The sequence below is a fragment of the Podarcis tiliguerta genome (genome assembly GCF_965153285.1).
Source record: "Podarcis tiliguerta genome assembly, chromosome: 5".
NCBI lineage: Eukaryota > Metazoa > Chordata > Lepidosauria > Squamata > Lacertidae > Podarcis > Podarcis tiliguerta.
This window is the reverse complement of record NC_139538.1, coordinates 37,541,429-37,662,546: the sequence shown is the minus strand read 5'-3', so window position 1 is coordinate 37,662,546 and position 121,118 is coordinate 37,541,429. Positions and strand designations below refer to the sequence as shown.

The window sequence follows — 121,118 nt, the reverse complement described above, 5'->3', positions numbered from 1 at the left end:
TTAAGAGGGCAAAATAAAACGTAAGCCCGTGGGAACAGTTGCCATAATAAGCTCAAGATATTGGACTGGTGTATCATTTCTGAGTTAAGCATTTTAGGGCATTGCCAAGACCAGGATGCTTTTCCCACCTTCACAATGGAAACTTCACTAGTGGCCAGTGAGTCTGATTTATCTCCCCCTCAAATCTGCAGCAATGGCAATTGGCCTTGCAAGCAAAGAGAGCAAGGACTCACGCTTGCTGTTTCTCTAGCCAGGGCTTGCTTGACCAAAACCAACACCCCTTATTTATTTATTTATTTATTATATTTCTATCTAACCTTTTCCATACATGTGGCTTCCAGGAGGTCTGCTTGGCTTCAGTAAAGTGACAGTCTCCTGTGCCTCCTGGGATCCTTTGGGGTCAGCTAGAGTGCTTTCCATTCTAGTTCAGTCGCCACATCATGTTTAATTCATCTTATTAAAAGCATTTCTGCCTCTCCTTTTGGTTCAGAAAGTTTGAAGCGTTGCCAACAATGGAGGATTTCCCCCTGAAACAATCACCAGCTTCCTCAGAACCACAACATGGGAGGAAAGGGTAACACTCAACACTTAGTTATCAGCCCCACACCCAGCTGATGCTATTTGCAGCTTCAGAAAACAAACCCTGTGTGTACTAAGTGCAAATACGTATCTAAAGTTACTTGTAGCTTGGCCTTAAAAGTCCTGGGCCCTACTGGCAGAGTTCCTGGTTTGAGTTTACCACTGCCTTTCAGTTAAAGCCTTAATAACAAAGGTCACTCTGAGGGTGGCAAGCACTGCTCACACATCCTAAGAGGTAATTGGGTTACTCTTGCTTGAGTCCATGCGTGGATAATGGGGGCTGTGCATGCATTAGATATACAGTGGTACCTCGGGTTACAGACACTTCAGGTTACATACGCTTCAGGTTACACACTCCGCTAACCCAGAAATAGTACCTCGGGTTAAGAACTTTGCTTCAGGATGAGAACAGAAATCGTGCTATGGCGGCATGGGGGCAGCAGGAGGCCCCATTAGCTAAAGTGGTACCTCAGGTTAAGAACAGTTTCAGGTTAAGAACAGACCTCCAGAACGAATTAAGTTCTTAACCTGAGGTACCACTGTACAGTAAAAAAGAGATGATGCTTTATAAACCCTCTCATCATCACCAGACCCCAACGTAGGTCACAGCAGTGTAAAAATGCAACAGTTAAAACAAATTACAATTAAAAGAATGGGTGCTAAAAAATACATATATATTTACGAAAGAGAGATTGTGCAAACCAAATACACTAGAAGCAACATATATAAACAATACAGCAATACTGCACACAATATAACTATGATACCTATAATGCAATTACAAGGGGCCATGCTGGCGATAGGGCAATGGTAGCAGGTAGCTTCATATTTGTTTTTCTTTTTAAGACAATGCATGTGCACCCATGTGATAGAGTAGAATAAGAATCTTCTTTTGTGAAACTAATGGCTTAGCCATGCTTCCTCTTGTCCCACTGCTTTCACCTGAGGAAAACTGCTCTTTAGTGCTCAGTTGAAGCAAACAGCTGGAGAAAGCCCAAATTGCCATTTGTTCCGACTGAGTGCTAAAGAGTGGGTTTTCCCTGGGAAAACCACTCAGGCCTGGGCTTTCTAGGCACAGGACAAGCAGAAGTGTAGACAAGCCCTAAAGCAAATATCATTTCCAGAGGGAGCATCTGTTGAAGTAGACTGTAAGGTAAAGGTACCCCTGCCCGTATGGGCCAGTCTTGACAGACTCTAGGGTTGTGCGCTCATCTCACTCTAGAGGCCGGGAGCCAGCGCTGTCCACAGACACTTCCGGGTCACGTGGCCAGCATGACAAGCTGCATCTGGCGAGCCAGCGCAGCACACGGAACGCCATTTACCTTCCCGCTAGTAAGCGGTCCCTATTTATCTACTTGCACCCGGGGGTGCTTTCGAACTGCTAGGTTGGCAGGTGCTGGGACCGAACGACGGGAGCACACCCCGCCGCGGGGATTCGAACCGCCGACCATGCGATCGGCAAGAAGTAGACTGTAGTTCGCTGCAAAAGACCCTCTAGAAATGATATTTGCATCTGTTGAAGTGGACCCTAGTCCATGAAAGTTTATTCCGTAATAAATTTGTTAGTACTTAAGCTGACACAAGACTCTTCATTATTAACTTCTGTTAACTGTTTTAAACTCTAAACCAGGGCATGAAAATTGGACCTTGCCACTAGCGATGACATAGTGGTTCTCCTATCATAGAAAATGTATGCGTCTTTATCATAAGGGCACTGGTTGAACTCCTTGCTGGGGAGATCTCTTATTTTAGCAGCTACCTCTGGGTATACTATGAAAATTGAGGGGGTAGGGAAATAGTTTGCCAGAGCAACTGAAAAAGGAAATATTACGATGAAGTTGAATATCTCTATAGCAATTTCTTTTGTCTTGAAAGGACACTTCAGGGGGTATTAAGCTTCACAAGTGCCTCCCCTCCATTTAGTTTTTTGGCCCTTGTTTGTGGTCCAGGCAGTCATGGCCACTGTGCTGTTCAGTGCTGCTTAGCACCATTTTCCTCCTCCTTTTTTGCATGAAACAGCGTCAAAGTTTGGGCAGGGAACATGGCCCTCACTCTGATTTGGCTTTGGGACACTTTCACGTTGCTAGATCTGCCTGGTTCCTTGGAGTTGTGTGGGGGAAGAAAGGAAAAAACAGCTCTGAGCTATGGTGCTGAATTCACATCCTAAACAAAATGGTGAAAGGGGTGGAGACTCTTCATAGCCTAAGAAGAGAGTGGCGATCATTTCAGTTCTGCCCTAGTGGACATTTATTGCTACAAGAGACAGAAAGACAAGAATGCTACCATGTTGCTGAAAATATATTGTCCGTATAAGTCACAAGAATATACAGAACATGGAGAAAACTGAAGGGCCATTGCAATGTTTTCCTCTTTCCTAATGCAGAACCAGTCCCTTGGGTGTACAACACGACAAGCCCTTGACATCACAACTGAGGCTGTGTTCTGCTTCCAAGACAGTAGGGCCTGGTGTGCTCAGACAACCAACCCTCAAGTGTGTTATTATGGCAGCCCTTCAGTCAAAAGCTTCCTCTTTCTCTCTCTCTCATCTCTCTGTTAATTTCCTTCAAAAACAAAACAAAGGAAGGTTCTGAGCATTTTCCTCCATGGCAAAGGTTGAATTTTCCTAAGGAACAAAACAAACCACAGCAAACAAAATATGCCAAAATAGATAAAAAGCTTTTCCCCTTTCTTTCCATGACGTGCATGCTTTAATGCCGAGAGGCGACACTATTTCAGGCATGTTGTATTATTTATATCTAATCATATTGCACTATATTCAATTTGGAATATATATATATTTAGAGAGAGAGAGAGAAAGGGTTTTCTGACTTCAAAATGCTAAAAAAGAGTAATTATGTCTTAAGTTGACGAGAAGTTGATGGGGAAGACTCAGCTCATTTGCGTAACATAACACACACACATGTACATTCACCCACAATTTGCTTTTGATCTGAATGCTTATATTTCATCTGCTTTTCAGCTCTTCTCCATCACTTTCTTGCTTCTGATTCCCTCTGGGGTTTTTTTTTTTTGCTGAGAATCTAATAACATACTGAAGCCTGGGTGGGGGAGATGAACAATTTATGATATGAGGAACCAGTAAAATCCCAGAAATGTTTTTAAGAAAAATCAATCCCCCACCCCCGAAAAAAAGCCTGGTAACGGGAATAAAATGCAGGTTTGCGGGAAACCTGTAAAAAATCTTCCATAGGTACATGTGAATATATGAATTTCCCTGTTCTGTCTCTGTATGCATTAATTTCTTCTTCTCTTGACAGTATTACAAGTATTATTTACAGTATATTATTTTCAGTATTACTTACGGTATTACCTTGAAAAGGATTATTTCACTTCCCCTCCTCCCCGACTTCTCCCACAAAAAAGTTATATGGGTTTTTCTTGTGCCTTGAAAATTAGCAGATTAATTTTTACTTTAATAGCAACCTATTAAGCAACCAACTTGCTTTAGATGTTGCATATTGTTGGAACCTACATAAAACATGTACAGTCATAGCAGGGCATAAGTATGTTCACCAAACTATATACTTAATTCCCAAATTGGCAGTGCAGTCCTAACTACTCAGGAGTACGGTAAGTCCTACTGAAGCCAATGGAGTTTACTCCTAGGTAAGAGGGATGCGGGTGGCGCTGTGGGTTAAACCAGAGAGCCTAGGACTTGCTGATCAGAAGGTCAGCGGTTCGAATCCCCACGACGGGGTGAGCTCCCGTTGCTCGGTCCCTGCTCCTGCCAACCTAGCAGTTTGAAAGCACGTCAAAGTGCAAGTAGATAAATAGGTACCGCTCTGGCGGGAAGGTAAACGGCGTTTCTGTGCGCTGCTCTGGTTCGCCAGAAGCGGCTTAGTTATGCTGGCCACATGACCCGGAAGCTGTACGCCGGCTCCCTCTGCCAGTAAAGTGAGATGAGCGCCGCATCCCCAGAGTCGGTCACGACTGGACCTAATGGTCAGGGGTCCCTTTACCTAAGTGAAATTATTCAGATGCATACTATGGTGTGATAATATTCGACACTTTATCAGATCACGACTTTGCTGCTTGTTGAAAGCTCTGGTGCTATGAATCATTTGTTTCTGTTAGCTATAGAAAAGCCATCTTGGCTGGACTCAGAAATCACTCCTCCTGTGTGCTGTGGAGATTTCTAATTACTATTAGCTAGTCGAGTTCCTTCCTGGGATTAATTAATAGTTTCCATTCACTTTTAAGCACTATTAAGAAATGAATCATTATTCTGTTGGCTAGCAGATAACCATGACAAGGGGAAAAAATGGGTCCCATTTTTGAAGAGCAAAAAAGAGGACACATTTTGCAACTTCTACTTTTAACTATGGGTCGCTATGACAACTCTACCCATGAAAAAGAAGACACATGGCAACCCTGCCTGGGAGAGACCAGGGTTCAAATCCTCACTCAGCCATGAAACTCCCTGAGTGATATTGGGCCTAACCGCTCCTTCTCAGCCTAACCTACCTCAAAGGGTTGTTGTGAGAATCAAATGGATAGAGGGAGACTTATGTGCGCTACCTTGAGCTCATTGGAGGAACGAAAGCAGGATATAAATGCAACAAACAAATAAACAAGCCCTCCAGTGAGACGTACGTACAATACCTTTACACTCAATAGTGGGGGGGGGGGGATATTTGAGCTCAGTCCTCCAGAAAGACCATGCTCCTGTCTGCCCACTGGTTAGTGATACCAGGTATAATCTGGTCATGTAATGGATCAAAAGTGGGCATAACCTGTTTTGGTAACCTGTCATCAGCAGGGGAAGCCCTGTTGGGGTATCACCACTGGTGCAGCCTACTTGGCCTTTGACACAGCCTTCTTGGTGAAAGTTCCCCGCTTGCAGAATTCCCTCTCTGGTCTGTCTCTCTCATTAACATTTAGGAGGAATTCTAAAGCGTTCCTATTTGCTCAGGCAATTGACGGCTGAAAGACAACTCTTCTTGGCAGCCATGAAATTATTAGCGGTGAGAATATGTGGTTGTTTTTCAATGTCTCTCACATGTTCTTAATGATTTTAAATGTTTTATTTTCAATTGCACTCCTTTAGTGCTTGCTGTTGGCTGCCGTGAGCTCCTCTGGGAAGATAGGTGGGATAGAAATTTAATTAATTAATTAATTAATTGTTAATGTCAAGGGGAAGTGGTGGGGGTGTCTACGGGGACATCATGGATGGGGTGGGTAGAATCAGTACCCGACAGTGAATACATTTAAGTGATTTATGTGCATAAAATATTATTAATAACACGAGAATCAGTGTTATTATGACATTTAAGAGTAAGCGCCTGGTGCTTGTCAGTTATCTTGGCACCTCTGCGCTCATGGGCTGAGGCACTGGAACATTGTTGCTTCTTACTCAGCTGTTGGGTAGGATCCTGCCTACACACTTTCCTTTATATCTCTCTCCACAAGTAATTGGGTCAGATAATTTATTTTTAAACATAAGTTGGAAATTCAGGACAGGGGCCTGGGAAATAATATAATCAAGGAGGCCACAGACCTGCCTGAGCCGCCCCGAGAGAGAATATGATTACAGCCCTGAGAGAGAATTTGATTAGATAATTTATTTAAGGTTACGTTTATCTCATTGGCTAAACCAGGGATGAGGAACCTATGGCTTTCCAGATGTTGCATGAGGACTATGCCTCCCACCAGCCATGACATTGGTTGTGCTAGCTGAGGCTTACGTAGGGATGCCATACGTCCAGGATTTCCTGGACGTTACCTGGATCTCAAAGGCAGAAGTGATATCTGGGAGGAATTTCTGGAACGCGGTGGATTGTCCTGGATCTTTGGCAAGTAAACCGAGAAATTGTGTCCGAATATTTACATCTTGAAATATGGAAACCCTAGTTTATGGAGTTGGGATTCAACAACCTCTGGAGGGCCACAGGATTCCCTTCCCTGGCCTAAATTACTCCTACATTGGCAGGTACATTTATTTTTAAGCAGCACTGGATTTAGAGCAGTGCAGGTGGTTCTCCTGTATAGGGTGCCAAGCTGAGGGGGTGCATGATAACAACAACAACAACAACAGCACCTATATTTATATAGGTAACTACACAAAGGCCCCAGACAGATGGGCAATTGAATTGCTGCAACTATGATGTAGTGCAGTTGACAGCATGTGCAGAAGGAAAGGCAAGAGGGGGAGGGTGCCAAATAAATATTTATGTCCCCAAATTTTGCCCTCGCTCAGGGTGCCATATTACTAAAGTCCTCTCCTGTTTGAAGCATAAACCTTCCGTTCTTTAGAAACCCTGTTGTTGTTTTTCGTCATCATTTTTCATTTCAATAACTCAGGGTGGCATATGTGGGGTCATTTCCTTTTCTTCCCACTACTGTGAGAGAGAAAATGCGTGTCCTGGTTTTCTGCAGCGACACGCTGGAGGGTATGCACTACACCACCCTGGCTCTTTTCAGGGGATGTTGGGCCTACCCAGTGTGAGCCAGTGTGGTGTAGTGGTTAAGAGCGGTAGTCTCGTAATCTGGGGAACCGGGTTCGCTTCCCCGCTCCTCCACATGCAGCTGCTGGGTGACCTTGGGCCAGTCACACTTCCTTGAAGTCTCTCAGCCCCACTCACCTCACAGAGTGTTTGTTGTGGGGGAGGAAGGGAAAGGAGAATGTTAGCCGCTTTGAGACTCCTGAAGAGGAGTGAAAGGCGGGATATCAAATCCAAACTCCTCTTCTTCTTCTTCTACCACCCATATTTTCTTAATGTCCAGCCTTATATTTCCACAACATGCAATATAGTAATTAGTAAGCTGGTAACAGAGATGTTGATGGTGGCCTCAGGGCACCAATGAGAGTTTCAGGTGTTGGAGGAAATTAAGGTGGGTTGGTCTTGGTGCTCACACCCTCCTCCTTGTCGCTGTTGCCACTGCCCATTTCTTTGCTAATCCACCCTACCTCCCAGGGAAATAAGACAAGGATAAGCAGAGGTTACTGCTCCTTCCCACAACTCCTCATATTGCTCGCTTGCTCAGCAACCGCAAGGAGCAGGAAGCTCCAGTGCCCCCCCCCCTCCAGCCTAAGGCACAGACCTTGGAAGGTGCTTGATGATGCTAACCCTGATGCAAGTATTGGAAGGTATAGATCTCTCCAGCCCAAAGTGATTTTCTCCATGCCTCACACCTTAGGCTGCTTGCTAGTTAGGTAATCAGGAAAGCTGTCGCAGCTGAACCCCAGAAAGCAAGACTGATTGAGATTCAGACCCCACACAGAAGACCAAACTACCTCAGGGTCAGCTTTCTCTTTTTCACAACCTGCCCAGTCAATTTTACCAAACATTAGCTACTGACATGGTGGGCTTGGTCTATACATGCAGCAGAACAAGGTGGTAGGATGGACTGGAGTTATTCAGACTGAGGGAAAATTACAAACTTTAAAAAATATTATGCCCTGTTTTAGTGACTTAATGCAAACGGAATACCAGAACTGCAAGCCAATGCTCAAGCAAAAGCCTTTCACTTTGCAGGGTCTTTTCTTTTCTTCTATTTGATTTTTACTTGCAAAAGCAGTCAAAACTGGAATCCCTCAACCCTGCAGCCTGAGGCAACTTTGTCCATTCTATTACCTCAGAATTCCCCATCTTTTTTCTACTAAAATGTATGATTGAATGCGTGGTTAAATGGACATCTGTATAGCTTCTCTCACTTTTCCAGAATGTCTGTCCTGCTGCATATGGTAACCAATCACCTCATGATCTGAATCTTATGAAAGACAGGACTCCAATACAACAGCCCGCTTCCATGACAACAACACTCTGTATTTGGTCTTCAATTCATGCTACACTGAATATATCCCCAGAAATATAAAGTCACTTGACATTCGCAATTTATAGCTGGAATATTTCCATGTGTTGCAAGGATTTTGCTCTGGTATCCCACAATGCACTCTCTCAAAAACATGCCTATTTTGAGTGGTCACTAGGGATGGACCTGTCAGTTTTGGTTCCCTCCGTTTCTTGTTTTCCCAATTTTAAACTCAGTTCTCAGGATTTCTGAAGCAGTTTGCGATTAAAACAAAAACAAAAAACCAGCAGAGTTTTGGTGCAAAATTCTCATTATAAACACATTTTTTAATGCAGTTTTAATTAATGTACACATTTTTGGAAGCAGTTTCCCCTAATGCATGTATGTTTCCTAAACATTGGTTGGTTGGAGAACTGCATTGCAAAGCTGGATAAGTGTGAATTTTGAAGGATGGCTGCGTTTTGGTTCCGATATTGTTTCAGAAAGTGCAGATTTGATAGCTTCACCTTTAAACGTGAACTGAATTGAATTTCTCTTCCATCCCTAAACTGAATTTGATGGATGTCACTGTCCACTTTTTAACAGGATAATATGGTTTCATCAAAGAATACATTGCAGCTGCTGTATCCTTCTTCCACTGTGGCTGATGGCATAAGCCCCAGTGGAGCTTCAGTTTGAATTAAGTAGCCTGATCCTCTATTCCCTTTTCCCTTTCCTCTTCTGTGAAGAAACCCTTCCTGGACCCCACATTTAAATTCTTATTCACACACCTCCTTGCTGGCCCTAGTAGGACCAACTTGGCCAGTTAGCCCTGGTGATTGTTCGATGTCTACTGACTGGGTCCCCCCCCCCCAAAAAAATGACCCCTGAATTCTTGAATTTTATTGATATTGATGCTGCATTTTATGTTGCATTCTATACTGTTTTATGCGTTTTTATGTCGCATTTTAATCAATGTTTTATATTTGCTGTTAGCCGCCCTGAGACCGGTTTTTAAACTGGGAAGGGCAGGGTGGTGTGTGTGTGTGTGTAGATAGATAGATAGATAGATAGATAGATAGATAGATAGATATAGATAGATGATAGATATAGATATAGATGATATAGATATATAGTAGAAGCTTTGTACCTGGTACATCAGTACATTTACTCCTTGTGAGTTATTCCACCATTTATTTCAAAATTGTCTGTCCTCATAAGTCTATGATTGTAGTGTTTCAGTGCATTAACCTTTAGAATAATCTGTGAAACTGCATCAGGAATGTTGATCTTAATGATGGAGGGCTGGCAATTCATTGTGTATTACTTCTATGACCAGAGCCTACCAGAATACTAACAGTTTGACAAAGCTGCCTTTGGCTTCTAAGATATCTTGAAAGGCGTCTCAGAGGATATCAGTAGTGCTCTCAGTCTAATACCTCCAGGTATCTGTGAATATATTTTTTTTTCAGCCAAGCAGAATGTTCTTAAAAATTTGTGTTCACAACAGTGCACAAGCAACTCACGTCCCTGCAGTCACTTGCTTGGGGCAGGGTGGGGGTGAATTATGAACAGTGTGATTGGTGGCTGTGAAATCACATAAAAGGAGGAAAGAAAATTCAAAGCTCAAGGTTAGGTTCCAAGTAGTTAGACAGCATTATGTTGTAACCTGCTTTCCCACCCTATTACACTGGAGAACTCACCTTTTAAAAGGCACTTCCTAGAACAGGGTTTGGTTTAGAATTCAGGGGTGCCTAAACTTTTTCCAAAGAGGGACAGATTTGAGGAAGTGAACATGCGTGAGGGCCAACCAAAGTTTTTAGAATTTAAGATGTTGAGCTTTTTTTTTCACAATTTTACCCCAAAGTTGCTGAGCTTTTTTTAGGATTTTAGGAGGGGGCTGGATTAAATCAACCAGCGGACTTTGGACATGCCTGGTTTAGATACAATGTATGGGTATGTGGGGGTGACATAACATGATGGGTTAAATTTGAAATAGTAAGTATACCTTTGGGGCTGAGAGCTGGCTTTTGGTTAGTTATATGTCTGGTCTGGGGGGAATCTGGGTTCTTTTAAATACTGAGAGGTGGGGATTGCAAAATTACACTTCTAATTGGCTTACTAGGTAGACATTCTTGGTCACTCATTGCATGGTAAGTGGTCTGACGAGTAGGAGAGTTCCATACTCATCTGATTGGTTGAAGGATAGGCTGGCTGGAACATAAATAGGCTTGTTCTGCCACTGCTGAGAGAGATGATGAAGACGACAACAACAACAATGACAGAAGACTGGCTGTGAAGAACAAGCTGTGGCTGGAGCTGAAGTGAGGTGGCAAGAGATAGGGAAATCCTGGTAGTGTAGAGCTAAATCACTGGCTGAAGCCAGAGATTGGAAGAAAGGCCACAAGAGCATGAGAGGGATTCAGTATGGAGCTTTTGCAGCTGACCAGATAACTGCCTGCAAGCCTGGCTCAAAGGAAACCAGGTGTGGTCCACAATACCTGGTAGTGAGATTAACCGGGCCAGAGGGACTAAGGGTACTTGGCATGTAGGTTAAATAGGGTTAGGAACTACACTTTTCCAGCCAGCCTTACATAAACATTTGTAACTGTAATTTAAATATACAGTACAGTAACCTTATTAATGCAAGTGTAAGTCTTAAAAAGCCCCAGAAACAACTGAAATATAGTATTTACCTTATTTTACATTTATAGTTTATAATAAATAAAGAATATCTTGTTACTTGGATTTAATTATAGAAGTCTTTGGCTGGTTTGGTATCGCATCTAAAATATCACAGCTACTGGGTTGTAGTTAAAGGTATTGGTAAACAGCTTAGTACAGATATTTGGTGGCAGAATTTAGAAGGTGAATCAACTGTAGTAAATAAAAGCTGGCTCTCTACATATTAAGGAGAGGCAACTCTTCACTGTACCAGATGGCAGTTTTTTGTTCTCCTTCTTTATCATAAATTTAAATGAATTACAGAGTTGCATTTCAAAAAGGTGTAATAAGACGAGGAACTTTATTGGTCGTTTGACCTGTTTTCAAAAGTGGTCTTGGTATTTGATACAGGTATGTGCATAATCCACATGGTACAATACATTTTACTAATCAACAGGTTTATAATGTATATAAAAAGCAAGCCATGTATTTAAATAAATAAATTACCATATACATGTGAGCACAAATTCTTCTTGTTTTAGGGGGGAGCTAGAGACTCCCCCCACCCCCATACAGCTCATAGCCCTTTTGGAAGATCCCATCCTGGCGACCCAAAATTTATTTTGTACATGAGATGTCAGGGGTGTGAGAGAATGAGTTTGCTTTGAAAAGGCATATATTTATGACACTGTTGCATCCCCTCCAGCAATTGATTCTGTAGTTCTGTCATAAGAAAAGAAAAGCATGTTTTTTTGAAGAACTATATCCTTTATAAATCCAGGCTACTTATTATTCATGGTTTCTGGTGCCCACTAGGTACTGTGTGATTTCTTTGGTCACGATTTTTAGGCAGGGTGGCAAGGATCTGAAAGCACTAATGTTCCCGAAATAATTGCCTGAGTAGGACACCTGCTGCGGATATAATGGCCACTTCAGCTACACCTACTGTACAGCTGGGCTTAGAGCTCAGTGCCTAAAAGCTACTTATATATGTGCAAAAAATAACTAAGAGGCTCTGATTGGCAGGTAGCAACTGGCACGCAAGCCTTTATCCCTTCTTCTTCCCTGCTGCAACTCCTTTGAACACCGGGGCATTGTGCCAGAGCAGTTTTTGATTTGTTAGCTTTGATTGTGCTCTCCCCAGCCATTTTATATTTTTGGATTCTATTGTTGTCGGATGCTCAGTAATGAAAGTGCAATAAGAACTGGGCCATCAGGTGTAAGGAGGAAGAGTGCTGAACTGGACAGTGCTCCAGGACAAATGTCGACAAACCCAAGTTTAGCTCAGCTTTAGCCAGGACAAACTAAGGCTTAGCTGCATCAATGGATCAAGGTTTAGTTTGGGGGAACATATGAAGTAATAATGAAGAGATTGTCTCTAAGCCTATGATGACTGCTTTGCCCCTATTACTGAATATATATGTCTGCCATCTTGCGCTCCACAAAAGGGATATGAACTAAATAGGGAGAGCACATGGAAAAAGTTACTGCTGACCCCTAAGCCCTGAAAAACCAAATGGGTCCTTTCAAGTTGAAAGGCAGGTGTGTGGGTCTAGTTTAGTACTGAGGTCTTATCAAAAGCTCTGCCGAGAGAGAATTTTGCATACCAGTGACACATTTCGTACTGTTGAGAAAGCTTTTCTGATTCGCTAGACTTGTGAATGCAAGCATTTGCAGCCCTCGGATTTCTGTTATCCTCCTTTGGGGTATTCATGGGAAATATAACACACACATTAGTTAATACTGAAAGAATGTGCTGGTTTTGTGTCCTTTCTCAGTTGGATTAGTACAACTGAACAAACAGCCCAGGCCATTGCTCCAGGCAGCAGCATTTTAAGGGCAACACAGCAGGGACTAATCCTCCCTCTAAGGTGATCATGTTCAGAGACCACCTCAGTTCTGCCCTAAGCCCTCTCCTTTGCAACTCTTCCTACCTGCCCCAAACCTGTCTCCTCCCTTGTGGGGAAATGACTTGTCTGAGGCTCAACTGTGCCCCTGGAACAGGAATTCTTTGAATAGAACCAGTTTGTGAGTTTCTGTTAATTCCATTGTACAGGCTAGGAACTAAGGTGTGGCTAACTCATACAAAGTCCAAAAGGGCTCTTACCCCATAAACAGTACAATTGGAGCGCATATTGGTTCATCATATCACTCCACAATGTGGTTCTGGAAAGGTGAGTACAACAAAGAGCATGGTGTTCACCCATGCAGACACCTACACCTACATAGAGCAGTGTAGTCCTGCTGCTCCTTGATCTCCTGGATGCGCTCTTCATATGATGGAAGTAGAGCATTAACAGCTGTTTCCATCCTGTGTCAAATAGCTTCATGGAGGCAATTTTTCTTGTTACTATGGCATGTGTGAAGAGGCCAAACCCTCTTCCTCATGCGCCATGATCCTAATTTTGACTGCTCCCTCACAAGATGGGACTGCAGGGCTTTTTCCAGCCAGAACTCAGTCCTGCCACCTCTCAGGTGGGTGCCGTTGCCATTATAAGAGAACAAGGGAGGCATTCATGGTGAGTTCCAGCACCTCTTTTTCTGCAAAAATAGCACCCGGTGGGAGAGGAAGTTTTTCGTATTGTTATTAACAGGCAACTTATATGTTCTTTTATTTTAATCTCACCCCATATTCAGGGTGGCACAAGCCTTCTGAAATTGAAATAAATAACATTTTCACAAACAAGTTGAGTAAACATGGTGGGCGACTCAAGGAGAAAAATATAAGAATCCTTTCCTCTAGGTCAGCATTCTCTTCCCACTGGGGCCTGCAAGCTCCTTACATAAGGGCATAAAGGTGACAGCTATCCAGTGTTCAAATGATAGGAGATAGCAGTTCAATTTGTAGATCTGTTCTGACTGCCATACTGTTTATTATTTCCCCCCGATCTGGGTAGAGGCGGCAAAATTATTGACAGATGGGCAGATTGCATAGCAAGATGGAACATGAGATACTGCTCTGGATGAATTTTGTAAACTGAAGAACTGATCTGAAAGCAAAGATGTGAAATCCAATAACTAAGGACAAGTGTAAACTGTAATGTCAAATGGACAGAAACCAGCCGAAGATTACAAGTTAGATAGCGGTATTAGAGAAAAAGATCAGAGTAGTGTCATAGATCCCAAAGGAAACACAATCAATATGATTCTTTTGTCAAAAAAAGACAAAAAAGTAGTGGATTGCATTCCAAAAAATATTCACAAAAGCATATGAAAACATTCTTAGTTGCACTGACCTCAGTATTGGTCCCATCTCAGAGTTACATTCAGTATTCCTAAATTGGGGGAGGCTCAAATGAGAACAATAAATATGATGGATTCATAAAGAAACATCTACAAAGATAGGTTAAAGCACTTGGGGGTTTTTTGCCCTGGTACTTTCCCTGCGAAAATCCACCCTTTACCAATGAATCCTGGAAAACATGAATTGCTGTTGGTTCCGACTCAGTACTAGAGTGAGTTTTCCTGGGGAAAGCAGGGAATCTGTGCCTAGAAAGTGTAGGGCAAAAGGGAAGTGTGGATGAGGCCTTGTTGAGTAAGATCTACCTAACCAATTATACAAAAGAGCAGGAGGGCTGGTGGGATTATAAAACAGATCGTTAATTATGTTGAAGAAACTAAAGTATTATGCTATGATCCAGCAAACATTATAGCAACTCTCATGAACCAGTGCAGTTCTACTCAGAAGTAATCCCCACTTTGTTCACTGTGTAGGAACTTCTACTTGTTACTTTATTAATGCTCCTGTTAACGAAAAACAAATAAACGTCTTTAAAATGGTAAATGCAAGTTGAACCCTATGCACTATACAGTACATTTAAAGCAGTATCATGTGACTTTAAACAGTCATGGCTTCACCCAAAGAATCCTGGGAACTGTAGTTTGTTAAAGGTGTTGAGAGGTGTTTAAAGGTAAAGGTAATGGTACCCCTGCCCGTACGGGCCAGTCTTGACAGACTCTAGGGTTGTGCGCCCATCTCACTTAAAAGGCTGGGGGCCAGCGCTGTCCGGAGACACTTCCAGGTCACATGGCCAGTGTGACAAAGCCGCATCTGGCGAGCCAGCGCAGCACACGGAAACGCCGTTTACCTTCCCGCCAATAAGCGGTCCCTATTTATCTACTTGCACCCGGAGGTGCTTTCGAACTGCTAGGTTGGCAGGCGCTGGGACCGAGCAACGGGAGCGCACCCCGCCACGGGGATTCGAACCGCCAACCTTTCGATCGGCAAGCCCTAGGCGCTGAGGCTTTTACCCACAGCGCCACCCGCGTCCTAACGTTGAGAGGTGTTACGAGACCTCCATTCCCCTCACAGAATAAATTTCTCAGATTTCCCTATAGTGCGGATGTGGCCTTGATCTTTATAGTGGCATGTTCACAATATCTGCATAGTTTCTGCAAGTGGGTGTGGAGGATCCAGTGAAGCATGCTCTACAGTGATCTCCTGTGTGGTGTACTGGTGAGAGTGCTGCATGTACAACTAGAGTGACACAGTTTCAGGTTTTTGCCTGGGCATAAAGATCACTGAGCAATACATAGCACTGCAGGGAACCTCAGGAGGGGGTGAGAATGGGGGAGGCACTTAAGCATCAGTAGGGGGGGGGGGAGGAAATGTATCATGTGCCCCCAAGGGGAAAAAATAAGACACAATTTAGCATAAAAATTGCATATGCTAATTTTTGTATTTAGATGCACATTTGTGGGGGCTGCTGTCTTCATATATTCTGCTGTTCAGTCTGCTGATGGGCAGTTACGCTACTCTCCCCTTTTTATGGGTGAGGCTACCTTTAAACCAGACTTGGACTAGAGGACATCTTCAGATATGTGAGTGACCTTTGCAAGCCCTTCAAATAGGTCGACCCCTTCACTGCCAGTTATACACATGGCCTATCATGTCTAGGTTCCCAATATGTAGAACCAATAAGCTAGCCAGAAATATAGGTGTGCTTGAGCAAAAATGTTGCCTGAAACAGAGGTGGGGGAAGTATGGTCACTGGTCATCCCCATGTCTCCTTAATTGGTGCCCCAGCCCATGCAGCAACCATGTTTAATATTTGAGGGCTGTTATTTCTATTCAGTCACCAGAACAGGAGAAAACGTCTTCCCTTGCCTTTATTTTATTGCTTTAAAGTGAGAGCAAACTAGCCTGGCTTGCCTATCCCCATGATTCAGTTGGGAAAATAAGTGCAGAAAATGTATTTTGAAAGGGCATCAGGCTGCTTTGTAAATCTATGGATATACTCCTTTGTGGTTTTATAGTTCTTTATTCTGATTGCCCCACTTCTTCATGTTAAACCGCTCACTTTTGCTTTCTCTTGCTCACTCCCATCAGCAGAATCCATTGCTGTTATTATCCCTGTAGCTCTATAGTTTTCACAGAGGCGCTTTGGAGATTGAGATATATATCATATATATTAAAGGTTTTTCCTTACTGACTGCAATAGCATAGTTACACCACTGTGCTTGCTGCTGGGGCCAGGACAGCAGCAGATAGGAAATATGTGTGAGTACAGGATGTTTTGTTTTGTTTCTTTGCTGACAAACACCAAATCAAATTTTAAAAGAGACAAAATTATATATAGAGAGAGGAAACAATGCAAAAACTGGATTCTATTAAAACAATTATTTAAATGCAGCTTTTTAAAAAAAGGCTTATAAATATGCATAAGATATTCTTTGTGGACTCAGTCCTCAACACCTAGATAATGGTGTTAAAAACACAGTGGCCACAGATTTGCATTAAAATTGCTAATGCTACTTGATATATGCCAAGTTAGAAACAACTGCTATAATTTAAATCAAAATGCATCTCACCATAGTGGAGCACACTGAACAGGTGACTTTGGCCTGGATTTAACATTCACTGACAGCCAACACAAGGGCCCTAGCATAAGAGCGAGAATAATGGTTGTGTGATATTAAACCCAGTTGCCCTAGCAGAAGCTTATTGTGCAACAGGAAGTATTGGGCCTACAGCAATCTGTTGCATCATCATCATCATCATCATACCCTGCCCATCTGGCTGGATTTCCCCAGCTACTCTGGGCAGCTCCCAAAAGAATATTAAAAACACAATAAAACATCAAACATTAAAAACTTCCTTAAACTGGACTGCCTTCAGTTGTCTTCTAAAAGTCTGATAGTTGTTTATTTCCTGATTAGAGGGCGTTATACAGGGCAGGCACCACTACTGAGAAGGCCCTCTGCCTGGTTCCCTGTAACCTCACTTCTTGCAGTGAGGCCCTTGGAGCTGGACCTCAGTGTCCAGGCTGAACAATGGGGTGGAAACACTCCTTCAGGTATACTGGGCCGAGGCCATTTAGGGCTTTAAAGGTGAGCACCAACACTTTGAATTGTGCTCAGAAACATACCGGGAGTCAATGTAGGTCTTTCAGGATCGGTATTATATGGTCTCAGCGGCCACTCCCAGTCACCAGTCTAGCTGCTGCATTCTGGATTAATTGTAGTTTCTGGGTCACCTTCAAAGGTAGCCCCACAACCAACCTCGAGAACCATGTTGGCTTACTGCCCCTTCTCTTGCACATGCCATTTTGCTAGCACCACTAGCATGTCACTAAGGGACTTCAACTTAGTGCTACATTGAAGTCCTCCCCTTATGCCTCCTCATTCTGTTGTCCAGATGCTAATTGTTGATGAGCAACTTCAAGGCTCCACCTCTCTCTTCTTAGGGTTCTTTATCTTTAAATACTGAGACTGAGCTGGACAGCCCTTCACTTTAGAGAACCCTTTCAAATGGAAGAAAGGTGGAATATAAATGGATATTACAGCTTTATTTGAGGGGTAAGAGGTCAGATTTCAGTGGGAGCTTGGGTTGCAAACTATGACTTCACAATGCTGTCACACAGCTTGGTTCTGTTCTTGGCTCATAGTTGTGCCATTAAACTGAAACCTGGTAGGCATTAGTTATAGAAATGGAAAGTGTGGAAGAGACCAGCTTCTTCATTTGGTTGCCACTACCCACTGGCATTCATCTGAACACCTCCACTCATCTCTGATCTGTATTTTGTTCCTTCAAGGCAACTTTCCCCTTGTTTACTGTAACACAAAGTAGTCATCATGCAGCTCGTCTATCTCGGTGTGGGCTTCTGTAGCAAGACTTTTCACATTGTTGTGAAGTGAGACCACTGATGCTTGATTTTGTTTTTAAGGTGCTGTTTCAAAATCATACAGTTTCTCCAGGTATTCAAGGCACTGTGTCAATGTATTGTGAGTTTGTATGTGCCAGATTCCCCTAAATTCCTGGATCTGGTAGATATTAGAATTTCATCAATGCTTGCAGTGCTGCCAGACACTGGATTTAGCAAAGTGTTAAGGCAGGCCAAACCACTTTCCTGAGTTCAGGAGATTGTTGAAAGATGGGCCATTAACAGAGAGCAAAGACAGGGAAGATGGGCTATCAGCAAAGCAGACTCTGTGGCTGTTGGCAAATGGGTGGATCCCTTACCTGAGCTCTGAGATAGTTAGCTGAGACAAAGCAGAGTGGAGAGTTTAGGATTGCAGTTGGGGATGATGTAGGCTGGAAGAAAATGGCTTCAGTCTGTTAAAGGCCGCAAAGTGGGCTGAGAGTAAGAGCCATGGCTGGTATCTGTTTTGATCCCAAGTTGTGCCTATGAAGGAAGCAAGACCCTCTTGGAATGCTGTAAGCCCCTCCATCATTTGACTCAGGCTGTATAGATGTGTGAACAAACCATATATCATAAAGACACCACAGTCTCCACTGTTTCCAAAAGGAAACATGAATCCTGGGTAAGCACCTAGTCCTAGAACCCTGGAATCTTGCACGGCTTGGAGATTGGTGTGGGTGGTGTGTAACTATTATTTGTTTCCTTTCTGAAATTTCTGTTCTCAGCATTGCTAAAAATGACTTGGGCTGATCTTCCATAGAATTTGTACAGCTGACATTGTTACATTCCTGTTTCTTCACAGCAATTTGAAAGATTCCCATCAGGTTATGCAGGAAGCAAACATAACTAAGTAGGAAATTTGTGTTCTTTCTCACTGAATACTGCCCACACAATCTCCGCACATTCTTCTTTCTCTGAAAAGAAGTATGACCTCAGTACTGGCCAACATTGTAATATGTGTTCAATAGCAGGTAGAAGTGACAAGCGCTTTGTTGGTACATGCCGAAGGACATCTCTCTATTTCATTTCTACAAACTCAGAAAAGGACATAAGAGATTCTACTTTCTTGGACAAGGGGAAAAAACCTCACTGTATACAATGGTACCTCGTGTTACAGACGGGATCCGTTCCGGAGGCCCGTCCGTAATGTGAAATGCCCACAACTTGAAGCGCTGCATCTGCGCAGGCATGCAGTGCAATTTGGTGCTTCTGCGCATACGCGAAGCACGATTTAGAGCTTCTGCACATGTGCGAGCGGCGAAACCTGGAAGTAACCTGCTCCAGTACATCCGGGTTGCCGCGGGATATAATGCAAAAAGACGCAACATGAAGCGGACGCAACACAAGGTATGACTGTACTTGGGGGTTCTGCAGCAAAACTCAAAGCACTCATCCAATGTTTGAGGCAAGTATGGATTATATGATGTTTGCATCTAATTTCTATCAAGTAGTCATTAAGCTGCTTTAATTTCTGATACACTGATCTGTGCTTTTCCAAATTTACAGAGGCATTGTCAGCTCCATAAGAAGACATACTTAATACAGAGACCATTCTCCTGTGGAATGATGGCGATACGTATCACAGTTGACTGACTTGTCAAGTCATTGCAAAAATTCAAGTTAGCCATGCTTAATTCTGTCTGACACAGAAAAGTAACAAAGACTTACTAGGAAGACTTTCCTCTGTCTCATGTTGCAAACAACAGATTCAACTGAAAAAACAACTGTGCGCCATCCAAGTCCTTACGCAAAGGTTCTAGTGATTTGGGTGCCAAAATGTTTTTCTGTTGTGCTGATTGCTTTTGTCTGTGCACAAGATTGTGTTGCTGTTGCAATTTCAGAATCCGACAATATTCTTAGAAGCATTTTGCTTGCAGTCTTGGCTTGCATAATTTAAAGGGTGTGAAGTTCTGTGGTAAACCTGCCCCACTTCTGCTATTGTAACCAGATTTTCTTGGGGGAGAAATGGTACAAAATGATGAAATCTGTTGAATTCTTTTCTGTTGTTTTTCTAATTCCTTAGGCTTTCTGTGTGGCTCCTTACAGCTTACCCCTCTCTCCCCACCCCCCAAAATATTTAACTGAAGACCTTTGGTGGCATCCAGTCTTCTCTGCTGGTAGCTGTGTTGACCTTGTGAAACCAGCTCCTAAATGCATTTTGCTTGCACCATTCATCATTAAAACCACACAAATGCATCATCTTGTTCACTGTGCCACTGTAATGTTTCTTCAGCGACCACCGCTACCTCTCTCTCTTTTGTTTCTGTTTACAGAAGGCTTCTCTGTGCCATACTGTACTCTGGATGAATGCCCAGCTCCTTCATGCTGCCTCTCCTTAGACTATCTCAGCACTTCTTCTAGTCTCCTAACTCTACTGTGCACTGGTCAAACTCCATTTTGCAACATTGACTTGGGACTGGTTTCCATGGTTTGGTTCTCTACTGCCCAGGCCTGGCAGCTGAGTCAATCAATGATCCCCTTGTAGCTGTGGCTCAAGGTGAGTAGTGATGGCAGGGCAAGAGTCCCTTGTACCTGTTCCTGACCACCACTTTCTAGTGTGAGACAGCAACCGTGGCTGGTCAAATCTCCAGGATTGGCCTCAGAAGATTCCTGGAGCTGCAGGTTGATGCTTAGACTCTGGGCCAAACCTGGAGGGCTGGCAACTCTACTGGGAGGAGAATCATAGATTTGTAGAGTTGGAAGGGACTATGAGGATCAAATAGTTCAACTCCCTGCAATGCAGGAATCTTTTGTCCAACTTGGGGCTCGAACCCACAACCCTAAGATTAAGAGTCTCATGCTCTACTGACTGAGCTATCAAGAGTAACATTTTCAGGCTTGCTTTTGAAAATACGTAAGATTAAACTGCCGAAAAACAAAGAATTTTAAAAGCAGGCATTGTGGTTACATGAACATATGAAGCTTCTATATACCAAGTTCATAGTCCATCTAGTTCTGTCTTGCAGCAGCAATGATACAGGTAGGTACTGTTAGACTCTACACTTTATGGCCTTAGTGCCCTCTCTGCTCTATAGGTTTACTTCAAACTGTGGCCCTGCTGTGTTTGGGGGCCCTCCTACTCATTCCATCGAGTGGGGCCCTGACCTCCTTCTCCAAAGTCCTGGCCTGATGGCACTACTGGGCATGGCTTTCCAGGATTTTGGACAAGGATATTTCCTCACCCCAACTGGAGATGCCAGAGATTGAAACGAGGACCTTTGGTATACGAAGCAATTGCTCTACCACTCAGGTATGGCCTTCCCCTTATACCTAATAATAACCAGAGATATGCATTACACTTTATAACTCTTGATAACAAGAGGGTGTTCCTGAGAACAGATCATATGCAATCTAAAACACAGAGGGTGAGAGAGGTCTCCTTGCTGGTGCCCTGACTGTTATTTCTTCTATCCTGTGTTATTAACTGAGCTACGAATGTTCTGGTTTTTTTCTGGTTAAAACTCTCAGTCTAATTATAATCTAAAATTAAGTTTTGAAAACCGGGCAAACTGTAGAATGGATGTGTTATAGTCCAACTAGCAGACGTTCCAAATCATTGAAAAACAGGAATTAAGGAGGCCACACAGAGTTCTTTCTCAGGCGATGATGCATTGCAACAAAATTCTGCTGAGCAGCTGGTTAGCTCATAAAATTGCTAATTTGCTTATATTGGGATTTACAGTATCTGCTTCCTGTGGCATTGGCCAAGATGAAATCTCTAGCGAAGAGAATCAGTTTTGACTTTTATCTCTTCTTTATAATGCACTTTTTCAGGAACATTAACAATTAAGCAATTAGTGAGGTTAAATAATTTATACATAGATCTTTCAGCCAAAGAGGATTTTTATTTGAGGCATTGCCTCTGGGAAGAATATTATTTTCCAGAAATCTTGCATTTTTTTAAAGGATGCATTAAGATAAGCAGTTTTTGCATGACCTACTAGTGATTGTTATTTGTGCATGGAGGTGATACATTCAGTATTGCACCCCGTAATCTGTCAGTTTTTATTTATATATTTTTACTTCATAAAATGTATACACCGCTTGATGGTAAAAAATAATAATCTCAAAGTGGTTATCTATATCACATGCCCTGAATTTTTCATTAAGAAGCTGGAAACTGTCCCATAATTTTCCTTCCCTCACCACTGCCTTGCTCTTCCTCCTCTTTTTTTTATTGGCAATTTAGAATATTTTTAAAATCATTGCACCCATGCAAGGTTTCTCTACAGATACCTTGCTAATGCATTTGAGCAGAAGGTAAATCTGGCTACTTCATGACCCTCCATTAAGGAGGCATCTTGCATTAGCTGGATTGGAATGTGTACAGGTGCCAATTCACAGATACAATTGCACATCTATAGCAGCATTCTAGAGAAAAATAAAGAAAAACTCAGCCCCATAAAGAAGGATGCATACATACACAAAGATTACTACCAGGATAGTGATGGATGAAAACTGACTTGAAATGCAGTAAAAGTGTGTGTGTGTGTGTGTGTGTGTGTGTGTACCCACTTCCCCCACAAACTCTGTTTCAAAAAGAAGACAAATGGGTCCGATTTTCTGCATTTTGGTGCTGTAAGATTTATACCGAGATCACCAGCGGAATTTGGGAAGCCGTTAATCAATGTATTTTCAAAGAGCAAAACCTGCTTTGTTGCTTTCCCAGGCAAGTCATTGAAGAGCACCTGAAAATGTTAAGTGCACAGGATGAAAGGAAAGATATTCACACGAAGGTTTTTCTTACTCCAAGTCGCCCTGTTTGGAATCTTGTCAGATTTTGTGAGATCGAAAAGGCAACCAAGTGATTCAGAGAGAGAGAGAGAGAGAGAGAGAATGAGAGAGAGAGAGAGGACTGACTTGCAGTTAGCAAAATCCATCTCATTCCATCAGAAAGCCTGCCTGCTTTTAATGCAGCCAAATTGCCCACATGAAGCCAGATGATTTGTGAAGCTAAATGAGCCAATGATAGCACAGACTGAACCGTATTGAGGTATGTTGTAGCAGGTCATGTCAATCCGATTGTTCATTAATTTGCCTGACTCACTGGATGAGAATTCAATCTAGGCAAGAACATGGCGCTTACTCTCATCCCCCTCTGAGCTTATAAGGATAGAAAGGGAAAAGGTGTGCGGTTCACTTTCTTTGCAAGCCAGCTTTGCTTCTCCGGGTTGCTGCTGAGGCCATATTGCGCCGGCTGGAGAAAGAAATGCCGGCAAGGAGGTGGTCAGGTGGGTTCAGCAGCTTGGCATCTCTTAATGAGATCCATCTGCTTGGGATGTACAGGATTTGGCAGGATTCCTGCAGGCCTGACGGCCAACTCCTTTGCCAGGCTTTTAAAATGTATAATCATAATGGGGCTGTAATTGGCACAAAGCACTGAAGGCTTTGCTGGCTCAAGTAACAAGTATAACACTATGGCTGAGTCACAGGTGCAAAACACCACGGTGCATCTGAGCTGATCCCTGTGATCAGTTTTTTATTGGGGTTGCTGTTTCTGCTTATTAAAGGTTATGTAACATGAGTTTGCCTTGTCCCCCTGAGTAGAAATAAGCCAGGTATTTGGCTTATTGAAATGCTATGAAGTTTAGGGTGGCCATATGTTCTGCTTTGCAGGAATCCATCCTCCGTTTGATGAGCTACCAGAGGAAAGTCCTCTATTTGAAGGGCTGTCTGGACCTAGATAAACAAATGTAAGGTGGGAGAGGAAGACTCCTGAAGTTGCCCACTGTAAGTGAACATTTGGACAACAGATTGAACAGCAGAATGCCACCTGGTCACATTCTTCCCCACTAAGAGTGAAATTTATTTTATTATTATTATTGAAATTCTATCTGTGAATTAGCAAATGCAGAACTTGTGCAAATCTGCCCACTTTTTGGTCATTTAGATTATGTCTTCCATCCTTTTTGGAGATGCACAAGCAGCCAGCTAATGAGGTTCCAGACAGCCTATTATGTGGGCAGTGCCTTTTCCAGCAGAATAATGCTTGAAATCACATAGGATGAAAGGGGCAGCACTATATTTCACCAATTTCTTACACAAAAACATTGCTGCTCTTTGTTTTACAGGCTATTGTATTTTTTAAAATAGGCTTTTATATGTAACGCAATAGACTTTTTCTCCCTTCTTGATTTTATGCCACGCTTTCTGTTTTCCAATGTTGTTAGTTGCTTGGAAACTTCTTATGTGCCAAACAACTCATAAATTGACTAAATAATAACAACACTTGGTGTTCTAATCCTACAGCCTTACATGGCACAGCTACAGGCTGTGATCCCATGTGCTCACCATGTGGAGACTGTAAAAGTACTGCGTGAACGATGCTCACTGGGTGTGCCGAATGAACCCAATTAATAAAATCTCCCATATGGACATATTATTGAATTTTAATTTCAGTATTGATTATTTAACTTCATTAAACAGCACCTGCAAACGGACACACGCTCAAAGTGGCTGGCAGCAGCAATAAGCTGATTGGAGATGTCAGAAAGCCAAGCAACAACAGGAAATGTACTTTAAGCTTCCAACCGTTTGCAGCCGTGTCTTTGCCTACATCACATATGACAACAAGTGGGGGGCAGGGGGACGTGGTTTAGAGAAAATGGCCTCTTGGGCCAAATTAGGACCCCTGTGGAAAAGGAAGTGCTTGTTTTCCCATCGCTAAACAGAAGAAGAAGAAGAGTTTGGATTTGATATTCCGCCTTTCACTCCCTTTAAGGAGTCTCAAAGCGGCTAACATTCTCCTTTCCCTTCCTCCCCCACAACAAACACTCTGTGAGGTGAGTGGGGCTGAGAGACTTCGGAGAAGTGTGACTAGCCCAAGGTCACCCAGCAGCTGCATGTGGAGGAGCGGAGACGCAAACCCGGTTCCCCAGATTACGAGACTACCGCTCTTAACCACTACACCACACTGGCTCTCAAACAGCAGGTGTATAGGGACCCAATCTGATGTACACCATGGTCTATTGGGATGAGGGGAGGCAAGAGAGAGGGAATTTAACCCTCTGTCCCCATAGTGGTCCCCAATCCAGCCCAGGGTCCCATGTGCCAGCAATTTATGCTGGACAGAAAGCTCTCATTTGAAGCAGATTAGTGTGCACACCCCCAATTAGTTGCTTGCGGTCACAGGCGTGGATCAGGCCCACTCTGTGTAGCTGTTCTGAGCCACAGTCCTTGAATTCAAGCCGTGGCTGCAAAGCAACGCTCTTCTTTTGCAGCCCCAACTTGAATTTTAAAAGCATGGCTGCAAAATTCAGGGAGCGCACGCTAACTTGAGCTGCCAAGTCTTCCTTTGCAGCTGGTGCATTTTGAACCTGGGGCTTTTTTTCCATCACCCTGGAGGGCAGCAGGAACAGGTGCCAGATTCAGAACCTAGCAGCTGTGAGAGTCAGGAGCACACTTAGGGTGATTCCCCCTTTGCAGACGCGGCTTGAACTTCCTCCTGCCTGACGTCGTTTATAACACAAGGCACGGGGAAAGATGGCGCTGAGTCACCCAAAATGGCCTGAGGGGCCTAATCAGGGCACGTGGCCGGAGTTTCCCAGCCCTGGCCTAAAGGATCCCGATTCCAAATGACTAAAATGTTTTCTTCCGAGAGTAGGAAGGCTGACCTTTTATCCCTGTAACTGGGTAGGCTAAAAAAAAAGGAATCCTGGGCTTCTAAGAAGAGTGCCTCAGGAGGATTGAGCCATGTGCTTCCCCACCCTGTCAGATGCACCGTAAAAGGCATTGTTCTTCAGCTGGCCAGGTTAGCGCAGCAATGACAGTTCCTCATAAAACACAGAGAGGGACAAAACCCTTTGCCATATGCTGAGGGATGTCTGTGTAAAAAAGAAATGGTTTGGCTGTACACCAAGCTGCACAGTTTCCAAATAGAGTCTGAATCCCAGCGAGAGAAGTTCCAGCTAAATATAGCCATGACAAGACTTCCGAGTTGACTTTTTTTTCATCAAGTACACTTAAAATAACCTGGCAGAAACTGGTTCCTATGCTACAAACCAGAAGTGAGTGTGTTTGTCAGGGGAGGGGGGAATTAAGGGGCATTTCCACCAACTCAGAGGAAAACAAAAGAAATGGAGATGAGCAGATGGTGGTGGAGGGGGAAGAGGATTCCTTTTCTGATAGGGATGCCAGTCAATCGAGAAAGGAGCAACCTAGGAAGCTGCCTTATACTGAGTCAGACCATTGATCCATCTTGCTCAGTGATGTTGACATGGACTGGCAGTGGCGCTCTGGGGTTTTATGCAGGAGACTTTCCCAGCCATACCCTGAGACCTCAGTGATTGAACCTGGGACCTTCTTGCACACATGTGCTTTAGGTTCATTGGGCTGTGCATAGGAGACCTCAGGGAGCTGCTACATTATAGCTAGGGATAGGGAAGAAATTTGATTCAGTTTGCATTTAAAGGTGAAGCTTCCTAATTCCCCACTTCCGAAATGACACGTGAAACACTAGGGTGAAGTGTTCATAAAATGCATATACAGTGGTACCTCGGGTTAAGAACTTAATTCGTTCCAGAGGTCTGTTCTTAACCTGAAATGGTTCTTAACCTGAGGCGCACTTTCACTAATGGGGCCCCCTGCTGCCGCTGCACCACTGGCACATTATTTCCGTTCTTATCCGGGGGCAATGTTCTTAACTTGGAGCAACCACTTCCTGGTTAGCGGAATTTGTAACCCAAAGCATCTGTAACCTGAGGTACCACTGTATTAGCGAAGATAGCATACAAAATTGAATTATAATTACAATTTGTTTTGTAAAAATGTGTGCATTAGGTACAAAACTGCAAACAAAAATGCGTAGATTCAGAGAAATTTGCACAAAAATGCTGTCTTTCAGGTTGGAAAAATGATAAATGGAGAGAAACCGAAATGGGCAGATTCTGCCATCCCTAGTTATAGCATATACCAATCACCTCATGAGAGATGGAGGGGAAAAGGTGGGTTTCCAAGGCTGTAGTTTTAAAACGAGTGAGAGCTGCTTTTTCCTGCCACATATGATTCACTTGCAAAACACATTCCCTGAGGATATTGTGAAGGTCACTCATATTAGTGGCTCTGAGAAGGAAAAAATAGACAAATGCTGTGAAGATATGTCAATTGTGAAGGACGTTTAGGCAACGTCATTAGGAGATGCAGCCTCATTCTCAGTTCATTTAGGGAACCCTGAAGAAATTGGGAATGAAGGACAATCCTTTTCAACTCAACTCACCGCACACTGAACAGGTACAGTAAGTAAGGCAGAAGAAAAGAAAGAGATCCAGAGGCTCTGTCTTGACTTTTTAGCTCTCTTCTTTCCTCACATAACCCAGGATTGTGTAAACAAATGACAGAAGCTAGTTAAAGGGTTTTAAATCTTTGGATAAGTGATGGTAAAACTTAGGGGCGTGTTTTTTTTCCTGATAACTAGACTGCATTGCCTGTTACGATGGCCAGAAGCAAATAATAATGGTCAGGGCTACTGCAAATTTCCCTAATTGGGCAGAAGAGGGAGTTTTAACAGGTGTAGCTTCTATGACAAGTAACACTTGCTGAATGTCCCTTTTCTACACAACTATTAAAAGTTCAGGAGCCTGTGCTCTTTTGCGTTTGGTCATCCTACTCTGTTATTGCAAAAACACTCTTCTTCAAATGCAGCACAGGAGAAATAATGAGGTTCTTCCGGTGTCCTCGCTGTTCAGAAAATTAGAAAGAATTATTAATATACTGAGGAGTTTGCAACAGCAGCCAACGCAGAGAAGAGACCTTTCCTTTGAAGGAGAAGAAAGGCAGCGAGAAGAAGGGAGAGCTTTCAAATGAAAGTCTTTACTAGGACTCCAGGCTTGCAGGGGGATGAAACATAAGCTATTATAAAAGAATGTTCCTGACCAATGGCAATGAAGTGATATATGTACATCCAATAATAAATAAAACTCCCTTGGTGTTTCTATCTGCTATGGATAAAAATACTGCTGGACAAACCCTCTGTAAGTGCAAAGAAAACACTGTGTTTAATTTATAGGGTGCCAGCTATATTTAGCCAGCAGATTTTATGCGGGACTGCAGGCTCTTGGAGCAAATAACTGTATCTAAAGCAAAGGCTCTTTGACACTGCCTTAAGAAAAATCCTTTATATCCCCCTCATTTGAAGAGAAACATACAGCAAAAGGTAGACCAGAGACCAAACTCATGCACTTACTGCAAGGAAGTTCTGAAGTAAAGTTGATAGGCCACTAAGCCATGGTGTGCAGTGTACTAAATATTGTTTGGAAACCAATCCATGGTTTGTGTTCTGCATGCACACCAAGGTTCATGTTGTGCGTTTCTTTCCCAGCTCCTGCAAGGATCCCTGGGTGCTATCCCAAACCACTCAGCCTTGCCCCACTGCTGGCAAAGTGGCACTTTGTTAGGGTTAAAAAGGTAAAGGTAAAGGTACCCCTGCCCGTACGGGCCAGTCGTGTCTGACTCTAGAGTTGTGCGCCCATCTCGCTTAAGAGGCTGGGGGCCAGCGCTGTCCGCAGACACTTCCGGGTCACGTGGCCAGCGTGACGAAGCTGCTCTGGTGAGCCGGCACCAGCGCAGCACACGGAAACGCCATTTACCTTCCCGCTATAAAGCAGTACCTATTTATCTACTTGCACTTAGGGGTGCTTTCGAACTGCTAGGTGGGCAGGAGCTGGGACCGAAAGACGGGAGCTCACCCCGCCGCTGGGATTCGAACCGTCGACCTAACGATCAACAAGTCCTAGGCACTGAGGTTTTACCCACAGCGCCACCTGCGTCCCACGTTGTTAGGGTTGCCATATTTCAAAAAGTAAGGCTGATTGCCGAAGAATTGATGCTTTTGAATTATGGTGCTGGAGGAGACTCTTGAGAGTCCCATGGACTGCAAGAAGTTCAAACGTATCCATTCTTACAGAAATCAGCCCTTAGTGCTCACTGGAAGGACAGATTGTGAAGCTGAGGCTTCAATACTTTCGCCACCTCATGAGAAGAGAAGACTCCCTGAAAAAGACCCTGATGTTGGGAAAGATTGAGGGCACAAGGAGAAGGGGACATCAGAGGACAAGATGGTTGGACAGTGTTCTTGAAGCTACCAGCATGAGTTTGACCAAACTGCGGGAGGCAGTGGAAGACAGGAGTGCCTGGCGTGCTCTGGTCCATGGGGTCACGAAGAGTCGGACATGGTTAAACGACTAAACAACAACAACAAAAATTCCTGACTACTACAAAGCCTCCAGGTTTCCCTGGACATTTTGCTGATTCGGCAAAATTTCCCACTGGTGCTATTTTTACATCTGAAAACCAGGACATGTCAGGAATTTTCCTGATGCATGGCAAGCCTACACTTTGTGTGCTGCTTTGGTGCAACTGGATGCTCCCTCCCTCCCAGCAGTACAACAGAGGAGCTTCCCCTCCTTCTCTTCCTCACTGTCCCTATGTATTTTGCCTTTTGTAAATCATTCCACTTTTTGCAAAATGTGGCCAATAATATGGTTGTTCCGTCTGTTATCCCTGCTTTGTTATCCCTGCTTTCACCAGCAGATACACAGGTAATTGGTTTAACATCTAGGATGGCTTATTCAGTTTCCCAGAGGGAAATAGAAGTCCAGAGAACATGGACTAAGCCATGTCTTTCAGAGTTTGGCATAAGGTGAAGCAATCAAGTATTGGAGTCAACTACTTGACCATCAACATACATCAGTTATATCACTTGAAAACTGTTAGCATGTATTTTTGTTCGGCAAGCTAGACACATGGAGGCTGAACCTCAAAACCCCCACCCAACCCAAATGGCTTCTCAGTTTGGTGAAACGAATAGTCTTCACTAGAGTGGCCAGATGCAATGAGTTTTGTTCCCCTTAAGCTACCAAAGAATAAGAAATGTTGGCAAGTGCAGGGTTTTTTACCATGCTGAAAAATCAGCATGTGTTGAAAACCCATCTTCTAAACAATGATGAAAGGTACGAGAGTCCCAGTCTCATTCAGGTCACCATAGTTTTCACATAATCACTTCTCTCTCAGTCTCAATCTCAATCTCAATCTCTGTCCAGAAGGTGAAACTCTGTATCATGAGAAGAATTCAACACGCATTAGTCCTGTCTTACTCATATAGTGTCATACAATGACAGGCTGGAATGTCTATACCAGGCATAGGCAAACTCGGCCCTCCAGATGTTTTGGGTCTACCACTCCCACCATCCCTGACGACTGGTCCTGTTCGCTAGGGATGATGGGAGTTGTAGTCCCAAAACATCTGGAGGGCTGAGTTTACCTATGCCTGGTCTATACCAATTAAGCAGTGGGGGAGTAGGAATCATCATGTGAAGGTATCTCAATTCAGTTGCATGCTTGTTAGCCACATCTGCCTGGAAAAAGAACCAAGAATGCTGACTTTTCTATTCTGCTAACAGATGTTGCTCTATTGTGGGTAGATGCAAAAGAGGATGAAACTTGCACATTGCATAGTTGTGCAGACGAGGAACGGTCAGCAGGTCTTGCTTATCATGCAAGCTGCACCTGCTGAAATGCTCTACACTGAATGGTGTAAGGGCACTGTCCGAATCTGCATCTGGCCATCCCATGCTCAGATTAAATTTATCTGCCTTCCTTGCCTAAATCTAATCCTTTTCATGTCCAGTGGAGATCATGTGCCCTACAAAAGCAGCAGCAGTTGGTGGCAGCAGCAGCAGCAGCAGCGGGGAGCAGTTGTGTTGAATCCTGGCAATAGTTCCATGGCTTTCACACTAGTATCCCTTCCCCTACATTTATTTACAACAGACTGTAACGGTGACACTCTAATTAACACTTTGCCATCAGCACATAGTCGGAACAGTTCCCTAATTAGCACAGCTGAGAGAATAATGGGCAACATTTCCTGCAAACATTTGTGTTTGAAAACAAATTTAGATTCAGCTACATCTGTGACCCTTTGCATGCTTGCTTTTTGAAGATACAGATACTGCATCAGCCCTGGCTATCAGGAGCACTTGAAAGAAAAATTACTCTAATAACTCATTATCTGGGAAAGGATTTGCCAGACAGTCCCTTTGTACCAGCAGATGCTGTTATTGAAAAATGGCGTGGTCCAACTTCCCAGCTCCAAAACTGCACCCCCACATCTTCATTAAGTACATAGGCTAATGACTTATTCTGGCAAAATGGTGTTTTTCATGGTAATTTTTAGGGCAGACATTAATCTGTTTTAATAGCCATTCCTTCCTCATAAGGAAACCTGGGATCCATAGTTCCCAGAAGATGAGTAGAGAGCTCCAACACGTAATACAGGGATAGCCTAACTTCTGTTTGTCTATGCTCTGGTAACCTCTAGGCTGGATTACTGCAATGCATTTTACACTGGGCTGCTTTTGAAGACAGTTCAGAAACTGCAGCTGGTGCAGAATTCAGCTGCCAGGTTGCTCACTGGGGTAACATGGTCTGAGCACATAACACCAAGCCCAGCCTAACTGCACTGGCTACCAATTAGTTTCAGAGCCCGAATCAAAGTGCTGTTTTTGACCTATAAAGCCTAATGTGGCTCAGGACTCCAGTACCTCAAGGCTTGCCTCTCTCCATATGACTCAACCCAGATCCTGTGATCATCAACTGAGGCCCTTCTTTGTGTGTCCCCTCCATGGGAATTCCAGAGGGTGACAATGCAAGAATGGGCCTTTTTGGTGGTGGCTCCCCACTTGTGGAATGCTCTCCCCAAGAAGGCTTGCCTGGTGCGATCCTTAGGCGCCAGGCAAAAACATTTCTTTTTCACCAGGTCTTTGGTTTGTAATTAGCTGTGGCCTCCATATGTGGGTGTGATGTTTTAATCCTTAAAAACAGAAGTGTCTTTTAGTTTTTTGCTTTGTTTCCCTTTATCCTGATACGTTCGTTTGTAATGTTCCCCACCAGTAAACGGCAGAGTTAAGGACCCAGTAGCTTCCCTGCTGCTTACAACTTTGCAAAAGTGTGTGTTGCATTCAGCTGAAGGTGCAGAGAAGTTTGCGTTCTCATTTTCTCTCTCACACACACATGCATAGCTAAGAGATTATTGTTTGATCCTAAGTATATATTTCTTTAGTGTGGGAGTCCTGTGTTGTATAGCAAGCAATCTGTGTGAAAGCAGAGCTGCAACATTGTTCTTAATACCACTTTTATCAATGGAACTGGTGCAGCGATCAGGCCAGGATGGACCAGTTTCAAGGATTTCTGCTGGCTACAACCAGTGGGGACCCAGCAGGGAGGAGGGGAAGCTCTTTGCTGGCAGAGTGATGCTACCATCACTCCACAAGCACATGCTGGCATAAAATCCACCTCCATCCCATCCAACCTTCCATGCCAGCCTGGCACAAAGGGAGGTTGGATTATGACCTCAGTGTGCAAAAGACTGCGTTGATTGTAAGTCTCTTTAAGACTGACTTGTAAGTAAATGCATACAGAATGATCAGAGAAAGAGAGAACAGTTGGCTATTTCCCCTGAAGCATCTTTAGTGACATACAAAATCACATATCAGTGTCCAAACTAAAATGCCATATTAATTCAGTAATCATAAAGACCGCCACTTCTGAGAGCATCTTTATTTCCATCCACATGTAGGGTGGTCAGGTGAAAAAGAGGACTTTTAATAATTATGCAGAAGAGGGAATTCCACCCTAATCACATGTGAATATTCTCCAGGAGCACCTATCTTTCTGGTTATACAGTCATACCTCGGGTTGAATACGCTTCAGGTTGAGCACTTTTGGGTTGCGCTCCGCGGTGACCTGGAAGTAATGGAGCGTGTTACTTCTGGGTTTCGCCGCTCACGCATGCGCAGACAGTCAAAATGACATCATGCGCATGCGCGGAAGCAGCAAATCACTTCAGGATGCGAACGGGGCTCCAGAACGGATCCTGTTCGCATTCTGAGGTACCACTGCAGGTAGAAAAATAACCGCATCAAATACTTTAAAAAATTTTGTTGCAATTTGTATTATTCATATTAAAACTGCTTCCTTACGTTATTATTTACAGTGGTGCCTCGCAAGACGAAATTAATTCGTTCTGTGAGTTTTTTCGTTCTACGAGTTTTTTCGTCTTGCAAAGCACTGCTGTGTATTGACGGTTTCCCGTAGGAATGCATTGGCGGTTTTAAAAAAAAAGGCGCAAGACGTTTCGTCTTGCGAATCAAGCCCATAGGGAAATCCGTCTTGCGAAGCAACTCAGAAAACGAAAAACTCTTTCGTCTTGCGAGTTTTTCGTCTTCCGAGGCATTCGTCTTGCGAGGTACCACTGTATCATTGTTGTATGATGCAGGATTTCTGGGTTGTGTGATGTGGAATGTGTGAAGTGGGTGTGATACAGACTTTCTGGAGTACGTTGGATGTGAGGAGCTTCTATGCACCTTGCCTGTTTGCATTTGAATTCTGTGCCACACCAGTAGAGTCACTTATTTGTCCTTGGGACTAGTAAACATTTTCAAGAATGTCTTCTGTGATCTTAATTCCTTGACCATATACTGTATTTTTTCCGTCTATAAGATACCCCCATGTATAAGACACCCCCTATTTGGGGGGACTCAGATTTAAGAAAATGGGGGGAGATGGCCCAGAGTATAAGACGCCCCCTAATTTTTGACATTATTTTGTAGGGGAAAAACCTAGTCTTATACATGGAAAAATAGGGTACTTAGGCTTTGTACATACCATACATTTAAAGCACCTCAAACCAGTGCTTTTTTCAGGAAGTACTCAAAGGTACACAGCGCTGGCACCTCTTTTGTTGTTAAAAAGTGTGGCACTCACTGTAACAACTTCATGGCGAGTACTGGCACCTATTTTTTCTAGAAAAAAAGCACTGCCTCCCACCAAAGAATCCTGGGAACTGTGGTTTACTGTTCAATTCCTAGCACCCATAACAAACCACAGTTCTTTGGATTCTTTCTGTGGGAAATGTGCTTTCAGTGTATGGAGCGGCGTACACAGCCCTCATTTGCACAAACTGATCTGTAGTTTGTCCTTTTTCTTATCTGCTGTGTGTCTTTTCTCTGCAATGGATTTCATTATTGTCTTTGGAATTAGACTCAGTCTTCCCCATCTGTAAAATGTCAGCTGCAGTCCAAACCCCAAGCAGCAGAAGCAGCAGGGCTTAACAGAACAGCAGAGCCACTGCCGCATCCACAGCTCTGCTACTCACCCCAGGCAGGCAGGCCAGAAGGTAAACTGTTGTGCCAGCCTGGAGTTTGATGCTGTTATGTGATGGCGGCTGGGCTGGCTCAGGTCCCAGCAGATCCTGAGTTGGCTCAGCACTCCCTGCATGCAAGCTTGGCAGGTGAAACAGGAAAGTCCTCTGGTGGAGGACACTGGAGTCTGGCAAGGCTCCTATCCCTCCCTAGGCTGGTGCAAAGGGGTTTGTACTGTAGCCCCAGGACTTCTTCTAAATCTCTTAAAATGTTGTTTATAAGTGTGACTCATAGTGATGGGGACGTGCCGTAGATGAGTGGTAGAGAAACGGCTTTGTATGTGAAAGGGCCCAGCCAGGTTCTATGTCTGGCCTTTCCAGGTAGCCCCCCTGGGACTTTCTTACCTGAAACTCCACAGAGTCACAGCCAATCAGCATGGATAATACTCAGCTTGACCAACCAATAATAGATAGATGATAGATGATAGATGATAGATAGATAGATAGATAGATAGATAAACAAACCTTTATTGTCACTACACTACCTGTGTGCAGTGAAATTAAATAAGCCCCCCCTCACATACACTCAGTCTTGTTCGCACTCTGTGTGCTTGTCGGAAGTCAATTGCACCACTATTTTTTTCCATTCAGCAGCCCACGGAGAAAAACTGTTCTTTAACTTGTTGGTGCGGCTGACTGTACTTCTGTATCTCCTGCCCAAAGGTAGGAGTTTAAAAAGGTACTGGCCAGGGTGTGAGTTGTCCCTAAGAATTTTCCTTGCTCTCCTGAGGCAGCGGTCTCCCGCGATGCCATCTACCGAACTCAGGGGACAGCCCAATCCTCACTATTTGTGTGAGATCCCTCAGAAAGTCTTTAATCCAATCACAGATGGTGGAGGAAAGGTCCAGGTCCATCAGCTTTTTAATAAGAATGATCATTCGGTATCCTGCCTGAGCTTTCTGCTATGCACGTACTTCTGCTTATGACATGCATGTGCCACAGCTGCCATCAAGGATGTGTTCAGTTGATCTGTGGTGGCCCCCTATCATGTGTGGCTGGTAAGGTGGCCAGGTTAAATATTAGCATTTCTTCCCAGGATGAATAAATTGCCTTCTATGAGCTTTGCCCCCAGCCCTGCTCTAATCCATCCCCTTGGCCAGGTTGATATCACAATATTGTGTGGACCTCTATGAACCTACCTAGCTACCCCTGGCTTAGCATTTAGAATCATAGAATCATAGAATCATAGAGTTGGAAGAGACCACAAGGGCCATCGAGTCCAACCCCCTGCCAAGCAGGAAACACCATCAGAGCACTCCTGACATATGGTTGTCAAGCCTCTGCTTAAAGACCTCCAAAGAAGGAGACTCCACCACACTCCTTGGCAGCAAATTCCACTGTCAAACAGCTCTTACTTCTCACAAGGGAACAGGAGGATCCAGACTGATGCAAAAGCTCCTAACTTGGGAGCCTTTGCTTTGCTGAGGAAGCTTTTCTCAGCAGCTCTCTCTGGGGTTCATTTATCATTTGGATCAAAGAAAACAGTTGTTCAGCAGGACCTAGAAAAGTGGTGTTTAATAAGGCCATTGCCGTCCAAGCCGTCAATGAAAGCATCCTCTCCCTTTCAGATATTGGATTGATTCATGAGCAAAGGCAAGGGCTAACAGGCAAGGGACTCCTCATAAATAAAACGCACCCACGTCCAGCCTGTGAGAATTGGTCTCCTGTACTAGGCACTTTTCCGGGGAAAGCCATTTTTTGCCTGTCCACTCATTCTTCTCCAACAAACTGGACCAAGAAAAGGACCTGGGGAAACAGAGCTATTCTCCCATCCAAAAATCTCAAAGGCCAAGTGGATTGGGGGAGGGCAAGAAAAAGGCTGAGTGTGGTGAGCTAACAGATGGGAAACTTGTAAATGTCTCTGCAGCTTTCCCCTTGATTAACTAGGGGTGGGCAAGCTGGGAAGGAGACAGCTTTGACTGTCTGCTGAAATATGCTTAGGATAGAATCCAACTCATATTTCAGCTAGCTCAGTCTGCACACGCTGCCATCGGGTGCCTCTAGCACGGCTTCTGTGATAGGATTATGTCCTTTCAGATTAAAGATTGCATTGCACTACCAAGACAACAGTGCCTCTTAGAAAGCAAGGCTTCAGGTTCTTTTATATACAGTCTTCCATTAAACAGAATTTGTGAAACTCTGAGTGCATGTGGCAGATAGCTTTTAGCTACCAACACAGAAAGCTCCTCAATCAACTTGTCCTGAGGAGTCAGCATGCAGCTGTGATGCAGTCCCGCCTCCTGGCTTGTCCTTCAGTCCTCCTGATTTGCTTCTTGGTCTTCCTGAACACTGTCGAGTCCAACGAGTCCTGTTGATTTGTTCCCAGTTCGCCTCAGACTGCTGCCCACAGCTCAGATCCAACAGCTGCCAAGCTCTGCAATGTCCCATCTCCAGACCCACCAGTGATGTGAGTTGGGTGGTTTTGGTTTATAGCACCACCAATATTTGAGTACACTAGTCACCACTGCACAGGATTTGAGGTTGGTCATAAGGCTTCACATTTTCTTTGGGTCCTTTATTGAGGTTAAAGTGGTTGATGTATGTAGGGCAGCTTTCACCAACTGATTCCACAGTTGTTTGAGCTTGCAACTCCCATTGCCAAAACATCTGGATGGCATCAGGTTGGTAATGGCAGATGTCTATACAGTAGTACCTCAGGTTACATACACTTCAGGTTACAGACTCTGCTAACCCAGAAATAGTACCTCGGGTTAAGAACTTTGCTTCAGGATGAGAACAGAAATCGTGCTCTGGCAGCGGCGGCAGCAGGAGGCCCCATTAGCTAAAGTGGTGCTTCAGGTTAAGAACAGTTTCAGGTTAAGAACAGACCTCTGGAACGAATTAAGTACTTAACCTGAGGTACCACTGTATAGACATCTTCCTAGAATGTGGTGGGATGAACAGAATGTAGATGTGATGGCCCCATGTGAGAATGTGTGTTTTGAAACATAATTTATGGACATCCTAAACATGGGGAAACAGGACTAGGTGCTCGCTCTCCAGGTTTTGAAGGGGAGTGATTGCTCCCACCACCTCTTGGCATTCTTCAAACTCTAACCAAGCAAGATGACCTGGACTTCAGTGAGAAATTGACATAGAGCTTTGGCTCTGTGCAGGACTGAGGTTTCATGTCCATGATAATTTCCGAGACAGTGGGTGCAAGACCACAGCCTTAACACGGCTGCACATGCGGGATTTGTATTTATTAAATTTTCTAGCTCAGTCCCTACTCTACCATTTCCTCCCACGGGGGGCTCAGCTAGTTTACAACATTTTAAAATATAAAACAACACTCTGAAGTTCGATTTACATAATGCTGGTGCCGGAAAGAAGCCCAGTCATGCTTTCTGTGGACAATGCACTGAATGAGATTGAAAAAGTCCTGCTGGAGCAGGCCAAAGGCCCAGCTAGTCCAACATACTCTTTTCACAGTGGCCAACCAGATATCTGTGGGAAGCCTGCAAGCAGGATGTGAGTGCAATAGCACTCTCCCCTCCTATGGTTCCCAAGTAGAATTTGGAAGCATTCTGCCTCTGACAGTAGATATAGAACATACTCATTGCGGCTGGTAGCCTAATCCCTCCATGAATGTATCTAATTCTCTTTTAAAGCTATCCAAGTTGATGGCCATCACTACCTCACATGGAAGTGAATTCCATAGTTTGCACTGCGTGAAGAAGTACTTTCTTTTGTCGGTCCTGAATTTTCCAACAGCCAGCTTCATTTACTCACTGTAAGGCTGCAATCCAAGGTCAATAATGCCTACCTACTTTCTCTTAGCTGCGGAGAGCGTGCATTGCTGGATTTAGGCGGGATCCACTCCAAGGATTATGGTATCCTAGTAAAGGGGTCAAAGGGGGAGTACCTCTGTCTGAATACCAAGGCAGGGGTGGATAGGCCATAGATCCCCACCTACCCAACAGCATCCTGGAAGGACTGTCCAGAATTGATGTGCTCCTTTACCCAGGATTGACCCTGATGACATAACACCAGTCCTGAGAGATCTGCATTGGCTCCAAGTACGTTTCTGAGCACAATTCAAAGTCTTGGTGCTGACCTTTAAAGCCCTAAACGGCCTTGGTCCTGTATACCTGAAGGAGCGTCTCCACCCCCATCGTTCACCCAGACACTGAGATCCAGCACCGAGGGCCTTCTGGCAGTTCCCTCATTATGAGAAGTGAGGCTACAGGGAACCAGACAGAGGGCCTTCTCGGTAGTGGCGCCCGCCCCGTGGAACACCCTCCCTTCAGATGTGAAGGAAATAAGCAGCTATCCTATCTTTAAAAGGCAAACCTGCTCAGGGAAGGCAGCCCTGTTCAGGGAAGTTTTTAATATTTAATGCTTTTTTTAACACTTGATTGGGAGCCGCCTAGAGTGGCTGGGGAAACTCAGTCAGATGGGTGGGGTATAAATAATAAATTATTATTATTATTATTATTATTATTAGTCAGCAAATCGGGTTGGTTAATTCAGGATACACACCCAATGCCTAAGCCAAGACCTTCTGACATCTGTAAGCAATGAAGTTGTGGCCTATTTGATCCCAAGTGGCTTGACCCGTCTTTATTACTTCTTCCCATGGTTCAACCCCAACGTTTGCGGGCTCACTGTGCCTGGGCCTGTAAATGACCTCTAGCGAGAACAGAGGTTCTCAGCTTATTTCTCTTTCATCTGGAAAGAAACAGTTGTGTAACCAATAGCAAAGGAAATGCAATAAGTAAATAAATAAGTCTTGTTATGTATTGTGGGTGGAGAGTTCAAAGTTCCACAGAGAAACATAGTAAGCTGTGAATGACTTCAAAGAGGCTAAGTAGCTGAAGAACATATTATAATTCCGTTTCCTTGTGAACCAAAGAATTTATCTCAGCATAACTACCTTCTTTGGACAGAAAGGGGAAAAAGGGAGAGAGAAAAAAGAAATGACCAGAATTATTTGAGAAGGACGTTGGCTAGGCAAGCGAGGATTTCCATTAAATACCACCAGTTGACTTCAGAATTCTCTTGTACAGGGGCCAGTTCTCTTGAACTGGTCATCTTGTGATCGCAGGAAAGCTGCTCTGACATTCTGTAAGTAAAAAACAAAAAATGGAGGGGGCCACCAAATGGGAGTTTGAGTCAGAGTGCCAGTGGTGGTTGTGACATGCTTTCAGATGCCCCACTGGGACTTGAGCTACTGGAAGTCCATGACAGCTAAATTTGATAATAGAGCCCCATCAGAGAGCAACAGGTGTGTATTAGAGGTCAGAAGGATGACATCTCTAATTACTACACTGTGGAGATTTGCTCAGTGGCAGGTAACAGCAGAGGGCCAGCCTTTTCTCCCCTACCACCGGTTTTGAAGTGTCCTCTGAAGTGTCATTGGTAATTGGATGCTGAGCAGATACCATTTCTTCACTGTTGCCTAGAGACTCATCTCAGCCCCGTTCTACATGCTCAACTACCATTGGTGTCACTGAACTGAATACCACCAGTTGGTCACATACTGTATGTACTCTACCATAGTTATACTGTACAATGGCTTTGCTGAGGCAATTCAGATCCTTTACACTTGGGCCTTCTAGGTACTTAATTTATGGCAGAATATGGAGATGCACTTCCCCCTTAAAGATATCACAAGAGATTCCTGTAATGTTCTCAGTGGCTGCTCCCAGACTTTGAAATTCCCTTCCTAGAGAAGCTAGACTGGTCCCGTCCCCCCCCGGGTCCTGTCCTATTCCAACAGGCCTTCAGGAACTGGCTGTTCTTTTCAGGAAAGGGCATTTATAGTACTGTGCTGTTTTTATTGTTTTTGTCATCTGCATTTTAATAGATTTTTTTTTCAGTTGGGTTTTTTCATTTATAAGATTTAATTAATATATTATAATAATAAAAAAATCTAATCTAAATGGAAACAAAAGCAAAGAAGAAAGTCCTCTTTCACAGGTATATCTTAACTTAACCAACACAGAGAAATGCGAACCCTTCAACTCTTACCTGGGAGCTTCCCTTTCTTCTCTCACACAGGGCCCTTAATCAGCTATCCATCACCTTCATCTGCATGTTAACCCTTCCTTAACCCTGAGTAAAAAAAGTAAAGGGACCCCTGACCATTAGGTCCAATCATGACTGACTCTGAGGTTGCGGCACTCATCTCGCTTTATTGGCCGAGGGAGCCGGCGTACAGCTTCCGGGTCATGTGGCCAGCATGACTTAGCTGCTTCTGGCGAACCAGAGCAGCGCACGGAAATGCCGTTTACCTTGAGTAGAGGACCACAAATAGTGCAAATGATCGGAACAAAGCAAAAACAAAAGAAGAAAAATATAAAGAAAAAGAACAAAGAGATAAGAATGTTAAAGGAAATACTAATGGAACAAAAAGGTAATGAAAGGTAAGAAGAAAGGAGTAAGCAATAGTTTTAACACTATTTGAGTTTAATTACTTTTTAATTATTATCTTTTTTATGTTTTCAGCGTCTTTATTTTATCTGTGTCTTTTTCATTTGTTGTAAGCCACCTTGAGTCCCTGTCTGGAGAAAAAGTGGGATAATAATAATATCTTGGAAAGTAAAAGGACCCATGCCCAATTCAAGGAGGGACAAAGAGGATCTCATGCACTGGGTGGCAGGTTAGGGGTACAACAACGCAGAGTGGGAGAGAGAGAAGAAAGGTTGGCGTGCCACATCACATACTTGCCAACTCCTCCTCTCTCTGTGCTGCCCACCCTCCATCCACCCACATAAATGATTACATTATATGAGAAAAGACACACCCCTAACAGAATGGCCACAACAGTGCTGCTTTTTCAAACCATAGATGGAATAGCAGAATCGTAGAGTTGGAAGGGACCACGAGGGGCATCGCAAGATTTGGGGGGCAGTGGGGAGGTGCTGGTACTGCATACCGTTGAGTACTGCCAGAAAAAAAGCGCTGGCATCATGGTAGCCGAAGCTCAGGGAAGACTGAGCAGCTACAAGGTTGTGATCCCAAGAACATCTGTTTAGAAGTATGGTAAGTCATTGCAGTTGTAGACACTATGGAGCCTGCTTCCAAATAAACTGGGGTCCCAGTGGCTTGTGCCTAACATTTTATAAAAAGGAAAAGTCTCTTTGTGAAATAATATTATATCAGGACAATGACAATGACTCTGCTTTTGCCTCTTATAGGATTACCAGACTTCAGAATACCAGAAAAGGATGCTTTCTAAGGATCAATCTGTCTTTTATTATTGCATCAATTGAGTTCAGTAATGTCCTCAGAGCAAAGCAGAGGGTCACTGAAGTTAAAGCTAACCTGATTCCATAATCTGTGTGTACTTTTCTTGAAAATTAAATTTTCCTGAGCCAACGGAGGGGTTGTTCACCGAATAACAGCAAAATCCAGTTCAAAGTGTGAGCACCATGAAGTACTGTAGAACAAATTTGGTCTTCTCTGATTTCAGCACTTGAATGAGTTTTCTCTGCTCCATGCAGTTTAGAGAAAATATTGTTTAGTCTTTCAATGGTGGCCACTTAGCAGACTAGTCTTATTTACATTGCAAATCACATATGGAACAGAAATAGCAAAAGACACACAGCTAGCTGACGTTGTCTTCCTTCCAGGACTGATTCTATTTAAAGTAAAAGACAATGAACATCCCCCCCCCCCATTGCCAAATCTCCCTCTTTAGAAACCATACTCAATCTGGGGTTAGGAACTTACTCCCTGAAACTTTCTCAGTGTCTCCATTAATTTTTCACCTTACATAGTATAGTATAGCTTGAAGCATTGTGAATTCCTGCAAAACCACTTAAAGCAGAAGTGATTGTGGAACACACACACACACACACACACACACACTACCTTGTGCAACTGCCAGTTGTTGGCCAGTTGTGTCTTAACTATCCAGTAATCCCTGCTTGCACACTGTTTTGGCCAGGGTGCTGTCTAACCTATTTTCCTTTGTATAAGAACAAGCATGAAGGAGGCCTCCCAGCCTGTTCACAGGTCCTTATATGATCAGTGAAAACAGTTGGTCCTGGCAAGTATTAACTGCTCTCAATCTTAACCTGGTAACTGCCATTTGTCCAGATTTTTATTTGTCTGAATTAATTTTAAGATGTATTTTAATTAATTGATGCCTGCTTTTATGTATACTGTATTATTTATATGATGTTAGCCACTCTGAGCCCGGCTCCAGCTGGGGAGGGCAGGGTACTACTACTACTACAACTACTACTACTACTACTACTACTACTACTACTACTACTACTAATAATATTTTTGGTTGGCCTCATAAAGGTATTTCCCAAATACAGCCAACACAGCTCCATTTGCCTTAATATTGTTATGAGTTTGGGGTGTTAAGCTGGGTGCCAGACCTCTCTAATCCCTGGATTCAGCAAGTGTCAGAATTGAACCAAGCCTTCTAATTCTTGGAATAGCCAGACTAGCCCCCTGGGGAGGTGGTAGCCTGGGTGAGAGCCATTAAGGAGGCGAAAGGGGCTTGACGAAAGTCTGCAAATGGGTAGGCCCCCTTCCTTCAACAGAAAAAAGCCAAAGTTGAGAACAGAGAGTTGCGGAGATGTGACCTAGAAGTAAAGCAGCAAGGCACAGAGAGAGTCAGAGCAATGTTTGAGAGCAATGTTTGATTTCTGTTTGAATCCAAGGCTGTGCCTATGGGAGAAACAAAACCCTTTTGGGGTGTTTATGCTGTGAACCCCTCCATATATCATAAAGACACTACAGTCTCTGCTGTGCCTTGATCCAACCCTGAGACCCTTGGAATCTCGCACTGCTCAGAAATTGGGGTGGCATGAAACATGTAACCTCTAGGATCCTCACATGTCCCTGGGATTTTGGATGTGAGATCTGTCTCTTCTGGATTTGTGAGAAATAGTAACACTATCCCACTACCATGTGAAAATGGTAGGGAACAAAGAGACCTACAAAGGCAAATTGGATCCCACCATCTTAGAGAGGAGCAGGGCTTACTTCAGGTTTTGAAACAACTGCATAGAACTTGAAATCACTGAAGACCACAGTGGCAGCAGCGGGGGAAGGCATATTTGATTGTCTTCTCAAATCCAATTTGAAAAGTTGGGAAAATCTGATCTGCAAGATGACTCAAAACATGCACATTTTATTTGGAACTGAAGCTATTGACATAGGTCAGAGCTTTATTGGAGAAAGCAGAGGACCTTGAAAACAGAGACAGGCAGCATGTGGAGATGATGGGTTTAGATGGGGGAAAGTAAATGGGAGCACTCCATTAAGTGGATAAAAATGAGACCAAAAGTTCTTTAGAGATGGCCCTGTTTGTTTTCAAGAAAATGTATCATAATATTACTGATAAGGTCAACTATGTTATAGGGCTGGGACCCCCTTCAGAGGCTGTACAGCTTGTAGAGCATATAATTCCACACTGTATTCTGGCATTAGCACAAGGGGCCCACGTTATTGGAAGCTGATACCATCTCCTGCATCAAAGCTGCAGCAATAGCCACTACTGTTCTGGCAGATGCACAGCCTGAAAATCCTGATTATATCTATAAACTTTCCAAGGCAGCAGGAGAGTAACCTCTGTGACCACAGCAGCTCCCATTCTGTTCTGCCACTGATACCTAAATGTGCACCATCCAGCACAAACTAAACTGGCTGAAGTTCACTGAAATCAAGAGGTTTATGGAAATACATTTTGTGTTCTGCAAAATAAGATTACGGCAATAACTGATGGTTGTCTAATAGCAGTATTAAAAATGTTAGCATTCATTGTTGTTTTAGCAATACATTCCATTTTTGTCCCTAACTGAACGATCTGAGCAAAGTATAAGATATAGTTAAAGAAAAGACACTCTGCTTTTCTAGCACTTTAGATAAGCTGTAACGCGAAGTCAATTAACTGGAAATTTAAGACAAAGCGGAATACAGTATTCCTTGTTTCTTCTGAAGCAACAGCAAAACTCCTTAAAATCTAATTTATTCTAGCATTCCATGTCACAAGATGGTACAACACACTGAACACAAGTTTGGAGAAAGAAATTGTAATACATTTCTCAAAATTAAATTAAAGCAAACTTGGTAAATGCATGTTGGTTCAATATTTGAATAAACCTGAAGAATCTGTAATTGAGGAAACACAATTATTTGAAGGACAACTCGAACTGGGAAAGTTATGTTAGTAGAAGAGCAAAGTGATAATATTTAACCACTGTGTTGCTGGTATTGCAAGTTATATAATGTAATGGCAATGCAGAGCTGGGGAACATTTTACAGTCACAGAATCATACAGTTGGGAGGGACTTCAAAGATAATCTATTCCAGCCCCTTATTGATACAAAAAATCCACTATTACAGAATTTCTGATAGGTGGTCATTCCCAGAGAATAACTGATGGGTAGAGGGGATGCTTAATTTTTCCTCCGACCGATGATTCTCCCTAGAAAATTGCCCACCCAAGGTGTCTTAACCAATTTCTCTCCAGATAGGGGACTGAGATGGAGGGGGCATTTGTAGAGGAGAATTGCTGGGTGTGGAAAGATTAAGAACATCACTAGCATCTATTGATCTCGTCTACCAAAGTCCCCTGCCTCCACCTGCTTGTGTCACATCAAGAAATGCAAGATTATGAATGTGCGTTTGTAGACATAACATGGCTCTGTCCTGAGTCCCTGACAAATCAAGAACAAGTAGAATATATACTTTATAGAAAAATATCAAATAGTGTATGGTATCACCAAACATTCATCATGCTAGTTAAGTGGTTTTAGAAAAGGCTTTTGACAGTGTGGGAAGGGTCCTTACAGTTAAATACCAGCAAACTAAGATACCATATATATGACATGAATAAAGCATGATTTACATTCCGAGCTTAACCATGTTTATTCAAAACTGCTCGAGAGATTCAATGGCATTTACTTTTAAAGTGAATATGCTTAGGCTTTTCAGCCTAATGTTGCTCAAGAATCATTATACTGTAGTTAAAAGAAATATTCTTATGCAGCAGCATTTACAGATAAATGCTGTTAAGATTAACAAAGAACAATCCCTGCATGCTAAAGTTTTTGTGCTTTCTGTAATAACAACATAATTCCCACATTACTTCATACTACATCTGTTAAACATGACTATTACTCTCAATAATTTATCTACTACGTATCAGTGGTCGCATACTGAGGATCGTAGTGCTGAACTGACGAGCCTTTTCAAACTAAGCAGCTCTTTAAATCTTTCTCCTTTTGTGGTTTTCTATCATTTTAGATTTTAGTAAAACTACATTTTACTATTTCCTTTTCACACGGGGAGGGTAGTCAAAAATTGGTTCATCAATGCTGTTGTCTCCCCACCCCATAGGAAAACCACTGGAGCTATACATTCCAGTGTAGGAGAGGGGGAGCATGCAACTGTGGGAGAAGGATTTGTTGCAATTCACAGACACTTTCCTAATATTGCTCTTTTAGAGTTGTAAAGCAAGAAAAAGTATCCAAAGCAACTAAAACAAGGCAACAAATCTTATAACCTTAACTGAATAGGAGTTGTGTTGATGACAATAATCAATGTCAGGTTCAAATGACAACCCCTTGCACTGAAACAATGTGCGGGAGGGGTCAGAGCCATATGGGCTAGTCTCCCTGCCACATTTGGTGACCATAAACCTTCCATGCATTTGGAGCACATCAGAAGGGGTTCTGAGCATGTAAAGGTGAATGCACATAGAGCTTCTCAGTGCAAGGAGGAACCCTGATTGGTATATGTGTATACCTTCTGACACGCTCCAACACGCTCCCTGAAGGACCAGGTGCGCAGCCTGGGAGTCATTCTGGACTCCCAGCTGTCCATGGAGGCACAGGTCAATTCTGTGTCCAGGGCAGCTGTTTATCAGCTCCATCTGGTACGCAGGCTGAGACCCTACCTGCCCGCGGACTGTCTCACCTGAGTGCTGAATGCTCTGGTTATCTCTCGCTTGGACTACTGCAATGCGCTCTATGTGGGGCTACCTTTGAAAGTGACCCGGAAACTACAATTAATCCAGAATGCGGCAGCTAGACTGGTGACTGGGAGCGGCTGCCGAGACCATATAACACCGGTCTTGAAAGACCTACACTGGCTCCCAGTACATTTCCAAGCACAATTCAAAGTGTTGGTGCTGACCTTTAAACAGCCTCGTCCAGTATACCTGAAGGAGCGTCTCCACCTCCATCGTTCTGCCCGGACACTGAGGTCCAGCGCCGAGGGCCTTCTGGCGGTTCCCTCACTGCGAGAAGCCAAGTTCCAGGGAACCAGGCAGAGGGCCTTCTGGGTAGTGGCGCCTGCCCTGTGGAACGCCCTCCCACCAGATGTCAAAGAGAAAAATAACCACCAAACTTCTAGAAGGCATCTAAAGGCAGCCCTGTTTAGGGAAGCTTTTAATGTTTAATAGGTTATTGTATTTTAGTGTTTTGTTGGAAGCCGCCCACAGTGGCTGGGGGGACCCAGCCAGATGGGCGGGGTATAAATAATAAATTATTATTATTATTATTTTATTATAGTGGGGGGGGCACAGCTGCCAGGTACATCATCAGAAAGAAGAGCTAGTCCCCGTGTGCATGTGACTACAATGCACTTTTCAGTGGATGTTGGGAAGGTTTTGCCCAAACATCCATCACTATCCAATAAGTGCCTCTTGGCAGCTGCTCAGCTACCTTCTATAGGACAATCAAATATACAATGTCCAGTGTTCACTGTATTTTTAAAAATTGTAACATTTTAAGGTTTAAATGCTAGGGAAATGTAATATTCCCACATCAGAAATTACACTGATCAGGAGAGGGATCTGGGTTGCTTGCAATAAATAAATAATAAGGCAGTAGCCATGATTAATAAGCCCCAATGTTTAGCGGCAGAATTCCTTAGATTACTAGATGCTATAATAACAGGGCATCACCTTCATGTCCTGCCTTTGAGTTTCCAGAAGAATCTAGCTAGCTACAGCTGGGAGCAGAATGTTGGACTAGATTGACCTTTTGCCTCATAGAGCAAGGTAGTTCTTCTTCATGTTGCCACATACCTATTGCACAATTAGAAAAGGGTGTTATCATTTAAGATCCCTGGTGCTCAGAAAATAAACAGTGAGTTTTTATTCTTTTGCATAGACCGGTAAACAAACAATATAGTATGTCATAATTTAAACCACTATTTGCAACCGGGGGAAGTGAGAAGATCAGCAGGCAAGTTAGGTGATTTGGGGCACTCTATGCCCCTTCAGCTACTCTTCACAAATGAATGCTGGCCAAAAATAAATAAATAAATAAAATCTAAAAAGTAATATCTCAAATGAATATTAAGGGCCAAATTGTTAAACGGGTCTTTGCATCTCCTGTGCAGGTTTTTCCTATTTGTGTTTTTTAAAATCCCTGAACATTAAAGCTATGAAACCTTTTAACGTCAAGTCTCGTTTGGCCCTGAGTCAGAGTTTTAGAACAGACAGCATCCATCTATTCCGGTAGTGGGGGGTTTCTGGCAGAATTACCAGAGAGTCTTGTCCACAACAGTGATGAAATTTCACAAGCGGAGGAGGAAATATGTTCTCCCTAGGACATTGTTTGATTATGCTCATCCATCATGCAGCGCTGACGGTGAAGACCAATTCAGATATCTATGCACACCTTGTCACAGTTCCACAGCCAGACAGATATACCTTCATATTAAGCTCATATCAGCACACCTTCAGAGGCCCTATTTGTTCACCTTTCCACTTCTCAGTCTTGTCTTGCAGAGTTGTCTCCTTTTATGACATAAACAACATGTTTGGAATAAAAAGCCAGCATATTCGCCCGCTGCACAGCTTGTTCTGCCCTGTGAGTTCATATCTGCTGAAGCAACTCGCATCACCAGCAGCAAACATGCTTTGTACTAGGGAAAGGGCACAGAGGGCTGCAGCAGCGCTCAAGAGAGAGTGTACATGTTGGATGATGAGCCTTCAAGTGATTGATGCTGAGCCAAGGTCTATCGTCGGGGGGGGGGGGTGTGTGAGGGGGGCTGTCAGGCAAGTCTGCCCCTTTTGCTGAACTTTTTGGAGTACCCGTTGATTCCAACTGATACAACAGTGACTGAAAAAATAGCGAGGAAGTGTGGGAGTGTTTCTTTATATGGCCTGATCCTATGATCTGGGACTTAGTTATTGGAAGGATCAGGATCTGGCTCGAGGGTCCCAACTGTAGCCCTAGGCTAGAAATTAGGAAGCTGCCCCAAGAGCTCTCCATCAAAGCTAGCACAGAGCTTAACCACATTTCCTCCTATCCCACTGCCTTCTAGGTGTTGCACAAGCAGAATTGTGGACGAACACACCCACAAATGGTTGTTGTGAGGATAATAGAAGGTGAGGCATATATGCCACCCTGAGCTTCTTGAAGAAAGGGCACACTACCAATGCAATAAATACATACATAGCTAACTTATTCTGAATTAGGCCCTTGGTCCAGTTGAGCTCACTATTGTCTACTCTTATATAGTGGTTCTCCAGGGTTTCAGACAGAAGCCTTTCTCAGCCCTGCCTGGGGATGCCAGAAATTGAACCCGGGACTTCCTGCATGCAAAGCATGAACTTTACCATGCTATGGTCATTCCATTATTGATTCATTCATTTTCAAAATTTATTAATTTATTTCAGAAGGTTTAAACCCCACCCTTCTGTTGCAATCCCAATGCTCAGGACAAGAATGAGTTGGCCAAGCCAGCAGTTGTGAATGTTGTGATAGGAAAGTAGCCCATAAAGCACTTGAGTGTGGCAGAGGCTTTAGCCCAGGGATAGAGAATCTGTGGTCCATGCAGGTGCTGTTGGAAACCAACTCCCAGCAGTCCAGCCAGCAATAATATCCGGGGGGCAGCATGTTTCCCATCCCTGCCATACGTGATCTGCATGGTTTGCACGCAGAAGATGCCAGATCCAAACCTCTTGTTTTCAGAAGGATCAGGGAGTAGGGTGGGGAATAACCCTGGATTGCTATCTGCCAGTCAGAGTAGTACACAATACAGGGCTAGATGGGCCATCACAGCATAAGGCAGCTTATGGTTCTGGCAATAGGAGTGGTGAGGCAGGCAAACAAGCAGCCTTGCAACACAACATACCAGAAGCATTTTACCCTCCTGAAAGCCATGTATGCCGGTGCAACTGCAAACCTACCTTCCACAAAATCAAATGGTTGGGAGAGAGGAAGGATTTGGAGTTGGATACAGGCAAGTCTGGAAAAGAGCTCTGCCTGAGACCCCAGGTACTCACTCCTAATAGTCAGAGCAAACAAGTCTAGGAGGCAAATGGAGGAAACATGTAAATGATTATAATATGTTCAAGAAAGCCAAACACCTCATGGATATCGGCTTCTGAAAATTATGTGTTGCAAAAGGTGCTTTGCATGATGCAAAACTGACAGTAGAAAACAATTGGTCATAAAAAGACTGTGATTATGAAGTCACATACATTCCCTCCCCACAAATTGACAAGCCTGGATTTGAAGCTGCTTAAACAATGGCACACCGAATATCAATTTGCCAACTCTATATCTATGCCACTTCTGTTACGGGGTGGAGGGGAGCCATTGCAGTTCTGTGTATGGTTGTTTGTGGCTGTATGCATTTATAGATGTATTCAATGTTTTACAACGAATCATTTACATTTCATTATTTAAATACATCCTTATCCATTTAAATTACGTTTTACCACTTAAAATGTTACAAAGGCATGTGGTGCCCTCAATGTGCAACAGGTTGTCTTCTACACCGTAAGTCACCTCAGGCACTACTTGGGTAAAAACTCCCAGTCCTTCTCTCATTCCTTTTAGATGTCTATAAAGAGGGTTGTTCTTATACCCATTTTACAGATGGGAATTGAGGCTCAGAGAGCTATTAACCCATATAAAGCCTGCAATATTGCTTTCAAAAGTGGTGAACTGGCGCTGGTTTTCGTTTTTCTTATGCAAGCTGAGAGAACAACACGAGATGCATTCCAAACCATAAGACGTGCCAAGTATTATATATAAAAGATGTTCCGGTTTCATGATTATGTCTGGGCCCCTTCAGACGTTACAAAAATTATTAAAGCAGGTGGCATTTTGACACAGGAACTACCATGTGAGATCGGCATGCACATCACTGCATGTGGTACCCTTGCGTGCATTGCTGCCCTGTGTTCATGCTCCAGGAAACAACAATTGGAGCCTTGGCTTTCCAGCATTTATATACTGAGAGTAAATGCTCCCCACAACAAGCCCCAAAGAAAACCAAAAACAACTACTAATACCACCAAACGCCCCAACATTTCTTATTCACATGTGATCTAGTCATGGGTTGCGCAGCACTTCACTTCCTGTGCCTGTCCATCCGCCAGGGATGCTGTGGCACATGAAGCGGCCTTGAGCGCCCTTGTCCCTGCGCCACCCTCACTCTCAGGAACTCTGGGGAATGGAAAGCATCTTCCCCATTGCCCAGTGCCCTTGCCAAGTGAGTGTGGGCTTCTGAGTGCAGCTGAGCCCAGAGACTCAGCTGCTGCTGCGGCTGCTGCCTGGCATGTGCCTGCTCCTCTGGGACAGGAAGGCAAGGTATCAGGAGCCCTGGGGCAAGTCAAGCAAAGCAGCAGGCAAACTCCTCTTACCTGGGCGCCTCCTGGCCGCCTGTGGGCCCATCTAGTGGCCTTGGGACCTGGCGATGCCCAGGCAGCCCCCGCGCGGCTCCTCTCTGGTGCCAAGGCCCGCCGCTGCCCGCGGGGCCCTTCCCCGCCAGTGCAGACATGCTGAGCTAATTTTATCGGTCCCCTTCCCCCATCGCCGGGAGAGCCTCCGTCCCTCCTCCTCCTCCTCCAGCCCCCACCTCCTTTCCTCCCGTCCGCCGCAGCCAGGCAGCAGCAGCGCTAGAAAATAGCACATCGCCCACTCATCCCCAGGCTCCTTCTTCAAGGAAAATATTTATATTATTATGCCACAGAGAGGGTTTCCATGGCACTGATGACTTTCACACTGTTGCCGTGACAACCACTTGAGGCCATCTTGGACGGGCTGAGAATACCCACTTCCTTGACAAATAAGGCGAGCAGCCACCAAGGGGAGGGGAGGCCAGGGGTGGGGTAGGGGGAGAGGATCGCCCTTCTCCCCCTCTGTCCTCCTCTTCTTCTTCTTCTTCTTCTTCTTCTTCTTCTTCTTCTTCTTCTTCTTCTTCACCTCCTCCTCCTGGCCTGCTGCTCTCCCCCTAGCGGAAGCCCGACGGGCGTCTCCGTCGACGGGCGTTTCTCGCGCAGGAACCGCCAGCGCTTGGCGTCAACTCTCCGGCGCAAACGTCTCGAAATAAATGAGACTCCCTCTTCTGAAGGGCAGCCCCTTCAGCTTTTTCGTGTCTGCAAGGCATGGGGTGGGTGCAGGAATGCGGGGGGCAGCGGGAGGAGACAGAGCCACAAGGCTGCCCCCCCCAAAAAATTGTAAAATTGCGACGTGCGTTAGGGTACCATAGCTCATGAAGCTGGCTTATGGAGTCCAAGTGTGACGAGCTTCGGGTTTTTGTTTAATTTTTTTTTTAAAAGGGCTCATTAGTTGCCTAGATCCAGAGGCATATCGAAGGTCTGGAAGACCTATTTCTGCAAGTAGCGTTACCCAAAGAATGTTCAGCTGCATTCCCATATGGGTTGCATCAGTTGAGAGCGCCTTTAGTAACCTGAAACTGGTAAAGCACGGATGGGGAGGACCACTGACGCGCGGGAGAAGTAAAGTGTGCAGCGGATAGCGGGCGGAGCCAGAGCCTAAAGTGGGCGGAACCTTCCCATTTCTCTCCCTCCCCCGCACCCTTTCTCACTTTCTCTTGTGGTCACCTGGACATGCTTCTTCCCCCCAAAACTGGACTCTTGTCCCTGATCTTGTTATATGCAGTTCGAAGCAAGGTACAAAAAAACAACACCTTGGCAAATCTCATTCTTTGATGGTCTGTAATTTCCTGAGTCTGTCAAATATTCCTTTAGCATTGCAATTGGAGTAGATGAAGGGAAAATTCATTCATAATCGTGAATGCCAATTCACAGGATAGGGAAGCCATTTTTCTGTCTACTGAGGTTTTATGGTTTTTAAGGACTGGATCATCATTAAGTGCTAGATACAAAACTATGTCATATGTCATATGTTATGGTACTACAATAAAACTGCTAGCGCATTTGCACAGCTAAGCCGAGCTTAGTATGGTTTTAAGTTGGATGGGGAACCAAAAATTGAGTTATATCTGGTCCCTTCCAACTCTACAATTCTATGATTCTATGATATTTCATGTACTTAAATATGCTACTGATGTGGGGGCAAGAGGAGGGCCTCAAGACGACTGATGGTTTGTTTGTTTGTTGCATTTATATCCCATCTTTTTTCTCCAAGAAGCTCAAGGTGCTGTTCAAGGTGGTTCTCCCACTGCTCATTTAATAGTCACAATAAATTCTACTCAGAGTAGACCCATTGAAATTAAGTTATTCATCCCCATTAATGTTAACGGGTCTACTCTGATTAGAACTAATGTTGGATACAACTGTATGTTTCACTTTGGCCCCAGGTTACTTCTCTGGGGGCTTGTTGACACTGTGTACTTTTGCTCTGAAAGGGGTGCTAGAGTTTTATCCTCCACCACTATCACTCCCCCTTTTTTTCTTTCTCTACATGTAGTCAAGATATATGCTGATCAGCTTAAATGAAAGCAGGCAGTGCATGGTGAACAACATTTCAAGGACAACAGGTTCCTGCCCTCCATCGCTTGTGTAAGAGCTGCTGCAGTCTTGCTACAGCTGCCTCCAGTTTTCCTGCTTGCCGTGAAGGACTGGAACTTTGATTTTTATGCAGCTCTTAACAGGGATTGAAAAGCGATGGGGGTACAAGGGTGGCTTGAGGGTGGTGGTGGGCTCTAGATTGTTACCAGATTTTTTTCAATGAATCCGGGGACACTTTTCAACTTCAATGGATTTTGCATGGGGTGTGATCTGTAAATCCGGGGACTGTTCCTGTGAAACGGGGATGTCTGGTAACCTTACTCTAGATATGAAAGTGATGAGGGTCATCCATGTGAGCAGTGATGTGTAGTTTAAGCATTGGATTCCAGATTTTCTTTATGGTATCAGCAGAGGAAACTATGGATCTCAGGGATCTTGCATTAAAGAGCATGAAAAATCTGAAATTTTTACTTTGTGTCCTTGCCACACTTATATGTGTTGGCTTTGTTTTCATTTTTAGCTGAGCAATTCAGACATTTAAAGCAACCCCCACACAAAGAATCCTAGGGGCTGTAGTTTATTAAAGGTGGTGAGAATTGGAGCTCTGTTGGGGGTAAACTAGAGTGCCCAGGATTAGGGGAGTGAGAGAGACATGCCTTAAATGCATGTGTGAATTGTGCTGAAATGATGAATTGGTAGAGGATACACGTAAAAATATTGAGAAACCAGAAATGCCTGTGCCCTCAGCTCATGCTTTTGACCAGAGCCAGGATGTGCTGGTGGATTTATTATATTATTGTCCAGTCTGCTTGGGTGCCCTTCCTGATAATGCCACTCAGGGTTCAGTCAGTCTCTCCATCTCCTCTGTTCTCCCCTGCCCTGTTGTCTCCCTCCTTTCACCACCGTGGGAAATCAGACAGTGCATTTGGCCATTCATGAATGAAAGAGAAATCAAAAACAAACACATCATATTTATAAATGGAGACAGACCGGGTTGGGGGGACTTCCTGTCTGAAGTGACAGGCAATCTGTGGGAATGAACAGTGTTTTCTTTACTACTATATTAATAATTATTTACATAGCTCGGTTAAGCCTGCAAAGGTCTTTATTATTGCTCATTCATGTCCACCAGAACCCTCTGAGCTAAAATCATTACTATGTTCATTAGGCAAGAAGCAAGGGCCCTCACAGAGCGTAGCTATAATTTTGAAGACAGATCTTCCAGGCTCATGGCTAGCACCCTATTTCCTAGATAACATATTCAGCGCTTGAAACATGAACTTCAGCCTATCCACTAAGAGACAGATCCACACCAAACATTTAAAGCATATTCAATACACATTTAAAGAACGTGATTTTCTTAAAAGAATCCTGGGAATTGTAGTTTCCCATTACACAGAGCTACAATTCCCAGTACTCTTAACAAATTACAGTTCCCAGGATTCTTTGAGGGAACTCATGTGTTTTAAATGTGCATTGGATGTGTTTTAAACCATCACAACCTATCTTCCTATATGCATAAAAATCTAAGGCTATCATTGTACAAAATGGTTTACTTACAAAACTTTTCAAAGGTTGGGTTCATGTACTTTCCCATAAAGCAGTCAGAAAAATTGCACAGGCAGTAAAACACTGCTTAGTTACAAGAGGTAAAAGTTTCTAAACTATTGGTAGAGGAAAATGCTAGTTTCAAACTTTGTTTTTGTCTGAAACAAAAGAGGCTAGTAAGAGCCATATGCTGGAACAACCATCTCAGAGCTTCTTACACACTGAAATCCTGATGGAGAGAGACAGATAACAAATGTCTTAATGCACTAATTAAATTCAAACGTGCTAGAATTCTATGAGGCTGGAATCCTACAGCCTGGAGACTGACCTCAAGCAAGACAATATGCCACGGGGTGAAATAGCCATGACGATCATTCCTGCATAGATGTACCCAAAGCAAGTTTGGAAATAAGTCCTCACTCAGAGAAAGTGTCACTTGTTGTGTCCTGTTTTTGTGTGTGTTTTAGGAAGTCAGGGAAACAGCAGTCCACCAGTCCAGAAGGCAGTACCTGTGTTTCTCTAAGATTCTGAGATGCACCACAATGATGGGTTGTGGTGGACAACTCAAAGAAAGCAACAACTCAGTATGCAGCAGTTGGGGTGGGGGAGGGGAGAAGGCAAAGCCCAAGTTAGGGATCAGAAATAAAACTTCCAATATAATAACATCCTTATATACTTAGAAATATTGAGTTCTGCTCACCTCCATGTCTAAAAGGTTATAGAAGAGCTTGGAAATGGTGCAGAAAAGAGCGGCCAAAATGATCAGGGAGTTGGAGAACATTCCCAATGAGGAACGTTTAAAGCATCTGGGGCCTTTTGCTGTTGGGGGGGGGGACTCTTAATTATGTTCTTTTGGCTGTCTCTAGAATCAGTACAGCAGCTGGCAAAATCAATGTAATAGTCTGGGGTGCCTGTTCAGGGCTGGGCCTACCCTAGGCAGAGTGAAACAGCTCCTCAGGCAGCTGATTTTGGGTGTCATGAACAAGTAGCAAATTGTACGTTATTTAACGTATAGTCATCAATCTTTTTTTGCGGCCAGGCACATTAAGAAGCATTTGTGCTTCAAGTGCCAAAATAACTTGATTTGCCTTGGGTAATGCGCACCAAAACTTGGAGGAGGGGGATAATTTGCTGTTCTGCTCCTGCAGCAATAACTCTTGGGCCTGCCTTGCCAGCCCCTTCCATACCCAAGGAAGGAAGGAAGGTGGCAGAAATGTAGCTGGATAAAACCTCCTTCAGTGAGGAGCTTGCTGGGGAAAGCAGATCAGATATTATGAGCTCCTTAGAAAAGGACACACTGCAGTGGGTTTGGAGAGCTTCTCCTTCAGAGTGGGAAAATAGGCTGCAAACTAGGCATGGGATACCTTCGGCTCATGGGGCATCTCTGAGGCCATTTTATGCAAGCCATATCCATCTGACGTCATGGCCATAATCATCTCACACTATCTCATGTGGTGTGGCTGTTGGAAATAATTGGAAGGGATCCCAAGGATCATCTAGTCCAACTGATTCTCTTCCTCAGCTTCCAGCCCCTCCCTCTATTCCTCCAGAATTTCTTTATCGCACAGTAGCAAACCCACAGTGGATCCTAACTTCTGCTTCACTGGGGAGAGCCACACAGCCTCTCCAGATTTTCCAACTCTTCCTCCTCTCCCTACATCACATTGTAAATGAGCCTTCTACAGCTTCATGGGGAAAGGGGAAGGATGGAGCTCCCGATTGCCATTCACTTTTTCATCCTTCTCTCTGGTTGAAGCCCAGACATGCTGGGAGGCTGGAAGCCTCAATGGTGCCCCTCTGGAGGATTCATCTGAGGCAGAAACCCTGGCTAGACACCCCCACCCCACCCACCCATCTACGGCTCTGCTTGTGGGCATTCTATAACTTCACATCAGCTGGCTTAATGCCAAGTAGGGGATGAATAAACGAAGGCAGAGCTCTCAGACAGGCAGCTGATGATGGCCAGTTTTTAGCTGATGAAAACCACATCCATCCTTGTCCAGGTCCTAGTCCTATCCTTCTTCCACAGCCTGCTTAATTAGATACTCTCATCTAGAAAATCTATATGATGGAACAATATCGTGGCAGAAATGAACACACCTCCGTTCCTGATCCATTTGAAGAACATCGTCTCTTAATGACTGCAGAATCCATCAGAGGATGCAGATGCCAAAGGAGGACCATCTATCACAGTGAATATTATAAAGCAGCTAGAATCTTGTGGCTTAGAAGAGTTTCTGGGAAATGAGGAGTTTCTTGGAATGTAACAGTGACTCACTGAAAGGATTTACCAGCAAGTAGATCCAGGTTGTTAGACATTAACAGAGCCCCGTAATGTTGGGCAGTTTGCATACTGGAAATGCATGGCGGCTATTGCTTGTAACTGTTCTCCCTACTCCTTCTATTTCCTTCCAGCCAAATCATCCCCTGCGTCTGAGGAGCACTAATATTTTCTGTTGCACCTGTCAATGACAAGGCTTAATCACTGTGAATAACTGTTGTAAGGATAGGGCAGTCTCCTGTTCCAGCACCAACTCTGCAGGGTAGGCTAGTAAGCCTGGAAACTCATCCTAGTCCTCTCTCTCTCTGTGCTACAACTATTCACCAATGTGTCCAAGGCATTGTAGCCACCAAGGCATTGTGTAGACCCAGTCGCCTAAGCCATAAGGGAGGTTAACTAGCCTTTGAGTGTGTTCAGAAACCAGTACAGCCCAGTAATCCAATTAAGCAGTTTATCCAAAGGGTAAAAAGGAAGATGAGAGGAGAAGTAGCCAGTATGCTGCTTGTGATACAAAAATACTGGTCTAAATAATCCTACACTTAATCCAAACTAACACTGCAAGTTTATGCTGAATGGTCACCTCTGACTCTAACAAACTTCAAGAATATATTGCAGGTTGGGGGAATGAAGAAGGGCAAATGACACTGTTTGCAACAGTCCACTTTGGGGGGCTTGATTGACAGCTGGTGATACTCCACCCATCACAAGCCAGTCATATTCACCAGGTAGAGGGTTGATAGCTTTTGCGAGTTGGGAGATGGCTATCAGGGCTGCCATATGTCTGGATTTCCCTGGATATTACTGGGATTTCAAATGTGGAATTTCCGAAAAGCGGTACTTTGTCTTTGATCTTAGGCAAGTAAATCGGAAAAAAGCTCAACAACTTTCGGGGTGTCCTGGTTTTTACTTTTTGAAATATGGCAACCCTAATGGTTATCTCAGTGTTGGTTATCACTGAAGTCCCCACACTCCACCTGTTGCTGTGTATTTGAGAACACTGCAGCAAGGATATGCCTGACTCACTCAGGCAGAATGGAGGGCGAGTGATTAGAGCTTTTCTCCACAGCTGGATTGCTAATCAGTAAAGAACACCCCTCCTCATTCTTTTCCACCCATAGTGTTTATCATCCCCGTAACAGTCATCTTTTTCAAACAAAGGCAATAATTATCCACAAATTTACAATTGTTCCTTGTCAGTTACTCCATTCTTTGTTTCACCTTGGTCATACACTCATGGCCTCACCATGCCAGCTGCATGCTGCAAAATCTCTTATTGTTTGTTTGGATGTTTCTGAAAACCTGATGCGAGGCATTTTGACCATATTTGCATAATGTTTTTCTAGTCTTTCTTCAAAGAGCATGAGCAAAAAAAGAAAGAAAGATATGCTTTGCTGGTTTAAGGTGTGCTCAGGATGCACACTGTGAAAATAAAAGTTCTCCAAGTGCAGGTCCCTGGTTGTTGACAAAGGGCCAGCCTCTATGTGCCCTTAAATTCTGGTTCTAAAAATGCAAATAGCATCAGGATGGAGGGCTGGAAATTACTGGGATTACAGTATGAAGGGGGGACTTAACTCTTTCCTAAGGAATATTCCTCCTCTGAAGTTGGTATTTGCTATGCAGGGAAATCTCCCATTAACACCTAAGGTCATGACACAGCATCTATTGTATAACACAGCTCCACCAATGAAATACAATTCACATATATCAAGATGCACAGCATGGGTGGGTGTCACGATGACAATAGAACCATGAGCACATAAGAGGCAGCTGGGTGTCAGGGAACTTTTGTGGAAAGAGCACTTTGCAAAATGCAGGTATGGGGAAATTGTGGCCTTCCAGATGTTGAACTACAAGGCTCTGAATCTCTAACCCCTGGCTATGCTGGTGGGGACTGATAGAAGCTGGAGTACCATAGCCACAGGTCCCCCATACTTGGCAAAGAGAAGCACAAGCAGCCAAGGAGAACAATGAAGAGCAGATTATTGACATTAATGTATCCTTAGGTGTCTTGCTGTACTCCAGTCACAAGCGCACATAGGAACTTGTTCCACCCCAGCAGTTATAATGGAGGCTAACAAGGACTGCGGATGCCAGGGGGTGTACCAGTGAGAGTGAGACCATGCCTTACAGCAAAATTCCTGAATATCCACAGGGTTTACAATTGTAGTCATTCTCAGGAAAACTCAATCTCTCAGTGGCCACTGGGTCCGGGGACAGTGTACTGATGTGCTGTGTAGCAGCAAACAAGCATAACAGCCCAGAAGGATGTCAAGCATTCTGGTGGGGATCTGCCTCTTTTCCTGCCTCTGTGTGTTGCCACTACTCCCACAAACACCAGGAAAGGCCTTAAGCAGAAGAGTAGGTGGGCGCTGGGGGGAACTCATAAGGAGAGTACTTGAGGATTGGTGTGGGAGGATGAAAGCTGGGAATTTTTCTTCAGTGCAAATTTTAACCCAAAGTGGAAAAGAATTTCAGGGTGTTAAAAGCTCAGCTCTTGTTTGAATTTGATCGGCATCCCTTGTGAAAAAAAAATTAGTGCATCTCTTGCCTTAGGCCCTTATCCCCTCCTGAGTCCTTATGGAACTCAATTTTTCACAAATGAATTTTGTCCATTGCTTTTATCCTGACAACATTCTGTTTATTTTTCTTCCATGCCTGTTATTAAGCCCTCCTGTTTCACAGGGCATTTCCAGATTTTCAGTATTTTCAGGTGGGATTCAATCACCTATCAGCAAATCCAGTTTGTGCAATTAAAGTTGATTTGGAGGACTTGTGTAACAAATCTGCTTCTTCAAAGGATTGAAATTTTGATATAACATTGTCTAAACTCCTCACAAGCAAATCAAAATGAATGTCCTAACTTCTCTAAGAACTAATTAAGATGAATGCTCAGTATTCCAGGTCACCTGGAAATGCCCACAGTTCTTCAAAAAACCAAACATAAACAACAAAAATAAACTTTTAAAAACCATTGTGAATTCTGCATTGACTGAAATCTTATGCCATTCCAAAAATTTCCCAGGGGGGCTGTTAAATAGCTTTTGGAAGACAGTCTTCAAAACAAGTTAGCTAACGTGTTCTTTTCAGGCTTTTATATATACTTCAAGATGATGGCACCATCGTGTGGTCATTTTTATTTTCTTTCTTTTTTACTGTTAATACTGTAATGGACAAATTAATCTCTGTTGTTACAATTACTATTTTAACCTCATATAACAAAGTAGATATTATTCCAACAGACACATCTTCTTGTGATCCAGATGTAAATATGGAAGGGGACACCATGGTGTAACTGCAATGGCTGACTTCCATTTCTCTCCAACACGCTTTGCCATATGAAAACTGGTTTTTGCTGCTCAGTTTATTGTTGCTCTGACACCGCCCCCCCCAAACCCCTATAGGAATCTCTGTCTCTCCACACACACAAGGAGGCACCCATTTAAATTCCCCTACAATGCTTCTAGTGCTTTGGTTGCCTTATTCCAGCATAATGCTTATATCAGGGTCCCAGAGGATTGAAATGGCAGGCACCACCAGCAATATTTGCTTCTAGACTGCCCTCTCTGTCTGCCCTCTCTAAGTCCAGTCAAAGGTGACTATAGGGTGCGGCAGTGGCATAGTGTGGGTTGTCAGCAAGGCAAATAATTTGCGCCCCCTAACCTGTGGATTTGCGCCCCCTAACCCTAACCCCCAGGTGTTGCGCCCGGTGCGGCCGGCCCCCCCTGCACCCCCACGCTACGCCACTGGGGTGTGGCACTCATCTCGCTTCAGGCCGAGGGAGCGGTGTTTGTCTACAGGCAGCTTTCCAGGTCATGTGCAGTGGAACACCGTGACGGAAGCCAGAGCGCACGGAAACGCCGTTTACCTTCCTGCCACAGGGGTACCTATTTATCTGGTGTGCTTTTGAAGTGCTAGGTTGGCAGAATCTTGGATAGAGCAACAGGAGCTCACCCCGTTGCATGGATTTGAACCACTGACCTTCTAATTGGCAAGCCCAAGAGACTCAAGTGGTTTAGACCACAGCGTCATCCACATTCCTGCCAGGATAAAGGACCCACCTAGGTGGTGGGATGCTGAAACTCCCCACCTGGAATTGGCACCATCACCATGCAGTATTTTTTTTCTTTTATTTCCTTTTATTTAACAACTAACCTGTAGAAGAGTACTGGTGACCTCAACAGTTTGCTTAATTTTTGATTGGTCCTAATACTCATATTATGCAACTATTGCTGTTTGGATATCCCCCCCCCCCCCCATGGACCAACAAGGCTGATTACTTTAATCAACGATGATTAAAACCAGAGCAGCACAAAAGCCGCTGTCTGACAGAGGTTGCCCTGGGTAAAAGACATATAAATGGGAGGAGGACCATAGATCAGGGACAGAGCTCAAGCTTTGCACAGGAGGCAGTGAGGACCACCAACTAGGATGACTTTCAGAGGATTGGATAAATTAACGGAGCACAAGTCAAGCCTATCAATGGCTATTAGTCACGATGAAGGCTATGGAGGAGGCTCCTTTTACCCTCGTGCAGAAAGTCTGTAGTTTGGTCCCTGACACCCCTACCCCGTGCCCCCCCCCTTTAAAATGGATTAGGGAAATGTGATGAGAAAGACTCCTCACTGCTTTATGCTCTTGGGAGTGCAAGCCCAAAATCCCAACTTCAATCCCATGTGTGTCTCCAAGGAGGTAGGGCTGAGAAAGAAAGACTCCTCTAAATCCTTGAAGAGTCACTGAGCTAGACGGATCAACGAGGGGGAGACTTGGCGCAAGGCAGCTTCCGTCCCGTGCAATCATAATGCTGTGTAAACCTCCCAAGTCACTCAATTCGATGGCGCGGCGGGCTTCTGCTCCTCTTTTCCGCGCGCGAAAGGACAGAGCGCATAGCAGAAATACCGGTACAGTAATCTGAACAGGGAACGCCTGAATTCCCAACGGCTGCTATCGCCGCTGCTGCAGCCATGATGAGGGGCGCCAAAGAGCCTTGTGGGGAGAGGGAGAGCGCGCGCGATTGGGCGGCACCTAGAAAGCGCCTTGCCAGCAGTAGAGTATCATTCGCGCTTCGGCGCGGTTGTGATGGTTACGGCTTCCTTGCGGGAGCGCGCGTTCCCTCGGCCCCACCTTTCGGGACGAGCTGCCTTGTTGTCCCGCCCAGCGCGCGCTCCCGCCCCGTCAGTGTTGTCCCGGCCTGCGCGCGAGAGCGCGACTGTGCGTGTGTCACGGCGGGTGTGGGTGTGTTTGTTTCCTGTTGAGCTCGGAGAATTGAGGAGAAAGAAGCGCAGTGAAAGCAGAAAAGTGTGTGAGAGAGAGAGTGAGTGAGTGAGAGAGAGTTCCCTGGCGCCAGAAGAAGAGGAAGCCTGGCTTTGGGGGGCGCCTTCTCCGCCATGGGCCACCACTGCCTCCGAGCCTCTCCGCGGCCCCTGCTCCTGCTCTGCGTCCCGCTGCTCTTCGCTGTCGCTCGCGGAGCCCCCACGCCCGGGCCCGGGGAGCAAGCAGGTGAGAGACCTCGGCCGTGGCGCCCCTCGGGGGCAGGGAGTTGTGGGCGGCCGAGGCAGCCGCGGGAGTTTCCCCCGGCAGCCCCGGGCCCGCTCCTTTCCCCGCCCCTCGCCGCTTTAAAACGCCGTTTGCGCGGCTCTCCGGTGTGGACGTGCCTTTCGTGGTCCCCGGAGGGCCCGTGCGTCCTTTCTCCTCTCCCCTTTCCAAAACAGCGCCTCGTTTCCGACGAGGAGCGGCGCCGCCAGGGCTTGTCGTGATTTGTTTTATTTTGTTAGCTTTATTGCCCTCTGTGACGCGTTGCTTTCCTGAAAGTTTGTTTTTATGGCCGCGTACGCACGATATCTGGAAAGCCCGTTCGAAACGCGGCGATGGGAATGCGCGGGGGCAAACCCTATAAACTATGGGCGTAGCCAAGGGGGTCACCTGCCTCCCCAGTCAAGTACTGTGTAAAGGATTGAAAATACTTAACTGAGGTTATGACCCTCCCAACATGAAGACGGCCCCCCATGTTAAAATACTTAACTGACCAGATACCTAGGTTCCCCACCCCCAAAGTCATGGCTATGCCTATGCCCTAAAACCTAAGGGCTGCAATGTGAAAGGGTGCCTCAGCAATATTGCAGATTGAATCCAAGCATCATCATCATTATTATTTTAAAAAATAGAGATGGAAAACTGTTATCTTAAAAAGGGGCTTCTTTTTTCTCACATGAAAAGGATTTCCTCCTACCACACATTCCTGCTTCAGAACTACAGTGGTACCTCAGGTTACATACACTTCAGGTTACAGACTTGGCTAACCCAGAAATAGTACCTCGGGTTAAGAACTTTGCTTCAGGATGAGAACAGAAATCATGCTCCGGCGGCGCAGCAGTAGCAGGAGGCCCCATTAGCTAAAGTGGTGCTTCAGGTTAAGAACAGTTTCAGGTTAAGAACCCACCTCCGGAACGAATTAAGTACTTAACCCGAGGTACCACTGTAATTTTTTACACACATGCAAGTTTGATTGCCTAAGATTTATGAACAGCTCTAAAAAAACTGTACTGGACTTAGCGGCTTGAGAAAGCACTGGTGTAATCAGTGTCTGGTCTCTGTTCTTGTTTGTTTGCATTCCTTAAGTTGGAACCGAAGCATTAGATTTACCTTAAGTGAGTAAGGTTGGTTTCTTTAGTCTCTGAATTTGAGGCTGATTCATTTGTTCAGTGAGCTAATGTTATGGGTTTGCCAGGCAATAAATAGTTGCAGCAAAACTCCTGATATCCAGCCATGTGATACAGATTAGTTGCTCCTTAGCACACTTTGATCTCTTGATTGTATAAAGAGTTCTATTGGTTAATGTGGGAACTTCAGATCTCTGGAGAAACTGCAAGTGTGTAGTTCGTTCTGGGCTATTCCTTGTGTGGTCTTGGGATAACAGGGATGCCATTTCTGAATTTCATGATGTGGCAAATTGCTGTATGCAAAAAAGTTTGTTTAGGGTTAAAAATAGTGGGGTTTACCCTTATAAGCATGAATGGCATTGTTATGGTGCTTGTAAAAAGCACCATGCCATATGTTTAGTCCCCTGTCATCCCCAGTTAGAAAACTCATATGGTCAATGTCTAACTTAGTATAAGTTAGCCTATATTTCTGGGGTCAGTTTTCACTTGAGTAAAATACATGATAGGATATGGCTATAGCATTGCTTTCGTAGTTTACCTCAGTGACCTGCATTGACTAGTTCATTTGAACTGTTTGTGGGCATAGGGACATTTCACTTCCTTTAACCTATATGTTTCCTTGGCCAGCATTTGCGACTGAGTTGACAACATTGTACAGATGCTGGAAACCAAGATGAGTGCCCTGTTGCTAAACCACTTCCTTGTAATTGAGCTAAACCAGGCTGTGTCATGTGCTCAGGGTTGTTCTAGAAGACACTTGCTTAGAACTTTATTCTGTAAAGTTGATTGCTAAACGTGACCTCATTAATCAACTGCACAATTGTACTGACACTAATGTCGAATCTTAATGGCATCATATTACACCTACTTTGTGTACCTACCTAAAAGCAGTTCAGCACAGCATATATATACAACTAAATAATAGCCATACAGTAGTTTAGAAGTTTCCTCTTTGCCTGAATTTTAATGTCTAAGAAATGATTGCTGCAAATTATGGGAATGAATTTTGGACTGTCTTAATTTTCTGTCCTAAAATAGGAAGTAAATGTTTACAACCATAAGCAACTTGGCTTAGATTCCTGGCATCAGGGAATCCCATAAACTTCTACAAGTAGAGTTCAGCCTTTTTTTTAGAATAGCAAAATATATTATGGGAGAAAACTGCAGTAGTGAGTGACTAACTTAATGCAGGGGCGTGGGTGGCGCTGTGGTGTAAACCAATAAGCCTTGGGCTTGCCGATCAGAAAGTCGGCGGTTCGAATTCCCATGATGGGGTGAGCTTCCGTTTTCGGTCCCAGCTCCTGCCAACCTAGCAATTCAAAAGCACATCAAAGTGCAAGTAGATAAATAGGTACCGCTCCGGTGGGAAGGTAAACAGTGTTTCTGTGCGCTGCTCTGGTTCGCCAGAAGCGGCTTAGTCATGCTGGCTACATGACCCGGAAAAACTGTCTGCGGACAAACGCCGGCTCCCTTGGCCAGTAAAGTGAGATGAGCACCGCAACCCCAGAGTCGTTTGCGACTGGGCTTAACTGTCAGGGGTCCTTTACCTTTAACTTAATGCATTGTCAATTATAAACTAACACATCATCCCTCTACTCTCTCACAATAGGCTGTCAACAGTACACAAACAAAACATGTGAAGAATGCCTGAAAAATGTCACGGTAAGTAGTATACAATTGCAGAATACATATTGTAACTTGAAATTGTCTGTGAGCCTGCTGTGTGCTGTGATGTTAAAGGCCAGCCCAACCCACAACTGTTCAGGCACTCTAGAGTGCATCCACAGGGCTATGCTGTCAACCAAAAGTGAACAGTTCCAGAAACCCTGCAAATGCAATCTTGGTAGTCAAGATAACCCCACTGTTAATTGGAAGTTGTAACCATGAGCTCATATATGTTCATATTCACTTGCTTTGATATAGGCCAATTGGCTTGCTTTGATTTTATCCTTATCTGTGGGCTTGGGGTGCTGGGCTCTGAGCCAAGAAAAGGGGAGCTATCTGTAAGATGTGGTTATTTGCCATCTATGCCCTCATCTGGTCAAGTAAAATGATGGAAAGTGCTGGCCAAATTGACATATTCTGTTTGGGGTATAAAGAATGTATAAACATTTGCTTGGGCCATCTCCTTGCTCCAGTGTCCTTCCCGCATCTGTAAAGGCTGGGAGACCTGGCAGGCTGGCTTCTTGAAAGACAACACCTCTCTTTTAATAAAGCGCTAGAACTGATTGCTCTGGTGCTTTTGACATCCTCCTTAGGTATCCCTGCACCAAACCACTCCCACGAGCCCTCCTTTGGTCTGGTGGATCAGGACCGGGGCTCAGCAAATACAATAAAAGGAATAATTCTGCCTGTGCAGTGAGAATGAATGCATCAAATTATTTCTATTTTTAATGGGGAAGTCTCTTCCAGAATACAAGCTTTGTGTATACACAGGTAGCTGTTGGCTTAGCACAGGGGTGAGGAATCTTATTACCATTGCCCATGCTGGCAGGGGCTGATGGGGTTTGTAATCCAACATCTGGAGGGCCATAAGTTCGCCACCCCTGGCTCAGATGCTCCTGCACTACACAACCCACTCTACACATACTCAATAGGATGGTCAGTGATACAGAAACAAGCTTGTTGTGCAAAAATGATCAAATCTTGCTTTCTCAAGTAAGTTTATAACATCCTGTTTCTTTCTATAGAGACCAGTATAATATTACATAAAGCCAAATCATCCTGGGATGAATAGATATGAGGCATAGGCACCACTCTTCATTATACAGTATACTTCAAATAAATTAATTAACTAGTCCCCTTCCTCAACAGATTTAAGTTGCAAGCCTGTGATCTCTTACTTGCAAATTGTATTGTGAAATCCCTCTTCCAATTCTTGAGAAATGTTTCTCTATCAGTTGCTAGTTTGTCCAACTAAAAAGAAATCACTGTTAGTTGACAATAAGTGCAGATTCATGTTTAGGCAAGGAAAGAGGGTTCGTTAAGTACAAAAAATTGAGAGTCAGCATTTTTGAGTTATGTATGAACTGGAGATACCTGAGAAACATCCAATGAGTATTTTGATCTATAATCTACCAGATGTTGCTTCTGAGCAACTTCTCTATGACCTGGACTTAAGCAGGGGTTTTATACAAGTCTCATTGTACTGAAGCATCCAGATCTTGATTTTTCTTGCAGTTGTCTGGCTTTTCATATCGGGAAAATGCAGGAAGACTTATTGCATTCAAGTCCTATTGAAAATTTAGTCAAAATAGTTTTTAAGGATAGCAGAATTTGCTGCCAGTTTTGGACAAATGCACTATTAGTTTATAGAACTTGTTTGGACTCCGCTGCCATTCCCTATAGAATTGATGAGGAACCATTTTCAGTCAAAAAGCTGCATTCCCTTCTGGGCAATTACTAAGGGACTACATGCCAGTGTGGGCAGGGCTAGAGGCAGAAGTGTGCATTTTACCTTTATACAGTAGGTTTGCTTCTACACACATTCATGCATCACTTTCTGTTCTCACTTCAGGCAAGCAGGAAATATTATTGGAGTTCCAAGGACACATTCCAGCCAGGCAAAAATATTCGAGAGCCAGCTAAGAGAACAGTGGAGGGCTGCATTTGGTGTCCAAGCCTGAGGTTCCCCATCTGTGCCTTATAAGCATAAAAAAATTGTACTAATCACCCAGCAAATAGATTAAGCAAAAAATGGCATCTAAATATGAACATTAGGGCTTAATTTGGGAGGGGTGTGTGATGTTGTTGTTTCTATTTGACTGCACAGTCCTTTAATATGCCAGATGCACTGTTTAGAAAGCACTGCAACTATGGAGGCCCTAGAGGTGTACAGTGTATAATTCTGAGTCTTGGAAAAACCACTTCCAATTTGCTGCCTCTTTCTGTAAGAGTCTGAATCTAATGTTAGTCCTTGACCTCTAGGTGCTTTTGACAGGGTACCCTTTGGGTTCACTTGTGCTGATCACAAGCCTTGATCACTACAACTTTCTGCTTCTATCTGTGGCCACTTTATACAGTTCATTTACTGATCTATTATAGTTCCCAGTTTCCACATAGTAATATTTTTATTTGGTACTAATCCCATGCATATGTAACAGCCAACTACATATTTTAATGTGGCTGGGATTGTTTTTGTGTGTGGACATGTTAAATGTGATCATGTGTTTAACACAATGAGTAGTTTGTCTCTGCTGAATTAAGGGAAGCTTGCTTCAAGTACAAAGGATTGCAGTTCTAGACGAAACAAGTTTTTATGACCTTTTAAAATGACCTACATTTGATGCTTTTTTAGATGGGATTACTTGGCAATACAAAACTCAAGAGGACCTAGTGCTTCAGTAGTGCAGTGTTGGGACTAAGGTTGAAGCAGTGCTCTTGAATTCTTGGCAATGCCCTCTAGTCAACAAGATTACATAGAAGCAATATTGATAATGTTGGCATACAGTTGTGTTCCTTTCGCTGTCTTTTGGCGATACCCAGCTAGTTCATTCTCAGAATAGACTGGTTGAAATCAGTGGCTTGAAGTTACTTAAGTCAACATATTTCAGTGGGTCTCCTCTAAGTATGGATATTGCCCTTCAACTTTATCCTACTCAACTGTTTTGTTTGTTTGTTTATCGGCTTGCTGTATTTTCCACCTCTTCTTTTTCCAGTGTTTATGGTGCAGCAGCAGCAAACAATGCCTGGAATATCCTGTTCGAAATATCCTCCCTCCCAGTTCACTTTGCCAGTTGAGTAAGGCCCGCTGGGGTGTCTGTTGGGGTGAGTAACTTCCAGGAATACTGCATGTGTGTCATTGGCATTGCAATTATCTCTATAAACAATTCCTGGATTGCTTCTTGGATGCAATAAATACTCCTCTTCTCAATAACTTTCTTTAATATTATTTAGGGTATTATAAGTAAACGTATCAGAAGTTTGCAGTCTCCTTGCAACATGGGCAGATCAAGTTACTACAGCTTACAAGTTGATAGAAAAGAGTGGAACTCCTTTACTTGCTACCAGCAGCAAAATGTTCCGTGAGATTATTTTACAGGCAGAGATTTTTTTCTGGATTAAACAGCAAATCATTACTGCAGCAAGATCATGGGGATTCTTTCTAGTTACGTTCCTATATCACAGCAAAGATATTAGCATTTTTAGTGGTTAGTTAGGTGTTACTAGGATAAGCAGAGTATGATGATGCTTCTCCCAGTGTTTTGGTAATTAGAAGGTAAGCAACTTCTGAACATGAAGATTCCATTATGCATTTTGTGGTCAATAGTTTTGGATAGTAAATGCAACTAATCCTTAAAAAAGAAAATTTAAAGCTATCGTGGTAGCAGAAGGCTCAGCATTATAGATGTCCTATAGAGGACATTGCCCATGCAGTGGCTCATTTGTATGAAGCTGCTGCACTGAGTTTGTCCTCCATGCTTTAACTGGGCAAGTTTGCAGTGATTTGTATAGAATAACTTTAATTTTGAATTAAATGACGTAGGCCTATTTTAAATTCAGGGTTTGTTTTTTGGCAAATGGCTCACTCACTACTTTTCTTGTGTTATATTTCAGTGAATTTTGAAGCTCTCATAATTACAATGTCCGTGGTGGGAGGAATAATCCTTATTGCTCTTTGTGTTTGTTGCTGTTGTTGCTGCAGGAAAAAAAAGAGCAGAAAGCAAGTATCTGAACATGTTCTTATTTTTTAATACCGTAAATACCAGTAATATACTTACCTTAATTACACCCCTCAAGTTATGGCATACCTAATCATATATGTCCTAAATGCTCTTGTTTTGTGCAGACCTGATAAGGAGGATGAGAAAGATGCCAGAGAGAGAGAGCAGAGAAGAGTAAGACAGGAAGAAAGGTAAGTTGCTGTCAACCTACAGATGTTGTCAGGCCTGCTGCTACCTTCCCTTTTGATGTTAAGACCAGATGTTTGCAGAAAACATCTGGAGTAAGACTGTTGCAGGTGCTCTTTATACATTATTCCTCTGCTGTAATACTTAACGTGTTGGCCTTGGAGGACTCCAGTGTTTATAGGCATCTGGAATTATATTGTAACCTGCTTGAAGGTCGTATTGATGAAAAGCACTTTGAAGATTCTATTGGTCAAAAGACAGGGTATAAAATTAATCTTGAATGTAGGTAGTTGGGAGCTGTCTTCTCACTAACATAATTTCCTTGTATACAATGTATACAAAATTATTCTAAATTGCAAACATCCCATGACATGTTATATTTCTTGCAGGAGAGCAGAGATGAAATCAAGGCATGATGAAATCCGGAAAAAATATGGTAAGTGCCAATGGCTAGCTGTCAAATGCAAAAGATGCTTCATCTTAGTGTGCTATATATCAACATGTGATAGTTACCACTTCAACTCATTACCCGACGGAATGGTGTCCCACAGTTTTTGACTGGCCTTGGTAACCAAGCCAAAAAACCCCTGATTGCCAGCAATCTCTCTCTCCATCTGTTGCACCCCCACACAAATGTTAGGAAATAAACCCTGCTCCCTAACAGTTCAGCTGTTCCAAAAATACTAAAGGCACTCTGCCCTTAGTAAGGGTACAAAACTGATTGGAGTTTATGTTCTCTAAGTGTATCATTTAACTGATTTTGCTTAAACGGTAATTTGGGTGTTGGTAATTCTAATAAGCTGTCGTCAGCTTTTCCTTATTATTAGATTAGTACTCCTGACACAAGAAACAATCAGTTCTGTATTAAGCCAAAATGTTATAAACATAATTTATTGTATTATAACTCTTTAAAATACTTGTCCAAAAACATGTTGCAAGAAAGGAGTTATTGGGTTTTTTTTAACCAGATGCCACATTCTGTGGAATATTTGGATAGGCAAACCATTGAGAAATACAGTTCATTAGACTTTGATCCTGCGGCCCCACTTTCATGAATACTGACAACCACTTTTCATCACCTCCCCCGGCTACTTTTCATATTTGCTCCTCACCAATATCTTTGATCCCTGTGTTCTAACCAGATGTTATTTTTTTCCAGGTTTGTTTAAAGAAGAGAACCCATATGCCAAATTTGAAAACAACTAAGATTTCTTTTGAAAAGCCAAAGTAAGCTCTGCCAGTGCTGTCTATAGAATGTGTAGTACAGCTGCTAAGAGATCCAGTGAATTAGATGCCTTAATTGCAAATGGAAAATTGGTCTTACTAGAAGACAGCTGTTAATAAGCAGTAAGATAAACGAACAAGCCAAACATACCTCTGAAAACCAGATGGCCTAGCAGGCTGGAGATGTTAGATTTTTCTTCTTTCTGTCCTGCAGGTGTCTGTGCTCTTACATAGTATAGCATAACCTTTGTTTGCTGGTCAAATGTTGGAACAAATTTGTTCATGAAGTGGAGAGGGACAGTGCACATTTCTTCTTGTCAATCTTTTCTATGGTCAACAAATTATAGCTGTTTTCAATTGAAGGGTAGGAGTTGGGTGGTCATATCAAAAAACTAGGTGGGTAGGCTATGTGAAAGGAACATAAGCTTTAATTGTGCCACTAGCAAAAAGTGCCTAAATTGATCTTTAAAAACATTTTGTTTGCAGCACAGATGTTTTTATAGTGTGATGAAGGTTTGCACTTTTATATATTATTACTACTTTTTCTTCTGGACTACGTATGTGTGTTCCTTCTGTTCCTTTGCTTCTTTTAAATCACTTTAACTACAGAAATAGTTAGACTGATTTATGTTAGTAACAGTGTGATACGAATGCTTTACTGGTGCTGATTAAATGGCTGCTTGTATTGGAATTTTAAAGGCTCTTCTTATATTTAAGAACTTTGTACTGCTTGTAATTATCTGAAGCAATGTATAATCTTGGAAAGAATGTCCTTAGTAACCAAATCAGAAGAATGAAAAGGTTCCTTTTTTGAAGTAAAGAACCATAATGCAGCCTTGGGGTTGATTTCTGCTGCCTAGAGTAAGGCCTGCCAATAAAACATTTGGCTTGATGCAATAGCCTGTTTTTCTTCAGGCTGTTCTACGTCAAGAGTCCTATGCACTGGAGTTTCTTTATGAAGACAGATTAATAAGGAAAGTAACTTCTTAATGTTTACTGTCAAGTGGAAGAGTGGATTAAAACAAAACCATGAAATAATGATTTGGAGGACTGGCTACACTTGGAATGTATAAAGTTTGTTTCCAAGGAAACTTTAAACACTACATTTGCCTGGAGTGAAATAGCACCTAGATCATAAACACAGAACTTGTGGGAAATGTGGAATGATATTGTCATTTCCCCCAACCCAAAATTGAAAGCATTAGATAGTATAGAGAAATTAAATGTGTAATTTTCATGCCCACACTCTTCTAAAAACACACGTACATATGGAGGTATATTAGATACTGGAGTTGTAAGATTCCATTGTAATCTTAAACTTTTTATATATGTTGTCAAAGTCACAAACACATATAATACTTTCTATTCATTTAAATATCTTTACTCTTCTGTTGACATCTTAAAAGCAAGTTGAAATCTGCCGAAATTTGCCGACAATGCGTAGTAAATTCCAGAAATACAGGATATTGTTTTATAAAAACTTTCATACAATTATTTTGCCATATTAACAAGTAAAATGAATTATTTACTGTAGCAAAATTTGTAATTATTTACTTAATAAAATAAATATTTAATATCTTACATCTCTTGGCATTCTATCATTCTCTTGCCCTCTTAAGCAAATACAAATAATGGGGAATTATTGTACCACATGGTCATACAATCTCCTTTTTCTGAAGAATATGAGTACGAGTGGGGAGGGATGTCAGCATCTGAAGAAAGTGTTTTTTAGTGACAGAATCACAAATTTGAAAACTAAAAATGCTTAAGGCTTATGCTGACTGGTGTGTTTGTGTGTGTGCGCGTGTGTGTGATCTATCTCTCCTCAAAGAGAGGGTATGACTGGCTGAAACTCTGAACAGGCTCCCACACTGCAATGTTTTGTGGCAGGTCCCACATACATGCATAACATCCTCAGGTTGTTGGGGCTGGCAGCCAGTCCAAGAATAAAGCCTGCTAGCAATATATAACATAGTGGAAGATGGCTTTGAGATGGGAAGCGAATGAAATGTGTCCTTTATTCCTTCCTACTCTGCCCTAACGGTCAGGGGTCTCTTTATCTTTACCTTTACTCTGCCCCAAGAGGGCAGAACAATAATACCTTTTAGGGATGGGGATACACTGTAACATTCCACACAGCATGTTCGCCTTGCTCAGTTTATCCACATATATGGGCTATCTACATGACTTAGTAATCTAGTTAGTCTTTACAATACTACAAAGATCTCACTACTTTACGTTGGCTGTTCTAAAATTCTAATACATGTTCTTATTGCCTGGATTACTGTAATGTCTTGGTTCCAGTTTCTCACTCTAAATGTCTTGTATCCTCAGCTCTGTGGCCATCTAATATTTTGCTCACTGTTTAAAAGCCACACCACTGCACCATTCATTCACTCTTTTTGCATTTTGTTCAAACTTCTTAGTATTGGCTCTTCTTTCATCTCAACACTAGTCATATTTATTTCATGTAATACAGAGGTAGGGAACCTGTAAGACGCTGGTAGGGGCTGATTAGAGTTCAGCAATTCTGGAGAGCTACAGGTTTCCCTGTTCCTGATCTAATACTGACTTACCTACTTAACCTCTAGTTTCTTGTGCCATTTATTTCTGTCAGTTCTCTGCAACAGTTCATGCACCTAGTGTATGCATCTGTCTTCTATTATTATTCAGTCCATGCACCTAGTACATGCACCTGCCTTCCATTATTATTATTATTATTATTATTATTAAAATTTGTATACTACCCTATACCCACAGGCAGTTCACAGAGTAAAATATGAATATAAAACCACAAAACATACAATCAAAACAAAAACAATCTAATAACCCCCCCCACATTTTTAAAGGGCAATAAAAGCTACCTAAATGTCTCCTCTTCTATCATTCCTATCTTGACCTTTTAACAGTCTTCCCTTCAGTCTTCCCTCTTCCTAGATTTCTGCATTGTGCCTAATATTTAACAAACTTCCCATCTTGTTTGTTGCTTCTAATATACATACAACACTTATGAAAAGCACTTCATTAAAAAATAGTGAGGCTGTGTGCTGAGTGACAGTGCAGTCCTACAGGTATCTACTAAGAAGCCTTATATGGCACAATAGCGCTTACTCCTTACAACAGAGCAGGGGTGGGGAACCTGCCCCCCTGCACATGTTTTTTGGGAGTACACTTCCCATTATACCTGACCATTGGTTATACTGACTGAAGCTGATGTGAGTTGTCGCTCAACATCTGGAGGGCCAGAGATTCCTCCCTTAAGGACATAGGATTTCAGCCTGAGAGAGGGTCAAATAACACTCATCTGACTGCTTTCAAGATACTCTTTGGGAAGAGATCAATGTGTTTTTATCCTACTTAAAATATTTTGTACCTCTTCAGGGTGAACTACCTCACCACCCCAATGAATCCCTCTCCTCAAATATTAGTTCCATCTCAAAGGAAACCATTGGGGACGTTTTATCATAGAATCATAGAATCATAGAATCATAGAGTTGGAAGAGACCACAAGGGTCATCGAGTCCAACCCCCTGCCAAGCAGGAAACACCATCAGAGCACTCCTGACATATGGTTGTCAAGCCTCTGCTTAAAGACCTCCAAAGAAGGAGACTCCACCACACTCCTTGGCAGCAAATTCCACTGTCGAACAGCTCTTACTGTCAGGAAGTTCTTCCTAATGTTTAGGTGGAATCTTCTTTCTTGTAGTTTGTATCCATTGCTCCGTGTCCGCTTCTCTGGAGCAGCAGAAAACAACCTTTCTCCCTCCTCTATGTGACATCCTTTTATATATTTGAACATGGCTATCATATCACCCCTTAACCTCCTCTTCTCCAGGCTAAACATGCCCAGCTCCCTTAGCCGATCCTCATAAGGCATTGTTTCCAGGCCTTTGACCATTTTGGTTGCCCTCCTCTGTACACGTTCTAGTTTGTCAGTGTCCTTCTTGAACTGTGGTGCCCAGAACTGGACACAGTACTCCAGGTGAGGTCTGACCAGAGCAGAATACAGTGGCACTATAACTTCCCTTGATCTAGATGCTATACTCCTATTGATGCAGCCCAGAATTGCATTGGCTTTTTTAGCTGCCGCGTCACACTGTTGGCTCATGTTAAGTTTGTGGTCAACCAAGACTCCTAGATCCTTTTCACATGTACTGCTCTCAAGCCAGGTGTCACCCATCTTGTATTTGTGCCTCTCATTTTTTTTGCCCAAGTGCAATACTTTACATTTCTCCCTGTTAAAATTCATCTTGTTTGTTTTGGCCCAGTTCTCTAATCTGTCAAGGTCGTTTTGAAGTGTGATCCTGTCTTCTGGGGTGTTAGCCACCCCTCCCAGTTTGGTGTCATCTGCAAATTTGATCAGGATGCCCTTGAGTCCATCATCCAAGTCGTTGATAAAGATGTTGAATAAGACCGGGCCCAAGACAGAACCCTGTGGCACCCCACTAGTCACTCTTCTCCAGGATGAAGTTTTGGAAGTTAGCTACCCAATGGGGAAATATTTCCCAGTTGTCCCAAACCAAATTTAGGTACATGTTGTTCCTTAGTAAAGGGGGAACAGCTGCATTAGGCAGAGGGCGTCAGGACTACTGTGGTTAGAACTGATAATCTTTTCTCTACATCACAGATTGCAGAGAAGAAGGCACAGATGAAAGAAGCAGTATTTATATCCCACACTCTAGAGTTTTGAAAGAAAACCAGAAGTTAAAAGATTTATTTACCATACAAAAAACTTTCAGTCAAAGCCATAAGTTATGCTTTTGATCAATTTAACAAACGCGACATGATCAATGTCTCCACTTCCTTGAAATTGCCTCAGAACTCCCATCAAGGCACCATTGTTTATGTTGCACATATCCAAGGTACTTATTAAGATGTTTTGCCACAACTACTGGTGCAACATACAGCGCAGCGGTTGCCCAACTTACTGGATTAGCAGTCACATAACACAAAATGGCTGTCACGGGGGAGGAGCACAGTGTAACAAAATTGTCATTGCTGATTCCCCTTCTCCCTCGACCTCACAAATGTCTGCACACATACAACACTGTTAAGAGGCTGCACACACATAACTGTTAGGAAGATTTGTTCGTAAGGACACATTCCCCAATACCAGGAGGGAGAATAGGTTCCGACCCCACACTCAGTACACACACAAAAACCAGAGACAGATGCATCTCTCTCTCTCTCATGCACATACATGCACCTCTTTCTCTCTGTCCAAGTGCATCTCTCTCACAGTTCATGCATACAAACAGATCACACACACACACATCTTTTCCTCTCTGACACAGATCCACCCATAAACCTTTCCCTCTCTGCCCAAAGAATCTCTCTCAGTCTTACTCTCTCACACACACCCCATTTTGAAGCTGCCCTACACACACATGCAAGTCTCCCCACAGGTGAAGGAAAGTGCCTGTTGCCTCAACCCCACCCAGTTCATCCCCTACAAATACACAAGGGCTGTGCTTTTTTTCTGGGGGCATGTGGGGGTACACATACACCTAAACATTTTGTCAATCTAAGTTTGGCCTCTTGAGGGGCAATATTTCAATATGAGTAGGAAAATGAGAGGACTCCTAAACATTTTTGAAGGAAAAAAAGCACTGCACAAGAGCCACCAAACTAGTACCCACAGGTGTCATGTTGGTAACCCCTGATATTAATGGGCGACTCTTGATGGTGATAAATATACTCAGTGTATCTAAAAGGGAAACTAGAATTCAGGAATTTGCTTCTTGTTTGGCAAAAGTGCAATTTCTCATTGTCTGAAATTCCCTTATGATATGTTAGTTGTCTCTTCTCCCGCTGCCTGTCAAATATGGGGTGGTCACTGATATCCCACTCGTGGCACAAAACTTGAATAATTGAATTCTTTCTTAGTTCTTCCTAAACCAATCATAGCAGAAGGAGACACTGATGCTGAGCCAAATGAGCGAATGATCTGACCCAACAGGGTTGTTTAGGGTCATGGAGGCAACCTGTGTGGCCTTGATCCCCATCAGATATGGCTGAGTGGGTACCATTGCTATGGTTGGTTTATTGCCCTGTTTTGTTATGAAAGTAAGTCACCTTCTGTTATCTTCTAAAACCTTCCCAATTCTAAGCATATTTGCCAGGAAAAAAGTACTGTACTGTACTGTACTGTACTGTACTGACAGGACTGTGAAAAATCCTCTTAGATAAGTGAAATGCCTTTTTTTTTTTGGCCTTTGTTTTCTTCATACCAATTTCTTGTCTGCACTCAGTGTCATTCAGGTATAGCAAATTTCCTGACAAACTATTTGGCAGAAGTACTAGTCTATCTATTTGTATGGCTGTTAAGAATGTATTTCTGTACCAGAGTACTGGAATTTCTGCCTCTGTAGAGGTGAATTTGGCAAGTCAATATAAATGTGCAAATATCTGGAAATAATTTGTCAGATTTTATTTTTAGTAATATGGAAGTTGCCAAGAGAAATATTAATTCAGTGATCTATGAAGATTCTTTGTTGCTTTCAAGAAACATTTTTTACTTATAAAGCAAAGGACTTAGTGGCTTGGCTCAATAGATCTCTGGGAGCCTTTACAAGTGGCCACAAGAACACTCTCAAATGCTCTTTTAATTATAATCTGGCTTCGTATTCATGAGAGATAGTAAGATACCTTTTAGAGTTGCATATAGCACTAGTGAATATTGGAAATGTGAAATGAGAAACTCAAGTCTATTATTTTTATAAAATAGCATTTCATTTGTAAATGTGGCTTTTTTAACAAAAAGGTTCAATTTTCTGTGAGAATGATTAATTACTCTAGTTTTAGCAAAAAGACATATGCTTACACACATTCTTATTGCTGAAAATGAAAGAGTAATTTCTGCATCTTTTCTAATTTGGATTAACTAATTCCTTAGCTAGTGATCTCTAATAGCTTACCCAGATGATCAGATCAATGTTGTCCCATGCCATTTGTAGTCTTTGTAGTGTAAACTTGGAATAGCCTTACTGCTCCAAGTGAAATATCCATGCCTCGTTTTCTTTCCTGGTCATAAATATGGATACTGCACATAAAGTACAGTGTGGTTGTTCAGCTTATTAAGAGCCAGGGGAGCAATTAGGGGCACTGAAATGTTAAGAGTCATGAAGCTGATATGAGGCTTTTCCAGAGTTTGTGCTTAAAGAGTTTCAGCTCCTTTGGGAGTCCAGCCTTTGCAGCATGGGTGCACCTTGGCATAATTTCAAAATTGCTCTGCAACACTTCAGACCGCTGGCAAGAGTGATTTGTCTATCACATGGCGGCTTGCTGTTGAAATAGAGCAAGGAGAGAAAGAAGGGGTGGACCCACTATTGGCTTCAATCCTTGCTATGTATTACCTTGCTCAGGGAATGCAGCAGAAAACGTTCTTTGATAGGCTAAATGCTGATTCTGAGAGACAAAATATTTATTTCAACTATTTTGAGTCCACTTAACACTACAGTCTCTAAGTGGTGTACCGTAAGTTTACAAAAATAATATAACAGATATAAAATCAGTTAAAATTACCATAAAATCAGAAAACTTGTATTTAAAAAATCTGCTAAAAGCACTGGAAGTTCAGCAGGTAGTATGATGTTGCTCTGGCACTATGACCCTTCTTCACAGTTTTCTGTGCTTTAAGCTAACTTTGAGCTGTTGTGGCCCACTGTAGCTTAATCCAAGTTGTAAACTGTTTATAGATTCATAGAATCGTAGAATTGGAAGGTACCCAAAGGGTCATCTATTCCAACCCCCAGCAATGCAGGAATCTCAACTAGTTAATACATGACTCGTCTCTGATGGCAGGTAATGTGGGATTGTTGTTGCTTTTTTTATTTACTGTCTTTCATCATTTCATTATTAGATTGTATTTGTAAAGTACATTGTTGTTTTTTATTTCAGCCAAGCAGTTTATAAATTTTATGAAATAAATAAATATTTTGCATTTTGCCTAGTTTGTTGGCCTGCCAGGAAATATTTAGCTGCCACGAATGAATGAAGCGTTTCCACAGCTTTTACAACCAAGGTAGGCTTGAAGCGCAGCAGCTAAAAGGTCCTTATGTGAATACGTGTGGAAACAGAAGGCGACTTTGTGTATGAGAGCAGATGCGCGATGCCTCGAGTCTATTTCTATGATCGGCTTCTTAGGCCCATGACGTTATATCCCCGAACAGGTCACATAGTGGGGCTACGGAGGGCGACCCTCCTCCATTCCCCAGGGGGACTTTTGTATTCCTTTTCGGAAGCCTTCGCCCCGCCCCCTCCTTCCTCCCGCGCCCTGACGTAGCTCCTCCCCTTCCCTATCCCCCCCCCACCCGCGCACCTTCTGCCGCCCAAGCGCTCCCGCTTCAGCCGGCGATGACGCACCTTCGGCGCCATCGCCGCCGCCTCCTCCGCCCTGGCGAAGCGCGCTCCCGGCGGGGAGAGCATCGCTCGGGAGCGCGCCTCGGGAGCGCGCTCCGCCCCCACGTGACCCCTCCGGGACCAACCGGGAGCCGAAGATTGCGGGGAGCGGAGCGCGTCCTCGCGGGCAGTTGCTGCGGGCGGGAGAGGAGAGCGCAGGAAGACGGGGGCTCCGAGCGCGTGCGGACTCGCTCCTTGAGAGGTCCCTGCCTGACGCGACGCCATGTCCGAGGAGAAGCCCAAGGTGAGTGCGAGGCCGCCCCAGCGCCTCCTACAGCCGCTCGGGCCCCGTAGGCCCTCCGCCTCCTCTCGGGCCCCTTCCGAGCCTGCCTGCCTGCCCCCCTCACGAGAGGGGCGCGAGGCTCGCCGTGGGGCTGAGGCCCCGAGGGTCTGCGTTCCCCCGCCCCGGTTGTGAGCAGCGAGACCCGGACCCGCCTCACCCGGAAGGAGGGCGGCTCGAGAAGGGGCGGCCCGACCGCGCTCTTCCTCCGCGGAGCTCCCGCAAGAGTTCGGCGCCGCTCCTAGGCCGCGCCGCTTCGCAGCGAACTCCCATCCTGGCCCGCCCCCGCCGGGTTCGCTATTGTCGAGCCAGGCCGAAGGCGCGACCACCACGTGCTCCGCAAGGCAGCGCTCTCTCGCCGGGGGCCGGATCCATCCGGCCTCTTTCCCTTTCCCCGCCGCCCACGGCCCCTTTTCCGCGCGCAGTTGGACCGAGGTCTACACGGACAGATGTCCAGTAATGTCCAAAGGGTTTTGCACCTAAGAGCCCCCTTTCCCCGCGTGCATCCATACAGTGAGGGGGCTGCAAGTTTGAGGTGAGGCTTTCAGTGTAGTCAAGTGCTGGCCATTGAATTCAGTGGAGGATACCTCCCAAGACGGTATGCGGAGCATTACACTGTTCTGTTTTGCGCGTGTGGAACAATCGCTATCCTCATTGTAATATTAAAACAATTTAATGAAAGATGATACGTTTAGCGTTGTCCCCTTCAGTTGTAAGCCTACATCACAGAGTCGCTTAAAGGTGAGCTTTATAGATAAGTGGGTGTTTGTAGGCTGAAAATAATCAGATAAGCAGAAGTGAAAGCATTGAAAGTTTTTTTTTTTCAGTTTTTTGGATGGTATGTAGTTTTTTTAAAAATTGGCTTTTATCCAACCTTCCCCCAATAGTTTTAAAAGCAGAGGGGGATCATTCTAAAATTGAGTCTTTTTGCAGACTTGTGGAATACAGTGGTACCTCGGGTTAATTACTTAATTCGTTCCGGAGGTCCGTACTTAACCTGAAACTGTTCTTAACCTGAAGCACCACTTTAGCTAATGGGGCCTCCTGCTGCTGCCACGCTTCCAGAGCACGATTTCTGTTCTCATCCTGAAGCAAAGTTCTTAACCTGAAGCACTATTTCTGGGTTAGTGAGTCTGTAACCTGAAGCGTATGTAACCTGAGGTACCACTGTATCAACACTACATTTAAAGCGTATTTAACATCCATTCTTTTAATTCCCCCAAAGAATCCTGGGAAGTGGAGTTTAAGAGTACTGGAAAAGTTAGTTCTGTGAGGGAAATTGCGATTCCTACAATTTTTTTTGTGGAAATCATGTGCTTTAAATGTATAGTGTGGATCTGCTGTTGGTCAACCATGTTCTGATTCTGTGTGGAATCTGATAGAATTGTAGAGTTGGAAGGGAGCAAGTTTAAATATATTATGAAACATGTAGACTTTTTAAATAATTACAGGAAGATTGGCTAGTACTGGAGGTTGTTTTCCCTCCTACAGGAGACTGGTGCTGGTGAAGCTAAGACCCCAGGGTGGCACATCTTTGACAATTTATTGAGTATTAATTGCACTCCAGATTTGGAGTAAGAGATGTAGTTCAGTGAAAGAGAATCCACTTTGCATGCAGAAGGTCCAGGGACCAGTCCCTGGTATTTTCAAGTAGGAGATGAGAACATTCCCTACCTGAAAAGCAGAGAGCTGCTACCAGTCAGTGTAGTCCATAGCTAGTCGACCATGATATCCCAAGATGGTTTGGACTGCAACTCCTATCCCTTGTTCTTGGCCATGCTGGCTGGGACTGATAGAAGTTTTAGTCAACAACATCTGGAGGGTGCCATGTTGGCTACTCCAGGTTTAGAGAATACTCAAGTAAATGGATCTGAGTCAGTATAAGACAACTTCCTCTGCTGCTTGAGGAAGGCTTTCAGTTTGCATCATGACTAGGCTGTGGATTCTTAAAAAGCATTTAAAGATCATTTCGAATAACACATATAGCTAGGGAAATGTTGTAATTGGTGTGAGACTAACACTTGGGATCAAGCTACAGTGGTACCTTGGGATGTGAACGGGATCCGTTCCAGAGCCCCGTTTGCATCCCGAACAGAACGTAAGCCGTGACAGTGCGTCTGCGCGTGCCGCCGTGACAGTGCATGCACGTGACATCACAACCCGAAAGCGCTCAATCTGAAGCTTATTTATCCCGAGGTATGACTGTACTAGACATTTATTAAAACTGCTAGTTGTTTAATATGCTATGTTGTGTGTTTAAGCCTACAATCCTAACCCCATTTACATGGGAGAAAGCCCTTTGAATCAACTATGATTTATGAGTAGACATGGTTAGGATTGCGACCTAAGTATAAGCTTACCAGTAGTGAAAGTATAAATGCAATTTATAATCTTTCTAAGGGTAAGCCGTGGGGGGGGGGGGGGATTTCAGCAACCCTCTTGGGAGAAGTTTTTATGCCAACCTTTTATTTCTATCACTTCCTGTGTTGCTCCCTAGGCTACTCAGTGGAAAAAGAAGGCAAAATTGTTGTTTGTAGATTTCACCTCATTTTTTACCTTAAAATCCTAACGGAATTTCCTAGAGTAAAAAAATCTAGAGTCCAGCAGCAGAAGAGGGCGTTTTCAGACCAAAAATGTGGAGGGGTTGCTAGATAATGCAGTGAGGCTGCATTACATATCATCTACAGTTGTGTTACAAATTATACCTCCAAATCAGTTGAGGAAGCAGTGCTTTGTTAATTCATACCAAAATGGTTGTGCTGCAGTCACAATGAAAGATCCAAACATTGCTACAAGCCAATGCTCAACAACAGGATGACACATGGGGAGAAGCAGAAATACCCCATTCCAAATTCCTTTCAGCTTAGTCACATGGCTTAGCCACCCTGCAGGGGTTACACCATCCTTTTTGCCAGTGTAAGTCAAACTATTTTTTACAGGTTTGTGGGCCTGTGCCTCTGCAGCGTTTGGGCTGACTTAATCAGCAGTAGCTCCACTACTGAATAGAATTTGGAATAGGGGTAAGTTGTACTGGCTTCCTGTAGTTTGGTTTGCTCTGCCCTTTTGTTTATTTTATTTAATAAAATCTGTGTACTGCTTCTGTAGTGTGGCAGCTGTGAAAAGGCAAATTCCATGCTTGGGGTTATTAGGAAAGGAATCGAAAATAAAACTGCTGACATTATAATGCCTTTATATAATTCAGTGGTGTGACTATGTTTGGAATACTGTGTACAGCTCTGGTCACCTCACCTCAAAAAGGATATTTCAGAGTTGGGAATGATTCAGAAAGGTGCCACCTAAAGTGATCAGGGGGTTGGAACAATTCTGCTATAAGGAAAGGTTGCATCATTTGGGACTTTTCAGGGTAGAAAATAGGTGAGTAAGAGAAGACATGATAGAGGCATATAAAATTATGCATTGTGTCAAGAAAGTGGATAGATAATTTCCCCCCTCCCTTTCTCATAATAGTAAGAATTTGTGGAGATCCAGTGAAGTTGCAAATTTGAAGATTCAGGGCAAATTTTTAAAAAGTACTTCTTCACACAGTACATAGTTGAACTATGGAATTTACACCCGTAGGAGGCAGTGCTGGTCACCAACTTGGATGGTTTAAAAGAGGATTAGACAGATCCATGAAGAATAAGTCTTATCAATGGCTACTAGCCATGATGGAGGCTATGCTCTGCCTCTGCAATTGGAGGCAGGAATGATTCTGAATGCCAGTAGCTGGAAATGCAGGTGGGAAGAGTGCTCTTGTGCTCAGGTTCTGCTTGCAGGTTCCCCACAGCTTGGCCATTGTGAGAACAAGATGTTGGACAAGGTGGGCATTGACTTTATCCAGTAGGTGGTTCATACGTTCTTTTCTGAGAAATCTTCTAAGTGCTGCAGGTATCAGCCAGGTTCTCTTGACTAATGCTCCCCAAATACTGATCTGAACTTTTATGTTTTGTTTTGCAGGAAGGAGTAAAAACGGAGAATGACCATATCAATTTAAAAGTAGCTGGCCAAGATGGATCAGTGGTCCAATTTAAAATAAAACGGCACACACCACTAAGTAAACTAATGAAGGCCTATTGTGAGAGACAGGTAAACGAGTTAACTATATTTGTGTGTTATTATGCACTTGTTTATTGTGAGGTACATAAAAAGGCTCCCAAGCACCCATGGCTTATTTGCCCAGATAAATTTTGATGTTAGAATATTTTCTCAAGGCATACAAAGTTCTGATGCCTTGGTGGTGTAAACCCATTATGCTAGTGTGTTGACGCATACAATTATCCCACATAATATTTGATGTGCTTGTTGAATTCTTTCATTTGCAGTGCTGAATTTATTAGCTTTGTCCTAGAACTTAAATTTTCAAAAATTCAATTACTGTAACCAGTTTCTTCCTATCTCGTGTTTCTTTAATGGAGACACCAAGGAAATACCCTGTGTTGTGAGACATGTCTGCACAAGTGTCAAGTCATAATTTATCTCATTTATGTTATGCATAAATGGGGCTGTGTGATGTGGATAAACCTGGGTGCTCATGAGATTACATTAGACCCATCAGACACATAACTTGTGTGCATTCAGCTTTACGCATTTGGCAAAAAAGAGTAAAATTTAAAAAGCAGGTCGGCATCCAAGGGAAAAAGACTTTGGCAATCCCGCCCGCCATTGCACCCAGTGTGTTTTGACTATATGTGATTTTGGCTTGTATTTGCTATTCTTGGAATGTAGTCCCCACATAAATTGTGGATTTACTGTATACTGCGAAGTGGGAAGCCATAGGCTAAGGGAGCCAAATGTGGCCCTCTGGCTTTTCTTGCTCGGCTTGTGCTTGCCTCTGGCTCTAGCCATCGTTTGCAGGTGGCCTCTATAAGGTTGCCTAGACAGGAATGTATTTGATTCTGCTGTTCATAGAAAGTCACCTCTACACTTGACAAAGAAAAGACACTGTCCTAATTACATTGCATCTCTAGCAGCTCTACCGAGATTGCTAAATTAGACAAGCTTATAGAAATGTTGCATGAGGCAATAAAATTCCTGAGAGATACTTGGCTCATGAAGTGTGTATCCTCAATCAGCTTTCAGTTTAATTCTTTGAAATACTGATGTCTGTGAGCAATATCCATTTTGACATGAACTTATATATGTGGATTTACATTAACTGTCATATTTCAGGGTTTGTCAATGAGACAGATTAGATTCAGATTTGATGGACAACCAATTAATGAAACAGACACACCTGCACAGGTAAGAGAGAGTGGTGTTCGCTATACAGTTGAAGCTGAGCTTGCGGCTACTGCCTGTGTCTTGGAAGTTTAGTTAATTACTTCAAATGGGAATTACGTTGATTCCTAGAATAAAATGTTACTATGGTGAGCTAAATCATTATTAACAAGAGTCCACCAAGGTGGGAGAGAGAAAGCAATTAGAGAATATTAGAGAAGCTGTAGGCCTTCAAAATTAATGGGCAGTTTCCACTAGTGAGGAAATGGTGTGTAAGGTTTCTGGGGTGTAAATAAGGTTGACACAGACTGATAAGATGACAGATTTTGGTAGGCTCTCAGTGATTATTAGAAGTACATATAACAGATCCCTTTACTGGAATTAATCCCGGGCATGATGTAACTCCGTGCCTGTGGTACTTGGTGGAATTCTCTCATCATTGATAGAAAATACTAATCTTTTCTCATGGAAACTTTCTCCCCTGTATCAAATTTATAGTGTAAGCATGCTACAAAATTTCCCCATCAAGAAAGGATTCAGCCTTACTGAGGCTGAAACCTTGTGCACATTTATTTGGGAATAAATCCTATTGAACTCAGCAATAACTTCTTCTGAGTAAAGGTGCTGGGTTGTATCAATTGACGAGCTTCCAGCAGATTTGTGAGGGGGCTGCAGGGGGTATGGTGGTTATGGAAAATCACTTCCCTCGCCATTCTTCTGATAGAAGGCTCTACTGGATCAAAGAGTCTTCCATTTCAACAGGACACCAAATGGGCATAAAGAACTGCACTGTAAGTATTTGGCTGGAGGGAGTGCAAGAAAATGCATTCTTAGAGATGGAATCTAAAGCATTACCCCACAAGAAAGATAGGAATTTTGGGTTAAGAGAGCTGAACTGTAGCACATATGAGTGTGTGAGCTACTGGGAAGATCTGGTTTCTCCAAATAAATGTGTTCCAAAATAGTTAACATGTGGTCTAAATATTTATTGTTAGTCTGATTTTAAATGTTCTCACTTTGATGTAGGATGTGAAAACTGATGCCTTTCTTATCCTTATTTCATTACTATTTCTAAAGGTTTTGAAAGGCATTAATTTGGATAGGAAAAAAGTTTTAGTCTAAGCTAACTGGTTCGCCAGACCATGCATGCTGGCTGGCACCAGAAATACTTGTTTTATCCTATGTAAAATTATTCATGCAAGTTGCTAGATTTTTCTGTATGTTTATCGTTGAGGGTCTGTGTCTACAAATTTTGCCTTGCCTCTCTTTTCTCTTCCTGAGGTCCTATGACCTGTGCACAAAATTTGGGGAAAGAGAGGCCTGCTCGCTCATGTTCTAGGTTTCTGCAGAAGTTCCAAGCAGTGCCTGTGCCATGAGAAGCAATAGAATCCATCCATCCTTCCACAGGTTGTGGAGAAGGGAGGGTACTTTTTCAGTCAGGAGCTGGATATCTGCAGGAACTAACATCAGCGATTCTGGAGAAGTTGAGTGAGGAAAAGTAGTAGTAACTCACTTCTGCAAAAACCCACTCCTGAGAAGAATAACCATCCATTTTCTTTCATAAGCTGTACTTATGGAGAAAGCACTTGGCAGTACCTTTCTGCTGCCACTTACGAAAGTTGCGGAAAGGGAGGAAAGAGCATTTTATCTATTTATATGTATGCTTTTATCAAAAAAATTCACAAGGTGTAAAATGTACAGCAGTAGCAACTGAAAAAATGTAACATTTAAATAATCAGTGACAATAAGCAAGTATATCATAACCAAGTCAATCCACAATGTTATATTAAACTAATGCAGATAAACTAACCTAATTAACAGCTTAAAACTGAACAGGAGAGAGAATAAAGCCTGATATGGAAATACAAATAGTAGTACAGAAAACTAAATTCCACAAGGTATTTTATTAAGTTACCACAGTTAACACACATACTGGATGGCAGCCACCCGCCTATCTTCACTAAATTTCTCTCTTGGATTTATTTGGAATGACTGTGTTAGCGGCTTTCTTAGCATGCCCTCTGAGATGTACTTTAAGCATGCTGATGTTGGGGGAAAATGCACTGTAAATGCATGTGTATCATACTAAGAAAGCTGTAGGAGTTGGCAGTAGAAACAACCCAAGAATATTTAGCCTGCCAGATTGTGAAGTGTTGGACCAGTAAGCGTACTTAGATAATGATTTGCTAAGTATATGGTTTCCTCTGTTTCTAGGAGAGTGGTGAAGGGCATTGTTCCTTCAAGGCTATATATTAACCTCCCAAGCCACATCCTCCCCAACCCTGCTTTGCACCCACCCCCAAGTGTTCTTACCAGAGTAGAATGTGCCCTTGAACTCCAGTAATGTTTCTTGCTTGCTTGGATAGAGTACAGAGATGTGTTGAGTGTGAAGAAACTAGTGTACAAAGATAGAATAATGCTTTTGCCTCTGGCCCTGTTCACCACTGGCATATGGTCCCCAGAGGCTCATCCAGAAGGGAGTGCCTCCTTTGGGCTGAAAAAGTTCCCCATCCCTGCAATACAGCAAGCAGATGTGGTCGCAGAGTTCTCTTTAATTCTAGAAACCCAATATGAGTTTGTGAGAGATGCAGCTTTTAGCACTGGAAGGGGGAAAACTGGTGCTGATAAAATAATACATCTAAACAAACCTCTACACAGTATGCTTCCAAACATGAAGTTAATTATTTGTACCTGTAGCCTACCCTTCACCAAATGATCCCAAGGCAAGTTACAAAAATCTCACAGCTAAAACAGGTACAGTGACATAAAAAACATAACACAACTGCAAAACAATAGACCAGCAAAACGGAACAAGAGTGGAGCAAGAGAGAAGGCATCTACTCAACCAGAGGTCTGAATTAAGAGGTTTTGGTATATTAGAAACAAGATTCCTTAAATATTATTTTTAAAACTCGTTACTTTTTTGTCTTATTAACAGTTGGAAATGGAAGATGAGGATACTATTGATGTGTTTCAACAGCAGACGGGTGGCATGTGCTAAATATCCTGTCCTTTTAGGAAGAGGAATGTAAAATTTCAACTCACTTTATCATCTGTCCTTGGATTTGCTATTAAATAGTAAACAAATGAACATGCCAATCATACAGGAATCTTCTCATGTTCTGAAGACATTTATCCAAATTCTTTTCCTGTCCCTGATATACTGCGTGTGCAAGTTGAAGCTGCATCTGTGGGAAATTACTGCATCATAAAAATGGGCCCAGTCAAAATTAAATTTTCAAATAAGTAAAATACCGGTTGTTGTCTGCTGTCATCTTGTTTCTATAAATTGGTGGCCTAAATACAAGCCTACTGTAAAAGAAGGATACTTAGTCCTGGCTTTCGTTGTTTCTGTTTTACTGCTTAATTATGTAATGTAAATATTGAAATATTTTTCCTTGCAATAGTAAGTTTCTCAAAACAGGTGGGTTGAGAAAGAAAGGATTTTACCATTAAACACATGTATTACTTTAAAACTGTTAATGGGATATGCAGAAAGGACAGTACTTCAGATACATGCTTAGTGACAGTTTAAGGTAATGGAAATGTACATGTGCTTTTTCATAATAAAATAGCATAGAATAAAACAATTTTTTTAAAGTAAAGGAATGTCTTTGAGTTTGTCAGCAGCTGTAGCATTTGCATAGGTTAACTTTCACATCTTCTATTTAACTGTCACATGTCCAAAGTTGAGCACCAATGTCTTTGATAAAATGTTTAAAGAATGGACCAGAACCAGAATCCTCTTAGGAAGCGATGGTGTTCAACTAATTTTAATGGAATTTGTTTAGGAGAAATTCTGAACAGATTGTTCCCAGTGAGAATCGCTCCTTATTGATGTATTAGGCAATAAATAAACTTGTGTACCTTTTTCTGACATCTCTCTTGAAAGCTGAAATTTTAACTATTCCCTTAGCTGCTACTTTGAAATCTATAGGCTGGGATACAAAGGACCATGTGCCATGTTCTGTGTGCACATCAGGGATTTCTGCAGTCTCTTCCTGCTATAACTCCTCATGTCTCCTGAAAAGTTGCCTCCTATAGGAGGAGGACCCTTTGGAGTATTGTGCAATACTGGAGGGCTGCAGAGGAGAAATGTGTCCGGTACCTGTTCCCCATGTACATGCAGAGTCTCCTGCTTGTGCATGGGGCTCTTTGGATAACCACCATCAATTCATAGATGTTTTAGTCATATTATAATGAGTAAATTAGGTGTAGCTTTTAAAAAATATGGTATCAATATATTTGGGGGTTAAGTGTGCAGGAAAATCTCAATGTAATGATACATTCTTAAAGAGGCTTGCTGTGTCCTACGTCCTCAAATATTTTGAGCTTCAAAATAATGTTTGTAGTGACAACTGGCTTGATAAAATTTAATTTGCGGAGATCCAAAAATACAAGGTCATTCTGTTGACTTTCAGGATGCTGTTCATTGCTGCTTGAGAATGTCACTTCCTTTTAATCTCTACCCATCATGTGTTAGATTATCTGCTTGCAAGAAATCCTGTTGGAAAAAAAGTATTTTCTGTTTCAGTTATATGTTGTCTAAGGAGGGGTATTTTAAAATCTGTCATTGTTTATTCACAAATTTTTACATTTGTTGTCCTTTACTACTGTACACAGTAAATATAGTTTGTTACTCTGTCTCTTGGGTTATGCTTGATGCTGCTGCATTTCATAAGACTGTACTCAAAGCTATATCACTGAAATGCTGACAACTTATTCTTATGTACATCTTTTATTAAAGTTCTTTTATTGAGAGTAAGCCTACTGTTCAGGGCATAAAAATCAGTTTTTCATAAAATACACCCTGGAGGTGTTTTTCTTTATTAACTTACAATTACATGGTGATATTGTTGTTGTTTAGTCGTTTCCGACTCTTCGTGACCCCATGGACCAGAGCACGCCAGGCACTCCTGTCTTCCACTGCCTCCTGCAGTTTGGTCAGACTCATGTTTGTAGCTTCGAGAACACTGTCCAACTATCTCGCCTCTGTCGTCCCCTTCTCCTTGTGCCATCCAACTTTCCCAACATCAGGGTCTTTTCCAGGGAGTCTTCTCTTCTCATGAGGTGGCCAAAGTATTGGAGCCTCAGCTTCACGATCTGTCCTTCCAGTGAGCACTCAGGGCTGATTTCCTTAAGAATGGATACGTTTGATCTTCTTGCAGTCCATGGGACTCTCAAGAGTCTCCTCCAGCACCATAACTCAAAAGCATCAATTCTTCGGCGATCAGCCTTCTTTATGGTCCAGCTCTCACTTCCATACATCACTACTGGGAAAACCATGGCTTTAACTATACGGACCTTTGTTGGCAAGGTGATGTCTCTGCTTTTTAAGATGCTGTCTAGGTTTGCCATCGCCTTTCTCCCAAGGAGCAGGCGTCTTTTAATTTCATGACTGCTGTCACCAAATAATAAATAATAAACCATGGTGATATTATTTATCCTTAATATCTCAGATGACATGCACTTACTACTTAGAAAAATGGATGGCGTGGGAGGAAGTGGCGATGGTGGCTTAAAGGACAAGGCCATATTTTCTATTCAGTATTTCAGAGATAATTGCACATCAAACACCCATTTCAGGAAAACATTGCAGATCCATTTGGAATTGCTTCTATATGTAGTTACACCTGGACCATACAGCTGCTGCTTCTGTTTAACTTGCACATAAAAAGTTTCGCATTTGAGTAATTTAGCTTTAGTGTAAAATTTGAGTTGTTGGAAGGATATCTCACAATATGCCTTTACCACAGTAGTGTGCCAAAGCCACATTTTTGCAGTTGTAGCTTGATGGTGGGCAATGCTTAAATCTTTCACTTTGACATTATTTTGGGGTTGTAGCTATGGAGATGTTGCCATTAGTTGCTAAAACTCTAGTTACCTGCAGCTTTTGTTTCAAAACATTTGGGTTGCGAGTCCTGCAGAATCTTTGTCCCTCAACTGTTTGACACCATCGGCATCAGGTTATTATTGAGTCCGTATACAACAATAATAGAGTTGTAGAGTAGAAAGGGACCACAAGGGTCATCTAGTCCAACCCCCTGCAATACAGGAATCTTTTTGCCCAACGTAGGTCTTGGAACCTATGACCCTGTGATTGAGTCTCATGCTCTACTGACTGAACTGTGATGGCATAAAAATTGCTGCATATCTTCGTGAAGCAGAGGAACATCCAAATATTGCAGCTTCTGGTGAAGCTACCTTTTACCTACTGCCTGTAGGTAAGTCACTTTTTGTTTTGCCCCCAAATGACTTCTGACTCTAGTTGGTCCAATGAATACCACTTTGAAGGGCTGGATGAATGCTGTGTGTAGATCAGGGGTCAGCAAACTTTTTCAGCAGGGGGCCAGTCCACTGTCCCTCAGGCCTTGTGGGGGGCCGGACTATATTTCAGGGTGGGAAATGAACGGATTCCTATGCCCCACAAATAACCCAGAGATGCATTTTAAATAATAGGACACATTCTACTCATGTAAAAACACCAGGCAGGCCCCACAAAAAACCCCAGAGATGCATTTTAAATAAAAGCACACATTCTACTCATGTAAAAAACACACTGATTCCTGGACCATCTGTGGGCTGGATTTGGAAGGCGATTGGGCCGGATCCAGCCCCCGGGCCTTAGTTTGCTTACCCATGGTGTAGATCATGAAGTACATACTAAGTCTCTAACCAGGTATTTGAAATGTCCACATGAATTAAATGCTTTAAAAAACGGTATGAGCAGTGTGAGGATATGGAACCCAAACTAATAAGAATATCCCACGGTACTCCCACAATTTGTTTCTTTTCTTTTTAATCATTTTTTATTTTAGAAATGAATTCATAACCATACCAAATGCACATCCATGTAAATAGATTACTTTGTCCCCACCCCCCATAAGTTCTATTGTCAACATTTTCAGCTGCATATTGTATTTTATGTCTATCCATATTGTCCATAGTATTTGTTACAAGTGAGATTAAAATCTTGCTAATGTTTTCATCTGCTTTACAGTGGTCTAAATAAATTATAAACTTTTCACATTTCCCATAATCAGTTTCAAGACAGCATTTTTAATTGACAAGTACTGAGTAAAAGAAAGTTAAATGATTCCTAGCGCTTTGGCAATTCCCTTTCTACTTTGTGAAGAAGTAAAAGTCTGCTTCCTAGTACAGCACAGATTCTCCCTGTCTTTATACTGTGTAGATAAAGAACTACACAACTTTTAGAAGACATCTGAAGGCAGAACTGTATCAGGAAGTTTTTTATGCTTGATATTTTACTGTTTTTATATATGCTGTAAGCCGCCCAGATTGGCTGGGGGGAAACAGCCAAATGGGTGGGGTATTAATATTATTATGGGCAGGAGTTTAGTAGTAGTAGTAGTTATTTTATATACATCTAGATTACAATGGAAGTGAAATTAAGGATCAGTAATTCCGATTGCACGTTGCAGTTCTTAAGTTACGGGAGACCGAAGCCCGAGTTCTGCTGCGCCGTCACCCAGAGTGAGATGGAGGTTGTGCGGAGGTGAAGCCGCTCGATTGACGCATGCGCACAAAAGTAATTAAGCTGGGTGACGACATACAGGTTGGCTCACAGAGATAAGGAGGGGGCGGGGAAGTGGCATATCATATCGTGAACATGAATAATTTCTGGGTTCATCTTGTTAAAATCTACACCAGCGTAGAAACAAGCACTCGCTGGGGCACCAGGATGCCTTTTTAGAAGGAAGCAGTAAAGAGAGGAGTTTGTGCTCTTTCTAAACTCGAATAGCTCCGCCAGTTCAAACACAAGAGTGCGCTGTGGTTGAGAACGATTTACACGGAAGTGTGCATGCACACGAAAGTTCATACCAATAACAAACTTAGTTGGTCTCTAAGGTGCTACTGGAAGGATTTTTTTATATTTTGTCTGTACTGTAATGTACTCCACATCCCGCTGCAGGTTGGGATTGGCAGTGAGGCTGAGGAAGATCATCTTCTTTGGCGATCACTCGTAGCAATGCAGCCCAGGGCTGCTATCGCCCACGTCTTAGATGGGAGCATTGCGGCTTATAACAGCCCTTCAGCGTAACTCGCTGTCAGAGGAGAGAATGAGACGGGGTTGGCTTTCCATTCAAAATCACCTTATGCAAAACACGACCTCTCAGGCTACACAAACGATTCCTTCCATTCCGAGGCCAGATCCAGCTCCCACTTGCACCCAGAAGCCCTCGTGCTCTGTTTGGTCCGTTGGCTTGCATACTAGATGGGTTGCACTTTGCCCCAAAACCCTGAAAAGACGAGTGGCAACCGAGCTAGAAAATCTAGACTGATTTGGGTTGTGAGGCCCGCTTCCCAACGTCGCCTAAGGAGAACCGCAGACTTTTTTTACCGATTACCATTATTCCTGCTCCCCTCCGAAGCGAAGAATGAAATAAAGCCAGAAAAGTCGATCAAAAACATTTAAGTTGAGGTTCCCTCTACCTATTTCTACCTCTAGGGAGAGAACGAAGAGCCTCCTCCGGGAGCGGCCTCTCTATGGTAAAGGGCAACCGGAAGTGGCTCCTCGGATGGTTCCGGTGACCCGAGGCGCAACAGCTGGCGCCGTATCCGACTCCCCTCGTCACTGCCTGAGCTATGGCGGGCACGGCGCTGAAGCGGCTGATGGCGGAGTATAAACGTGAGTGGGGAGGCGAGGGCAGGCGCCCACGTGGTCTGTCTCTGAGGGAGAGGCGGGAGCTACGAAGCGGCGTCCCCTCCGGCCGTTTCTCCGGGCTCCGTTGCTGGGGGTGGCGGTGGGGCTGGGGGGTGGCAGTCCCGGCCGGCTTCGGAACAGTGCTTCCGAGTCCCTTGGCCGTTGCTCCCCTCACTCCTCGTCGAGCTCCTCCGTCCAGTCACGCCAGTCTCTGGCACCCCGGGCCAGGGCAGACATTCATCAGGCGCAAGGGAAACTCCTTTCGCTGTGAAATTGGCTTTGGCTTTTGGGGACTGAACTGCCCCTAAGCCCCCACATCAGTCCCCTGTATGTGGAAATCTGGTGCGTCGAGAGAGAAGAGTTTCTCTTCAGGGGTGGGGAGCCTGCAGACCTCCAGACGTAATTGGGACTCCAGTGCCATCAGGCCCGCCCAGTATAGTCAATGGGAATTGTAGCATAGCTGTCAACTTTTCCCTTTTCTTGCGAGGAATCCTATTCGGAATAAGGGAATTTCCCTTAAAAAAGGGAAACATTGACAGCTATGAGTTGTAGTCCAACATTGTCCGCAGGGCCACGGGTTCCCCATCCCTTGGTTTACTCTATATAGTAGTATTCTCCTTGACATGGTTTTTTTGTGTGTGTGTGCAAAAGGTGTGGGGTGTTTTCTTTAGGTGGTATATCAATTTCCGAAGTTTATATTTGAAAAACAAAACAAAATTTTCATAATGGCATATTGTAATAAGCACTACTGTCTGAAGTGTTAGCCACGCAGCCGAGACTTCAGCACTTGCTTCTCTTTTGTGTCTGAATTAGACAGCACCAAACAGGGGGTTCTGCTTTGCTGTTCTATTTAAGAACTTGAACAGAAATATGAGAGTTAGTTTTTGCTGTGTGGAAGGTGTTTTGTTTGGTCATTCAGTTACCAGTGTGTAAGAGAACTTGGAATGATGATGCCAAAAAGAAGGTAATATTTTTCATATAGACTGCTTAGGAAGTCTACAGTAGACAAACCTAGTGCCATATTAGCTAATCATGAGAAACCCTTAACAGGGCTGTCAGCTACGGTTGCTGCAGTCAGCTATGTATCCCAGTGTTTGAAATTTCCCCAGGTGCATGGCATCTCCAAGTAGGACTAAAAGAGGCTCCAGCTCTAAGTTCTGGAAAGATGCTGCTCATTGAGTATTGAGCTCAATAGATCAATGATCTTACTCTGCATAAGGCAGTTTCTTGTGTTTCTTGCAGCAGAGCCTATGGGAAAGCGCTAGACTTAGGGGGGGAAATCCTGTTAATATAGCAGTCTTGTCAAATTTATATCATTAGGTGTAAAGGTAAAGCTACTTTCGTGTGTTTAACTCTGAATGGTAGTATATAAACACAAAAATTTACAAATACATGGCTCACTTATGTGGGATGGAAATTTCTCCAGTGCTTTATTTTCCACAGAAAATTTTCTGTTTCGTAACTTTAACAGTAACAGTGAATAGAGGCCAACTGCAAAAGCAGTACAGTATTAAGCAAGTTTGGTTGTTTCAGTACATTTTTTTAGCTTTGTTTACTAAATACAAGTAAAATAAAGGTGCTAAATAAGACCACTCTCTAAGGCATCAGTTAGCTTTCCAATGCAAGTTAGGGTAATTTGCAAATGAAATTCATTTTTCCTGGGGGAAAACATTAAATATTCATATGATTTTTAATTGTATTTTAATAGATTATATTATGTCTTACATTGTATTTTATTGCATTACAGTTTGAATTCTATGGAGTAAATATACAAAATAGATATGAAATAAAGGGAACAACAAAAAGACAATTAAAAAATCATACAACATCTACCATAGCACATGATAATTGCTTCCATAGGCAGAAAAATCATTAAGTAGTCTGCCAAGACCCTCAGCAGTCTTCAAGTAGTCCATGGTGGGGGGGAGTTTGAGAACCACTTTTTTTAAAACAATCATTTGATGCTGATATTTGCATCTTCTCCACTAGAGAGAGCAATAACTCCTCTTTTCACTCCTGTTCACTTTTCCTGTCCTCTTCTCCTGCCATCATCTCACATTCTAGATCTTATTGTTGTAAACAACTAGAAAAGTGGTAAGAATATGCCAGCCTTCCTCAGCCTGTGGCTAATGTGAGTTGCAGTCCAAAACACCCCTGCAGGGTCCTAGGTTTTGGAATGCTGGAGTCGGCATTTGTTAATGAACACTGTGGGTCAGATTCAGCTAACTGGCTCTGCTAGCAGAAGCCCATGCAGGGACTTCTGCTAGCACAACAGGGCTTTTGCCCCTGTGAGCCCCAAGGTTCCCTGCACACAGCCCCCAAATTGGCTTGTAGGGTTGGTCAGTAGAACTCCCAAGAGTAGAGCATGGGAAAGGAGAGAGGAAATTGTTCCACCAGGCAAGCAGAAATGCTTGCACTGATAGAACATGATGTGGAATTCCTTCCAGTTTAGGAACCAGTGATGATCACAGGGTCCAGGTATGGAGAGAGGTTGTTCTTGAGGTATAATAATAATAATAATAATAATAATAATAATAATAATAATAATAAAAAAAATAAAAATAATAAAAATAAATTTATACCCCACCCATCTGGCTGGGTTTCCCCAGCCACTCTGGGCGGCTTCCAACAAAGTATTAAAATACAGTAGTCTGTTAAACATTAAAAGCTTCCCTGAAGAGGGCTGCCTTCAGGTATTGCAGTCCTGAGCAATTTAAGGCTTTATAGGTCACAACCAGCACTTTGAATTAGGCCCACAAACTAATTGGCAGCCATCGCAGTCCTGTATCCTGTTCTCAGAGTGGTCAACCAGATGCCTCTAGGAAGCAGGCAAGCAGGACCCAAGCCTGACAGCAACAGTGGTTTCCAGCAACTGGTATTCAGAAGCATACTGCTTCCAAAAGTGGAGGGTGAACATTTTAAAGAGAACTGGGTTTCCAAGAAGACTGATAATGCATGTTTACTTGGAAGTAAGTCCAGTTGTATTTGACGAGGCTTATTCCCTTGTGAGTGTGCTTACCCTAACAAGCAAGCAAGCTAAGAAACAAACAAAATAGTAGGATATAAAGTTTACTCTTGTTCTAAATCATTTCCGTGTGTTGAGTTATCTGTTATTGCTGTCAGAAATTATTGTGGCCATATAGATTGTCTTGGCAGAGTATTAAATGCCTTGTTTTTGTGGTATTAATGAATGAACTGAGGAATAATACTTTAAAATATTTATTCTTAATTTTAGAGTTGACCTTGAATCCTCCAGAAGGCATAGTAGCTGGTAAGGAATCCTATTTATTTTATATCTGTATACCTTGAAACTAGAAAACTTTAAATAAAATAATACATTTTGTCTTTAAATAGGGCCTATGAATGAAGAAAATTTCTTTGAATGGGAAGCTTTGATAATGTAAGTTTATAAGCTATTATTCTTTTAAAATTATATCTACATACATTTTGCTGGTGGACTTCAGAGAACAAAAAGTAATCCTGTGTGCATCTTTTAATAAATGGAGTATCAAGTTTAGGGATTCCCCTGAAACAGTTCAGGTTGCATTTATCCACCTGCCAACACAAGTCTTCTTAATACGTTCTGAAAAGATAAAAGCATTGCCAACTTGCAAAGAGGGCAAGTTGTCGAGTTCAATAATAATCTCGTTTTCTAGTCTTAAATGAAACAAAAAGCAATGTTTGCCAACCAAGCAGGCTTCTCCTTTTTGTTGAATTCATATGTGGCCTTTAGTACAGAAAGAACTTAAGAGTTTTGCATGCCACCACACATTCTGGGACAGATTAAGATAATGAAGAAGAGAAATAGTGTTAGTGTCTTGAATTTCACCTAGTTTATTCATAGCCACGTAGGAACAAGAGAGACTTTTCAGCATTGTTCTCTCGCCTACAATGTGTTTTTGTTGTTGTTGTTTTTAATTGAGATGAAACAGGTGGTGAAATTGTTGAGGTCTAGCCAACCTTAGAGGAGTTATTTTCCACGTTTATCTTAACGAGGGTTTGTGCATCCCATTTTCACTCAAAGAGGACCTTGGTTGTTGGAAAGACTTGGGCTTTCTTTACCATAGCCCCAACTTTTGGGGTTTGTCTTATGAAGTTTGCAGATGGCTCAACTTGCCACTGTCAGGGAATGTCTAAAAATGTTTCAGAAATGAAGAGTACAGACAATGGGAACACAAACAATATGACACAAGTCTCAAGATCTAGAATTTCTCTGAAGTCCGGTTTTCCTCTTCTGAAGTGCACTCTTTCTGTGTTATTTGGCAATGTGCTGTATAAAATTTCAGATAGGATCATAGCTCAGGAAAATTGTAGCAGTACAGTATGCATTAAGACACATTGGAAGAAATTAAAATAGTCTGTATACCATTGATCTGGGAGGCTTTTTCTAATGAGAAAGGCGGGTGTTAAAGTAACAAGCTAACTGTTACAAGTTCGCTGTAAGTTTTGATTGTGTGGCCATAGCTGATAGAATAGAGAAACACATGCTTAATTTTGTGCATCAGGCTACCAGTCAAATTGCAATAAAATAAACCAGTGCTTTGGAAGGAAGTGTGGCCAGTATACAGCAGGGTCATTTTTTTGAAGTTCTTAAATACCAAATGTTATTTTCTGCCTTGTAACACACATGTACACATGGAAAGAGTACTTTGAACATTTTTTCAAGGAATTTGTGTATCAGCATCTTCCCTTCCCACTGTAGTGGAGGTGTAATCAAGGGCTGCGTTGATAATGAGAGTGCCTAATTTATGAGTGGCACCAATAAAGATTAAGCTAATAATAATGAGGCATCTCTGTTTATTTACTTTGGTCCTCTGTATTAAAGGCTCAGTTTGGAAGAACTACAGAGCTGTAATACTTTCATGATTTCTGAAAAATTTAATTCTATGTAGATGTGAATATCAAAGTGTAGAGTCTGAAGTTTCAGGAGTGAGATTAGAAGGGTGATAAGAATGACTGCTATTCAGACATACCAGAAATACCAAGCCTTGCATTTCACGATGAAAAGTAGTATTGCTGAAACATGATAAATTGAATATTTTCAGTGTGGCTAAAGCTGAAAAGAAACACTGGTTGGCATCTGATCCTAATACACTTACGTGGAACAAGACCCAATGATTTTAGCAAAAAAAAATCTTATTTAGTTTTGCTGTGTCCATCTCATGGCCAGTAGTATGTCCACTTTGGTAAAACTATGCTTGTTTTTAGGGCCTGAAAACAAGTGCTGTGATCTTGTGCACAATTTCTAAAGCAAATAAATGCTCACCTTTGATCTTGTCACATCAAAAGTGCAAATAGGCAGTGTTAGATAATGGGAATACATAAAGACTTCCAGCTTCATACCGTGTGAGTGCTGTGTTGCGTAAATCAATTAACTTGATATGTGAGATTAATGTATTTTCTCTCTCTTATCAGGCTATTCTCACTTAGCTTTATTAACTTCAAAACGGATGGCATTTGAAAACTGTTAGTGCTCATTATCACAACAGTTTACCCCACTAAAATGATACAAAAGTATTCATTGTTAGAACTTGGCTAGCCTAAAGGCTGCTCTTAAAAATAACAAGTACAAATTTAAGCCAATATTTCAAAAAGCTGTCTAGAAATGTAATTATATTTCAGTTTAGTGTAAATGTTTACTTCATTGTGGAATTCCCCTTTGTGCATTGTAAGATTTTGGGAGCAGGGATTGCAGCTGCTTTCATAAAAATTGGAAAAAAACACACAAATGTGCTTAAAAACAATTATTATAGCATTAACTGACCTCCCATAAGTGTTTGTTCTTTTGTTCCATATGTTTATGTGAAGGTTTTCTACCCTTTTATTTTCTGTAATTGTATGTTACTCTTATAATGTTTTTGCTTATGCTCTAAGATACATGTAACTTTATGGCTGTTTGTCATAATATTTTTATGTCATGCGTCACTGAAAATCAAGACACCACTAACTTTTAAAAACTTCAAAGTTTTTCTTACATATTGAACTACATGTGAATGGTGTTTTAAGAAATAAGAGCCCTGCTAGGACCCCCTCAAGTCCAGCACTCTGTTAACCAGAAGCCTATGGGAAAACCATAAGCAATACACGAGACTCCTCAGGACTACCAGCAATGGGTATTTAGAAGCATATTGAATTTGTCTATCCGCTCTTTAAAGCCAATCATATTGGTGGTCATCACTACATCTTGTTGCGAATTCAATAGTTTAACTATGTGTTGTGTGAAGAACTACAGTCGTACCTTGGATCTTGAACGCCTTGCGAGTCAAACGTTTTGGCTCCCGAACGCCGCAAACCCGGAAGTAAGTGTTCCAGTTTGTGAATGTTCTTTGGAACCCGAACATCCAACACGGCTTCCAATTGGTTGCAGGAGCTTCCTGCAGCCAATCGGAAACCATGCCTTGGTTTCCAAACGTTTTGGAAGTCAAACGGACTTCCGGAACAGATTCCGTTCGACTTCCGAGGTACCACTGTACTTCCTTTTGTCACTCTTGAATTTTCCAACATTCAGCTTCATTGAATGACTCTGGCTTCTAGAAGTATGGGAGAGGAAGAAAAAATCTCTCACCACCCAGGCATCATTTTATACAGTTCCAACAGGTCGTCCCCCCATTCACCTTTTTATAAACTAAAAAGCCCCATACGTTGTAACCTTTCCTCATAGGGAAGTTGCTTCAGCCCCTTGATCTTTCTGTTTGTACTTTTCTGCGCTATAGTTTATATTACTGTATTGCACTTAATTATCAGCAACCATTACGTACTGAGAGCTGGAAGAGTGATATACAGTCTGTAACATGTGAATACTTGCTCAGTGTCGCTATTTTAAAGTTTATGGGGGTAGGGTGGAGGAAGTATTAATGTTTAACCCCTTAGAAATTGTAGCAGTAAAACTACCTAGACTTATTTATTATCACATTTAAAATGTAGCAAGGAAGCCTAGTGGGAACCGTGCTTAGATTAGGAAAAACTTTTCTGTACAGGTTTATCATTAAGTAGTGAATTTATGATGTGCTATAGATCTAGGTGTCTGAAAGTTGTGTGCCTAATGGCTGATCCAAGGTTTTTGTTTTTATTAATACTACTTATTTGTAATGCTTATTTGTAATGTAGTGCTCTGGTCCATGGGGTCATGAAGAGTTGGATTGAAAGTATTGGTATGTTCCTGCTAGTTCCCATAATGCTAGACAAAGAAGGGAGGCATGCTATTTCTCTTCTCCCAGAAGTGAGTAGCTTTTCTTGTTTAATATCAAAGAAATAGCTTAGATTGGGAAATGGTAGTTGCCTTACAAATAAAAGGTAATCATCAACTTTGATCCAGAAAGATCAACTGCCCAGGAAAATAATTTGTTATTCTAGGACCAAAAAACATCCATTTGGTTCCAGTCTAAATATGCAAATGATATATTTTTTTAAAAAATACCTAATTGCATCCTACAATGCCATAATAGGAGACATTAAGCATGTATTTTGCTTTTATGGTGGAAGCTATATCATTTCTCCCTACTATGGTGACAGAGGCAATTTCCACGTGGGGAATGTTGGTTCAGAATGTTGCTTTGATAGTTCTGTGCTACCTAATATGGAGTCAGAGTACTGGAAAAGTTCTAACTTAGAACTTGCTCCCAGCACCTGGGAAGCTGAAATAATTTTTTCTGCTACACGCGCATAGAAATAGTGAAATAACTGGCACAGCCTTATTTAATTTCACTGTTATACCCTAACTTTTAAACAAATACTCAGGGTATATTACAAGCAAAATAAAAGCAATGAAGAATGATAAAAAATAAATTGGAGCTAAATCAAAAGTATAAAAACAAAGTTACAAAGCTGTTACTTTTTATATAAATAATTTATTATCATTATGATTTAGACTTCTTCTTTTGTAGTAACTTGGAATGCATGCCAAATATCTTCTACTTCAGTGAATAGAGCGTTCATCAATTTTCATTCTTAATAACATAGATTATGGTTCCTTTAAGAGGTTAAGGTACCTTACACTTCTAGTTTGCCTATAATAGCAAAAGTTACTGCCCCATTCATATACATAAGGCTTACATTTGCAATTTCTAACACCTGCTATATCCATGCTGTTGTCTCTTTGGACATTCACAGTACAGCAGAAATGCTTTCTGCTAGGGCTTAAGGGTTGTATCCAGCTATACGCTGAATAGACCCATTTAAATCAGTGGACCTTAGTTAGCATGACTTGGATACAACCCAGAGTGAGCAACATAAATCTCATTATAAACAGAGGAACCTATATATATATATATATATATATATATATATATATATATATATATAATCTGTTCAGAAGTAAGTTCCACTGAGATTGGTGGTTTCCCCCCAGGTAAAGTATGGGATTGCATCCTGCCCAGACCAAGGGAAGCATAGAGGAAACTTCAGGTGATTGAGGATCAAAAAACACTGTTCTTGTAAGCAAATAAAGGTTCTTCTAAAATAAAACATCTAAACATAGCACTTGTCAAAATTGCCTATAAACTTTGTTCAGGAGTGCTCAGAGCATATAATAGTGTTGCAAGGCCATCCCAGTCCAGGAATCACAAGTGGGTAGAGTGATAGAGTTAGTATAGTCTTGTTGCTTGAGTGTTGGATCTGAATGTGAGAACCAGCATCAAATCCTTGCTCAGGCATGAAACTCTCTGGGTGGTCTTCGACAAAAGCACAGAAATTAAAGGGTGAAATAAGGCCCTCCAAGGGGTTCTGCTCAATGCACTTAAGCTATATTAGGTGAACAGATTGGAAAGAAGAACCTGCTCTGTTTTTGGAAGGAGAAATGTGTAATAGTGAAGTTCTACTTGGCTAGACTATGATGGCTCCAAGATTTTTTTTGCCAAGGTGATTGTTGAAGAAAAAAAGGAGGGGGGATGTTTTTGTTTTCTAGAGGAGGAGGAGAAGAAATATGCTAGAAGTGACACTGAGAAAAAATGAGAGGCACAGGTTGTGCATTTGTAGGAGGGAAATAAAATAACAATAGAGAGGTAGCAAAGGTTGAAACTCCTACTTCTAATACTTACTACTTATGAGGACTCTAATTCTGAAATTCAGCCCTATGTTTGTTGTTCAGCAGTGCTCAAAAACACAAGTTCATTACTGTCCAGAAAAGCTATCGGCATACAGATGGAAGTTTCCACTTTGAATGATTTAGCTTGCCAAAAATTATGGTCAGTGCTTGGTGTGTATGTAACCCCATTTATAATCTGGGTGTGCACCTTGGGTATACTTACCTTCAAAGTCTGAAGTCTGGCCAGCATGCACATCCTAACTGCGTATCCTGAAGTTGCTTTTATTACTTGAGTTGTTGTGTTAAAATCTAACATGCACATCTTTCCATCAGACCATTATAGAAATAATAAACATTGGTTATACAATGCCTCGCAAATGGCAGTTTCTGACACTTTTGTCCATGCATTATAATAGTGTCTTCAAAGTAGCAAGATCAAGCACCTGTAGGCTATATCTCTTGACGTGCAGGCACTAAAATCTGGAACATGCCTTGGAGACAGATTGAGCATAATTGAATAAACACACCCTGGTAATTAAGCAGTGTTGTGACCTTCCTAGTAATTTAATGTGCAAGCTTTGATTTCTCTCCCTTTCAGCTTCTTGTTTTAGGTTAGAGAGGATGTGAACAAGTTAACTCTTTATAATCAAGGCTTCCTTCTAAGGAAACAGCATGAAGTTTTCAGTACACATTGGGTTTCACTGTGTAGTAAAGCGTTGTAAATAAGCTCACCAAAGTTACTTGTCTAATATTTTGTTTAAGTGGCACAGAAAGTAGGGTAAATGTGCTTTCCACAAATTGGGCTGGCACTTAACATATGGAGCTGAGGGACAAGCTTCTTGTCTTCTATGACAAGCTCAGAAAATTAACAAACAGGCTGAGAACAGCTAAAGAGACCTGGCCCTTCTTTGCCAGCCCACTCAGTCGCTTGCATGGAATTTCTTGTCACCTGTGGTTTCCAGTCAAGGTGTTGGGAGAAACAGGACCAGTTTAGTACCTATGGTGGCCCATGCTGAAGCACCTTCTGTAGAAGTGGTTACCATCCAGCATGGAAGCTCGCATGCTGTTAATTAGCTATGACAAATCACCAGTTGTAGAATGGCAAGCAGACGAGTGTAGGGCTGTGTGGACTGGGCAGAGTTGTCTCTGATGGCCTCTTGCAGAGACCAGCAGGAAGCCCCCAGATGGGTCTTTTCTAGGGAGGGAGAAGGGCTAAGGCAGCCCATGACCCATTGGAAACTGAGCTTGCTGCTCTATGTCATGTGATAGCATTGAGCCTAATCTGGGCCTGATCACTTGGTTGCAAAAGCATAAGTGTAAGAATAGTGTGTCAGAAAAGCTGTATCCTTACTATTAGGTGAGAAAACAGGGCTTCTGATTCTCTCTTTTTGCAGTGAAAGTTGAGTCAAGTAGTAGCTTAGTTGTAGTATTTAGTGATGCATTTCCATTGAGAATAACTTAGCACTCACCCCCTGCTGCCAAAAAAATCACTTTCTTAACCTGGTATTAGGAATCAGACCTTCAATATTGGATGTTACAACTTTAAAACAAAACAAAACAAAACAAAACACAATAATAACCGAGAGTTAATTCTATTTCATATTTATAGTTGCAGGAGTACAACTGTATACAGCTTATATATGTAAAGACCCCAACAGGTGGAGTGATTTAAACTGAGGCTATTTTAAATCCCAAATTATATATGAAGTTAGGTGAGGGGCAGGTGGAGATGCTGCTGTCCATGTACAGTTGGATGCTGCATTAGAAAGATAAATGTAAGCCCAGCCAAATAGGGCTTGCCATTACTGCTGATCAGCTGATTGGTGGTAACTTCAAACCCCACTGGGATAAACTTCAGATTTTTCTTCCTAGTGTGCTTGCCATAGTACAAAGGAAAAAATGCCTCGTAGTAATGACATGTGGGCAGGCCCTGAGAATGGGGGAACTCAGGATCTGGCCCACTTGTTGTTTAGTCGTTTAGTTGTGTCCGACTCCTTGTGACCCCATGGACCAGAGCACGCCAGGCACTCCTGTCTTCCACTGCCTCCCACAGTTTGGTCAAACTCATGTTGGTAGCTTCGAGAACACTGTCCAACCATCTCGTCCTCTGTCGTCCCCTTCTCCTTGTGCCCTCCATCTTTCCCAACATCAGGGTCTTTTCCAGGGAGTCTTCTCTTCTCATGAGATGGCCAAAGTATTGGAGCCTCAGCTTTACGATCTGTCCTTCCAGTGAGCACTCAGGGCTGATTTCCTTAAGAATGGATAGGTCTGATCTTCTTGCAGTCCATGGGACTCTCAAGAGTCTCTTCCATCTGGCCCACTAGCTGGATCCAATTCTCCACTGCCATAGCATGCAAAGTGATGCAAGTTATCCTCCTGGGGTCATTTAATTATTCCAAATATGCATGGCGGTTAAACAGCCATTAGTTAACTGTCCATTGTGGAGGAAGCAAGTGGTGGTGACCCCGGCAGCACAGGCTTCCCCTGCTTCTTTAGCCTTGGTTCTTGAGTATGATTGCTGACTCAATAAGTCATCTGTGGCAGTGCCAAATGTACAGCTGCATCAAAGCACTATGACTATAACATCAATTATAGTTTATCATCAACTTATTTATGTTTAGGAAAATATATATAAACCATCCACTCATAAAATAACCAGGTGGTGTACTACAATATATACACATAAAATCAACATGCAATAATCGTAAAACTGACTCGCTCATTTTGGCAAAATCTAAACAACTCCTTGGGTCTGTCAGCATAAAAGATATTCAAGAGCTCCCTGAAAGTTAGCAGCAAGGGTGCTTGCCAAATCTCTACTGGATTACATCTTGGATATCCTCTTGAAGATTGATCTGTTTGAAATGGAGAATACGCTCCTAAATAGTTTATAGTTATTCAATTCATGCAGTCTGGAAACTACTTCCATGTTTTCATTGCATGTATCTACTAATCTAGAGACTTCCTTGTGCTGCTGAAATACTTGATTACCATCAACTTTCATTTTTAGTAGCTGATATTTTGGAACTAGTTTGAAAGTGGTGCCAACTGTTTCCATGCTGCATAGATGTAATGTTTCTTTTGTTTCAGGGGCCCAGAAGACACATGCTTTGAGTATGGCGTTTTCCCTGCTATTCTGAGTTTTCCTCTTGATTATCCTTTAAGTCCTCCAAAGATGAGGTTCACATGTGAGATGTTTCATCCCAACAGTAAGTTCTACCAATAGGTGCCTTTATATTTTCTACATGGGTAAAGCATGTCATCAAGTCCAGCTATCTAGAAAAAGCTTGATGGACCCTTAAAACACTTCGGCTATCTTCAGCAGGAGCTACATATTATCTGGACCTACCCTTTGATTTTTGTTGTTGTTCATTATTACACAATTAGAGAACTATGTACTTAGTCACTGGTTAACACCTTTTAACTATGTTTTACTCGTAAGCCACTTTGAATTGTGGTACAAAATAAAGCAAAGTACAAGATGTGATCTTCTGTATACCATTTACCCTTAATGTCAGTAATTTCATAATGTAAAATGCCCTGAAATAGAATGGAGGAGATAGAAGGGCTGAGCTAGCCTGGGATCTGATGGAACCTAAGCTGGTCTCACTGCCATCACATGATAGGATCAGCAACCTTGCTTCCCCATCTGAACTTCTGCCCTATCCACCTGGTGTCCACAAAGTCCTGTTGGTAGGGGAGAGGAGAGGTTTGAATTACAGCCTGAGATTACAAATACTTGACATAGAGATTTACTGATTGATTTAGTTCGTCAGTAACTCCATTTCTGGTGATATTTTGTCTTTGTTTTCCCAACTGATAACAGTAACTAGTTGACCTCTGCATAATTCCCATTGTCTTAAAAGAAAAAATCACAGGGTTGAGACCTCCTTTCTGAATTCCATGTCGTTAATACCAGGAGAGCATTATAGGCAGATTGATAGGTACCATGAAGTAGCAATTGGAGAAGAAGAACAATGATGCCCACCAAAAGCATGAACCAGATTCAATTAAATAGTTGTTCTGGTGGGAATCTGTGCAATGAGTCCCACTAGTGCAATGGGGCTTTTTGCCCCCCTCCACCTCCTAAATCAGCTCTGCAGAGCATGAGTTAACAGTGTAATGTTGGAAAATGTCGATCAGTTCTCTTACCTAGGCAGCTATCTTTCCACAAGGGCTGACATTGATGCTGAAATCCAGCATACAGTCTGTGAGTGCAGCTTTCTCCGGATTGAAGCACAGAGTGTTTGAGGACCGGGACGTTAGCAGGGAAACCAAAATGCTTGTTTACAAAACTATTGTACTACCAATCTTACTGTATGCTTGTGAAACATGGACCACTTGTAAAGGCCATTGCCACTCTTCAAAAGATTCCATCAAAGGTTCTCTCTGAAATTTTTTACATATCACTTGGGGGGACAGGTAAACTAATGCCAGTGTACCATAAGAAACAAAGATCACCAGTGTCAAAGCAGTGATTCTTTAACATCAACTTCGTTGGACTTGTCATGTTGTTCAGATGCCTGATTTTTGTCTTCCAAAGCAACTACTCTTAAAAAATGGAAAGCATAATGCTGGTGGTCAACAAAAGAAGTTTAAAGGCAAATCTTTAAAAATGTAGTATAAACACCGACAATTGAGAGACACTGGCCTGCAAGTGCTCCAATTGGAGAACAGCCTTTAGTAAAAGTGTCATGGACTTTGAAGACTTTAAACTCAGGACGAAAGGGAGAAACATGCTAAGAGAAAGGTACATTTGGCAAACCCTCACCTTGATCAACTCCTGCCCGGAAACCTATGTCCTCACTGCAGAAGGACATGTGGATCCAGAATTTGCCTCCACAGTCACTTATGGACTCACTCTTAAGACCGTGTTCATGGAAGACAATCTTACTCGGCTGCGAGTGATCACCAAAGAAGGAGAAAGAAGCAGCAGCAGCAGGGCACGAGAGGGGAGATGGTTCCATCTGACAAGCAGAAATGCTTGCACTAACAGAACAATTGTATTAGCATGATGTTGAATTCAACTCTGTGTGATTAACTCTCTTTTCATGTATTATTTCCCCTAAGTTTGACTATTGGGACTTTCAAAGCACATCATCTTTGCCTCTTCTATTCATGTTCCTCCTCTACAGAATAGAGATCCATCAAAGTCTTCTCTCCCTTTCCCTCAGTTATGGATAGACCAACAACAACCATTCCCTACCCTAAGGCTGTAATGAGGGAGTAAACACAGTAACCTATATATAGCACTTAACAAGTTTCAAACTTGCACAGAAATTAGCTGAAGGGGAGATTTGAAAATGTGCCTGGCAGCTTTCTACCACCCGTTTCACTCTGCTGTTATTTTGGGTGGAGAGTAGCTGGACAAATGGAAGAACAACTCTGGGGGGCATGAGAGAGAAAATAAAAGTGAAGAGCCAAATCTCTCTCCCAGTCAGTTGGTTAGAAGAGCAATCCCAATTTATATATATAGCATGGTCTTTCTCCATCTCATTCAAAGTGAAAAACAGTAAAATGGCACAAAACACTAGTGCAAGGCAGAATGTTAAAAGTGCACCAAAGGTTTCTTGACTTTAAAAATCTAGCATCTTTTAGGCTGTAGACCTACTTGTTAGGGGAGTATTTTGGGGAGGGGGAACTTGTCCGTCTATTTTAAGACACCTTAAAATAAGAACTAATGTCAGTGTAATCCTATGCACACCTAAGTAAATTCTATTGTGTTATATGATATTTATTCCCAGGTAAAAGGATTAGGATTGTAGCCTAAAATGCATAAATGATGGACAGTGTTTGGACAGAAAGCATGTGGGGAAACATATTACACTGGAGAATTTGGGATCCCTCAGAAATTGATCTATTGACCCCTCCTTTTTATCTAGAAAGATGTGTGTTTTAAGAACATTAGCTCTGTAGTTGCAAAAAGTATACTGTTGCCTCCTAGATTCTTCCGCTTTCTTTCTGTTTTTCTTAAATGACTGTTGTGTAGAGGAGGCTAAAGAACAAAATACTTTTCTTCTCCACAGTTTATCCAGATGGGAGAGTTTGTATTTCTATTCTTCATGCTCCTGGGGATGATCCCATGGGCTATGAGAGCAGCGCAGAACGATGGAGCCCAGTACAGAGCGTGGAGAAGATCCTCTTGTCAGTGGTCAGCATGCTGGCAGGTATGAAACAGCAGTTCATCTCCAAACACTAAGCTAGGAAAGCTGTTCAAGCAGCAACCAATTAACGGGCTGCTAAAATAACAAGAGTTTCAGCAGCCACCTTAGAAGCTGTTTAGCTATGGTTCTCTTTTATGTAGTCTACTGTTCCCTTAGATTTGGCATTGGCTTTTCTTTAAGATAAATTGTGTCTACGAAGAGAAGAAGTGACCAATTTAATCAATGTCTTGCTTCCAGGTAAAGCAGTCCACCTTCCCAAATGTAAGCCTTTATGTTGCTACTTTTGAAGACTGGAGAATAAGGCTGTCACTGGCTACTAGCCACAATGACTATGTTGCACCTACACTGTTAAAGACAGTATGCCTCTGAATGCCAGTATCTGGGATTCGCAGCTGTTGTGCTCAGGATCTTCATGCAAGAACAGAGTGCTGGACTAGATGGGCCTTCGGCCTGATCCAGCAAGGGCTCCTTAGGATGAGTTGAAAATCCTATGTTCAGATAGTTCATTGTTTACCTAAATAGAAGAAAGTTGTTACTCTCCCTCTATGGCAGAGTGCAAGGCAAGCTGATGAACTGCAGTATGTTCAGACGACAAGGGTGAAGAATACTACTCATTCTGGCATTGAAATAGTCATTATTTGAGGTCTTATTTCTGTAAGCCCCTGCGGACATGAATGGTATGTGCTTATGCACATAAACTTTGGCTTAAATAAATCTCAAGGAATTGTGAGATTTGCTTTAATTAAGAAACCACCATTCTACTAATTTGCTGTCAAAACAGCTACAAATTTAACAACAACAACCAAATACCAATTCAAAATCAAACTTATAGGTCCAATTTAAATGAAGATGGAATAGCTCAGACCGTCAAATGTGGGTTGCCAAACTAAATTGTTCAGTTAGCCAGCTTCACAACCTAACCTACAATCCTGGAGTTGTTTTCAGTCCCTATATGTACTGGCAGTTTTCTGTGGCTGTTGATGCCTCAATTCTGCATGGCTGTTGATGCATCAATTCAATTCTGCGACTCCCTTTCTTTAACACTGTGCACATGCAGTTGTGGTATAGTGTAAATACTTAGAAGCCCCATTAAAATATTGGTTGGGTCCGTAATCCATGTATAGAGTCCAGTACATTGTGTATCTTGCAGTTCTGCAAGGTGGTCTAGGGTGCCAGCAATCCTTGGAAGCAGTAGGGGATGAAACTGAAGAGGCAGAGGACCAGTCAGAGTCTTAGGGTGCATTCAAATGTAATGCTAAACCCAATTTTTCTTTTATTTCCCTTTTTCAGAACCGAATGATGAGAGTGGAGCCAACGTGGATGCTTCTAAAATGTGGCGGGAAGACAGAGAGCAGTTTAACAAAATAGCCAAGCAAATAGTCCAGAAATCACTTGGGCTTTAAAAAAAAGGAAGGAACAGACATTTGACAATCATAGTATTTGATCTTTTATCAGACAGACAGATGGCAGTACTCCATGTTGATAGGAAAAAGCAAATCTTGCAAAATTGTTGACTGGATGTCTTAATAACACACACATCCTCTCTCCCCCCTCTCTTCCCTTTTTCTTTACTCTTCTGAGGGCGAGGGATCTCCCTCCACATAAGACATGTAAGTAGCTGCGATACAAGTGGATTTAGTCATAGGAGAAAAGTTGCATAGTGCTGTGGTTTCTTTGCACTAGTGAAAGCATGGGAGCATTGCATAGCGTCTGTGTCTCTTCAGTTATATTTATATTTTCCTAACCCTTTTCAGTGCAGTACTGTGCACTTTCTGGTAATGGGGTTGAGAAGATCTATGAATTAATAACTGCCCAGAACCATGGAAAGCTGCTGAAACACCATTGGACTCCCTTGTCTGGAAATGGAGAAATGCTGTTCTAAGGATGTCTTATTTCATAACTGGATGTAACTTTTGAAGGCCTCAGATTCTCTCCTCCTTAAGACCACAAAGCAACCACACCTGAAGTCAAATGAGAACATAGTTAAGCTGCTGGGCAAGAGTATTTTGAGAGCAAGTGAATTACTGTATCTAATTGAGGTAAATCAGAGAAGAAGTGGCCAGTGTAATCAGTGTCTTGCTTCCAGGTACAGCAGTTAACCTTCCCAAATGTAAGCCTTCATGTTGCTACTTTTGAAAGCCTCCAAGCACTACTGAGTTCCTCTTGAGACATTATTTGAACTTGGTACAACTCCAGAAAGTTTCACAAATAATCCTCATTTCTAAAATGTATTGGTTTTCTTTAACAGCTATCTCTACTCATAAGAGATATACCTTGTATTGCAGCAGAGCAGTCTTTCCAAAGTTAATCTTCAGTCCTCAGCTGACAGCACTTAAACCTAATACAAAGAGTCTGTCTTGAATCTAATGTCACCCAAACTGTATTCCTAATAGAAATCTGGAGAACAAAATCAAGTGTGAATATTATTTGGATTAGCAGGACTTGATGGTATTCAACTTCAGTTACTCTTTTATTTTCCTGAGTGTGCTCTGGGAGGGAATCTTTATCTTGGAAACACTAGACTAAGTAGTACTAGACATCCTCTAGTTTCTTAGACTAGTACCAGGAGAATAAAAGTTATTGCTTTACTTTCTTACTGGCTGTGAACAACTGAGCAGTAAACAGGTTCTTGATGTGTATTTCAAAGCCAGATTATATAGCAGTTGACAACCATTTCTTACTACATCTGTACTACTTTAGAATGCCAAATTTAAAGTTACATGGCAAGAAATACTATTAATATCTCTTGCTTAAGCTTGCATTTTAATTACTTTTATATTGTTTACAATTTAATCAATTTCTGATTGAGAGGGATTATCATTCTCTGAAATTTCATGCATTGAAATTCAATTTCATTATTTTTTTTTACAGTGGCATAATTTCCAGGAAAAATAGCTCTCATAATTTGATTGATCCGCAGCGGAAGCTGAATCTAGGCATTTTTTTTAGCAGCATGAAGCCCTGACCTTACGAGAGTGATTTCCTGTGGGAGTTGTTCCTGAATTAGAAGACCTTTCTACTTTAAAGGGTTTTGAGAAAGAGATGTTACTTTGGGCATGGATTAGGGGAGGATGGAAGTAGTAGTATTTTTCCAAAACAACATCTACAAGTGGTGGTTTTCATGGCAAACGGGAGGTGTTTATTTATTCTACAAGTTATAATTTAGCTGGACGAGTCCAACAAGACAGCAGCATGGAAAGAAGGTGCTCTTTGTTTAATGGTGATCACATATGGGAAAGCTGTCCTGCTCTTACACAGTATTCAAGTGTATTTAAACACATTGTTTTATATTGGACACAAATATTGTCAATGAAAATAAATGCATATTTTCCTTAAAGTACAAAATCACTTGTACTACTGTTTTTGGAATGTCCTACTTTAATACGTACTACATGTGGAACAGAGTGTATTTACCTCGGATTCAATGCCACGATGAGAGAATGTGGGGTCTTTCAGATTGTAGAAAATGAATTGTAGAGTTGGAAGGGACACCCAGGGTCATCTAGTCCAACCCCCTGCAATGCAGGAATGCTGCCCACAATCATCCTTGGGTGGGCCCGAACCAGCAAGAGACATAACAGTGTATTTTTTTGCTCCAAGTGTGACCCACCCTCACTGAAGCACATTTACCTAGAAATAGCAGGACAGATACATACCAGTTTGTAAATAATGAACCTCAGCAATCTTCTGTTTCATCTGGGATTTGATGGGCAAGTGTTTACAGGCAGGGGGGTTAACTGTCTACCACAGGGGTGGGGAACCTCTAGCTCTCCAGATATTGTTGGACTCCAGTTCCCTTCATCTCTGACCATTGGTCGTGCTGGCTGGGACAGATGGGAGTTGGGGTTCAGCAATATCGGGGGCATCTCAAGTTAACCACCCAGCAGCTACAGTTCTTTTCAACCACACACATACATACACTGAGTTCACAACAGAAATACTCAGATATAATTATCTGCACAATTATCAGCTGTGCTGGCTGACCACTATTGAAGACAGATCTGATGAAGAAGAGAAGAGGAGGAGTTTGGATTTCATAATCCGCTTTATCACTACCCTAAGGCGTCTCAAAGCGGCTAACATTCTCCTTTCCCTTCCTCCCCCACAACAAACACTATGAGGTGAGTGGGGCTGAGGGACTTCAGAGAAGTGTGACTAGCACAAGGTCACCCAGCAGCTGCATGTGGAGGATGCGGGAAAGCGAACCCGGTTCACCAGATTACGAGTCTACCGCTCTTAACCACTACACCACACTATGATCCAGCATAGACAGTCTTTTGTTTTCATATAGTGGCCTTAATACTTGTGCAGGTATCTATAGTCCACCTATGGTGGGAAAAACTAGGTAGCGACAGGTCTTTAGCAAGCACCTGCTTTTTGTGGCAAGGTATGAAGCATTTTTTTAGCTTCTTGAACTAATGTCCAATACGTATGTACTATTTCATTATGAGGGGAAATGAGCATGTGTGTTTAACTTACATTGTAGATGGATGAGCTTGCATAACTTAATTAGGAACACTTGAGCCTCTTGTTGTGCTGGCAATGAAGGGAACACATTATTGTGTGTGATTCAGCTGCCTCCATGTGTACGAAATTTAGAGATGATTAGACTGCTGTCGGAAGAAGCCATGAGGAAATCGCAACCAGGTCTAAAGCTACTTTTTGCTCCAAAATACAGTGGTTTAGAACTGCAGCTTTGGGAGAAGACTACAACATAGTCCTTCGAAAGGCTGCTGCTCTCAAATCTTATTAGTGCCAGAATAAGAATAAATTTTGTCCTCTATTCTTTTGACAAGGATATGTGTGTGTTAGCAGGCTCTGCATCCCTAGCTCCTGGCGACATTTCTAATTGGTGTACCTTTTCTTTCCTCTAAGAAACAATTACTGTAAAACTTGTTCCTCGGCAGATGTTGCGAAATTATTTTTAAAGGTGTTACTATTAAATACATGCAAGTAGCTTTTTAATCTACAGTTTTCACCTTTCTGCTTAGATTGTTTGCTTTAGGCTTTGTAGTTGGAAAGGATGCAAACAAATGCCTCTCCCCTCGCAGCAAGGGCTGTGTTAGGACACACAAGACACACACACACAGGCAAGGGAGAGACTTAAATTAATCATGTCTTCCATCCCCCACCCCGCTTCTTTGAAAAAAAAACCTGCTGTATTAAATATGTTGGAACCACATAAAACAGTTGACGCTGGAGGGCAGGGCTGATCTCTGGATTCTTACTGCCTTCTTGTGTTTGGCCCAGTTCTCACTTCGCGATTATCAGCATGTTGAAAGAAATATGCGTGTTCTACAATCTAGCTGGCATGCTAGCTTTAAAGTTAGTACATGCACTGCAATTGACACCTGTCTTGGTTTTTTGTTTTGTTTTTTACTTTCAGTTTTCTTGGCAGGGTCCCGCTTCACAGTTAAGGCATGAGCAAAAGAGATCCAGTTAAATCTCACACCATGAGCTGCTGACAGGTCATACGTTACTGAGGAGTTAGCACCCTACCAATAGGCCCCAGCCACCACTGTAACCAGCCAGCTGACTTCTATGTCCCTCAATTCATGGTCCTTTGGCCCCGTCCAGGAACTGAAATCTATGCTCTTATAGCTCATTATATCTCTATATTATGTATCATAAGTAGTCCTTTTATTTTCTTGTCCCTTTGCCTCCTCTCTTTGAGAGGAAGGTTTTTGTCTAAGCCAGGGGTAGGCAAACTAAGGCCCGGGGACTGGATGCGGCCCAATCGCCTTCTCAATCTGGCCTGCAGACCGTCCGGGAATCAGCGTATTTTTACATAAATATGTCCTTTTATTTAAAATGCATCTCTGGGTTATTTGTGGGGCATAGGAATTCGTTCATATTTTTTTTCAAAGTATGGTCCGGCCCACCACATGGTCTGAGGAACAGTGGATCAGCCCACAGCTGAAAAAGGTTGCTGACCCCTGGTCTAAGCTGTCATAGAATAATTCCACAAGAAACATTATAAACATTATAGTCACCTAGTTCAACCTCTGATCATACCCTGGGGTGCTTTCATTAACTGCTGTCCTGTACACCCTCAGAAGGAGTGGAATATGCTCATCCGAATCCCTTTGGTACTGCTGGACAAACATTGCCAGTTCTATCCCCAACATGTGGTTTAACCATGCCATCCAACTGAGGCCTAGCTTGGGTATTCTGGGTATTGTGGATGCCTAGAATTTCACCCGCTTTCTGGAACACCCTTGACTCAAAGTTCCTGTGTTGATCAGAGTGCAATTCCCCCAGCACTTGAAAATCAGAAAAAGAAAATGGTCAACCAAGGCATTTGCCACTATCACAGCTTCCTGTTTTGTAATAGCAGACGCCTCTGGCCACCATGTGAAATAATCCTTGGAAACCAAGATGTAGCAGTTGGGTCCTAGCACATTCACTGCCACATGTTCCATTGAGGCACCACCAGGTATTGCTGCATTGGGGCTCTCTGTGCTGGGAAGAGAGCTTCTTTGTTATGCAGGCATCACACCTTTGACACCAACTGTCCACGCCAGTTGAACCCCCAACGTGTGGTTAAACTTCTCCTTAATGCCGAAGAAAATGACATTGCAATTCCAGTAGATTTGGAATTAAACTTGCTGCATAGCCTGCCTTTTGGAGTTTATATCCTCTCAAGATGGGTTACAACAAATGCTACAGCATTAACATTCCAATCGTTAAAACAGCAGTAGTGAAAACAGCAAATAAAACGGTGTGTGCGTATTTAGAGATTACAGCATTCATTAAAATTTGGACGAACCCAAATGAGAACGATTGGTTTCAATGGAAGTATTGACTCTTGTGGCCTCAGGCTGGTACCCTGGATAGCGGCAGAAGGAAAGCATTAAATCTAAAAAAGCCAATCCATGTAAAACCCTGCAAAAGCGTTGCTTTTCACTCCTTCTGCCACTTGGTGGTGCCTCCAGTTTGTCTAAATGAAAAAATCGTTCCTGAAATGAAATAATAATCTAGGCCTAAACTATAAGAAACATGGAAAGAATGCAAGAGTCAACCAGTCCAGTCAGCATGGAAACATGCTCTGCTCTCCAGGAACAGATTGTCCCCTATTCCTTGAGACTAATTTCTGGTTGCTGGCCTTGAACAGTCACAGAGCTAGAAGAACTTTTACCGGGATTGCAAGAGTATGAGACCAGCAGCATGAATTGGAGCATTTCACATGGGTGGCTTAAATAGGTTTTGGCTTAAATTAGCCTGCAGCACGAATATAAAACCTGTATTATCTGTGCAAAGGTGATTCCTATGTGGCATATATGGTGAGTGAGGGAATCAATAGCTTAAGAGGTTTCGCAGCTGTGAAAATGTCTTCAGACTCTATAATAGAATGGCCAAAACATTATATGCAAAAGAATAGCTTTTCAACTCAATGGATTTGGCATGGAGGATGTATCAAACACAGCCTCTGAGAACTGACTGTCATGCAACAGTGTCTGGAGTCCTACAGCTAAGCTATATACGACTTTCATAATGTAGCTGATTCCCTTTAACAATACTTGGAGTGAACTAGATTAGAATCATGGCAGGGGGTTGGACTAGATGATCCTCAGGGTCCCTTCCAACTCTACAATTCTATGATTGTAGTGGGGATAGGGAAATTTAGCCCTTTGCTGCTGCCACAGCGCAATAAGAATTGGACCCCTTCTGGCACCTGCCATTTGCAGTAGAGAAAAATGTGATTGCGAACATATCTTTGTTGTGTTCATGTATGGCATATATATATATATATATATATATATATATATGCATTTTATGGGTACGTTATAAAAGTGTAAAGCAGCCATTAGATGATTCTTCAGATGCATTTCAATGAAAAAGTTAATAAAAGTTTGCTGTGTTTACATATTGATATTCTGTGGCTGAAAATGGGAGCCAGTGCTTGCTCAGAACTGCTTGTGTAACATATAAATGGCAATGGCCAGTATCAAAACAAATGTAAAATAAACAACTATCTGACTTTTAGAAGATATCTGAAGGCAGCCCTGTTTAGGGAAGTTTTTAATGTTTGATGTTTTATCATGTTTTTAATATTTTGTCGGGAGCTACCCAGAATGGCTGGGGAAACCCAGCCAGATGGACGGGGTATAAATAATAAATTACTACTACTACTAGTAGTAGTAGTACTATTAGTAGTAGTATTCTGTGAACACAATGGCACTTTGAATGTGTGGCAGCCTCCTTTAGCAGTTGGGCCCTGTACTGCATGAGCAATCAGCTTTTAAAACCAAGGGGAGTTTAAAAAGCAATTTGTGAGAGGGCATGGATGAAGGTCAGTGATTCAAAGGGAACTGGAGTAAAAAAGAAAGAAAAGGCATCAGACAATGTGTTGGCACAAGTGCCATCTAAGTGTCTAACCATCTTTCTGGATCCTAGGCAAATGCCATCATTTACCAAAGTGAAAATATGCAACTCTTAATTATACATCCTAAGGCCCAAGCTCAACAGTTTACATGCGTAATAAAAACCCTATTAACTAGTTGTTCCAGACAAAGCGACTCTTGGAACAGGAAGCTTGCAGCAGAGGACACACGCCTTTGAAGCCCCATGAAGACAGTTACAGTGGGAAAGTGGCAAAAAGAAGGAACATCCCTTTCCGCTACTGCTTCTCTGCTGCAAATTTCTCGCTCTCCAAGACATTTTGCTTAGAAAAAGGAATCCCTGGGCTTTTGTTGCCTATATTTACATGGAATGGGTAGCTTGCCCTTGTTCTTATAGTTATGGTGCTGTAGAAAACAATACGTGAGCAAGCCGTCGTCTGAAAGATTGGCTATTGTGCCAGCCAGTACTTGCTAGGGGTAAAACGGCAAAGCAGCCTAGAGATACCTTCAAGGCTTGTGGAGTTTGAAAGTTGTTAGGGAGAAGAACCACACTAGCAATTACTGGCACTTTGCAGTGGGATTAAGGCGATTACTCAAAGTACAGCCCAGCAGCAGCCTGCTGTTGCTGTGCAATTACAGGGGGTCTGGCTGTGGCAGGGCACCTCAGAACTATCCCTCCTTTTACTTGGAGAAGCTGCAGCTGCCTGGCGAATAGCTGTGGCTGATAAGAGAGTGACAAATGTTCATCTGGCTACATCTGGGTGATTCAGGATTTGTTGCTGTGGTCTGAAGGCAACCTGAAACCCCTGAAACAAAACATTGCACAACTACAGTCCCCAGCTAAGGGCAAGACTTGGGAATCCTTCCTTCTAACAGCAAACCCGAGTGCCAAGGCGATTTGAACCATACTGAAAAGGTATCAGCATGCGCAGGTGAGGCAAAATGTATGCAAAAAAATAGGGTGTGTGAAACCCCAACCCAGTGAGAACTAGGTATCCTCAGAGGTCTCTGGAAGCCATGGCATGTTGATGTCAGTTGGGAAAGAATCCCTTATAACTTGTTATAGTATCTTGGAAGAGGGCATGTCTAGATGGCTCGAACCATAAAAAGGAGCGCAGCTCTTAGGCCCCATTTGCACTACACATTTAAAGCAGTACGGTACCATTTTAAACAAGTCATGGCTTCCTCAAAGAATACTGGGAAGTATAGCTTGTAAATGGTGCCAAGAGTTATTAGGAGGCCCCTTTTCCTCCTGCAGAGCTACAACTCCCAGAGTTCCCTGGGAAAAGGCATTGATGCTCTGCAGGTCTGGCTCAATACATTTTGGCACCTGAGGAGGACCACAAAATGGCGCCTCCCCCACCAAGGAAGGAAGGGCGAGAGGAGATCTTACATTGGGAAGAAGGGGGGGAATAAAGTTCTGCATTGGGAATAAGGTGAGAATCAAATCACCCTAACCCAACTGTTAAAGTGGGAATCAAATGCCATGGGGTGCTGGGAGGATGCAGACCCCAGGAGACCCCAGAGGGCAGCCCCTGACAACATTTCCTCCCTGGGGTGGGAGGAGATGAGCAGCACCTCCCATTCACCAAGAGGCCATTGGAGAGGCAACATGGGGCGGGGGGGAGCCAGCAGATCCAGCCCCCAAGGAATGTGTTGCAGCAGGTGATGCATTCCTTGAAGCCTGATCTGGTCCTGCGGATCCTGCCACCCAAGGCAGTCGTCTCACCTTGCCTCATACGTGGGCTGGCTCTGACTCTCGGCATTGTAGTTCTGTGAGGGGCTCTCCTAGCTTCATTTTTGTGTTGGAGTAGAGATAGCAGAGGGGGTTGGCAATGGACTGGTAGAGCAGGACAGAGGCGTCTCACTCACCTACATGGAATTCCTTGTTGTCTGTAGTTACCTGCACAAACATTTAAAGCACATTTGCCGCTGCCACCAAAGGATCCTGGAAACTGTAGTTTGATAAGGTTGGTGGGGCTTGTGGCTCTGGGAGGGGCAAGCTACAGTTCCCAGAATTCTTTGGGTGGGGGGAAATGTGCTTTAAATATATGGCATGTATACCATCTATGGCTATCAGCTGAGTGCTTAAACATTACTCAAAGGCCTCCGTCACACAGACCAGGCCAAATCTCAGCTCTTCTTCCTGAAAGTGTGAGTGACTTTGGCAGACAACTCAGTTTTCCAAGCTGATTTTTCAGTGGCGAAACTACTATTCATGAGACAGTTTTTCTCCCTCATTAAAACCCCAGCGCAACCCTTCGGGGCATTCAGAGGCATTATGACAATCTCCCAGCTATAAAGCACTTTCGGGATTTCACTCTCTGGTGAGCAAGAGAGAAGAAAGGCTCGTTCCCTTGGGTCTCTTTAAAGGAGGTGACTTCAGAGGCCCCACAAAACTCTTAAAATGTGGATTCCACTCGGTGAGAGGCCAGTAAGATTATGGAGTGTACTGGTGTATAATTAATGTTAATTATATGTTTTGCTGTGTCATTATAGGGCATGTGCTTCCGCTGGCATCACATGTGTAAATTGCTTGTGAAGCAAAAGGAGAGGCCACGCTTTTGTGCATAACAGAAATCTGAGTATTTCGGGGCAGCTGAATAGATTCAAGCAAAGGCTGATTTCATACAGTCATTGTGCAGTGGTAAGATGCAGGTTTTTGTGGATGCAGTTTAGCTCCTGGGAATATTAGAAAATGAGACGTATGATCACATGTGAATCAGCATGTTTACAGATTTATGGGCTGCGTGCATGTACAGAGGTACTGTAGCATGCAGGCCTGGATCTAGACACATCAAAAAAGTGTTTCAGAAAAACGCGTTTGTCAGGGGTTCAGGAGCAGAGTCACAGGAGAGGGAGGAAATGGAGAGCGAGGGGGAAGAGTCTGAAGGAAATGTAAGCGAAGACAGCAGTCCAAGGTCTCTGAGTCTCTCCAGTGACTCGGAAGATTCACAGAAAGGGGCCCCCATAGTCAGGGCAAGGGGAGTGCCCAGGGGGGCACCTCAGGAAGAAGGGGCCAGAGGGGACTCAGAGAGTAGCAGCTGGAAATCCGGACCAGCGTCCCCCCCAGAGGGCAGTAGGGGGGAGGAGTCCCAAGCATCGGGATCAGGTGGCGTGCGGGCAGTGGGAGAACGGGAGGCAGGAGGGACCAAACCCTCGTCAGGGAGCGAGGAAACGGTCATCAGGAAAGTTAAACGCACGCGCGCGCCAAGTTCAAATGTACAGGAAGGCGGCAAGGTGGGCAGCCCGGGTAGGGAGCCAGGTCCTAAAGCCCGCCGAAGAGAGGGGGAAGAGTCAGAGGGGTCAACGTCTGCATCAGAAGAGTCCAGGAGGGAGGAGACACCGGGGGGTAGTAGGACCCAGAGGAAGAGAGAGAGAAGGAAGAGGTGGAGTAAGATTAGAGTGTTAAGCTGGTGCGCAGGGGGGGAAGACTCAGATGGAGCTTCGCCGGTCTAGAGTTCAGACGTAGAGTTGGGACGCTGAGGCTTTGAAATGCAAACTATTCTTCAATAAAGACTTTGATACTATACTATCGGCTAGCGTTGGTCCTTGGTGAGCTGGGACCCGGAGCCAGCTCTGACAACGTTGTAAACCTCAAAATGGGGAATCACGTTGGCGAAAGACAGAACTCCACAGCGTCATCTGGTGTCACAGTGTTATAACACATATAATGCGCTTTTTCTTTACTAATGTAACAGAGTCCCAGTTGCCATATTAATTCAGGTCAAAATGTATGTTTAATACAGCTGTGCTGCAAACAAGAACAGTCTAGAACAAGCACATGATGGATTGCCACCATTTGACACAGTGCCACCTATAGTTGGAATAGCAGTTAACTCTACATCACAGCAGTAAAACAGATACTCAGGTGCTTTAGACACTCAAAGGAATAACATTCAAACAGCATCCGCTCAACAGCTGCCTCTTTAAAAATGGCCAGGGTCACCTTCTTGTCAGATAAATGGTCAGCCACTTCCTGGAGCCAGTCACTCATCTCTCTCCAGCCAAAGAAATCCAAGGAGCAAGCAAAACTGTGGCAATCCTTCCCCTCCAAGCACCTTCTTCATGTCCTCAGCCCAAACCAATTGAAACTCACCTCACCCAACAAAATAGGACACAATGATTAACTAGACACCTCCTCAGACAGAATTTCAGGAACAGATGCATCTAAGCTGTGGCAAATGTGAACTATTTTATTGCCAAAGTGTTTAGAAAATATGCTACAGGAGGTCTCCAAGGGTTCACACACATCCTTTTGTGGGCCAAATTGGAGAAGGTCCAGGACCACTTGGAAGATCAAACGAACTATGCATTTAATCTTATAATCAAAGAATGTGCATGTCTCATCTGTGCTTTTCTCTTTAGAACTATAGATTTCACCCCTCCTAATATGTAGAATCGTGCATATCTAATTGAGCGATTATTCAATCAGGTGAAACTAATACAATTAATTGACTAGGATTTCTGAAGTCGTGAGGCATTATAC

The 121,118-nt window shown here is 42.8% G+C and overlaps 3 protein-coding genes and 3 long non-coding RNA genes across 11 annotated transcripts; 5 read left to right on the top strand and 1 right to left on the bottom strand.

Annotated features, from left to right (window-relative positions):
• Positions 1-17,905: 17,905 nt before the first annotated feature.
• Positions 17,906-20,121, top strand: LOC310678038. Its single transcript, XR_014511576.1, has 2 exons — positions 17,906-19,542; positions 19,644-20,121. It is a non-coding gene; the product is annotated as an uncharacterized lncRNA (long non-coding RNA).
• A 2,863-nt stretch (positions 20,122-22,984) lies between these two features.
• LOC310678037 lies at positions 22,985-24,512 on the top strand. Of its 2 annotated transcripts, XR_014511574.1 has the most exons (3): positions 22,985-23,130; positions 23,754-23,867; positions 24,387-24,512. It is a non-coding gene; the product is annotated as an uncharacterized lncRNA (long non-coding RNA). The 2 variants fall into 2 exon arrangements; XR_014511575.1 differs by having other exon boundaries at positions 23,754-24,512.
• A 16,210-nt stretch (positions 24,513-40,722) lies between these two features.
• On the bottom strand, positions 40,723-52,395 carry LOC310678892. 3 transcript variants are annotated; one of them, XR_014512000.1, is made up of 4 exons: positions 50,909-52,395; positions 47,207-47,329; positions 41,599-41,764; positions 40,723-40,835 (listed from the first exon to the last, which is right to left on the bottom strand). It is a non-coding gene; the product is annotated as an uncharacterized lncRNA (long non-coding RNA). The 3 variants fall into 3 exon arrangements; XR_014512001.1 differs by lacking the exon at positions 41,599-41,764; XR_014512002.1 differs by lacking the exon at positions 40,723-40,835 and having other exon boundaries at positions 41,506-41,764.
• A 9,320-nt stretch (positions 52,396-61,715) lies between these two features.
• On the top strand, positions 61,716-72,120 carry PTTG1IP (PTTG1 interacting protein). Its single transcript, XM_083443409.1, has 7 exons — positions 61,716-62,306; positions 65,076-65,128; positions 68,125-68,233; positions 69,023-69,128; positions 69,255-69,320; positions 69,705-69,751; positions 70,475-72,120. The coding sequence occupies exons 1-7, from the start codon at positions 62,195-62,197 to the stop codon at positions 70,519-70,521; spliced, it is 540 nt and encodes a 179-aa protein (XP_083299535.1). The 5' UTR covers positions 61,716-62,194; the 3' UTR covers positions 70,522-72,120.
• Positions 72,121-78,849: 6,729 nt separating this feature from the next.
• On the top strand, positions 78,850-89,240 carry SUMO3 (small ubiquitin like modifier 3). Of its 2 annotated transcripts, XM_083441195.1 has the most exons (4): positions 78,850-79,183; positions 83,177-83,305; positions 84,389-84,460; positions 87,375-89,240. In XM_083441195.1, exons 1-4 carry the CDS (start codon positions 79,163-79,165, stop codon positions 87,435-87,437), a joined length of 285 nt encoding a protein of 94 aa, XP_083297321.1. In that variant the 5' UTR covers positions 78,850-79,162; the 3' UTR covers positions 87,438-89,240. The 2 variants fall into 2 exon arrangements, with proteins under 2 accessions (XP_083297321.1, XP_083297322.1); XM_083441196.1 differs by lacking the exon at positions 84,389-84,460 and having other exon boundaries at positions 78,865-79,183.
• A 3,663-nt stretch (positions 89,241-92,903) lies between these two features.
• UBE2G2 (ubiquitin conjugating enzyme E2 G2) lies at positions 92,904-111,632 on the top strand. 2 transcript variants are annotated; one of them, XM_083443410.1, is made up of 6 exons: positions 92,904-93,086; positions 96,337-96,372; positions 96,456-96,501; positions 105,214-105,332; positions 108,150-108,290; positions 109,578-111,632. In XM_083443410.1, exons 1-6 carry the CDS (start codon positions 93,044-93,046, stop codon positions 109,688-109,690), a joined length of 498 nt encoding a protein of 165 aa, XP_083299536.1. In that variant the 5' UTR covers positions 92,904-93,043; the 3' UTR covers positions 109,691-111,632. The 2 variants fall into 2 exon arrangements, with proteins under 2 accessions (XP_083299536.1, XP_083299537.1); XM_083443411.1 differs by lacking the exons at positions 96,337-96,372; positions 96,456-96,501 and having other exon boundaries at positions 92,996-93,086.
• The last annotated feature ends 9,486 nt before the right edge of the window (positions 111,633-121,118 follow it).

Coding starts and splice junctions, on each gene's coding strand:
- PTTG1IP (XM_083443409.1), top strand. CDS start 62,195: ATGGGCCACCACTGCCTCCGAGCCTCTCCGCGGCCCCTGCTCCTGCTC. Junction 62,307..65,075: donor CGGGCCCGGGGAGCAAGCAG/GTGAGAGACCTC, acceptor CTCTCACAATAG/GCTGTCAACAGTACACAAAC. Junction 69,321..69,704: donor AGAGTAAGACAGGAAGAAAG/GTAAGTTGCTGT, acceptor TATTTCTTGCAG/GAGAGCAGAGATGAAATCAA.
- SUMO3 (XM_083441195.1), top strand. CDS start 79,163: ATGTCCGAGGAGAAGCCCAAG. Junction 79,184..83,176: donor TGTCCGAGGAGAAGCCCAAG/GTGAGTGCGAGG, acceptor TTTGTTTTGCAG/GAAGGAGTAAAAACGGAGAA. Junction 83,306..84,388: donor AGGCCTATTGTGAGAGACAG/GTAAACGAGTTA, acceptor GTCATATTTCAG/GGTTTGTCAATGAGACAGAT.
- UBE2G2 (XM_083443410.1), top strand. CDS start 93,044: ATGGCGGGCACGGCGCTGAAGCGGCTGATGGCGGAGTATAAAC. Junction 96,373..96,455: donor TCCAGAAGGCATAGTAGCTG/GTAAGGAATCCT, acceptor GTCTTTAAATAG/GGCCTATGAATGAAGAAAAT. Junction 108,291..109,577: donor AGTGGTCAGCATGCTGGCAG/GTATGAAACAGC, acceptor TCCCTTTTTCAG/AACCGAATGATGAGAGTGGA.